The sequence below is a fragment of the Hyperolius riggenbachi genome, chromosome 3 (genome assembly GCF_040937935.1).
Source record: "Hyperolius riggenbachi isolate aHypRig1 chromosome 3, aHypRig1.pri, whole genome shotgun sequence".
Classification (NCBI taxonomy): Eukaryota; Metazoa; Chordata; class Amphibia; order Anura; family Hyperoliidae; genus Hyperolius; species Hyperolius riggenbachi.
The window spans coordinates 464,655,586-464,799,764 of NC_090648.1; the positions used below are offsets into that span (position 1 = coordinate 464,655,586).

The following is a 144,179-nucleotide window of genomic DNA, read 5'->3' on the forward strand; positions in this document are numbered from 1 at the left end:
TCCAGCTCACAGCAGCCAATAACTGGCTCTCCCCATGCCAGTGGTGTAGCTATGGAGCTATGGGCCCCAGTGCAGGTTTTACATGCCCTCCCCTCCCCCCCAAGCACTCTTTATGTAGCACTTGATACGGCACACCAAAACCTGCCAAGGCCATCCACAGTATTAGAGGTGCAAGAAGGGGATGGGGAGCAGTTTGTTAATGATTACTACTATTCAAAGCATTTATAGAAGTTACAATTACCAGCACAGGACCAATAAGCAGTTAATACTTTGGTTGAGGAAGTGCCCCATGGGGCCCCTCTGGCTCAAGGGCCCCGATGCGGTCGCTACCTCTGCAACCCCTATTGCTACGCCACTGCGTAGATTTGACAGACAGCCTTTGGGGAGAGCCAGGCAGCCAATAGGGAGAGCCACACAGCCTGCTTCTCATGCTGATTTGAAGTGAAGAGTAATCGGGTAGGACTTTCAGTGTAGCAAAACAGAGGGTTACTTTCAGAAGGCATCCCTGCATCCCTTTACATGTGCTTATTTGTATTGTAGCATACAGAAGAGCTCCCCCTGGTGGCTGCAGCACATGTAAAGGGATAACAGGCTTGCACCGTAGGGAAAACCTCCAAGTTCTACGCACAGCTCCCCTGCCTGCCCACTGACCTGCTACATGCTGGTAAGTCACATTACCGAGCAGGGATTAGTGAATTGAGGCATGTTGGTTCGGTAAATTACTGAACTTCTGCCTCATGAGGGAAAACTTTAGTGAATTTGGAAAAAAAAGTGTAAAATACCAGATGAGGTATTTTACTGAAGACAATTATTTTACCGACTTGCCCTTTGTGAATAGAGCCCATTACCTTGCTCATCAGTTGTCCTTCCAGTTATAACTGACAGCAACTGTTCTTAAACTGACAGCAGCTGATATTCTTCAGTTCTGGCAAAATCTTGTCTGAAATGTAAGGAATCACTGTAAAAAGAAAATGGTGAGCTTCTGAGAGAAACTGACGGCGAGATAAGTATGTAATATTCATTTGCAGATGCATCACGTGTTTATTTTAAATAATTTTACTTGGTTCAGGTTCCCTTGAAGTCAATGTACATTGCTACGTCTGGAAGTAGCTGGCTTAGGGCCCTTTTCCACTAGCAATCACAATCACTAAACACATTTTTTGCATATGCAGTGCACTTGCATTGAAAAATCGCTTTAAAAATCGTGCTTTGGGCAAAATCGAATCGCATTAGTGGGAAATACCTACAGTAATTCCTATGTTAATAGCAAACCTAGCGATTTAAAAATTGCTAGCAATTCAGCAGCGCATTGGAAAAGTTTCCTAAGGGCCCTTTTCCACTAGAGCGTTTGCGATTGCTGAATCGCAAAATCACAAACCGCTAGTGATTTTCAAATCGCTACGGTTTGCTTTTTAACATAGGAATCGCGGTAGGTCATTTCCACTACCGGGATTGGTTTTTTACTTAATCGTGAACACGCGGCGGATCGATTATTGCAGCGATTTTGCAATGCAGTGCATAGCATAGCAAAATCGCGATCGCAAACGTCGGGAAATCGACGGGTAATTTTTAACTTTTGCTGAATTGCAATCGTTAGTGTTCAGCGCGAACGCTAGCGATTGCTAGTGGAAAAGGGGCCTAAGTCAGCATTAGTTAGCCAGCAATGCAGGATACACAAGCAAGGTATACATTGCGTGTGTAACGTGAGTTGCACTATGTGCATACCACACATTACAAAGTTTGTGCAGCCCCCAATGAACTTTACAAGTGTGTCCGTAGTGTGATGACTTCACTTGCATGCATGTACATGAGAAGGTAGGACTTGTTTTCACTGGAAGCAGATAGTAAGCAAAGCAGGTCATTTCCAGGGATTGTTCCAGACTTCTTGCTGCCTGAGGCAAACGTGTGAGGATGCCTCCACCCTCCATTTGGAATGGCCACACAGCACCTGACAATTTACTCTGCTTCATTAATGTCCTCACATGACATGCTGCAGCTTAACACAATAACACACTGACTGGCTGTGAGTCTGTGAAAAAACAAACTGCTCAGCCACTCTATTCTTCCTCAGTTAGGACAACAGTGCCATCTCCTCCCTTCTGCTGTGCAAGTCAAATGAAATACTGCTGCTCTCTTGCCTCCCCCTCCTCACTCACTGTCCTCACACAGCACAACAAGCTGCTTTTCCCCAATGATGACTTCTTCATTTCGCTCTCCTCTCGATTCTCCTTCTACTCTGACTGCATGCTGTAAGTGTAAACACAGTACAAACATGCTGCCCCTGTAATCTATGCACCTGATGCAAATGTTTCACCATGCTTCATGAGAGTACCAGCCCTGTTCATTTCGGGTACATGGCGCTCAGCACCAGCCAGAGCTGGGTGCCGCTACAGCACTATTGTTATAGTGTGTGGGGTGTGCAAGGCTAATTCGGGGTTCCAACAATTGTTGAAGCTTGAATTACGTCTCCCTACAAGTCGCTACAACTCGGAGGGGGAATAGTATTTAACGCCACCGGGGATATGAGCGGCAGCAGGATGAGCCGTCATTTGGCTCACCCTGCGCCCAGCTCACCGGCGACATTATAATACGTAAACAAATTTTTTTGGTATAGCTAAGATCAAATGAAAAGTGGCTACACAAGTTATGAGATGAGCCATTTATATTCCAGCAATATACAGTAAGTAAAAAGGGATTGTATGGAAACGAGGGGAAATAATCTAAATGTTTGCGCACAAGAAAACATTTTCTCTTTTTTAGGGAATAATGGGTAGGAATGAACACACCATGGCATGTGGTTAATTACCAAATAATAACTAGTCAGGGTGGGAGGAGGTTCCCAGTATGAGCGAACAATAAACAGTAATGATGGTATTAATAAGGAACAGTCTTACCATGATGCAGAGGTTAAAGACTGAATTTATCAAACGACAAAATAAATGGCGCGCTTCTCGGGATACACATGCTACTTCAGCTTAAAGAGGAACTTCAGCCTAAACAAACATACTGTCATTAAGTTACATTAGTTATGTTAATTAAAATAGATAGGTAATATAATCTCTTACTCACCCTCTTTTAAAAGAACAGGCAAAGGTTTGTGATTTCATGGGGGCAGCCATCTTTTTGGTTGAAAGGAGGTGACAGGGAGCATGAGACAGATTTATCGACGCATTATCGACAGTTTTTTCTTCTTAATCTGTTCTAACCAGCAGGGAGAACAGTTTTGCATGATAATAAGAACCTTCTTAAATGCTAGGTAATAGTGGCAATTTAGCATGAATTTCTAGAGCTGCACTACAGTTAAGAAAAGTGCAAATCTATCCCTAAACTGGCGCAGATTAAGAAGTGCTTGATAGCAGTTCTACAGGTGTAGAACTTGCAGAGTGCAGGCTAGACATGATTTGTGAAGGGCTCCTCCCACATGCTGAATTCCTTCTCAGAGCCTGCTGCTATCAATACAGCAGATGTGTTGGTTACCTCAGCAACAGCAATTTCCCTTCAAACACTGTACTGTCTGAGAGACCTTCCTAGCTCCTCCTATTCTATAACAGTTTTAGAAGGAATCTGCACTATCTAATGATTTCTTAGGATGCCTGAGACAGTTTTGCATGGATTTTTAAAAACCTACCAATATTTTGTCTCAGACACTCTTGATAAATCTGGCCCACAGTTCCAACTGTGCTGTGTCCTGATCACTCCTTCCAGTTGCTAGGCAACAAGAACAACAACATCAGAAATCCCATCATGCTTTGCACAGTATCAGGGAAAAATACCTGGGCAGTTTTCTTTGATGAGGAGGAGCTTAGCTTCTGTGCAGCCAAAAATAAGGCTTAGATAAGAAAAACTAAGTTCTGATGCTGTGAAACTGTTAAATAAACACCAAGCCTTTTCAGTGCTGCTGAGCATATTTTTAGTCTGAAGGTTCACTTTAATAAAATAGTGTCTCTTTCCACAACAGGGCTTTATAGGCGCTCCCAATCTGGGCTGTTGTGGAAAGAGACACTATTTTAATAACCTGATGAAGTGTATGTATCCCAAGAAACAAGGTGTTTATTTTGGTGTCCAACTTTTACCTCCATACTGAGGTAAGACTGTTCCTTACTAATACAATCATTACTGTTTATTGTTCACCCATACTGCGGCACCTCCTCTCACCCTGTATAGTCTAGCGCCCCCTTCAGGGACAATCCCTGTAACCGATTTCCAGTGGTTCCAGAAGACCTTTTCAATCAGCGTGCCATCTAAGTCCAAAAGAGGACTTTCCATCCGAGTGGATTTTTCTTCACATGCTCATTATAGTGGTTGCCTAAGAGCAACCCATGTCTGTATTTAGTGTTTGTTGTTGTGTCTAATTTCCCTATAATTGAAAATACTACACCATATTGGCACTTCTGTTTCTTTTCTCTGTCTCCTTTTTCTTCCCGGTCACTGGAGTTGAATCTCCACATGCCAGCCACCCCGCAAATTGAATCACTATTAACTGTAAGACCTCTTTCACACAGACTGCAAAATGGCACATTTAACACACTGTTTAGCCAACCAATTGGCAGGAGTAAGCAGTTTCCAGTTGCAAAATAATGCAAAAGAATAAAAACATTTTGTGGAGGCACTCTTGATGAATGGAACAATAACAGTGTTTAGGTAAAAGATTTAAAGACTTACCTTCTCAGAAGGACAAACCGAGTTTAACCCCCAAGTGGTTTTTACCCAAACGGACCAGAGCAATTTTCACCTGTCAGTGCTTCTCCCTTTTTTTCTCTAATAACTTTATTACTACCTCGTTTTTTTTCACCACAATTAGGCTTTCTGTGGGATTTTGCTAAGAATTTATTTTTTATTCTAAATGCGTTTTAACGGGAAAAATAAGAAAATAATGGAAACAATTCATTATTCCTCAGTTTTCGGCCATTATAGGTTTAAAATTAAACGCTCTCCTGTGGTTAAAACGGACACATTTTGCTTGCCCAGTTGTCCCGATTATTAAACTGTTTAAATTATGCCCCTATCACAATGTATGGCGACAATATGTGGAAATATAGGCATATCTGTTTTGTTTTGTTTTTTTGCCCGGTCCATAATTACAAGCCCCTATGTAGTAAAGTAATAGTAATATTCCCTCATAAAATATAAAAGCTGAGTCCCTAAAGCAACTATTTATGTATTTTTTTTTAAACAGATTTTTTTTACAAGTGTTTTTTTTTTTGGGGGGGGGGGGGGCCTTGGAAGTGTAAGTTATTAATTTTATTAATATTGTGTATAAGTGTATGTGTATGTATGTGCCTGTATGTGTAATTTTACTTTTTGGCCACAAGATGGCGCTATTGAACACTCTCCTGTTTAGGAAGTGTTCACTTTTTTTTACATTTTACTGAACTGACGGCTTCCTGTTTTATGAATGGACGTGGTCACAGTGATCGCGGTCACGTCCGTTCATTCCAGGCATTGGGATTGGGTAGAGTCCTCTTCCCCAATCATGGAACACGGAGACCTGACGGGTAACGGTGGCGGGAGCGGCGCGTACATGTGCGGAGCGGCAGCGGGAGCGAGTGATTTATTAAAACATCCTGTTGCCATTAATAGGCTCAAACAGGACATTTTAATAAGTCAGTTTACCATTAACTGGTTAATGGAAAATTATGTATTCCTGCACATAAGATGACGTGTTTCATGGGTCCTGGCCCGCTTCCTCAGGTCAATACAATGTGCCTTAGATGCTAATGGTCACGAGCGTATGTGGGGGGTTCAGATTGTTGTTTGCACCTTTGCATTGATGCTGGGGTAAGGGTTGAATTTTTGATATGAATACCTTCATGATAAACTTCACGTAGGAACTGACCAATTGGGCCCCATCCAATTAACTTTTTCAGTTTTCTCCTACAATATCATTTTTCATCTTCTGTTTAAAATATCTTTTCAGTATTCTGCAATTGAAAAACCACCAAAAAGTACCGTAGGTAAAAAGTACTGTCAAAATTATTTTAAGTATTTTCTTGCTTTCTAGTGGCTTAAAAGACATTTATTGATAAACCATGGAAGAAGGATCCGCAAACCAAACTTGGCTCAGTGAAAAAATGTCTATTCTTTATTTGGAAAAGTTCCACATTACAAAATGGTGCAATAAAATCTCAGGATCGACTAACGCGTGTCGGGCCTACAATCTGCCCTTAGTCATGACTATGACTAAGGGCAGATTGTAGGCCCGACACGCGTTAGTCGATCCTGAGATTTTATTGCACCATTTTGTAATGTGGAACTTTTCCAAATAAAGAATAGACATTTTTTCACTGAGCCAAGTTTGGTTTGCGGATCCTTCTTCCATGGTTTGTACTAAAGGATTGGCTCTCTAGATCCTGCACCGACTGGTATGTGTTAACTTGGGGGTAGAGCGTTTATGAACTTCTTCTCCACATTTATTGATAAGATGTGATAATATTACCTAGGAGAAAATTTAGGAGAAATAGTGAATTGGGCCAATTATCTCCCACATTTCCTTTTCCCTTGCCGTAGTGGGGGTATTTGCCATCCAATTATCAAATGCACTCTCTCACACTGTCAGCACACAGCTCTTTAGCCACATATGGAATAAATAAACACCCCAAAAATTCAGAGTAACAATTCAAAACACAAAACAGACTTTGTCCTTTAATACAGCATCTAATTGAGCACATTTCTTTCCAGGTTGGATTTTGAAAAAAAACAACAAAAAACAGCAACTTAGAGAAGCAAATATGAGGTTTGCTAATAAATTCCCAGTAAATTACTCATTTTATTAAACTGGAATTGTAACTATCGAAATTAAAATGGTGAAGAATGTAACTGCACTCACTTTGGACTGACAGACAAATGTGAACCAGGTGACTATGGCGGGTCCACATAATCAGTAACACATGATGATGATTCCACTTGTAATGAGTGGAACATAGAAAACTTTTCTAAAGGGACCCTGAGGAGATAAGAATATAGAGATGCCCCATTAAATCACTTTTAAAAGATTCCAGTTGCCTGTCTGGTATTCTAATTATTTGGTTCCAGTAAATTTTGACTTGAATTCAGCCAGAGGACTTAACCCCCTTGGCGGTATGAAAAATACCGCCAGGGGGCAGCGCAGCAGTTTTTTGTTTTTTTTTAAATCATGTAGCGAGCCCAGGGCTCGCTACATGATAGCCGCTGCTCAGCGGCATCCCCCCAGCCCCGCCGATAGGCGATCAGGAAATCCCGTTCAAAGAACGGGATTTCCTGGAGGGCTTCCCCCGTCGACATGGCGACGGGGCGGAATGACGTCACCGACGTCAGCGACGTCGGGACGTCATTGGGAGACCCGATCCACCCCTTGGCGCTGCCTGGCACTGATTGGCCAGGCAGCGCAGGGGTCGGGGGGGGGGGGGGGGGGCGCCGCACCGGATAGCGGCGATCGGGAGCGCGGCGGCGGCGATCGGGGTGCTGGCGCAGCTAGCAAAGTGCTAGCTGCGTCCAGCAAAAAAAAAATTATGTAAATCGGCCCAGCAGGGCCTGAGCGGCACCCTCCGGCGGCTTACCCCGTGTCACACACGGGGTTTCCGCCAAGGAGGTTAACAGTCCTCTCGTTTTGGATAAATTACATATTATTATTATTATTATTATTATTTATTTATTTATAAAGCGCCAACATATTCCGTGGCGCTGTACAATGTAAGAAAACAAACAAGGGATACATAATGATACAGACAATGATATACATGGAAATATAAACACTGATACAAGATACAGCACTGCTGATTACAATTTGATTTAACAGGATGACTAAAATGTATAAATTTCTAACAGTGTGCAAGCAATTGAATTAATAACATTCCATGACACAAAAGGGTGAGAGCCCTGCCCTTGCGAGCTTACAATCTGAAGGAATGGGGTGGAAACAAGAGGTGGGGGAAGTATACAGTATATGTACAGGCAGTGCGTAATTAGGTTATTTAGTGGGTGCATGGCCTAAGCTAGAGAATATGCTTGTCGGAAAAGGTGGGTTTTGAGGGAGCGTTTAAAGATTTCAAAGGTGGGAGAGTGGCGGATGTGTTGTGGAAGGGCATTCCAGAGGAGGGGTGAGGCACGTGAGAAGTCTTGTACACGTGAATGTGAGGAGGTAATTGTAGAAGAGGATAGAAGAAGCTCGTGTGCAGATCTGAGATTGCGGTTGGGTTGGTATCTGGAGACTAGTGAGGAGATGTACAGGGGAGAGAGATTGTGGAGAGCTTTGTAGGTTATGGTTAAGAGTTTGAACTGAATCCTCTCATTAATTGGTAGCCAGTGAAGAGCTTGACAGAGAGGGTCAGCAGAGGAAGAGCGAGAGGAGAGATGAATGAGTCGAGCAGCAGAGTTCAGTACAGAATTGAGCGGTGATAGTCGGTTAGTTGGAAGTCCACCGAGCAATATATTGCAATAGTCCAATCGAGATATAATAAGAGCATGTACTAACATTTTGGTTGTGTCATGGGAGAGAAAAGGTCGGATACGTGCTATGTTTTTCAGTTGGAAATGGCAGGAGCTGGTTAGGGAGTTAATGTGAGGAGTAAATGAGAGAGAAGAATCAAATATTACCCCCAGGCACCGTGCTTTGGGAACTGATGTTATAGACGTGTTGTTAACATTTATTGTAATATCAGGCAAAGGGGTGGACAGGGATGGTGGAAAGACTATTAGTTCAGTTTTATTCATATTGAGTTTTAAGAAGCGAGAGGACATGAAAGAGGAGATAGCGGACAGGCAGTCGGGAACCCGTGTGAGGAGGGAGTTAAGGTCTGGGGCCGAGAGGTACAGTTGTGTATCGTCTGCATATAGGTGGTATTGGAAACCGAATGAGCTGATTAGTTAATCTGGTTGAAAAAAGACAATCGTCCATCAAGTTCAACCAGAAAAAAAAAATAAGTAAGCATTAGGTACCTTTCTCTCCTGCACCCTCACATATCCCAGGGGAAGGCAAATAAAACCCTTACAAGGCTTGAGCCAGAAAAAAATCTTCCCAACTCCAGGTGGCAGTCAGATAAAATCCCTGTACCAACTTTGGTGGGAATTACCTAATAATTATCGCCATGGATGTCCTTCAATGCAAGGAAAGCATCCAAACCTAATACAGGTATAGAAATTGGCATAACTACCGTATTTTTCGGCATATAAGACACACTTTTTCTTCCCCCAAACAGGGGGGGGGGGGGGAAGTGGGTGTGTCTTATATGCCAAAGATTAAAAAAAAATGGGTGCAGAGTGCGCAGGGAAGCTCTTACCCGTCCTGCCGCGGCGCTCCTTTCCCCCTTCTCTCCAGCTGCGATCGTCTTCTCCCTCTGGAAATCAAGTTCGGTGAAGCTGCTGCCGCCGCTGGGTCCTCTGTTCCTCCTGTGATGAAAATAAAGATAGGTACATCAGCCGCACGTTACCGATAGTCTATGCTTATCCGAAATTGCCCTTCCATGCACCTTACGGAAAGCCCCCCCCTGCCGCTACACGCTGGGTCCTTCTTGCTGGCCGCCTCCTTCCCCGCCTTCACTGCATGTGCGCCGCGCCATGCGTGACGTCACGCATGACGCGGCGCACGTGCAGTGAAGAACTTGACCTCCCGAACTTGACTTCCAGAGGGAGAAGACGATCGCAGCTGGAGAGAAGGGGGAAAGGAGCGCCGCGGCAGGATCAGGTGTAGTATTGATGGCGTTGTAGTGTTAGTATAGTGTAGTGAAGTGAATTGAAGTGGTGTGTTGTGTTAGTGCAGTAATAGTGTAGTGAAGTGTATTGAAGTGGTGTGGTGTGTTAGTGCAGGATAGTGTAGTGAAGTGTATTGAAGTGATGTGTTAGTGCAGTGTTGTGTCGTGAATTGCTATGTAGCTTAGTTGGTAGGGCAGCAGGGGATAGTGTAGTGTAGATAGAGTAGGTTAGAGACAGTTTTAGGAGGTGAAAGGTCCATAGGATGCCCCTGCATTGCAGACACACCTAGGTTTAGTTATTTTTTATTCTTCCTAATTTTTGCCCTCTAAACTTAGGTGCGTCTTATATGCTGGAGCGTCTCATATGCCGAAAAATACGGTACTTTCTGTGGTAAAATATTTCACATTTTAACAACCCTTACTGTAAAGAACGCCTTCCTAATTACGTGGTAAAACCTTTTTTCCTCCATTCACAGATCATGTTCCCTTAGGCTTTGTAAAGGCTTAGGGACATAATTCTCATCTGCCAACTGCCAAGCTTTTATAATGCCCTATGATGTACTTATACATGTTAATCAGGTGGTTACCTCCAGCTGTCTTTTTTCCATTGCTAAATAAACCCAGGGTAAATGAGGCATGTAGCATCATTATTTTTTCAAGGGGAACACTAATTCATGATATGGGGACTTTAAATCCCCCCCCCCCAAAACAAAAAATGTCTGTCAAATTAACATCAGGAGGACTAGGTTCCAGGAAGCGGTCGTACTGCCGCAGTTGGGGCCTCCCCACAACTGGGACAGCACAGACACCTCCAAAAATGTTACACAGCAATTGTGTTTAGATAGTTTACCATGGCACTTGGTGGTAGATTGTCACATACAGCAGAGACTGTCACAGCTCACAGACACACACACTAATTACAATCACAATACAACACACTACTAGCTAAACAACAATAAAACATATTTATATAGTACAGGTGGTAAGGTGTAAAAACGCTGGGTTTAACACAGTATAATGCACATGCTTTAGCCAAACACACTGGTGTTGTCTCTCAGTGGCAGTCACAAAGCAAGGACGAGATTCTCATCATGGCCGTCTTTTTATATACAGGAGGGACTGGTCAAGGTTCCCCTCTGTGATTGGTTGCTTGGGCTTAGGCTGGGAGCCCTCTGATTGGCTCAATGACGTCATGGACTTCATCTCCATGGTAACAGTACCTGGATCCGGATATCTGCATGATATCCGCGGATATCTGGGTATGCGGCCAAATATCCGCATAGAGCTATCCGGATTTGGGCCCAGGTATCCGGGATCCGGATCCGGCCGGATAGCCTAAAAAAGTTCGGATATCCGGGTTACCCGGATATCCGGAATCTGGATGAGCATCCCTGATACTAGCATCTCATGATTTTATTTCCCATTTTATGCATCCCAGAAATTATTTGTTTTAGCTGCTGCTGCTTGGCATAGAATACAGGTGTTTAACTTGTTATCAACCAGTATTCCCAAGTACTTCTCCAAGTCTGATGTTCCCAACTGTAAGCCATTTATCTTATATGTTGCTCTGCCATTGGAACATCCAAGGTGCATTACCTTACATGTATCTACAGTACATTTTATCTGCCATCTGTCTGCCCATTTCGCCATGCTGTGAGATCCTGTTGTAAAATGTCACTATCCTGCTTAGTGTTTATAATTATTCATAATCTTATATTATCTGCAAAGATGGCAACATTACTCAGTATTCCATCTGCTAGATCATTAATAAATAGGTTAAAAGGATTGGACCTAGTACTGAGCCTTTTGGGACCCCACTGCTAGCAGTTTCCCATTTTGAATATGACTCATTTACCACCACTCTTTGCTATCTGTCTCTTAACCAGTTCTCTATCCGCAAACATACATTTTCTCCTAGTTCCTGTTTCATCAGCTTCTGCAGGAGGCTATAGTGGGGAACAGTGTCAAAAGCTTTTGCAGAATCCAAGTACACTTCAGCTATGGCTTTTCCAAGATCTAAATATGTCTTCACGACTTCATAAAAGTTGAGCATGTTGGTGAGGCAAGACCTGTTTTTAGTAAAGCCACGGTGATGAGCTGAAATTAGATTATTCTATGCTACCAAATCTTGTGCAGCATCTCTTAAAATACCTTTAAACAGTTTATACACAACTGATGTTAATCTTACAGGTTTGTAGTTTCCCACTTCTGATATTTTCTCTTCCTAAATAAGGGAAAAACATGAACTTTACACCAGTCATAGGAAACTGACCCGCTCTGTAGAGAACCGTAGAATATAAGGTAGAGTGTCCTATTGATAGGGGCCTATCCCAGTTGATGTTTGGATAATTGAGATCACTCATAACTATGACCCCATGCTTGCTTACAGCTTGTTCAATCTGCTGTAGTATTTGTATTTCTTCCATGTCATTTACATGCAGAGGTTTCTAAGAAACATCAATAAGCAATTGACAATCTTTGCTCCTGGCTTGAACACTTACCCATACAGATTCCACACTGTCACAGTCTTCAGCCGTGTCTAACTTCATAACTGGACACAAGGAGGATTTAACAAATGAACAAATCACTCCTCCTTTTTATTTGGTCTATTTTTCCTAAAGACACTGTAATCCTTCAAATGTACCATCCCATTATGGCTAGTATACATCAACGTCTCTTTTATTCCTACAATGTCATAGTCTTTATCTCTCACCAGCAACTCAAGTTCATCCATTTTATTTTAAATGCTTATAGCATTGGTTAGCATACATTTGATGTTATTACCACCACATTTCACTTTTTTGTAGCTCTTTCTGGACCAGTAGAAGGTTCAATTACCTGCTTATGTTTAGTCACCTCCTTACTCTTTGAGCTCCCCATACCCCCTTTTATTATCCCAGGTTTCCATTGTCTATCTACTCTGGCTAGTTCCCGTGTACTTTCTAAACTCTCCCTCCTCCACTCAGGACCTAGTTTGAAATCTCCTCCAACCTTCTAACCATCTTCTCTTTCAGCAGATCTGCACCCTCTCCATTTAGGTGCAGACCGTTCCAACTGTAGAGTCTGTAGCCGACTGAGAAGTCTGTCCAGTTCTCCGAGAACCCGAACCCTTCCTTTCTGCACCAACACTTTGGAGACTAATGCATGCATCAGAGTCCCAACAGAACCATAAGGCTTTCATTGGACTGCCAAAGAACAGTGGGAATCCGATCGAGCATCAGGAAGGATTTTCATTGGTTCACTAAGTGGTGGACCAGTGAGAATCCTTCTTGTTGCTAGTTAGGATTCTACTTGATCTAGCCAATGATAGCCCTATGTTTCTGCCAGAGCTCTGAGCTTACTGGCTCTAGCTTGAATACACAAGCCCAGCAGCGGTGTCATCGGTTGGGGGACTCAAATTGTGGCGGTGATGATGGTGGCAGTGGAGGGCCGTATGCACAAGGGTGAGTAGTAAGAATACACTCACCGAACAATGTGGCGGCACAAAGCACTCGAGATACGCTGTTACACTCTATTGTGCTTCCAGTGTGAATCTAGCCTTACACACTGCAAATATATCTGCAAACATCAGGGAAACATCTTGAGTATATTACAGATATTTAGAACATTTAATTTTGTTCTTTAGTTAATGTAGTCTCTGATGAGATAGAGAGAAAGGAAGTTGCAAAACTCTGAAACAATAAAGTCATTTTGGCGTCTAAATATTGGAATTCCTGGCAAACTTATGGAGTTGTTTGCTCCTAAACGACAAACAACAAAACCCAATTGTATGAATCATGTAGCATTTTGTACCATTCTTTACAAAGTTGTTTTCTTATCCGATGATGTTATGACAGAAGACAGGAAATAATGACAGTGTCTAGCAGAATATTGATTAGTAAGTAGATAGAAATACCTTTCTTCCAGCCATCTGTTCTTACTTATTTTTGAGTCCTTATATCAAATGATGGCAGATGACTCATGTGGCAACTCTCTCGTTCGAAAACTGCTATCAACTTTTTGGACCCAACAGGCATATGTATGATTTGCACATGAGTAAGGCCCCTTTTCTATGGACAGCTGAACTGCATGACTGTGGCTGCAGTTCAGCTTCCTGGCTGCTGACAAGACAAGACCTAACATTGATTTATATCATGTTTTTCTCCTGGCGGACTTCAAATACCAAAGCTGCAGCCACTAGGGTGCGCTCTATAGGCAGTAGCAGTGTTGGGAAGTCTTGCCCAAGATCTTCTCACTGCTGGCTTACTGAACAGGAGATTCAAACCCTTGACTTCTGTGATAGAGTCAGAGCCTTTAACCAGTACACTATCCAGCCACTGACCTTGAGTGCTTTTTGGCTGCTATTTCATGCAACCAATTGGCAGCTTTTGGTAACACCATGTGTACCACTGTTTGACAAGTGGAGGTGTTGCAAACAAAATGTCAGTTGTCACGTCTGATCATGGCCGAGCTCAGATGTGACTTCATAGGGGGGTTCCCCTTTTAACATCCATGCAAAATGCAAGTGCCCGGTCAGTGCATGGAAGCAACAGCATCCCATGAAAGAGGGGCAGAAGAGCAATACAGATGTATTGCTTAGGGTACCAAATTTGCAGCAGAAACAATGGATGCTTGGAAATCTCAATAGATGTGTTATTTCTCAATCAATTTTCTTTTAAATAACAAAAGGTAACTTTTCTCACCAACTTGCTGTGTGGCAATTTGTCATCTCTAGTAACTATAGTGATGCTTAAGTTTGTAAACCCTTAAAGAGACACTGAAGCGAAAAAAAATATATGATATAGTGAATTGGTTGTGTACTAGGAATAATTACTAGAAGATTAGCAGCAAAGAAAATATTCTCATACTTTTATTTTCAGGTATTTAGTGTTTTTTCTAACATTGCATCATTCTATAATATGTGCAGATTACACAATACTCAGCATTCAAAATAAGTCTTTCAGAGCAGTCTGTGAAGTAATGACCTCTCCTCTAGCAGAGGAAAAGTAAATAGTCCAGGAACAGTTGAGATAATAAAAGTCAGATAACAGCCCTCTCCACGACTAACTTAGTCGGAGAGCTTAATGGCTTGTTTGCATAGAGATAACAACTGGAGTTTCTCAACTCTTCCTGTACTGGAAACAATTAGACGGATGTATCTGATCTTAAGGTTTTATTTCTTAGCTGTACTACACATACAAATCATAATATCATAATTTTTTTTCGCTTCAGTGTCTCTTTAAATGGTTCTGTTTTTATATGACCTAAAACACCATCTGATTTTTTATCAAGCCCTAAAGGTAGATAAAGAAAACCCAGTTAAAAAATATTATTTCATTTGGGCATGTATTTATTGAAACAAAGATCCAATAACATATACGGTATGTGTGTTGCAAAAGGTAGTTAATTGTGCTGTCAGTATTTTATGTGACCCACCCAGTTAAAGGTTTTTTGGGGGAGGAGGTAATTGATAGCTCATCAACTGACTGTTGACTCCTGCCCTATCAGCAGCCTGAAGGATGGCCTGTGTTGTTCAGCTGCAAACAGGATACACTGACTGTCCTATATATTGGGGCTTAAGTGCTAAATTTATAGCACAAAATGACATACCACAGTAGAAATTGATGGTTATTTTTTTTATTTTTTAATCTGAAAATGGCCCATTTTCCACTACTGAGCTCCTCCTTGATGAGCTTCACATTTATTCTTCCCTGCTAGTGCAGTCCCCTTTTAGTCCCCCCTTACACACACACACACACACACACACACACACACACACACACACACACACACACACACACACACACACACGCTACTGTCCTTCCCCATTACTGCCCCACCTCCCTTTTAGTGCACCACCCTCTGCTAATGCACTCACCCTATTAGTATGCTCCTCTTTTACTGCCCTCCCCTGTTAGTGCTCCTCCATGGTTGCTTCCTTAATAGTGTGCCCCCACTTTACTGCTCTCCTACTATTGCACCCCCTCGTTAGTGTGTAAAAAGGGCATTGGAGATGGCCATTAGTAGAATATTAGTAAGATTACCAACATCCTACTACTTAATTACCATAGTAAAATATTGGTATTCATTTCCAATATTTTACTCTGACCTAACTTAACCCTCCCACTACTGATGCCTAACCCTAAGACCTTCCCAATGGTGTCTAACCTTAACCCCCCCCCCCCAGGTGTCTACGCTTAACTCCCCCCCCCCCCCCGGTGCCTAACCTTAACGCCTAAGGACCCACACACACTTCTAACGTCTAACCCCCGATATTTTCACTACCATAGGTATCAATGTTAAAATCTGCAATAAGCGGCTATAAATGGTAAGTAGTGTAGTAGTAAGTAGTGTCTATAAACCTCAGGCGTTTAAAGAGAACCTGTAACAAAAAAAAAGTTCCCCTGGGAGGTACTCTCCTCAGGAGGGGGAAGCCTCAGGGACCCAATGAGGCTTCCCTCACCCCTGTTGCTGGAGGCAATCCAGCGCTGGCTCCCCTGAGCTGTCTGGCAATCCTCCCTCGACAAGCCTGACAAACGCTGATTTATTTAACTTTCCTGGCTCCAGCGGGGGCGCTGTTGTGGCTCTCAGTATGGGATAGGTGAAAATAGCCGATCTCTGTCAGGTCCTCGCTACTGTGCAGGCGCAGGATACTTGTGCTGGCGCAGTAGAGCGGACCGACAGTGATCGGCTATTTCCGCCTATCTCCGAGCGGAGAGCCCATGCTGCACCTGTGCTGGAGCCAGGAACGTAAATATTTACATCTCCGATGTTCGGGGAGCTTTATCGCTGCCGTGGGACCGAGGAGGACGGGGGAAGCCTCAATAGGATCCGGAGGCTTCCCCCACCCGAGATGAATACCCCCAGGGGAGGTTTTTTTTGTTACTGGTTCTCTTTAACATTGCTGCCTCTGGCAGCTTCATTTTTAACAGGGTGCCTCCAGCGCATTTGTACCTGCTTTGAGGTAAGTATGATATAGTTGCTCTACTGCGAGCTCATCAACACCGCCCCCAGCCCTCCTACCACCCAACCGGAGTTTGCAGAAAAGCACTCAGTGCACTGTAAGTGGTGAAAAACAGTGCTGTACTCCATAGTTTTGCAAATGGAAAATGGAATGGGCATGATTTGTTACCTAGAGATGTAAAGACTGTAGCTGAAGAACAAAATTGAAAAAACTGAGACATTGTTTTATTCCAGTTTATTTTAAAAATGAATAAGAAACCAGTCCAACATGCAACTTTCTACAAACAGAATGTATTTAAATAACATGATAATTTATCCATCCAATACATTACATATATAGATAATATACACATATTTATATATGACACTTTCCCATCATTGTATATTTACAAAATATAAATCATTCATCTATCCAGCTACATTCTTTAAAGTGGATTTTTCCTCCCCCCCAAAAAAACATGTTTTAGCTTTGGTAGTAGGTTTTATTGTTTGCCATTTTAATTCTATGAAGTCTCAATTCATTTAGAGTTAAGTTCAATACTCACCTGAAGATGGATTGGGGAACTTCACAGCGACGCCTCCCGATGAACAAGGTTCCGCGATCCATCTTTCTACCCGCGGAACACGCAACATCACACGACTGCACACGACGGGCGCCAGTGGGAAGTCAAGCATGCGTGGTACTTTGCGGGAGATGTCAAGGTTCTTAAAGGATACCCGAGGTGACATGAGTCATGATGAGATAGACAGGGGTAGGGACAGTGCCAAGCATACAAATAACTATGCTGTGTTGCTTTTTTTCTTTCTCTGCCTGAAAGAGTTAAACATCAGGTATGTATGTGGCAGTTCCTGTCTGAGTCAGGACTGGGTCAGACTACAGTGTGGCCCTCACTGATAAGAAATTCTAACTATAAACACTTTCCTATCAGAAAATGGCTTCTGAAAGCAGGAAAGTGGTAAAAAGGGTCACTAGTTCATAGATTTTAGCTCTGGCATACTTCAACGAATGTGTCATTGAGCAAAAACAATAAAACAGTAAAAACTTGAAAAGTAGATTTAAATATAAAATAGAACTGGAATATCTTAAAAAGTCATTTTTAGGAGAAGTAGGATGGATGTAATTGTTTATTTCATTTGTTTATTTTCACCTCGGGTGTCTTTTAAAGATCTGATATGTCATGACTATCGTTATCATTGCGCATCTTTCTGGTTACTGTAACAATCGATGAAAAAATCACATAGTGGGAACGGGCCTTGAGAGATTGAAAGGCCCACATGGCAATTTTACCATTTCTTACGCCGACTACATAACGCGTTGCACAATTAGCACAACCTGCAGTGTTAGAGTGATGAACATTACATTACATGCACAGTGTGCATTACTGTAACAACACTCATGTTAGTTGGGTATCATGGGCTGCACTCATTGCGTAATGCGCACTACATGGTTGGTGTTAAGTAACGGGGAGTGCACAACAACATAACCAATCTTTAGTGAATATTTACCTTCCCCCAGTTATCACAACTGGTACAGGATGGATGATATCCTTCTGCTAGGATCATAGGGCCATATCCTAATAACTTTTCTCCTGAGTTCTCTCCAAGGAGATTTTTTTCGAATCTTATCAATAAAATACTTTTAAAGCACCCACCAAGCAAGACGTTACTCAAAGTACATTTTGATATTACCTTTTTGCCTACTTTTTAGTACCTTTGTAATTGCTAAGTGCTGAAAAGTTATGTCTTAGTGGCAATGAGCAGAACTGTAGCGCTTTCATAATTACGATACAAAATTTGCAATGACAACGCGAACTTGTAATTAATAATTATCAGAAAATTCATAATTCATAAATTTACAATTGTGTGTGGTAATTGTACGTTTAATTGAAATGTTGTGTTTATTTTCGTGTTACTAAGAATTTCATATGTCCTTGTAAGATAGGAAGATCACACAAAATTACAGGCAACACAAAATTGTAATTTTGTGTTTCACATGAAAATTCGACCTGAAAAATTCTCATAATTATGAAAATTCTAGTAATTACGTAAAATATCACCAAATGATCATACTTACAAAAACAATCGTAATTACAAAAAATGTGTGCATGGTCGTAATTATGCAAAATTTCACATAACTTTTCATGGTTACAATATTTCCATTAAAATTGTAATTATGAAAATGATGCAAAATTTCAACAAAATCATAAGCCGCACATTACGATTATCACTATTTCTTTAATAAAAAATGTTTTCATCTCCTTGGAGTGAACTCATAAGAAACGTTAGGATATGGTCAATAAACAGCAGTGAAGTCAAAGCTTGGGATAAAATCCTGCTTTACTCTATCCAAAACTAATAATAAAAAGGAAAGAAAAAACAGTGTTATAAGTTTCACTTTAAGAAAGGAACATACATACTATGTAATATTGAATGAAATATCGTCTGTGAAGACGTTCATTTTGCATATTGAATAACAATTTTTACAGAAACAGCTTAAACACTTATGGGTGAATGAAACTACAAAAGGAGAATGGCAATTAACTGCAGTGACTTTCAACACATTCACAATAGGCAAATTCTATTTTTTATTATTTTTTTTAGAAAACCCCTTGCACATGAATAGATACTTGAAGAGAACGAGGTGAAATCCTGCTGCATTTCAGTATCACCTCCAGCAAAAAACCTCCATAAGAGGCTCCAGACAACAAGTGACAGAGAAACGCTTTAACAGTTAACTAGGGAGTCTGGGGACTTGGGCATATTATACATAACAAAAAAAAATGGATTTCCCCTGTAACAAAATAACCTTTAAAGAGACACTGAAGTGGAAAAAAAAATATGATATAATGATTTGTATGCGTGGTACAGCTAAGAAATAAAACATTAGGAGCAGAGACATAAGTCTAATATTGTTTCCAGTACAGGAAGTACTCCAGTTGTTATCCATGCAAAAGAGCCATTGAGCTCCACGACTTTCAAAGTTGCAGAGAGCTCTGTTTTCTGAAGTTTGTTATCTCAACTGTCTGGCACTGAATAGTTTTTTCTTCAGCAGAGGACAAGTCAATAGTTTACAAGACTGCTCTGTAAAATCATTTAGAATGCTGAATAGTGTGTAAACTGCAAATATTAGAGAATGATGAAATGTAATAAAAAACACTATATAACTGAAAATAAAAATATGAGAATATTTTCTTTGCTACTAATCTTTTAGTAATTATCCGTACTACACAACCAATTCATAATATTATATATTTTTTTTCCGCTTCAGTGTCTCTTTAAGTGTTTAGCATGTAATTATTAGTTACAACAGTTATTATTCAGGGGGAGTAGGTTAGCCAGGTTAGGTTAGCCAGTAGGTTAGAGTTTTAATGTTGAAATCCAATCATTAATAAAGTTGTTGTGACAAGGGTTATGAGCTTAAACAGAACAAGAAACATATTTTGACTTTTTAGGGAACATGGAAGCCATTTAAATAGAGAAGCAGTTGATTTATTATTATCAATCATGATTAGGAGGGTTACTTATTATTATATTGTTTAAAAGGAAAGAAATATGTCAGCCTCCATATGTCTCTTGCCTCTGTTTGCTATAAAACATCAGGACCTAAGTGTACAGCTTATACCAAAACCTTATATTCTTGAAAATAAAAAAAAACAAAGTTGTAACTAGAGAAGCTCTTCAAGTAATATTCTGGATTCAGCTTATGGGTATTACTTAACTGGAATGTAAACGCACAAATTCAAATGAATTGTTATACAAAAATAGCTTTTATTTGAATAATATAAGTGGCAAAGTGCTTTTTCTTTAAAGGACCACTATCGTAAAAATCATAAGATGTGAATTACATGTTAACATAAATGACCTTTTCTCCTATGTTGCTGTCACTTACAGTAAGTAATAGAAATCTGACAGATCCGATAGGTTTTGGACTAGTCCAATCCCATGGGGGTGTTCTCGGGGTTTTCGTTATTTTTAAAAGCACTTAGTGAATGGCATTTGCTCCGTCCAACTGCCAAAACAGTGTGCAGCAAGCAGGGAGGCTGGCCAGCATCTTTGTGCAAATCCTTTTCAGGAGTGTCTTTATAAAGAATAAAGGCTGTGCTGAGAATCCCCATGAAGAAATGGACTAGCCCAAAACCTGTCGGTTCTGTCACATTTCTACTACCTACTGTAAGTGACTGTGACTGTAACATAGCATAAAAGTAATGCATGGCTTATTTTACTCTGAAAGAAAAGTACTTCTTATTTTTTTTTTTGTTTACATGTATTTTAAATTTTACATTTTTTTATGATAGTGGGTCTTTCAGTGGGTTAAAAAGTAATTTTATGCCATTATAGGCACGTAATTTCTTTTTTTTTTGTGGGATGGGTAATATAGTTATTATGCACTCTGTCTTGTGCACAAGGGGTATTGTTGGCAGTATGAAGCTGCCTATTCACTAAATTTGATTGTGACTAATGACTATCACTGTTTGAAATGAAAGCATATCACTTTTTGTGAAGTCTACAAAAATAATTTTACATTTTGTCTTGCTACAAAGGACAGATACAAGAAAGGTCTATATACAATAATGTTATGCCAACATTTAAAAGCAAACTCCCTTTATCTAACCCTTTTACCTGATGAACTTATAAAGCTCATTAAGTACTATTAAATGTTTTTAAACTCAAACACAAATAACACCTCATATAAAATAATGACACAAAATCTTTCCATGTTCAGCATTAAGTAGACAGTTACAAATTTGGGATATTATGGAAAGTAATGGGTTTCAAGAAACTCTTCATTTATGTGGCTACAAAATGTAAAAATGTACACCTCTTAACACTCTTAACAAGCAGGAAGGAAGTTGTTGTTTTTTTGTCTTCATGTTGATTGCCATTGTCATTGTGTCTCATTTGTTTTCACTGTTGTTTTAGTCTTCATAAACTCTGCAGAAAGACAAAAAGGAAACATTTTAATAAATAAAATAAAAAAATCAAGTAAAATTAAAATTTTGATTGAGATGGAGTTTTACATGTTCCATGTATGCAGAGGTTAATTTACCAAGATGGGGGGAGAACATCATAGAACATATATGGTCCTCTATAGACTAGTAATATAGGAATCCCTCCTAGAGCATTCTGGGAGATCAAGTACTATTTATACTAGCTTTGGAATTCTTAGTAAACATAAATTCTGCAGATATTACCTGACAGGACTACAAAGTGTTGCCAATTTCAGACTGTAAATTGGTGTAAGGGAAGGCTTTACATTGGCAAACCACTGACTAAATAATTAATACATGAATATTGTAAAAAATTAAACAATTGTATTAATTATTTTCACAACTGTTCTTCTTAAAGTGGCTTTGAACCCATTATTTATTATTGTAATAAAGGCATTCTTTAGTTACTACTGTGTCAGCATATAATACCACAAGGTGGAGCTAGCTGCTCACAAGTTGATGTTTGTTTATTTTCCTCATGTCAAGTAATTTCAATAGAATCTAACATATTTCAAGGGGGTGGGGACAAAACGTTTGGCATTTTTTTAAAGGTAAAAATACATTTTTTACATGTAAACTTTACTGATGTTTATGTAGCACATTAACTGTGCTCTCATAGGAAAAATAAGTAAACAAAATGACTCCATATCCACTTTAATTAGTGGATTATGTTTAATTATGTGTACAACCCAACATTGAGAAGTACAGACTAACCAGCAAGCTCATGGTGACCCAGAACTCATTGAAAACATATATATAAAGCAGTTCTGAATTTAAGTGTTGTTGTAGGTGTGTGCACAAAATCTAATTCATTACTGCTCCAATACATTCTGAAATGACCCAAGTGAGGCTTGCAAACATTTTCCACCCAGCATACACTGGAAAAACAAAAACAAAACAAAAAACGTAATATTGTTCCAGTTTTCTACTGCATTGGTAAAACATCTACATAATGTAGATTATATTTGACGGAACATGGGCCAAGGCAGATGCAACATAGCTGAACGCCTTATTTTGATGCGTCATGCATATCTTAGCCAGTACCTTCAAAATGAATTAGAAATTTGAGACCCATGATCCGTAACTGCTGATGCCTAAACAGAGAATTCAGGTCTGTGAGCAAGGAAACACGCTGGGCATAGCTCATTTAGCACACTGTGTGGGTGGGACAGAGAGTCCTGCTGCTGAAATGGCTCATGCTCACTTGGACATGGAATTCCCTTATAAGAATTACAATTAATGGGTACAGAACCCAGTGCATGCCTCAATTTATTATGTGAAAATTGTAACAGTTAATTAAAAAGAAAAATAGAAATTTGCCTTCCTAAAACAGAAGGCAATTGCAAATAATCAGGTTGGAGTGAGCACTGAGGTGGCAATAGCATGTTAATATTACAGAGCCAAACTAATCCAGATAGTGCCGTAGCTGGGAGGTGAACCTGCGACCCAGGGCTGCAAGTGGTGTTAACCACTACGCCACCACGCAGCCTGTTTGAGATTTTACCCACTTCACATCAAGGCACAAAAACAAACAAAAAAACACTTTCTTCCCCATAGCGGTGAGACTCTTGAACTCTCTCTATGCGCCCACGGCCCCCATAGTTGCACCTTTAACCACTTCCCGACCGCCCACTACACAGGGGCGGCGGGGAAGTGGAGCCCTGCAGGACGGCCTCACCCACAGAGGCGGCGGTCCATTTAAGGGCATGGGCGGAGCGATCGCGTCATCCGTGACGCGATCCTCCGCCGGCGCCTGTCACCGCTCGCTCGCCGCAACATCCCGCCGGCTATACGGAAGCGCCGGCGGGATGTTAACCCCGCGATCGCCGCATACAAAGTGTATAATACACTTTGTAATGTTTACAAAGTGTATTATACAGGCTGCCTCCTGCCCTGGTGGTCCCAGTGTCCGAGGGACCACCAGGGCAGGCTGCAGCCACCCTAGTCTGCACCCAAGCACACTGATTTCTCCCCCCCCTGCCCCAGATCGCCCACAGCACCCATCAGACCCCCCCCTGCCCACCCCCCAGACCCCTGTTTGCACCCAATCACCCCCCTAATCACCCATCAATCACTCCCTGTCACTATCTGTCAACGCTATTTTTTTTTTTATCCCCCCCCCCTGCTCCCTGCCCCCTCCTGATCACCCCCCACCCCTCAGATTCTCCCCAGACCCCCCCCCAGACCACCCCCCCCCCTGTTTACTGTATGCATCTATCCCCCTGATCACCTGTCAATCACCTGTCAATCACCCGTCAATCACCCATCAATCACCCGTCAATCACCCCCTGACACTGCCACCCATCAATCAGCCCCTAACCTGCCCCTTGCGGGCAATCTGATCACCCACCCACACCAATAGATCGCCCACAGATCCGACATCAGATCACCTCCCAAATCCATTGTTTACATCTATTCTCTCCTCTAAACACCCACTAATTACCCATCAATCACCCATCAATCACCCCCTATCACCACTTGTCACTTTTACCTATCAGATCAGACCCTAATCTGCCCCTTGCGGGCACCCAATCACCCGCCCACACGCTCAGATTGCCCTCTGACCCCCCCTTATCAATTCACCAGTGCATTAATTACATCTGTTCTTCCCTGTAATAACCCACTGATCACCTGTCAATCACCTGCCAATCACCTATCACCCATCAATCACCCCCTGTCACCCCCTGTCACTGCCACCCATCAATCAGCCCCTAACCTGCCCCTTGCGGGCAATCTGATCACCCACCCACACCATTAGATCGCCCGCAAACCCGCCGTCAGATTACCTCCCAAATGTATCGTTTACATCTGTTATCTTCTCTAAACACCCACTAATTACCCATCAATCACCCCCTATCACCACCTGTCACTGTTACCTATCAGATCAGACCCTAATCTGCCCCTTGCGGGCACCCAATCACCCGCCCACACGCTCAGATTGCCCTCAGACCCCCCCCCCCCCCCCCCCCTTATCAATTCGCCAGTGCATTAATTACATCTGTCCTTCCCTGTAATAACCCACTGATCACCTGTCAATCACCTGCCAATCACCTATCACCCATCAATCACCCCCTGTCACTGCCACCCAACAATCAGCCCCTAACCTGCCCCTTGCGGGCAATCTGATCACCCACCCACACCAATAGATCGCCCGCAGATCCGACATCAGATCACCACCCAAGCGCAGTGTTTCCATCTATTCTCTCCTCTAAACACCCACTAATTACCCATCAATCACCCATCAATCACTCCCTATCACCACCTGTCACTGTTACCTATCAGATCAGACCCTAATCTGCCCCTTGCGGGCACCCAATCGACCGCCTACACGCTCAGATTGCCCTCAGACCCCCCTTATCAATTCGCCAGTGCAATATTTACATCTGTTCTCCCCTGTAATAACCCACTGATTACCTGTCAATCACCTATCAATCACCCATCAATCACCCCCTGTCACTGCCACCCATCAATCACCCCCTGTCACTGCCACCCATCAATCACCCGCTGTCACTGCCACCCATCAATCAGCCCCTAACCTGCCCCTTGCGGGCAAACTGATCACCCACCCACACCAATAGATCGCCCGCAGATCCGACATCAGATCACCACCCAAGCGCAGTGTTTCCATCTATTCTCTACCCTAAACACCCACTAATTACCCATCAATCACCCCCTGTCACTGCTACCTATCAGATTAGACCCCTATCTGCCCCTAGGGCACTCAATCACCCGCCCACACCCTCAGAATGCCCTCAGACCCCAGCCCTGATCACCTCGCCAGTGCATTGCTTGCATCCATTCCCCCCTCTAATCACACCTTGAGACACCCATCAATCACCTCCTGTCACCCCCTAGCACACCTACCCATCAGATCAGGCCCCAATTTGCCCCGTGTGGGCTCCTGATCACTCGGCCAAACCCTCAGACCCCCTTCCGATCACCTCCCCAGTGCATGGATTGCATCTATTTTCCCCTCTAACCACCCCCTGAGACACCCATCAATCACCTCCTGTCACCCCCCTAGCACTCCTATCCATCAGATCAGGCCCAATACAACCTGTCATCTAAAAGGCCACCCTGCTTATGACCGGTTCCACAAAATTCGCCCCCTCATAGACCACCTGTCATCAAAATTTGCAGATGCTTATACCCCTGAACAGTCATTTTGAGACATTTGGTTTCCAGACTACTCACGGTTTTGGGCCTGTAAAATGCCAGGGCGGTATAGGAACCCCACAAGTGACCCCATTTTAGAAAAAAAAGACACCCCAAGGTATTATGTTAGGTGTATGACGAGTTCATAGAAGATTTAATTTTTTGTCAAAAGTTAGCGGAAATTAATTTTTATTGGTTTTTTTTCACAAAGTGTCATTTTTCACTAACTTGTGACAAAAAATAAAATCTTCTATGAACTCGCCATACACCTAACGGAATACCTTGGGGTGTCTTCTTTCTAAAATGGGGTCACTTGTGGGGTTCCTATACTGCCCTGGCATTTTAGGGGCCCTAAACCGCGAGGAGTAGTCTAGAAAACAAATGCTTCAAAATGACCTGTGAATAGGACGTTGGGCCCCTTAGCGCACCTAGGCTGCAAAAAAGTGTCACACATGTGGTACCGCCGTACTCAGGAAAAGTAGTATAATGTGTTTTGGGGTGTATTTTTACACATACCCATGCTGGGTGGGAGAAATTTCTATGTAAATGGACAATTGTGTGTAAAAAAATCAAACAATTGTCATTTACAGAGATATTTCTCCCACTTAGCATGGGTATGTGTAAAAATACACCCCAAAACGCATTATACTACTTCTCCTGAGTACAGCGGTACCACATGTGTGGCACTTTTTTACACCCTAAGTACGCTAAGGGGCCCAAAGTCCAATTTAGGATTTCACAGGTCATTTTGCGACATTTGGTTTCAAGACTACTCCTCACGGTTTAGGGCCCCTAAAATGCCAGGGCAGTATAGGAACCCCACAAATGACCCCATTCTAGAAAGAAGACACCCAAAGGTATTCCGTACGGAGTATGGTGAGTTCATAGAAGATTTTATTTTTTGTCACAAGTTAGCGGAAAATGACACTTTGTGAAAAAAAACTATTAAAATCAATTTCCGCTAACTTGTGACAAAAAAATAAAATCTTCTATGAACTCACCATACTCCTAACGGAATACCTTGGGGTGTCTTCTTTCTAAAATGGGGTCATTAGTGGGGTTCCTATACTGCCCTGGCATTTTAGGGGCCCTAAACCGTGAGGAGTAGTCTTGAAACAAAAATGACCTGTGAAATCCTAAAGGTACTCATTGGACTTTGGGCCCCTTAGTGCAGTTAGGGTGCAAAAAAGTGCCACACATGTGGTATCGCCGTACTCGGGAGAAGTAGTACAATGTGTTTTGGGGTGTATTTTTACACATACCCATGCTGGGTGGGAGAAATACCTCTGTAAATGACAATCTTTTGATTTTTTTACACACAATTGTCCATTTACAGAGGTATTTCTCCCACCCAGCATGGGTATGTGTAAAAATACACCCCAAAACACATTGTACTACTTCTCCCGAGTATGGCGATACCACATGTGTGGCACTTTTTTGCACCCTAACTGCGCTAAAGGGCCCAAAGTCCAATGAGTACCTTTAGGATTTCACAGGTCATTTTGAGAAATTTCGTTTCAAGACTACTCCTCACGGTTTAGGGCCCCTAAAATGCCAGGGCAGTATAGGAACCCCACAAATGACCCCATTTTAGAAAGAAGAAACCCCAAGGTATTCCGTTAGGAGTATGGTGAGTTCATAGAAGATTTTATTTTTTGTCAAAAGTTAGCGGAAATTGATTTTAATTGTGTTTTTTCACAAAGTGTCATTTTCCGCTAACTTGTGACAAAAAATAAAATCTTCTATGAACTCGCCATACTACTAACGGAATACCTTGGGGTGTCTTCTTTCTAAAATGGGGTCATTTGTGGGGTTCCTATACTGCCCTGGCATTTTAGGGGCCCTAAACCGTGAGGAGTAGTCTTGAAACGAAATTTCTCAAAATGACCTGTGAAATCCTAAAGGTACTCATTGGACTTTGGGCCCTTTAGCGCAGTTAGGGTGCAAAAAAGTGCCACACATGTGGTATCGCCGTACTCAGGAGAAGTAGTATAATGTGTTTTGTGGTGTATTTTTACACATACCCATGCTGAGTGGGAGAAATATCTCTGTAAATGGACAATTGTGTGTAAAAAAAATTAACAAATTGTCATTTACAGAGATATTTCTCCCACCCAGCATGGGTATGTGTAAAAATACACCCCAAAACACATTATACTACTTCTCCTGAGTACGGCAATACCACATGTGTGGCACTTTTTTGCAGCCTAACTGCGCTAAGGGGTCCAAAGTCCAATGAGCACCTTTAGGCTTTACAGGGGTGCTTACAATTTAGCACCCCCCAAAATGTCAGGACAGTAAACACACCCCACAAATGATCCCATTTTGGAAAGTAGACCCTTCAAGGTATTCAGAGAGGGGCATGGTGAGTCCGTGGCAGATTTCATTTTTTTTTGTCGCAAGTTAGAAGAAATGGAAACTTTTTTTTTTTTTTTTTTTTCTCACAAAGTGTCATTTTCCGCTTACTTGTGACAAAAAATAATATCTTCTATGAACTCACTATGCCTCTCAGTGAATACTTTGGGATGTCTTCTTTCCAAAATGGGGTCATTTGGGGGGTATTTATACTATCCTGGAATTCTAGCCCCTCATGAAACATGACAGGGGGTCAGAAAAGTCAGAGATGCTTGAAAATGGGAAAATTCACTTTTGGCACCATAGTTTGTAAACGCTATAACTTTTACCCAAACCAATAAATATACACTGAATGGGTTTTTTTTTTTATCAAAAACATGTTTGTCCACATTTTTCGCGCTGCATGTATACAGAAATTTTACTTTATTTGAAAAATGTCAGCACAGAAAGTTAAAAAAATCATTTTTTTGCCAAAATTCATGTCTTTTTTGATGAATATAATAAAAAGTAAAAATCGCAGGAGCAATCAAATAGCATCAAAAGAAAGCTTTATTAGTGACAAGAAAAGTAGCCAAAATTCATTTAGGTGGTAGGTTGTATGAGCGAGCAATAAACCGTGAAAGCTGCAGTGGTCTGAATGGAAAAAAAGTGGCCGGTCCTTAAGGGGTAGAAAGCCCTAGGTCCTCAAGTGGTTAAGTTTTGTTGCTCCCCATACTACTGGAAGTTATTGTAAATTAATATTGTATCTTTGCACCGACTATACCTACTTGTGCTTGTGCTGTTTTGTCTATCATTATGTTTGCACTGTCATTGTTTTTCCTTATGGTCACATATGGCTGCTGTTGTAACTTATTTATTTTCTTCTGTTTGTCAGTGTGTCATTGACAATTCATGTTTTCTTGTTATTGCCTATGGCTCCCTGTTGTTGCTAAAACCAATTCCGGTCATGGCCTAGTCATGCTTGGCAAAATAAAGTCTGATTATCATGACTTATTTGTTGTATCTCATGTTTCCATTCAAACATTTGCCACATCTGCTATGCTATATGGCACTGTCGAAAGCTATACTAGGGGGACGCATAAAGCATAATATTTTGGTTGGCTGAAATGACTGATATTGACTGTTTTGGCCAACCATCTGCTACACAAAAGACCTTTCACCGCTGGAATGAAAGAAGTTGATCCTCTGTGACAGTTTATTTCATCCAAACCTTGGTAGTGCTGCATAACCACGGCAACCCACCCAGTGGTGAAAGAACCACCTCCATGTACGGCTGCCTCACCATATCAGTAGCCAAAGTCTATTGTCTAGAACAGGACCAATGGACTAATTTCATCAGCCATTGCTCTGCAGTGTCTAGGTTGAGTCTGCAGATGGTAGGCTGGCTGCCATCTGCAGACTAAAGTTTCATGTCCATAGCCAGCTTTAGAACTCCATCTATGAAATTGATATACATGCTGCTGTGCACTGTTGAACATCAGAGCTGTACACAATATGAACAAAAGGCAAGAGTTTGCCTTGTGGAGTACAGCAGTCACTTCTGACCAACGATTGGATGAGTTGGATCACATGATTTTGAAAACTGATCTGCAGCACTGATACGATGTGCCCATCACATCTGTATAAATAACCTAGTTCCTAATTTCGGTATTTAAGTTGCAAAGATATTTTTTTAACCTTTAACAATGTTTTTTTAAGTGGGGCGCTGAGTGTGCTTTAAAGCTGGCCTGTGGATAGTTGTAAAAATAATTGCTGTTCTCCGGTAATTGTCCAAGTTCTTTACGTCCTGGACGGTGTGGCCGGTGCCCTCCGACCCAGACATACTACATTGCACATGTGCAGTAAGTCCACTTGGGCACCTTGCAACTGCGCTCCCGGCATAGTATGTTTGGGTCAGAGGACACCAACCGTGTTGACCAGGAGGTAAAGAACTTGGGCAATTACCGGAGAACGGAGGGAGATGCCAGGGCAAAGGAGGTGCGGTAAGCATCTGCAAATCTCTTCACGCACACAGTAGGCATCCTGTCTGAAAAATGTTCAGCGCTAAGGTTTCCTTTAAGCAAACGGTTTCTGATAAGATTTCCAAATTTAGGCTTTATGCAAAAGATCCTATTTTCTCATGATTGGATGTGTAACTAATACAGATTCTCAGGGGAAATTTCCACGCTCACAGCTGGCACTTTTAAATGATGGACTGACATATTCTTCCGAATAAAATAATTAGAGTGAATTTTCTAGTCTAATCAGAACTTGCTGCCCTGAAGCAGAACGTACAAATCTGCTGCAAGGTTCTATTAATAGCAGTTGAATGCATCTCATTATCACATTCCAGACAAGGGTAGAATGGGAAGCGCTGGAGTGAAAGGTATTTGGTAGCAAAGCCTTTCCCCCTCCGGTCAAGTAAGCCGTGTTACACAAACAATGCAAATAAGGCATTAGGTAACTTTATCCCTGTGTGTCTAATTCACGTTTACCAGCTATTAGCTAAGCTAAATATATATGTCAGGAATCTGTGTGCCCTATCACTGTTAAAAAAAAGGCTGACTATAGAACGAGAGTAAACCTCTATACACATGTTAGATGAAAATTTGCCTTGGTGGCCAATAATGAGTGCCTCTGTGTAAAAACCTTGGTAGCCGTACAACCAAGTTAAAAGCTGGTCTCTTGGTACGATAGAATACATTCTCTTGCGTAGTCACCTATACTGCAGAGGGCAATCCCAGTATTAGTAGGTGTCCTAACTTTGGCCCTGTAACATGCATGGTGCAGACATGCAAGCATTCATTGCATCAAACTCATCAAAGGATTAGGAGCACACATCCTGACGTCCTCTCCTGGGACAGATAATGCATCAAACTAATCCCACACACGGGAGCTAACAAAATATATCCATGTCCACCATGCACACACCAGCATAAGCTGTGTGCATGCTGACAATGGTCATAGACAGGGGAAGGAGGGAGTGCACTGGATTAAACCCCGGCCACAAGGGTCAGTTACAAGAAAAAAAAGCATAAATCCAGGCACATTGCCTCAAGTTAGGACAAATAAAGATGTTATTAGGGAGGTGCTAAAGGGGATGTGGCTAGCAAAGTTGCAAATACAGTTAACTCTTTGCACACTCACATGCAAAGGTTCATACAAATGCATTCATAGAAATCAGTCATCCAGGAACTACTGGTCTCCCTACAACCCTGCATTATCTCCTAATCGTTTGATAGGTTTGATGCAAGGAATGTTTGCATGTCTACACCATAAATGTTACAGAGCCAGAGTTAGGATGCCTATGAATATGGGGGTACCTCTGCACGGTGTAGGCGTCTACGCAAGAGAATGTATTCTTTTGTACCAAGACCCCGGCTTTTAAGTTAACTTGGCTGTAGGGCTAGCAGTGGTTCCTGGATGATTGATTTCTGTCAATTGCCCATGGGCTCTGACACCCCCCAAGCCTGTCGCATCTTCTGCCAGTTAAACATGTAATTTGTCTGGCCAAGCTGCCTGGTACTGGGGCTGGGGGAAGCAGAGGCAGGCAGGGGAAGGAGAAAGAGCCTCCCCAAGTGTCTTGCCCACCTCGCCTGTCTGTATGCAGAACAATGCGAGTGGAAGCAGCAATAAACTCACCAGTCAGCACCATCGGTAACTTCTGCAAGTCTTCTTCTCATTGTTCAGTTTCGTGTGTCCTCTCTCATGCCCCCTAGTGGCACCTTTCATTACTGCGTCACTGGAGGAGTCACAGAGGAGATACGGAACAATGCAACAAAGAGAAGACTTGCAGAAGATCCTGATGGTGCTGACAGGTGAGTTTTACTGTTGCTTCTGCTCGCATCACTCAGCATATAAGGGAAGAAGGAGGACGGAGGGGGAGGGGGCTACCTAAAATGGGACATCTGGCTAGCTGTACTAAGGGGAGACTACCTAATCCTTGGAGCACATCTGTATATCTATGGGAGGGGGGGGGGCTACAAAATCCTTGGGGGTCCATCTAGCTATCTATCTATGATGGGAGGCTATCTAATTCTGGGGGACTCATCTGATCTGGTTATCTATACTGTGGGGGGGGAGGGGGCTACCTGATCCTTGGGGGCACATCTGGATATCTATACTGGGGGAACTACCTACAGCAGTGCAGTGATGGAAGTGGTGTGGGAGGGTGTGAGGAGGGTCCCCCAAGTTACTTTTGCCCCAGGGCCCCATTGGAGCTAGAACCAGCCCTGATTTCCATAATGCGTTTGCATTGACATTTGCATGTGAGTGTGCAAAAGATTAACTGTCTTTGCCATTTTTCTGGCCACACCACCTTTAGCACATCCCTAATAACTTAATTAATTGTCTTAACTTGAGGCAATGTTCCTGCTTTTTCTTTTTCCTGTGTAGAAGCAGCTCCTGGCCCCCTTTCTCCACCTCTCGCCCAGCGATCTGCCTGGCGGTCGGCGGATTGCTTCGGCGCTGTGACTGCCAAGTCCATCGTTCTCCCCACTTGCTTTTTTTACATGTGCTAGTGTCCAGAAAAAAACTGATGACATGCAGCAATTTTCCTCACAACTCAAGCGTTCATCCATTAACGAATATAGCGCCACCCTGGACAACATGTGTATTGCATTCAAATTTGACTCCCCCACAGTTTAAGTCCCATATGCTTTCCTAGTGGTTCTGAGGCACCATCAGCTGCTTGGGTAGTCTGTTGCAATCAAATGTGACCATTGTTTGGAAAATGTGATCGGATCCAGTACATCTAATTGAGACCAGGGCCAAGGCATGAGTGGCTCCAGCCTCAGGGCGCAGTGTAGGAGGGGGTGCACAACTCACTCAGCTATCATTCCCCTATTGTGTTTGAAGCAGAGAAAAATACGAAAAGGGTATACATGGCATTGACAGATACTGCAAGCCAGATAACTAGAGATTAAGGTGTTGGGGGCCCTGGGGCACCTCTTACTCTAATAGCAATCAGTGTGTGACGGCTGGGGTGGGAGGGATGGAGGGGCGCACTTTGGGTGCTAGAGGACCTTCTCCTGGCACTGATTGGGACTACAGCACCAACTGCAGGCAGGGAGTCAAACGGCTGAGGGAGCTAATGTCACACAATGTTCAATACTGATTGGTAGTGAAAGAGATCAGCTAGGCACTGCTTACCATATAAGACCCCTTTATTTCCAGCTGGGTAGACTGCCTCTGACAAATTGACTTTAGTCACTAAACAGCTGTCAGGCACTTCTTGTCACCCCCGCTGCTAAGTCCACTGTATTTACCCAGCTAGAAATAAAGCTTTTATGGTAAGCAATGCCTCATGATCTCTATCACTAAACATCTATCTGGAACATCAAACGAGCCCCGGATGAAAGCCACTTAGAACACCTGATGAAGGGTACCTGTTTTCAAAATAGGTAGTCTACATACACAGATGCCCACACTCCCCACGTTTATTGCCTGATGAAGCGGGCTTGGCCTGCGAAACGTGTTGCACTGCACTTTTTGGGGTACTATATAATTCATGTGATTGCTACTATTCAGACAGTCTTTCGTGTCTGCTTTATGGAGGTAAGTCCACCACTTCCTCCAAGCAAATTTTAAAGGTTTTATCCATTTTTATCCTGCTGGCGCCTCCGTTCTCCTACTGCTACACTACAAGCCTAACTCATGACCATAAGTTAAAGCAAATCTGAAGCACAAAGAAACCCCTTATGATATGATGAATGGTATGTGTAGTACGGATAATGAATAGAACATTAGTAGCTCAGAAAAGAGTCTCATCATTTGATTTTCAGTTATGTAGCTTTTTTTCATAACATTGCATCATTCTGTCATATTTGCAGTTTACAAACCACACTCTGTATTTTAAACTATAAAACGAAGTAAAAATAATGACCCTTTGAACTTTCCTACAGTAAAACCTTATCTAAAACGGTCTCACACTGTCTCTTGGCTATTTAAGTGCTTCAGAAAACAGGACTGTATTCGACCCAAGTTGAGCCGAATTGCTCAGAGAAGCTCTTTTGCATAGATAGCAAATGAAGTATTTTAACTCTTCCTGTACTGGAAACATCATGAGGCTATTTTCTTTGCTACTAAGGTTCTATTTCTTAGCTGTACTACACATGCAATTAATTATCTCACAAGTTCAGGTTTGCTTTAAAACTGTTAAAGCGGATCCGAGATGAAAAACTAACTATAACAAGTAACTTGTCTATATATCTTACCTACAGTTTAGATAGTTTACACAACAAATCTAGCTGCAAACAGCTTTAATAGAATATGATTATTTCTTCCTGTGATACAATGATAGCAGCCATGTTGTTTGTAAACATTACACAGAGGCAGGCTTATCTGCATCTTGAGAAAAAAAACCTAATCCCCCCTCCTCCTCCCTCCTCCCCTCTGCCTCTGAAATCTCTGGCTAGTAATACCTCCCCCTCCTCCTGCCCAGACTGAGCATCCATGAGCCCTTGTTACTGTCTGAAAGTGCCTTGGCTCTCTGAAAACCTGTGGGTGTGGCTTGTTTAGTTTATAGGGAGTTACAGTATTAAAATAAAACAACAAGTATTTGGCTTGAGGAATGCCCTATAAACAATAGGAAAGGAACCCAACTATGCAATGTGTAAAAGTTCATCTCGGATCCACTTTAAAGCTGTTTTCCCTGTTTTTCAGGCTCATCTTTCCATCAGATAGGCTGTTATGACCACAATCTTTTCTTTGTTCTTGAACAGATAAAACTAGAGAAAAAAATGTAAAACATGTTTTCTTTTTTTGGATTAATGCTTCCTCATTGTTCACTTTAACGACCATATGTTCTGCGCCTCACATCGTGTTCCTCTTTGTAAAATTTGTTCTGTTATTAATTCTTTTCCCCATTTTCATATTCCAGAAGGCATTGTTAAATTTTAATTCCTCAATATTACATTTCTAAATATATTAAGTTGAACCGCGATGCTCTGTGATCCATACAATCTGAAGGGCGTGTTTGCTACAGGGCATATTTCATCTTGGACTGCTAGGAGGCGGAGTGGGCGTGTGGCGTTATACTAAAGTACTGTCCTCGTGCTCTCACTTTATTGTCAGGCTTGATTATAATCCTTTGTAGTCATGTAACTGATCTGAGCAGGCACAGGCTAATGTGAGCAGTTTGAGAAGGATTATCCCTGTGTGTAATAAGTAATAACTATCCCTAGCTTGTGAGGAACAGAACTGAGATTCGTTGCCTACAAGCCATTAAATATTTCTGAGTGGTTGCATTTTTAAAGTGACCTGCTCAGTGCTCACTGCTCACACATATTGAAGTACATTTAGGTTCATGAAACAAGATACTTTTCCTCAGTTAGAATGCTGCTCACAGTGCAAAACATTGCCTGGCTAAAGGGAATCTGAAGTGAGAGAAATATGGAAGCTGCCATCTTCAATTGCTAATACCCACTTTCCCCGAAAATAAAATAGTGCCTTATATGAATTTTTGCACCAAAATATGTGCTAGGGCTTATTTACAGAGCATGTCTTATATTTCTATGAACACACATGTTCCTGTGCGTCCTCCTGACCTCTGTGACACCTATTTCTCTGCGGGATCCACCTCTTGTGTGCCACTTTTTTGCCCCTTGTACCTTTAGTGTCCCCTCTGTACCTGTGTCCTCCTCTATCCCTGTGTCCCATGTCTACTTGCCCGCAAGTAATAACACAAGTTTCCATATTTTTCCCCCTTACTGCCGCTAGGGCTTGCTTTCAGAGTAGGGCTTATAGTTAGAGTATGCTCAAAATTCCTACTAGGGCTTACTTTCAGGGGATGTCTTAATTTCGGGGAAAGAGGGTAAATAACTCCAGTTGCCTGACTCCTGTGCAGATGCTCTCTATCTAATACTTTTAAGTGGGTCTGTAATAAAAAATAACTGCCCCTGGGGGGTACTTACTTCGGGAGTGGGAAGCCTCTCGTTCCTAATGAGGCTGCCCCTGTCCTCTTCACCCTCTGGGATCCAGCACTGGCAGCCCCTGAACCAGGGATGAGCAGAAACTACGCCAGTGCGAATTTACGCATCGTAGTTCGCATCTACGCATCGTAGTTTGTAGGTGAAGTACCGCTACACGTAGCTTATGCCCACTATGCGTAGTTAACATATGTATTGCGTAGTGAACTACGAATGCGTTACTCACGTCTAATTTTCCAGCGTGCGGTTGTACGTTTAAAATGTACGCATTGGAAAGGGGAATGTACGCATAGAAGAATTCCCGGTATAAGTATTTAAAGAGGAATTAATGCGTAAAAGTTTCTGCATACGGGCATAAGCATCCGCATATACTACGCTTCACACTACGCGTAATTGTGTATTTTAACACCTATTCTACGAAATGCATACGAAGCGAATATTTGATTTGGAAGCCATAGTTTGGTGAAGCGTAATTGCGTAAAACTACGCGTAGTTCCAGCGTAGCAAAGTTGGCTGACTACGACCATCCCTGCCCTGAACACCATGATCGGCAATATTTACAATCTGCGCTCCTGCATGGCTGCAGTGCCAGCTTTCTGATCAGGCTCAGGCAGAAATACCCTGAATCTGATCAGGAATCTGATACTGCAGCTCTGCAGGAGTGCACATTGTAAATATTGTAAATGCCTGCACACAGATTGTCGGCACATCTCTAGGGATTTTCGGGGAGCCAGCACTGCATCCCTAAGGTTCAAGAGGACGGGGAAGCCTCAATAGGATCCTGAGGTTTCCTCCAAGGTAAGTACCTCATAGGGGCACTTTTTTTCTTACAGAACCACTTTAAGACACTGGCCCAAAATGAACGTGCAGATTAGGAGAGTTCACTCTGGTCTGACTCCACTGGCTGCATGACTGTTGCAGGTGTGTGACTCGGAAAAAACTTCAACATGTTAGGCAGGCAACTGGCATTGTTGATAAGGGAATGAAGATGGGTGTATTCACTAGATGTCGTATAAAAATTACCATCGCAAGGAGCAGATGGCAATGTTACCAGAACTCATGACAGTTAGGTAGCACAGGTTGTGCTATTTGCGTGACCTGAATAACCTAGGTAATATGCATATTGCCAGGGTAGCAGGCCCAAAGCTACTTAAAACAATTCTAACAACATTTAGGGAATACACAAAAATGACTCCTGCACTGTCATACTTATTAGGTGACTCTCACAATTGGTCCAGGAAATAAAAATATGTTGAATCAGGAAGATAAGCCATAATGGAGCAGGAAAATAAGCCTCTGATGAGCTGAAGTGCTGGCCACAAAGAGTTATTCTATCAATGGCAGAGGAAAGTTATCTTGCTGATGTTCATTGAAAAAATCTGAACTTGATTATGTGCATACAAGGTGATATTCAGTCTAAGTTTGTTATAAAACACACCCACAAAATTATAATTTTATATAAAGTGTTATTGAATATATTGAACTTAGAGCTAAAAATACATTTGTTTATTGTTTTATACATACCTGCTCTTTTCTTTCCATATTGCATACCATTTAAGGAACTTCTTAGTGCTGTGAAGTTTAGGGTGCAGGCAATACTGTTGTCCTCGAAGTCGGGATACATGCATGGTCACACTAAAAGACAGCAAGCAGAGCAACACTAAATACAACAGAAAAAGAACACTGGCATGTATGAATATACTTGGTGTTGTGTATCAGAGGTATAACATCAGTGCTCCTCAGGGTAATATAGTGCCTATGGCAAACATTGAAATTGCTCTCCCCCAGAATATGTTGCTAGAGTTCACCCCCCAGTATAGGGACCCAGAGGTAGTATTCTAGAATAGGCAGCTAGAGGCAGTCCACCCAGTATAGGTAGCCCCCCAGTTTTGGTTGCCCTCCCAGTATAGGTATTATTAACACAGGAGTCACCCCAGTATAAATAGCCCTCTTTAGAATAGGGAGTGAGAGGTGTCTCTCCCCCAGTATCAGTATCCCACCAGTATAGGTAATGAGTGGAGTCCCTCAATATAAGTACCCCCCCCCCCCCCAGAATAGGTGGTAGGAGGTGACCCCTCAGTAAGATGTGATCCCCAGAATAAGTAGCCTTCCCAGCACAAGTAGTGACAGGTGTCCATCCAGTATAATTACTCCCCCCCCCCTCAGCATAGGTAGTGAGATATGTCTCCTAGTATAAGTAGCCCCCTACCCCCAAAATAGGTAGTGAGAGATGTCCTCCTGTATACGTAGCCCCCCCCCCTACTATAGGTAGTGAGAGATGCCCCCAGTATAGTTGGTAAGAGGTGCCCCCACAGTAAAGTTAATGAGTGGTGTACCTTAGTATAAATAGCCCCGAGTATAGGTAGTGAGATGCATACCCCAGTATTACAGAGCAGCACGAGGGAGGAGGGGGTAGGCATGGCATTGTGGTGCCCATGGTACGTGCCATGCTTGTACCCCTCTAGATATGCCAATGGTGCTCCAGGCCCCCAAGCAAGATTATTTAGTGGCCTCCTTCATACAACCCGCCCAGTGGTAGCCAGTTGATTCCTACCATGCCTAATGCAGAGTAGCACAGGGAGTGCTTTTATATCTACCCAGTTCTCACTGTCTCTGGTCTACTCTTCTTTCTGCCCTTTATGCTGACATCCAGCAGCTTATGATCACATCATGCGTCCGGAGCTGCAGGATGTCAGCATACAGCACAGGGTTCCTGGCAAGAAGAGTCGACCAGAGACAGCGTGGACTGCACTAGAGGTGGAAGGAGAAGGAACTGGTCCCTATAGCCCCCCCCCACACACACACACACACACACACACTACTGCTACACCACTGTTGTGTATGCATGCTGATGGGAAAAACTCAACGGTGTTAAATGGATTGCTTTGCCTGAACTTGAAATCACATCACATATGGACAAATTGCACCCGAGGATTCAAACTGTTCATTATTTAGAGTTAAGTGAAATAAAAATGCAAGGTCACCATTGAATACATCTCAGCGCTATACACATCGTTAGGGATGGTCAATGAGCTACTTATAATTCTGCGCATTAAATCTGCAACCTCATGGAATTTTTAACATCTCACTGACCACACCTACACATCAGAAGAAGCCAATAATTGCTTTGAGTTTGGACATTTCTGGGTGAAATGCAATCTCCACAGTTCAGTACTGACATCATTTTCATAACATACAGTAATGTGAGCATGACATTAGTACTCTTGTATGTAACATGATGCTTAGCGCCCTATGAGATGGTAATAATAACATTAAAAATTATATATGGTCAGCGCAGAGTCCAAAAACAGAAGACGAGTCTTCAACAAAGGAAAGGATAAAAGCAGGCAAATCTCCACCACAATAAATATTGGGTTCACGGCACAGCTCTGCAATCATGGATACCCAAAAAAGGAAAGAGGCTTACCAGCTGGTGACAACCCACGTTATAAGGTTGTATCAACGCTTTGGTAGGACATCAGGAAGCAACAGTCTGTCCAGGATCCACCAATTCAGCAATGATTCCTCTCACGAATGGATATCAGTAAACATCATAAAAAACAAACAAACGGCAACTCTAAGTGTAAACCGTTTAATATAGAGTTTTCATAGTAAAAACAGCTTAAAAATAGCATAAAAATAGCATAAAAACAAAACTTACATACGGGGCCCATGCAATGGGAACCCCGAGAAAGTTGCACGCGTGTATGGGTCAGCAGTAAAGGACAGGCGGCACCTTCATACTGTCCTTTACTGCTGACCCATACACGCGTGCAACTTTCTCGGGGTTCCCATTGCATTTTAATGCTATTTTTAAGCTGTTTTACTATGAAAACTCTATATTAAACGGTTTACACTTAGAGTTGCCGTTTGTTTGTTTTTTATGATGTTTACTGATATCCATTCGTGAGATGAATCATTGCTGAATTGGTGGATCCTGGACAGACTGTTGCTTCCTGATGTCCTACCAAAGCGTTGATACAACCTTATAATGTGGGTTGTCACCAGCTGGTAAGCCTCTTTCCTTTTTTGGGTATCCATGATTGCAGAGCTGTGCCGTGAACCCAATATTTATTGTGGTGGAGATTTACCTGCTTCTATCCTTTGTTGAAGACTCGTCTTTTGTTTTTGGACTCTGCGCTGAGCATATATAATTTATCTGTTTGTGAACTCTGGACATCGTTCTTCTCTCAGCAGCAGCCACTTTGTTTCCTTGGCGCCGATACACATATGCAAAAAAAAAAAAAAAAAAATAACATTACTCAGGGCTGGGCTGAGGCGGAGGCGAGAGAGGCTCTAGCCTCAGGGCGCATTGTAGGAGGGGGCGCACAACTTACTCAGCTATCATTCCCCTATTGTGCTTGAAGCAGAGAGAAATAAGAAAAGGGGACACATGGCAGTGACTGAAAGCCAGAAAGCTAGAGATTGGGGGCTGGGGGCGCTTCTTAGTCTAGCAATTAGTGTGTGAGGGGGGTGGGAGGGATAGAGGGGTACTGTTTGAGGTCTCAGACTTGGGTGCTGGAGGACCTTATCCCAGATCTGACATCACTAATTACAAGGTCGGAAATTCTTCTTTTTCACAAAGTTATTGAGATGTGCAGAGTTACCGGAACGGATTGCGGAGGCTACAGGCAGTGAAGGAGGCCAAGGGGAGGCATGGAAAGGGTTGTGAACATGGGGTAGCCTTGAACTGTACTTACGCCACTGGAAATTGGGCTAGAAAATGCGCCTGGGATCATTACACAAAGCACTTGCGCAATTGCAAGTGGATAAGCGATCCCCAGGAGGCTCCAGGCCAAACAGTCTTTTCAGGTGACAGTTATTTAGCAGGAGCTAAAGGCTTTAAAAGCAGAGATCATTTGAGGACTGGAATAAATATTAATCTGGCTCCACAAAAATGTTCTGGTCAAAAATTCTGGTGTATATTAAACAGATGATGTTATTATGAAATGTTGCGAGAAGCGTGTATATGCGATTGGCTCTGAGACAGATCAGTATCCTTTTAAATTTAGCCAATATCTGTGCATTGTCAAGTACGCAATTTTGCAAATAACTTTCCTTATAAAACAATAACAAGCCCATATTTTACTGAAGTCATCACTGTGATACAGTCACCTTTCCAAATGAAAGCTAAAACATGATATTCTTAAAAAAAAAATGTGAAGAAAACCAAACACAGTTTTCTAAAAGTAAAGGTCAGATGTCCCTTTGGGCATCTTATTCTCCAGTACAAAAGCAGAAGGAGGTAAGATGTAAATTGGTGTAAACAGAGACATAGCTGTGAAGCTACGCAACACGTGAATGTAGCTCAGTTGGTTTCAACATTTAGATATATCTCTTTAACAAGCTATAGGCAAATATCTTTAGAAAAACTTGCATGAGCTTTTATTTGATATTTTAAAGGCCCCTTGTGAGATAAATTACATAGACTTTGGTACTTACGTATTATCCCATCTGGAAAGTTTGGCAGCTTTTTGCTAAAGTTCTGGTTGCTCCCCCATTTTTGGAAAGCTGAAAGTCCCGGCTTTCTGTTGCACCGGGTCCCGGGTCGGTATGATGCTCAGGGCCAGATTTATCAAGAGTGTCTGAGACAAAATATTAGTAGGTTTTTAGAAATCCATGCAGAACTGTCTCAGACATCCTAAGAAATCACTAGATAGTGCAGTTTCCTTCTTAAACTGTAAGGACTAGAAGGAGCTAGGAAGGTCTCTCAGACAGTGCAGTGTGTGAGGGGAATTGCTGTTGCTGAGGTAACCAACACACCTGCTGTCAGCAAGCTCTGAGTGAGGGGGAGGAGCCCTCCACAAATCACATCTAGCCTGCACTATCTGGAGAACTGCTAATGAGCACTTCTTATCTGCAGCAGTTTAGGAATGGATTTGCACTTTTCTTAACTGTAGTGTAGCTCTAGAAATTCATGCTAAATTGCCGCTATTACATAGGCTTTGGGAAGCTTCTTACTATCATGCAGACCTGTTCTTCTGCTGGTTAGAACAGTTTTAGAAGAAAAAACTGTCGGTAATGCGTTGATAAATCTGGCCCTCAGTTCCCAAGTTATGGGGTTTTGAAGGAGGGCTGTCCCCTGAACTTGGCTGCAGAAAGTGCAATTACAGAAGTACGGGACGAACCAGACATGATGATGAGCAGCACAACCGGTAGGTCTTCTTCTCCTTCATCACAGAATAAATTTGTGTCTTTAAAACTTATGTCACGTGCCCTGGGTCTCTCATTAAAGATGAAGAATCAGCACAGCTCTGCACCCTCGTCTCCTCTCTGTCTTACTGGCATGGGCAGGAGACTCAATTCCACTGTGTTCTCTGCAGCAAAGCGTAGGGGACACTCGTCCCTCAACCCCCGCCCCCCTCACCCCCAGCGTTGCTCTCTACGGCCTCGTGATCACGGGTAACCTGTGATCACAAGCTGTTTTTCCTGATCCCGAGGTCGAATTCCGAATGTGTGATCGCCTTTCGATCACGGATTTAGTTCCGAATGCACTTGTGATCGTGGTCCAAATCCGGCTCGTGATCACGGCCTTGATTATAATCTGAAAACCCAACGGCTTTAGCGGTTAATAGCAAAGCTCCCTTACATGAAATAAACACCAAATGTGTAGGATATGTTAAGTAGAAAAGTGGGAATAAGGGGATTTTTTTTCAAAAAGACCTTATAGTTTTTCAGAAAATTGATTTTAAAATTTCAAAGGCAAATAGTATACATTTAAATGCAGTAAATTACAGTGAATGTATTTACCTCATTTACATGTATACTTTTTCTTTTGAAACTTCCTTTGAAACTTTACAATCGATTTCCTCAAAAACTATAAGGTCTTTTTGAATTTTTTTTAACTAGTAGCCACTGATCACCTGTATAATCCATGCAATTTTGGTGATTGTAGCATGTATGGGGGCTCTGCTATTAACGTTAAAGTCAATCTACATGTAATCGCGGCTAAAATCCGAGTAAAATTCGGAGCTCAGATTCAAATCTGGATCACGATCACGATTCTGCTGTGGCCGGATTTACTCAAATTTGTGATTGAAGGTATCTGACCATCACTATCCCCCCCCCCCCCCCCCCCCTGTAACTTGGGACTGGGGCATTGCATTGATTCGGGACCCAGCGCAACGGAAAGCCGGAACTTTCAGCTTTCCAAAAATGGTTAGTTCAATCTGGCTAGGGGATCAAACAGAACTTTAATAAGAAGTTGCCAAACTATCCAGGTGGGATAATATGTAATGTGGCTTGCAAAAGTATTCGGCCCCTTTGAAGTTTTCCACATTTTGTCACATTACTGCCACAAACATGAATCAATTTTATTGGAATTCCACATGAAAGACCAACACAAAGTGGTGTACACATGAGAAGTGGAACGAAAATCATACATGATTCCAAACATTTTTTACAAGTAAATAACTGCAAAGTGGGGTGTGCATAATTATTCAGCCCCCTTTGATCTGAGTGCAGTCAGTGGCCTATAGACATTGCCTGATGAGTGCTAATGACTAAATAGAGGGCACCTGTGTGTAATCTAATGTCAGTACAAATACAGCTGCTCTGTGATGGCCCCAGAGGTTGTCTAAGAGAATATTGGGAGCAACAACACCATGAAGTCCAAAGAACACACCAGACAGGTCAGGGATAAAGTTATTGAGAAATTTAAAGCAGGCTTAGGCTACAAGAAGATTTCCAAAGCCTTGAACATCCTACGGAGCACTATTCAAGCGATCATTCAGAAATGGAAGGAGTATGGCACAACTGTAAACCTACCAAGACAAGGCCATCCACCTAAAGTCACAGGCCGAACAAGGAGAGCGCTGATCAGAAATGCAGTCAAGAGGACCATGGTGACTCTGGACGAGCTGCAGAGATCTACAGCTCAGGTGGGAGACTCTGTCCATAGGACAACTATTAGTCATGCACTGTACAAAGTTGGCCTTTACGGAAGAGTGGCAAGAAGAAAGGCATTGTTAACAGAAAGCATAAGAAGTCCCGTTTGCAGTTTGCCTCAAGCCATGTGGGGGACACAGCAACCAGGTAGAAGAAGGTGCTCTGGTCAGATGAGACCAAAATGAAACATTTTGGCAAAAATGCAAAACACATTTGTGGCAGAAAACTAACACTGTACATCACTCTGAACACCATCCCCACTGTCAAATATGGTGGTGGCAGCATCATGCTCGGGGGGTGCATCTCTTCAGCAGGGACAGGGAAGCTGGTCAGAGTTGATGGGAAGATGGATGGAGCCAAATACAGGGCAAACTTGGAAGAAAACCTCTTGGAGACTGCAAAAGACTTGAGACTGGGGCGGAGGTTCACCTTCCAGCAGGACAATGACCCTAAACATAAAGCCAGGGCAACAATGGAATGGTTTAAAACAAAACTTATCTATGTGTTAGAATGGCTCAGTCAAAGTCCAGATCTATATCCAATCGAGAATCTGTGGCAAGAGCTGAAAATTGCTGTTCCCAAACACTGTCCATCTAATCTGACTGAGCTGGAGCTGTTTTGCAAAGAAGAATGGGCAAGGATTTCAGTCTCTAGATGTGCAAAGCTGGTAGAGAAATACCCTAAAAGACTGGCAGCTGTAATTGCAGCAAAAGGTGGTTCTACAAAGCATTGACTGAGGGGGCTGAATAATTACGCACACCCCACTTTGCAGTTATTTATTTGTAAAAAAAATTTTGGGAATGATGTATGATTTTCATTCCACTTCTCCCATGTACACCACTTTGTATTGGTCTTTCACGTGGAATTCCAATAAATTGATGCATGTTTGTGGCAGTAATGTGACAAAATGTGTAAAACTTCAAGGGGGCCGAATACTTTTGCAACCCACTGTAAGTACTTAGACTTCTTTATGTAACAAGCAGGGGCATAACTACAGGACAGCAGCCGCTACTACCTCAGGGGTCCCAGAGCTGCAAGGGGGGCAACTACTACTTCACACCCTCTGATAAAGGGGCAGGGGTGTAACTAGAGGGGAGCAATCCCTGTGACTGCAGGGGGGCATGAGCTGTAAGGGGGGGCCCTACTACTACTTTACTCCCGCTGATAAATGGGTCCATCCTTCAGGTCTGGTGTTTTTGTGACTACACTTGTCGTGGATGTGAAGATCATGATGGCCACATTTGTTGTATGACCCTTGTGAGATGGGCCACCAGGCTGTGGAGGGTCAAAAGGGATTGGCAAGTGAAAGGGTGTAAACATTGGGGGCTTCATCAAAGTTTTGCTGCAGCGACCCATGATTTATAGTGACACGCCTGGTATCAAGGTTTTAATGAGCAAATAGATAGAAATTCCATACTGTTTCTACCTAAAAGGTCTTAGAGGATTTCTAGGCATAGATAAAAACAGCTGGTCTGTTTAAAAAAAGGGGGTTTGTTTAAAAAAAAAGTTTTTAAGAAGATTCATAATGTAAAATAAGGTGGTATACTTGAAAATGTTTTCAGCCACAAAGGACACTTAATCTTGAGGCTGATTCAACAATGCAGGTACAAATACAATTGTAGCAAAAATTAAGTTCAAAGTATCCAATTAGAATCCTTGCTTAAAGTGGATCCGAGGTAAACTTTTACTCATTGCATAATTGTGTTCCTTTCATATAGTTTATAGGGCATTCCTCAAGCTAAATACTTTTTTTGTTTTGTTTTAATACACTAATTCCCTATAAACTAAACAAGCCTCGCCCACAGCTCCTTTTGTGCCTTGGCACTGTAGCAAGGGCTTATGGGAGCTCAGTCTGGGCAGGAGGAGGAGGAGGTTTCTTGCCATTGATTTCAGAGGCAAAGGGGAGGTGGGAGGAGGAGAGGGGGCTGAATTTACACACAGGCAAGCTGATAGCATCTCCATCCCTCAGCCTGTGACAATGTGACAAAAAGAACATGGTCGCTCTCATTGCATCACAGGAATAAATAATCATAAACTTTTGAAGATGTTTGCAGCTAGATATGCTGTGTAAAGTATGTAAACTTTAGATAAGATATATAGACAAGTTACTTGTTATACTTAGTTTTTTATCTCGAATCCGCTTTGAGAGATCTTATTGGCCTCTTTGCCAGTCTTACTTCAGTTGTCTTAGCATTATTCATGATAAATTAGTCCCATCTTAAAATCCCCTAGAAGAAACTACTTCTTGCCATTATTTTTCCAACATATGATTAAAACTGTTGCCAACATAGGTCAACATACATACTGGAATGATGGTACCAGTTTTAACCCTTCCCCCACCATCTCCAGTGTCTTTATAAATTGTTATCTAAATGTTTTACACATCATCATGTAAGCACAGGTTTGGTCATGGCTCTCTCTCTCCTAATGTTTCTGATATTGTAGAATGCTGTGAAACTGTTAATTGCATGTGTAACTGTATGCATTTTTTGCGTGTTTTTTTCTATTTGTATAGCATTATGGAAGATGGTAGTGAAGTTGATGATGATTGTGGCCCCTGCGGGTTGGCACAGGGGCTAAGGGGGCCTACTCCTATGTTTGCAGTATATGATGCAGAGCAGCAGCAGCGGAGCATCATACTTTACCTCCTTCAAGTAGTTGGACATGGCCTCAATCCTCAACCTTGCGGCACCCGATGCCTGTCACATGACATACAGAGAGGGGAGCTGCAACATGATAGGCAGCACAGTGCAGAACTGCACTGAAAAGGAGTGAGGAGGACCTGGGCAAGAAGCAAGTAAAGTATAATGTACCAATCCGGCAAATTGTAGTTACAGCCCTGGTGGCTATTTTTAGTAATTAAGAATTATGAGAAATGTCATAAAAAGTTAAGTTTTTACCTTAGGTTGTGAGCTATGCAATTGCAAAACACACCAACGTTAAGCACTGTTGACAATAGGAGATTCATGTAATTCCATCCTGGCTTTTGCACTAGATCAAAAAAGGCCACACACAAACCCCAAAAATTTAGCACTACTAGAGTTCAGTTCATACATTCCAGACGTTCCTTGGATAGTGAACATTTATTTTCCTTAAAACTAATTTCTGAGTGTTTAACTTAGGTTAAACAGACAACAGAGTTACTCTTTCAAGACTAGCAGCTTTAATTTATCCTTGGCTACTAGGTAAAATAATAAATAGTTCCTCCATGAGCATCAGTGGGAGTGGGGGCAAAATCACGGAAACCTCTGCCTCCATGTCATGATGAAAGGCCAGTTATGGCTCAGCAAGGAAGTCTTTTTGTAAGCAGCCAATAAAAAAAATGTAAAGAGGAACTTAACCAAAGATTGAACATCATTATAATAATTAGCTGAAACCCCCTTTCCCATAAGAAAGCTTTACCTTTTCTCAAAAAGATCATTGGGGGGTCAGTGTGGCTGAAATCGTGGTGAAACCCCTCCCACAGCATGATGTCATATCTGTGGTCATGACAGTTTTCTTTCTGTGAACCTTGTTGCATTGTGGGAAATAATGGCTGTCTCCAACTGCCAAGCAACCAATCCTGCTCGGATACCACTTTACACTATCTGGATCTAATTCGGATCCGGATACCCAGATATCCGATCCGGGTTTGGATATCCGAGTTTAAAATGTTCTGATTCAGATCCGAATCAGATATCTGACCTCAGTATCCGTCCGGATTCGAATATCCGGATAGAAAACCGGAAGTGACCTGAAAATGGCAAAAAAACCCTTTTGGAGGTCTCTCTCTCTCTCTGTCTCTTTCCCTCTCTCTTCCCTCTCTCTATCTCTCTCTAGGCCTGGATGCCTTCGAAAGGGATTTTGCCATTGAAGGTGATTTTGGCTTATGCTCGGATATCTAAACTAACTATCCGCCCAGATTTTGGATTTCAGATGGGAAATCCGAGTTTGCACGGATAGTCTATTCGGATTTGAAAAAATATCCAAATTGCTATTTAAAGTTCAGATAGTGAAAAAAGTTAGGATTATCTGGGTACTTCGGATATCCGAAATCTTGCTGAGCAGCACTGCAAGCAACCAGTATCTCCTTTTGTGCATATGTATACCTTAAAAACAGTGGCTGGATAGTGTAATGGTTAAGGGCTCTGCTTCTGACTCAGGAGACCTGGGTTCAAATCTCGGCTCTGCCTGTTCAGTAAACTGCACCTATTTCAGTAAGGAGTTTCTTGGGCAAGTCTCCTTAACACTGCTACTGCCTACTGAGTGCGCTCTAGTGGCTGCCTCGCAAGCGCTTTGAGTCCGACAGGAGAAAGGCGCTGTACAAATACTGCAATTAATTAATTATTAAAACACAAACTTTTAGCCTATTGCATTGTTGATATGCAGGCTCATTGAGGACCACACAACATAAATGAATTACATGTTGAATATCGGTCATTTTTTGATTTTTCTTCTACTTTTTAACTTTGCATTGTATTGATTTATCCCCCCACCCCCACCCCTATTTTTTGGTAAAGTTCCTCTTTATAGGGGAATTGTAAGGTAACAACATATACTGTAGTAGAATGCAGTTTATTATTCAGGATACCCACTTTTACCTTAAATATCCTAGTTTCAGCAGAAGAAACACTTCCTGTAGGAATACTAGTCTCAATTATCCTATCCTCGTGACTACTGCACACAACATATTTATTGTTGTATTGGTAAGTAGCCCCGCCCTAAGGCTTATCCTAGGCTGTTTATTATGCAGAGCCCCTGAGAATTCTGGGAGACCAGCTATGTTTTTTATACTGGCTTTAGAAGTCTCAAAACCAAACAATTTGCAGAGATCACCTGAAAGGACTAAAGATGTCACCACCACTGATACATTTCAGAGTGTAGATCAGGTAGAGGAAAGATTTTACAATGGGCAAACACTGATTAAATAATTTCTAAATTAATATTGTAAAACAATAACTTTTAATCATTATGTTATTTTGGTTACAGCTCCTTTATAACGCTTAAAGTAATGCAAAACGAATGTTTCCTCTGTTTTCGTCACAAGTCTTCAGGTTCAAATTAACAGATATGGGATGGTGGCTATGGCTCCATTAACCACTTCGGTACCAGCAGCCTCTGCCCCCTTAAGGATCAATGGGATTGGCTTATAGTAATGACAGGGCCAGGAGCCAATGAAACCGGCTCCTGCCCGGCTCACAGTGCTCTGCCGTCATAGAGGCGGCAGGGCAAGCAAATTGCAGTGGGGAGAAAGCGGCGTGACCGGTGAGAATGGAGGGGACGCGCGGTGAATGGGACATAGAGCTTACGTCCGGTCAGAACCGCAGCGCCACCTGCCCGACGTACATTTGTACTGCGTCGGTCCTCAAAAAGTTAAAGACCAGAGTCTCCTTTTCTATTTTTACACATTGAGCTCTGTGATTGGCTACCAGTGATCACAGAGTCGTTGGCTCCTGACTAACACACAGAGCTCAACTGTCATTGGACAGCTGAGTATAGTGGCTGCAGAAGTGTGATCACAGCAGGAGCACACGAGTCGGGATGTTCAAATCTACACCCTGGCAGAGATAAGAGTCTCCAAACAGGGAACAAATTTCAACTGTGTGCATCCAAAAACAGTTAACAAATGATAGCCACAAATGAATGTTTACAAGCTATAGACACATTTCAGAGGCTTAAAGCGGATCGAGATGAATAACTAACTATAACAAGTAACTTGTCTATATATCTTATCTAAAGTTTAGATAGTTTACACAGCAAATCTAGCTGCAAACAGCTTCAACAGTTAATGATTATTTATTCCTGTGATACGATGAGAGTGGCCATGTTCTGTTTGTCACATTACACACAGGCAAGCTGATCTGTATCTCCAGCCCTCAGCCTATGAAAACTTCACTCCCTTCTCCTCCTCCCCTCTGCCTCTGAAATCTCTGGCTAGTAACCTCCACCTGCCCAGACTGAGCTCCCATAAGCCCTTGCTACTAAGCCTCAGAGTGCCAAGGCTCTTTGGAGAAGCTGTGGGTAAGGCTTAGTTTATAGGGAATTAGAGTATTAAAACAAAAACAAAAAAGTATTTGGCTTGAGGAATGCCCTATAAACTATATGAAAGGAACACAATTATGCAATGAGTAAAAGTTTATCTTGGATCCACTTTAAGTACAAAAAAATGCCCCCTATCAAACATTGATGGGCCTCACAAATATTGATACCCCCTTTTTTCATTTAGACTTGGTGACCTTCACATTCTTGGGAGTTGGGAACCATCAGCCAGGGATCACATGACAAGTGTGGCTTCCATGATCCTCCCAACAATAACAAAAACATCAAAAACAACACCTGCTGTGAAGAAGGAACCTCCGTATCAGAAGAAAGGAGGGACAAATATTGGAGCCCATCACAGCTCTGGCCCCCATGCACTTGCAGGGGCTGCACCCCTATTGTTCTACTTATGCATTTCATTGGAGTATTAAAAATGCAACTTGGATATCAGAAATGATTATTTATGGAATACATTCTATGAAATATTTCTATCAGATGAGAGATTTTCCAGTAAATACAAAAAAATTAAGATTTGGAAACATGCCCTACAAGTAGCAGTAAAGTTGTTTTCTTCTGAAATCTGTGTAACTGTAGCCACCGCTACGAGTTACGCGGGAATAATTCTTAGTGGAAACATCATCCATAGTTATTATTTCTGGAATACATTTTGTGAAATTCTAGGATGAAAACACAGTTTGAATAAACCGTTGTTGCTTCCAAATGGGCACTGGTATTACATGTTCAGCAATCCTCAATCACATCTGTTATGCTAAGCATCTTTGGACGGGGTCTGGATAAGTCCCAAAATGAGGTTGTGTTACTGGGGATTTCTGGAATTTCTGTCTGTAAAGTATAACATGTTATTGGATGATGGCATGTCCTTACTAGTCCTTATATCGTTTATAGCTACCCACGATATAGTCTAAAAAAACACTTGAAGTCCTTAAACGTGACCACGCACAATGCAATCAAACGATCAAATTTTACGTCAATTCAATAAAAATGATGAGTTGTACAGAAAAAGTGAAAGTTTTTTTTTCTTCTAAATCGTTTAAAGAATCTGATCAAATTGCCTTTTTTTTTCTTAATAAAAGAATATTGGGAGTGGTGGATTTTTCTGATCAATTTTTATGAATATTTAATAGTGTAGAGTAGGTTGGGAATTTCTTGATGTATAGATCCAAGTCATTTTTTTAGAATTTTCAATCATTGTTTTCATAACGGGGGAAAAAAATTGAACACCGGTGCGTGTGATGAAATGTTACAGTCAATCAGAAAAAATGATTGTGATTCTTCAATTGGAAAGAAATTTTAAAAAATGTCCGGTGTATGTGTAGCAGTCTAGTGCCCAGTGCTGTATGATATGTTGGCGCTATATAAATCCAATAAATAATAATACTGATAATCAGGCCCGGATTTATATCACAGGAAACTATAGGTACAGATGACCTGGCACCCTAGACTTCACCCTCCATGAACTTACAACCCCCCGCCGAGCCACACCGCAAGTGTGCTAACTTGCCCAGCTGTCACTTCTCACTTAGTTCCCTTGCCCATCATAGGTAGCTACAGGTGCCATTTAGTATTAGGCAGCCAGAGGTACGCTCAGTATTAAGTAGGTAGAGGCACCTCAAAGTATTAGGTAGCTAACATTCCCCCAATTGAAGGGAGTTCTGGTCAGTGCAATGCCGAAACCTTGGTGAGAAACCTCTCCTTTTTCCACTCCGCTCTTGACTCTGCATAGATGTGGCAGGTGGGAGGCACTTGAAGAGAGGAGTGAGCCGCCTTTCCACCATCAGCCACCCGTAGGCACGTGCCTACAGTGTCTTATGATAAATCCAGCCCTGCTGATAATAATGGTCTGCATCTGGGAAGGAGGAGTCTAACCTGGGGGATGAAGCTCAAGAATCTACACTCATTGATTGAATGTAGTCTGAGCACCATCAGTATAAAAAGGTGAGTATGACTGCAGGAAGCCCTCACTGACAAAACTCCTAGAATGGGTTGGTAGGGGAAACATAAGGATTTGGTGCGGTAGCACCGGATCTGAAGAAGCATAGCATTAGCAAAACTATTACTGATACACTGCTATTTTGGCTTGGCAACAGTGTTTTCATTGATGTTTTATTATGTCCTCTCGTCTATCACTTAATCTCAACTGATTTCCCTATTGCTAACTTTCCTCTTATCACCTAGTGCAGGGGTGTCAAACTCAATCACATAAGGGGCCAAAATCTAAAACCCAGTCTAAGTCGTGGGGCAAATTGCTTTTTAATATTTCACATGTCTCAAACTAAATTTAAACTATATTTAATGTCTCAAACTAAATGGTACAGCAAACGGGGAACAGAGGCACCAGCAGGGTAAAAGTGGATAAAACCTTTAAAATTTGCTTGGAGGAAACGATGGACTTACCTCCATAAAGCAGACACGAAAGACTGTCTGTATAATAGTAATCACATTAATTATATAGTACCCCAAAAGTGCAACGCGTTTCGCAGGCCACGCCCGCTTCATCAGGCAATAAACGTGGGGACAAACAGGCGCTACTAAATGGTGTAACTATATTGACCCTGGGGGACCCGCTACTCCACCGTCTGCAGTGTATCAGGTTAATATTTACCTGCTGCAGTCCTGCTTCGGGTCTCCTGTGATGTTCTTCACAGCCACACACTCTATGCTGCTGCATACCTGAGGTTTCCGATACATGACAAGTTATTGGGAGGAGGTATGGAACCACCGAGTGTGCGACTGGCAGGAAGAACAGGTAACCGACACATCACTGGAGCAGGTAAGTATTTGCGCTTCTCTGTTATGTGAAGAGATGGTTGGTGTGTGTTTTACATGAAGGGGTTTTGATCCCAGTAGGGGGATCCATTTTGCTGGGGAGTCCTGTGGGTTTGTGCTGCACCCCCAGCTCATACTAACAGTGTTTCAACCACAAACACTTTCACCGGTGTGCTTTTTGGGACGGGAAGGCAGTGTGCTGCCGTTCCTTTTACTGCTTACAATGATGGGCATTGGAAGCTCTTGATGGCCACATACTGTACCCTTCCTAATTGAACTAGTAGTCCTCTATAAGAATTCCATCAAGCACAGTGTTCTAAGAATAGCTCTGTGGAGCCCCCTGCTTCAGCTGTCCCTCTAGGCAACTGCCTGGTTTGTCTATGCCTAAAAATGGCCCTGAATATTCACCTTTTACTGTCTTCAAACCTGGTGCTGATTTCAACCTTTGTGGGGTAAACATCTTCACTTTTAGGACTTTTAGACTAGGTCTGATATTTCCCTTGGACCATGCCCGGATTTACATCACAGGAGCCTATAGGTACAGATGTCCTGGCACCTTAGACTTCGCCATCCATGGACCTACAAACCTCCCCTACTTCCCCTGCCTGGTGTTGGTAGCTAGAAGTTCCCCTTACTTTTTGGTAGCCAGAGTTACCCTCAGTATAAAGTAGCTAGAGCTTCCCCTGACTGAAAAGAGATCTCATCAGTGGAATACGGAGGTGAGTAACCTCTCATTTAGGACTCTATGTAGGGAAGGAGGGTGGGAGGTGCTTCGGGAGGGGAATGAGCCGCCTTTTCATCATCAGGCACCTGTAGGCACGTGCCTTCAGTGCCTTATGGTAAATCCGGCCCTGCCTTGGACATTGTAGCACTGAGCACAGGCACCCACACCTAATTCATAGCTTCTAAATAGTGTGGGCACGAACTCCAGCCATGTGTGCCAGTGCCAGGGGCATAGCTAGAGATCATGGAGCTCCACAGCAAAGTTTTGGTTGCCCCCCCCAAAACAAAGTTATAATGCACCTTAGTGTCCCCCCATGCACACATTTATATTAGGTAGCCTTAAGGCCCCCACCCCACCACCAGTTTAGGTAGCTATATGTAATCACCCCCATGGAATAGAGGTAGCCAGAAGTAGCATCCTCAGTAGAGGTAGTTAGAGGGCACCAAGTTCGCGTACGTTAAAAAGGGGCGCTGGGAAAAAAGGGCGCCGGGTTTTTAACGATAAGCATGGATAACGTTTAAAAATGTATTGTACTGTATTTCGTTTAAAATTAATGTTTTTTAAAGTTATAAATCATTAAATAATGTGCATTAAATCGGCAGTTGTAAAAACGTTAATCTTTCGTTTAAATACTGAAACGTATAATAACGTTTAAAAAAAAAAATTACTAAGTAACCCTCCCTGTACCTACCCCTAACCCCTAGACCCCCCTGTTGATGCCTAAACCTAAGACCCCCCCTGTTGGTGCCTAAGTAACCCTCCCTGTACCTACCCCTAACCCCTAGACCCCCCTGTTAGTGCCTAAACCTAAGACCCCCCTGTTGGTGCCTAAACCTAAGACCCCCCTGTTGGTGCCTAAACCTAAGAGCCCCCTGTTGGTGCCTAAACCTAAGACCCCCCTGTTGGTGCCTAAACCTAAGACCCCCTGTTGGTGCCTAAACCTAAGACCCCCCTGTTGGTGCCTAAACCTAAGACCCCCCTTTTGGTGCCTAAACCTAAGACCCCCTGTTGGTGCCTAAACCTAAGACCCCCCTGTTGGTGCCTAAACCTAAGACCCCCCTGTTGGTTTTTTCGTTTAAAAATAATGTTAAAAAAAAATGTACTGTTTTTCGTTTAAAAATAATGTTTGAAAAAAAAATATTGTACTGTTATTCGTTTAAAAATAATATTTAAAAATGTATAAATCATTAAATAATGTGTAATCATGAGAAGCAGTAATAAAACATTAAGTCTCCGGGCGCCGCTTTTAAAACGTTATTTTTCTCCGGCGCCCTTTTTTCCTATCGGGCGCCCATTAAACGATATTTATTATAGGAGTGAATGGCGGCGCCTGATTTGTCCACTAGCCTCAGGCGCCCGAATTTACTGTTACCACCAAGTTCAGGTAGTCAATGGGATCCCTGCAGTATAGGAAGCCCCCTCAGTATATGTAGCCAGAGGGCACCCAGTGTAGGTAAGCAGAGAGACCCTCAATGTATAGACAGCCCTTTCGGTATTGGTAGCGAGAGGGACCCCCATATAGTTAGCCCCTAGGCGGGCCTCAGTCAGTGTAGGTAGGTGCGAGGGATATAGAGGACACTGGGAGAAGACAATAGAGGTCACTGTATTCATAGAGACGGGGATGCCTGGAGAAGAAAATTTGAGCCTGGAGACGTGAGTAAGCAGCTTGTCTGTAATGTCAGACCCCAATATCACCATGCATAGCAGACTCCCATGGCTACGGGCCCCATAGCAAGTGCTATGGCTGCTAGGGTGAACCCAACGCCACTGGCCAGAGCCCAATCCTACACCATCATACTAAATTGATTGAGAAGTCAAGAGAGCCCAAGATTCTGCACTCACTGCAACAGAGTCCGACCACTGCAAGTACACCAGTAAGGAATACAAAGGACCTTTCACAACAGTCCATTCCATTCTAGGCAAATTCCAACATCCACCCATTGAAACAATTCTGAATAGATTAACTAAAATCCACTCCTCGCTCTAAGAGAGTCAGAACGTGTCGCACTGACTTTCACACCGCTTCTCAATTAAGAAAAAGAAAAACAGTGACCTATGCCGCCTGCGTGTGACCTTGCCTTAAACCAGAACAGCCGTCTTTGTATAATTTGGCTCATGGCCACCCGCATGTGTGGTCGGGACACGGACCTGCTGCTTAGCGCGTACGCCTGCCAAAACAGCAGATTCTGTCATGTGTCTGCAGCTTCATATTTTTTTGCTCAGTTATCGGTGTATTTTTCTCTCTCTATCTCTCTCGTTTTTTTTCAACAAATTTGTTATCAATTTAAGCGTTGTTTGGAGAAGTGATTTAGCATCATTGCTTTTTATGTTTTTCCCCAATGCCTTGCTTGGAAGCACATTTTGGCTCCGCTAAAATACAGCAATCACGCATACCAGCTGTGCCTCGCAAAATGTAGGTCATCTTCAGTTACATATTCTGGAGTTCTGGCACAATAGCAAAAGAAAAAAAAATCAAAAAAAAAATTTACTAAGTAAACAGCTCTGAGATTAATTTTTCCTCCGCAAGATGTGACAATGAATCCGCACTTCACATACTAATTTGTGGATCGCGCAGCTAGGTATTTAATCCTTCTGTGATCACCCACAGCATTATGCTCTCGCTAATTATCAGGCTGTGCCAGCTTGCGCTCTCTATTCATTTCACTTTTTTCACCTAAGCTGGTGTTTCATGCTTTTTGCTTAAACAATCAATTAAGGCTGCCTACTTATATAACGTTTCCAGTATACGCCCTGCGTCTAAGTCTCAGCTAATGTTCGATGCAGCGCTATGAAAACAACCCCAAAAATGATCCTAGGGATCATATAGCTGCTGTGTCTATGGCTAGTGGGTAATATTCCATAAAATAAACATGTGATTTTTGTTAAGACCCTTTGATTTCATTTTGAGCTTATGTGAGTAAAATATGGGAAGTGCAGGAAGATCAAAGTCAGAGTTGTTTCCATTTTAGACACAGTGAAATGTATATGGGGCAAAGAAGTAAAGAAGTTTGTGCTGTAAATAAAGGAAATAGTAGGATTCTGCTCAGAACTTCCTTAACACAAGACAAATACACATTTATATCACGCTCATGCGCCAGAGCAGCAGCCACCAGGGCACGCTCTATAGGCAGAAGCAGTGTTAGGAAGTCTCGCCCAAGGACTCCTTGCTGAATAGGTGCTGGCTTACTAAACAGGAAGAGCCAAGATTTGAAATTAGGTCTCCTCTGTCAGCAGGGGTGCAGCTAGGCTCATGCAAACCAAGCAGCAGCTTGGGACCTCACCCACAGCATGGGCCTCCCATACTGCCAGAGCTGCCCTGCCTGTGACTTGTATGGCCACCGCTGCCTGTCTGTCACTCATACACAGAGCTCAGATCAGTGGCAATATAAATAGAGGTGAGTCCACTAAAAGGGGAGGACACCTTTGGCTACCTATACTGGGGGCGGTATACTAGGAGGACACCTTAGCTACCTATACTGGGGGCGGTATACTAGGAGGACACCTTGGCTACTTATACTGGGGGCAGTATACTGGGGGGACACCTTGGCTACCTATACTGGGGGCGGTATACTGGGGGGACACCTTGGCTACCTATACTGGGGGCGGTATACTGGGGGGACACCTTGGCTACCTATACTGGGGGCGTTATACTGGGGGGACACCTTGGCTACCTATACTGGGGGCAGTATACTGGGGGACACCTTGGCTACCTATACTGGGGTGGTATACTGGGGGGACACCTTGGCTACCTATACTGGGGGCGGTATACTGGGGGAACACCTTGGCTACCTATACTGAGAACACTTTCACTACCTATACTGGGGGATATAGTATAGGTCATGATGCTGCAAGGAGAGACTGTGTAGCTCTCACAGCTTGCACGGAGGCGGGGAAGCGGCAGGAGTCATGGCCAGGAAAAGAAAACCCTTTAGGAACGCCCCTGGTGGGCGTTTTGAATGGGGAATCCCTCCCTCTCCCCGAGATGGTGACAAATAATGTCGCCAATCTTAGGGGGCTATATAGCGAGGCGGTGGGGCAGAGAGTAGTGGTGTGGGGACACAGAGGCATGTCATGAGGCAGAGAACATGCCTCCATGTCCCATCTGCCCCCCAAGAACCACCTCAGGTTCTCTTTAAGCATGTACTGTACATTTAAAAGCGGCGCAAGCTAATTTGGGTGCGGAGTTTACCCGACAAAAAAATTGTTATAAAGGGTGCAAGAAATAGGTGGTAGTGAAGTATCAGTAAATGTATTGATTTTCTGTTACTTAATTCATACACTGAAATATCGGTAACATCTCCTGATATTTAAATTTGACCTAACCTCTCCCTACTTTCGCATAAAAGAACCCCCCTGGTGGTGGTGCCTAACCTTAACTCCCCCCCTTTCCCACTGGTGCCTAACCTTTACCCCCGATGGACACCTGACCTAACACTAACTAACCTTAACCCCTGAGCTAACTTTTGCACGCGCTGTTTAGCAGGCGCCCAAATTTGTTTGTGCCACTTTATCTGTTCCGCCCTTAGGCAGAATTCACACTTTTAATGTTTTTGGAAGCATTTTCCTGCATGCAAAATTGCATTATAATTTACAATCAATGAAAGTCAATGGGATTTTTCACAATTATATGCAGGGGGGAAAAAACGTACATTCTGCAAAATAATTTCACACACCAAGCTCATTTTTTCTTTAGCAACCATCAAGCGCTGTGGCAAAACGTGCTCATTGTAACACAGACGAATAAATGTAGGGTAGGAAATATGCATGTGAAAAACTTTTAACAATTTGCGTGGAGGAAAATGTGAACCCGGCCTTACAACTATTTACATTTCTTTGGTTCTTATCAATAATGCAGTGTATTTACATGATTGATTATGATCCCATTCAGTAAAACGTAGTAGCTTCAGCAATGTAGGAGTACTACAGACTACCTGCCTGTCCAAACTATTTTACTACATCTAGAATGACAGAGGATCTTCTGAGTGGCGGGAATTTGGCAGTCAGATATAGCAGACGCAGAGGGGAAATGTTTGTGGCCAACTAACGCTAAAAAAGTGTACAGTAGTCTGTATCATAGTAGGAGGAATATGAGCAAGCATAACTTTATTTTATTTTTAGTAAACTGTCAAAGAGTACTCTATTTGCAAAGATGAGGAATCTGGCACCCCTATACACTACCAAAGGCTAAGTGCCTATACATACAGTTATTTTTTCTACAGCAACCAATAACAAAATAAAGAAAACAGATGGTTGTATCGGCGATCCCAACCAGGGTTAGAAGTAGACATTGATGGGCCCACCAGCAAAACTGAGCTAGCCACGCCCCCTCCAAAACAACTAACCCCTCCCCACTCACGCAAAAATTTGACGGTAGCCACAAGAAGTTACACTACACGACCCCGCTAAAGAGAGGAGTGAAGAGGACATGGTAATGTATGCTGCTTCCACTGCCATGCTCTGCACCTCTCGACAGAAGCGGGCCCCCTTGACCTCCAGGGCCCCCCCTACGACAGCAGGGATTGCAGGGCAATTGCTACAACCCTGATCTCCAACCTTGAAACAACCTCTTCCTAAGAAATCACACAAATGACAATTGTGGGCGGGGGTTTTTAGTTAAAAGTTGATACAGGGGTCGATACAGGGGTGGGAGCACAGATACAACTATCTGTTTTGGACTTTGTTAGAGAGTTCTGTGTATCCTCTTTGGGGATTAGTATATTAAATGAATGACTCTGTGTAATTGTATTTGCCGTAAGCTCCCTGTACTATGGCAAAGTTATTACATAAACCGAGTTCTGATATAGCCTGACTTCATTTTCCAGTTAGGACAACCAGCTCAAGTAGACTGATAACACTATACGGCTATCTATTTCAAACAATGCACGACACGAATGGAGAGTATGTAGGATATATTTATAACTTAAAGGGGCTTTCAGCTGGTCTGCATAGCAGTCATTCCTCTACATGAAATGACCTTCATTTCAGTATAGGCCAAAATATTAAATGTGAGAACATATATAAGTGATACTAGAAGGCTAATTTTTATTTTATTTTTTTTATAATAATTGTGAAGACCTTATGTAGGTAGTACTAAATACTACGTTTTTTTTTAATAATAATTGTGTATATTAAATATCTATAAGAAAGAGGAGCTGTGAACAGGCCTCATAGATGGTAGACCTAAACTAGACACCTTTCCCCTTTCTCATCCAGTTAGAAGATGGAATTCTCATATTTGTTACTTCAGGCACAATGGACGCCTTCAAGAATGCAGGCAGTAATGAGTGTTCTTTTTTTTTTTAAAAAAGCATCAATACTAGAGCTGAGTAGACCTCTTACTGATCCATTATTGTACCTCTGAGTGGAGGCAGCACTCTTCTGGAGTCACCATAACTGAAGCCACACCTCTTCTGGAGTCACCATAACTGAAGCCGCACCGCTTCTGGAGTCACCATCAGAGCCGGGACAAGGTCCTCCAGCACCCAAGGCTGAGACACCAGAGTGCGCTTCTCTATCCCTTCCACCCCAGCCATCACACACTGATTGCTATTAGATTAAGATGCACCCCAGGGCCCCCAACCCAGCCAACACCCCTTATCTCTTGTTATCTGGCTTGCAGTCACAGCCATGTATGCCCTTTTTCTTATTTCTCTCTGCATCAAACACAATAGGTAAATGATAGCTGGGTGAGTTGTGCGCCCCCCCCCCCTACACTGCGCCCTTAGGCTGGAGCCTCTCTCACCTCTGCCTCGGCCCGGCCCTGGTCACCATAACTAAAGCCGCAGCTCTTCTGGAGTCACCATAACTTAAGCCACAACTCTTCTGGAATCACAATTAGAGATGGCCCAAACCTCCGATTTTTGGCTCGTGAACCATGTTCGCGAACTTCCGCAAACATCCGCAAACATGCATACTTTTGCGAACCGCAATAGACTTCAATGGGGAGGCGAACTTTGAAAACTAAAAACATTTATGCTGGCCACAAAACTGATGGAAAAGATGTTTCAAGGAGTCTAACACCTGGAGGGGGGCATAGCGGAGTGGGATACATGCCCAAAGTCCCCGGGAAAAATCAGTTCCGCCAAGCCAGCTGTCAGACGCCGGGCAAGGGGGTGACTGGCAGACATTGGCTTGTTCCACTCAAAGATTTCCCTCACGGACACCTGGCTGCTGCTGTGGGCAGAGGAGCAGGAGCCGCTCAAGGTGAGAGGCGGAGTGGATGAGGTTGGCTGTGATTGTGAAGGTACAAGGGAGAAAGCGGCTGAAGAAGATGATGCACCTGAAGGAGGAAGAGGAGAAGGAGGGTGGATTTGTTTTTGTGTGCTGCTTTTGCTCAGGTGGTCTTCCCATTGCAGTTTGTGCCTTTTCTGCATGTGCCTTCAAAAGGCACTTGTCCCTACATGGGTGTTGGCCTTTTCACGGCTCAATTTTTGGTGGCAGAGAGTACAGATGGCATTGCTCTGATCTTTGTCATACACACTAAAAAATTTCCACACCGCTGAGCCACCCTGGGGTGATGGCACTATGGTAGCATCAGCAGCTGACGTTGAAGGGCATGTTGGCTGGCTGTCCATAGGTGGCGATACATGGTGCCGGACACTGCCACCAGCTGTTTCTGACAACGAGCTCCCCCTGCTTCTTTCAGCAACTCGTCTCCTCCTACTCCTCTCTGACTCGCCCCTGAACTGTCACCCTGTTCATCTCCTCTATTCGGAACCCACGTGGCATCTGTATCATCATCCTCATCATAATCATCCTCCCCAGCTTTGCTTGTATCAAACACCTCCAAAACTGCACCAACAGCAGGTACTTCATCATCCTCCTCCTCACACCTTACGTCCATAGTGTCGCCTAACTCAGACATATGAGGTGGTGTAACTTGCTTAGCGCCTTCATCTTGTTGTAACAATAATGGCTGTGAATCAGTGATTTCCCCACCAAATAACTCCTGCAAAGTGTCAAATGTAGCGGATGTGGTACTTGTAATAGTGCTGGTGGCTGCGGAAGATGAGGGGTTCTTTGTTAAATAGTCAACCACGTCCTGACAATCTTGGGAGTTGAAGGGACAAGCCTTCTTCTGAGCACTGTACTTTGGGCCAGGGCCAAACAAAATCACGTCAGCATGACCTCGAACAGACCAGCCGGGTGGTCTTCCTCTGGGTCTGCCTCTGGCTCTGGCTCTGCCTGTTGTTTTGTCCATATCGGGGGGGATGAAGTGAAAGGTATGCACTGACTTGACTAATACAATGTGCAGTCACACAGGTGCAGTGAACGGCATGCCGTGACAGGTATTACAATACAATGTGCAGCTGTCACACAGGTGCAGTTAACAGGTATGCATGGACTGGTATACTAAACAGCGTGCGGTCACACAGGTGCAGTGAACAGGTATTCAGGGATTGGTATTACAAATGTGCAGCTGTCACACACAGGTACCGTGAACAGGTGCAGTGACTGGTGGTATATTACACTGCTTGCGCTCATGTAGGTGCACTGAACAGTTTACAGGTATGCACTGCAGTGATTGGTATTACAAATGTGCAGCTGCCTGTCACACACACACAGGTACCGTGAACAGGTGCAATGGCTGGTGGTATTAACAATGCGTGCGCTCACGTAGGTAGGTGCACTGAACAGTGAACAGGTGCAGTGATTAGTATTACAAATGTGCAGCTGCCTGTCACACACACACACAGGTACCGTAAACAGGCGCAATGACTGGTGGTATTAACAATGCGTGTGCTCACGTAGGTAGGTAGGTAGGTGCACTGAACAGTGAATAGGTACAGTGATTGGGATTACAAATGTGCAGCTGCCTGTCACACACACACACAAATACCGTGAACAGATGTAATGACTGGTGGTATTAACAATGCGTGCGCTCACGTAGGTAGGTAGGTAGGTGCACTGAACAGTGAACAGGTGCAGTGATTGGTATTACAAATGTGCAGCTGCCTGTCACACACACACACACACACAAATACCGTGAACAGGTGTAATGACTGGTGGTATTAACAATGCGTGTGCTCACGCAGGTAGGTAGGTAGGTGCACTGAACAGTGAACAGATGCAGTGATTGGGATTACAAATGTGCAGCTGCCTGTCACACACACAGGTAGTCACTCACTGAATGTGCTGGGCCTGGCAGTGGCACAGTAGGAATTACCACCAAGGGGCCAAAGGCCAGCTGCGACTGACTGACAGGGCAGTATATAATGCAAGTGGGCCACACAAAAAAAAAAATCACAAGAACAAGATTAGCTCTCAAAAGAGCTGTTGAGGGGTGCTTTGTTAGCAATAAGAATCAGCAAGGAGCAAGCTAACAAGCCTACAAGAGCCAAACTAATTACTACAGCCACACAAGTGAGTAAAAAGGATGACTCTGCCTGCCTTTTATAAGGGGGGGGGGCTCCAGTAGGGAGCGTAGCTTGATTAGCTACAATGTGCCTGCTGACTGTGATGTAGAGGGTCAAAGTTGACCCGAATGATGCACTATGGGGGCGAATCGAACTTCCGGAAAAGTTTGCGGTTCTCAGTGATCGCGAACCACGGAAGTTCGCCGGATCCCGTTTGCCGGTGAACCGTTCGGGCCATCTCTAATCACCATAACTGAAGCCACATCTCTTTTGGAGTCACCATAACTGAAGCACCTTACAATCACCACCAGATCAGCTGATCAGATGGTCAATTAGAGTGGCTCTGTTCATGCCCTTGTAAGTATTTTCAAAGTTGAATGGCCATCTGCTCAAGCTATACACCTAATTGGGCATTGCTACAGCACCTTAGTTTCTCCTGCTTCTAGCATGCTCTATCCATTCTGAATAGATGGTGAAAAGGTTCAAAAATATATTCCTTACGGAAGCTAAATGAGAAGAACCTCCAAAAGCTAGAATGTTGTCTGACTACCAGGTCTCTCAACACCAAAGAAAAAAATTAATAAGAACACTGTATTAATAAAGAAAATAATATGGACCTTAAACGCAGATTGCAGCTCCTGTTTGGGCTGTACTGAATATAGGCAGAAGCAGGTGGTTAAGCAACCAATTAACCATAGCCTTGAAGAAAAGCTTAAAGGGAACCTTAACTGAGAGGGATGTGGATGTTTCCTTTTAACCAATACCAGTTGCTCGGCAGTCCTGCTGATCTCTTTGGTTGTACTAGTGGCTGAATCACAGACCTGAAACAAGCATGCTGCTAATCCAGTCTGACTCCAGTCAGAGCACCTGATCTTCTTTCAAAAATGCTATTTGCTTGACTGCTTTACTGATCCTCTGAATCTAAACTACCTTATTTTCCCAATCGTTGTTCCATCTTCAGACTTCCTGTATAGTTGATCTAGTTCTTCAAAACGTGTCATCATTGCCGTCAGAAGAGAATTTCCAAGTTCTTTTTGGTGTTTGCGTGGGTTCCCTCTTGATAATTCAGTTACTTCTTACACCCGAAAACCAGAGGTTTGGATTTGAAGTCAGAGTCAAGCAGTTGGAGTTGGAGCAATTTTGGGTACCAGGAGTCAGAGTCAGTAGTTTCATAAACGCGGAGTTGGAGTCTTATGATTTTTGTACTGACACAGCCCTGCCGAAAACCATACTGATCAGCTAACTGGCTTCCCTTCAAAACTGAGCCTAGTTTATATTAGGAATAATATTATTATGCATTCATTTAGTGCTGACTTTTCCCCAATGCTTTGAGAAATCTCTGAGAAATTTGCATCCCTAACTGCCATCAGAGGGGCTCACAATCTACTGTGCTTACCATAGTCACATTCAAAATCTAAGCATAGGCTAAGCAATAAGCTGCAGATCTGTTAAACAATGAATATCTTCCTGATATTGATTACAGTTTCTTTGGATCTCTGACCTGAACTCTTACACAGCACACAATAAAAAAAACATTTATTCCACATCTAGTTGTTGAAAAAAACATTGCTTTGTGTTCTGTGTTTGTTTAGCCAGATCAAAGTTCTTATAAGAATCTGGGAATAGACTGCAGGAGCTCTGCCAGGAGCTATGCCACAGCTCATAAGTAAACTCTGAGGCTTAACCCTTTCTTTGCTCTCTGGAAAGTGAATCGGTGTTAAAACTTTAGGGTCTTTTTTTCTAGAATTTTCATAAATTGCAATAAAGATTTTTTTTCCCATAAAGGTTATCGTATTGTGGCCAGGGCAGACAACAGAATTTTCTGGGCCGCACACTTGGCAAACCTACAGGGCCCCCCTCACGCCAACTAACAGTCGGATAGGTAAATTGTGTGGGGGCAGAGCAACTTTATGTGAAGTAGAGTCAAAGCAACTTGCCTGTCGCCCATAACACCCTCCCCCCTGCATAGATGCGTGTTCAGAAATCACGCAACAGGGAAGAGGGAGATGACCACACAACTCCTTGAGTGGGACTGCCACTGTTTGGGTCCCAGACCCTTCCTGAGCCCCATACTACTGTCCCTCTTGTACCCCCCTGATGGCTGCCCTTAATGTGGCTAATCTTTCAGAGCAGAGAGGAAGTTTTGAGTTTAGTTCCACTTTAAGCAGATTTAGTGACCATAAACAGCTCGTACTTTTTAGAAAGGCTAGCAATCACAATCTTCTACAATCAGTGGCGTAGCTAAGGAGCCATGGGCCCTGGTGCAAGTTTTACATTGGGCCCCCAAAGCACTCTATGCCTAACAAATGATACGGAGCACCAACACCTGCTAAGGACAGGTGCAGTGTCAGAGGTGCAAAAAGGGGATGGGGAACAGTTTGATATTAATTACCACTATTCAAAGCAAATATAGAAGTTATTATTGCAAGCAAAGGACTAATTAAGAGCAAAAACTGTGGTTGAGAGAGGGCCCTATGGGGCCACTCTGGCCCAAGGGCCCTGATGCGGTTGCAACCTCTGAAACCCCTATTGCTACACCACTGTCTACAATCTTGATTGGACATTTCCATCAATTTTTACCAAAACAGTATATGCAGAAGAGAAGTAAGCTTACTGAATATACTTTGAACAGATACATTAGTTAGTTCCTCGTACTACATAGATAAAACTAGTAAGATTATACAGTCAAGATTGCATGGCATATGGCCTGCTTTCGGACATGCTTTTATAGATATCAGCTAAATGATTATAACATGTTAAAGGGGAACTAAAGTGAAACAAAAATGTCCAGTTTAACTTACATCGGGCTTCTTTCAGCCCCTGTAGTCATCCTGGTCCCACAACATTGTTCCACTCTATTCTATTCAACCACTGTGCCCCTCCAAAAGCTGCCTTTCCGACTAGGCCAATCCCGGGATACTGCGTATGCAGGGTCCTGGTCGCGCTCCTCCTCGATCACCCTCCTATAGCCGGGAGTGTTTGATGCATACACAGTACCATTTTTTGCAAACTGTGCAAGTGCAGAATGCTCCCGTTCCATAGAGCGTGATCCAGAGACACATGACCCAGGCCATGCATGCAGCTTTCAGAAAAGCACAGCTTCTGAATGGCAAAGTGCAGAAAGATGGCGAGGGACCAGGAGGACTTCAGGTGGCTAGAAGAGGCCCCAGGTAAGTTAAACTGGCCATCTTAATTTTGCTTTAAGTTTACTTTAAGAGCCGTTTAGTGGACAAAAAATGAAACAAACAAAATTAGCATGGCTTTCCTAATAGTGTCAGCAATGCCATCAACATAATACAGTTTAACTAAACAGGTTTTCACAATGAGAAACTATAGCACACATGTGCAATCATGACTATATGTTAAATGGCCAGCTTTTAAACAAGTGTTTGTAGATTTTAGCTCTGGGAGGCTTGCCAGCTCCATAAACAATTAAAACACGTTAAGACCCGTTTTCATTTCTGGCAATCCAAAAAAATGTCAAACAGAAGTTCAACCGAATCAGCTAAATTCTCATCTATGGCAATGCAATACAAAACATTTGTACAATCCAGATTGCATGGTGTATGACCTGCTTTACAGATTTTCAGCTGCTGCAGACTTGCCAGCACCCTAAACAATTAACACTAAGCAAAACAAAAAAAAACCCTATTTTTAATACTGTAAAAAGCCAGCAATGCCATCAAAATCACAGAGGTTCAACTGCACAAACTCAGCTAAACCCTCACCTGTGGAAATGTAACATTGCACACTTCAAAGTTGGGAAAAGGGGTGTAACCTGAAGTAGGCGGGCCTTCCTGCAAACCCCTCCTCCATAACAGTGGTGTGTTAGTGTGCCTTCCTCTAACACCCTCAACTATACAGCAAAGCGGAGCAATACTTTATCTTTTTTCAGCAAGCGGAGTGACAGGTCCTCACCCCAATCTTCACTGTAGCTGCCGTACAGACAATCTTCCTGCAGCTTCCATCTCTGCATGCCATGTGACATTCACAGACAGGGACTGCAAGGAAATAGGCTATACAGCGGCTATAGTAAAGAGAGGCATGAGGACCTGTCCTTACGCTCACTGGAAGAACAAAAAATATCACTCCATTCTGCACCTCAACACAGGACAAGGCTCCCTTAGTCTCCTGGCTCCCCAGCGATGGCAGTGGTCACAGTGGCTATTGCTACACCCCTGGTGGGGTATATTCAAAATATATTAAAAAAAGAATGGTCAACGACTGTTGTTAATGTGGTATAAAACCGTGACATAATATTCAAAAAAACATGTTTTCCTACTTTTTATATGTCTTACATTTATCATATTTGCTTTTGTGCGTAAGTATTATTATTCATTTAGAAATTACAAGTTTCCAACGTTTTTTGCTTTGAGAGCTAACTTTGCATTTTATTCATAACAGTTTTTTTTTCATGTTGAAACATAAGCAGAAATACTTTCTGACTGTCTGTCTTTGTGCAGGAGACTCTGTAGTGTCAGAGAAGTGTTTGTTTACATTTCTCACTTGATACAATTAAACACAAGATAACATTATCTCTAGTTTCGTTGATGATTCGTCCAGCTTTCCCTACATTGAGCTTTCTGTCCTGTGTTTAACCCTTTGAATGCTGTTCTAGTAAAGAAATAATTGCCGTTAGTATATAATATGCTGTAAATGATGTTTTAGAGCAAAAAAGAATTGCTGGGTTTCATTTCGCTTTAAGCTTACCAAGATTCACCCAATTTATATAGGCAGTTAGACAAATTGAGTAACTTGTTATATATACATGCATTGCATATGTATTGCCTGTTACACAAGCAACATAAGTGCTGCTTGTACATTATAATGCAAGTTACACAGTTTGCTACGTAAATTGTGTGACACAATAATCATACAGTGCTGTGTAGGTAAACTCTGAACTCGTTCATAAAGCAAGTAAATTTAAAGCACAGGCAATACACCTGCCCCAAAGTACCATCGTGTTTCAGATCGAGAGATACTAAGTCATGGTCCATTCATACCAGAGGCGGGGCAAGTTCCTCCAGCACCCAAGGCTGAGACACCAAAGTGCGCCCCTCCATCCCTCCCACCCCAGCTGTCACACACTGATTGCTATTAGATTAAAAGGTGCCACAGGGCCCACAACCTCCCCAACACCTTAATATCTAGTTATCTGGCATGCAATCACTGCTATGTATCCCCTTTTCTTATTTCTTTCTGCTTCATACACAATTAGGAATGACAGCTGAATGAATTCTGCGCCCCCTCCTACACTGTGCCCTGAGGCTGGAGCCTCTCCAGCCTATGCCTCGGCCCGGCCCTGATTCATACTGTGTTCACCAACATACAGCAGCTGCCAAAATGGAACAGTTTCATGAGGGAATGTAGGAAAATCTATTAGGAAATGCAAAGTGCACATTTGGGTGGCACCTTTGCCCCCTGAGAAGCTGCATACAACAGTATCCTATCCCCTGTTTGCCACAGCATCAATAAAACAATGATATAGACTTCTGATGTGTGTCATCACCAATGATCTAATACATTCCATAGCATACCAATTTTCTAGCAAACTACATTTTTGAAATGAAGGAACTGCTAGGAAAATAAACATCCACGTGAACCACCCCTTACACTCTGGGGCAGTTCTTGTTCCTCAGTATGGCATTGTGCTGTAGGCTCTGTAGCCATCTCCCTCCTATATCTTCATAGGCAAGGCTACCATGCAGGGTGCCGTAAAAACTTTGCAGGTCCCAACAATAAACACAACAGGGCACCTCTAGGGCCCTCAGACGTGGTAAGTTGCTGAAGTAATACTTGTATCCTCCTTGTGGTGGCCCCACTTCCTTGAATGGTTATTGATTCCAATTGATCAATATAGCTAAAAAATGGAGGCGTTACCCACAGTAGCCATTCAGAATACATCCTTCCTTTAAAGAGTAACTGTCAGGCTGCAGAAGCTAATTTAAACCTCAATACTCCTGTGTTAAACAGTTTAGAAGGAAGCCATAAAGGCATTATTGAAGATAAAAATCTCTTTTACCTTTGATGTGTTCTTATCAGAAAAGCTGTTAGACCTAAGAGGACGCAAGCCGCATACTATACTGCAAAGCATTCTGGGGCCCTCCCCTCGGCTGCTAATGAGACGTTTCAGCAGCTTGTAACTCAGTCCAGCGCGTAGCACTGATAAATCTCCGGGCAGAGTACACTGCAGGAGTCAGCTATTGTTCCTAGCCACATGGCTCATTAATATTCACTGCACACTGTGTTGTTCAAGTACGAGCTTATCTATGATCAGGAAGCAGGCAGGACATGACGACACATTTGACAGAAAAACATGGAGCCTGCCATGAGCTGTCAGGAGCATCTATCTCTGCATATACTATATACAAATTCTGTGAAGTACAAACGTGGACAGTGAAATGCATATGTAATGTAAGTACAGCCAATCTTTAGCTACTGATATATGTGTTTATTTTCTCTGAGACCTTATACCTAACAGCTCCTCTTTAAAAGGTGAGTCCTGATTGGGAGCTGTTAGCAACTATTCCACCTTTGCTCCAGTTTCGTTTGCCCACAGTGCACTTCAGCTGTGTTCGTGGGAAGGTACCAAAGCTGCGTTACACTTAGGGAATTAGCACACTGCCCCCTGGTGCCTTATTTGTTACTGTTTAGTTTAGTTTTTTTTGTAAATCAAGCAGAATAAAACAATGACCAAACATGTTCTACTATCTGTAGAATTCACTTGTTTCCATTATGTACATGATAGGAAGCAATGCGGCCATAAAGCAAGGTCCTACTCTGGATGGAACACCATGAAAGCAGATGATTTTAATACACATTATTTAATAGTCCCTCCGGTACTATTGGACAAATACAATTTTGAAGCCACTTAAAAGAAGGTCAGGATTACTACAACATATACTGTAATTTAAATACCTTTTAATTATCAGAAAGAGAACATTAAAGCAGGAGTGTCAGCCATAAAATTCTATTTACCCACTACTCAGTGTTTATTATGTAGTCTACATGAAGTCTGCAAGCATTCCAATATAATCATTAGTGTGTCTGCTGAGATATTCTGGTACATTGCCGAGGAGAGGGAAGCTTGTTATCTCCCCTCCCACATTCCTGCTCCTCACTGATTGGCTGAGGGCAGTTCCAAGTGACAGGGGGCTGGGAAGGGAAATCACCTCACCTCTCTGCAGAAGCAGCTGAAATATGTTCTATGCTGTGCTCACGTGTGTTTACAAAGCAAGCTAGATATGGCAGTGCAGTTTTTAATACAGAGCTCAGTGGGGAGGAGATCTGGCAATGCATACACCATTTCAGGCAGAATAACAAGTAAGGGAGGAAATTACATCAGGATTGGCTTCAGTCAAAGGCAGTAAAGGTGTAAAATGCCTGGAACAGTTTTCTTTATAAGTACTATATAAAAGTCACTGATATCAAATTGAGGACAGTACAATATGTCTGCTATGTAAGTAGAACAAGTATTTATCTACATATATATGTGTTTTTTTTCCTGGGACAGGATGGCTGTCACTGTTGCTTTAAAGGAGTAATGGTGTATATAAATGTCAATATCTTCAGCAATGTTTCTTGTTGATCCCCAAAGGAGAATCACAGTAACTATAGTAATCTTATAGGTTAACCAGGAATATGTTTTATTAGTAACCAATCAGAATATATCTAGCTTTTGTTTGGCTTCAATAAAATGAGTTCTAATTGGGTAACTGTGCTCTGCACGCTTCCCTTCAATGCTAACTGAGCAAGCCTGAGGGTATTGACATGGGAACTAGTCCAATTACTGGGACAAGCCGGTTTAGTCAGTAAAGAAGCTCACAGAGCAAGGTGAATGCACAAGGAATGTATGTTTGACGTGATTTGTCAAAATGAGACAACAACTAATAATAATATTAATAATTGGTTGCCATGCATTGCTTTGCAAAATCTCATTGTTTTTTTTTTTGCTCTGACTTATTTAACAACCCTGCTGAATTTAACTGTCTTATAATGTTTAATAATTCAACAAATGTCTTCTTAAAGTGAATGGGTACCAATATTTAAATAAAAAAGTCAGATACTCACCTAAGGAGAGGGAGGCTCTGGGTTCCATAGACCACTCCCTCTCCTCTCCCGGTCCCTGCTGTTGCGCTGGCTCTCTTGTAGCGGTATTCGACCGTTTCGGTCAAATACCGCTGTTTCCTGGCTGAAGGGAGGCTTCAGAAATGCTTCGGGAGCCTGAGTGCTCCCGAAGACGGGCCGCTCTACACTGCGCACACGCGAGCGCACTCTATGACGCACTCGCGAGTGAGCCGCCTGTCTTCGGTAGGACTCGGCTCCCGAAGGCTTTTGAAGTCCCCTCGGCGGGGGATGTGAACGGGTGAGACAGCACAGCACCAAAAGGCACCGGGAGAGGAGAGGGAAGGCTCATTAGGACCCAAGCCTTCCTCTCCTTAGGTGAGTATCTGACTTTTTTTTATTTAAATATGGGATCCCATTAGCTTTAATGGGTGTTGTTATTTTATATAATGCTGATCTGAAATTCTCATTTAAAGCAAACCCTAAGGAAAACCTGTAAACAAAAAAAAACCTCCCCTGGGGGGGACTCACCTGGGGTGGGGGAAGCCTCCTTTATCCTATTGAGGCTTCCTCCGTCCTCCTCGGTCCCACGGCAGCGGTGATAAAGCTCCCCGAACAGCGGAGATGTAAATATTTACCTTCTCGGCTCCAGCGCAGGTGCAGTATCGGCTCTCCGCTTGGAGATAGGCGGAAATAGCCGATCGCTGTTGGGCCACTCTACTGCGCAGGTGCAAGTCTCCTGCGCCTGTGCAGTAAAGCGGACCCGGCAGAGATCGGCTATTTTTGCCTATCTCCGTGCGGAGAGCTGCAACAGCGCCCCCGCTGGAGCCAGGAGAGGTAAAAAAATAAGTGCTTATCAACGCTTGTCAGGTTTGTCGAGGGAGGATTCTGGGACACTTCCGGGGGGCCAGCGCTGGACTGCCTGCAGCTACAGGGGAGGGGGAAGCCTCATTGGTATCCTGAGGCTTCCCCCTCCCGAGGTGAGTACCCCCCAGGGGAACTTTTTTTTTTTACAGGTACTCTTTAAGTGTAAATAAACCTGTATCTATACATCTAACGCTCAATAGGACCCAATTGTCTTATTTTCTATTTAAAGGACATCCGAGGTGAAAATAAAATGTTGAGATAAACAATTGTGTCTATCCTCCTTCTCCTAAAAATGACTTTTCTATATATCCCACAGTTTTATTTTATATTTAATTCTAATTTTTAAGTTTTTTTAAGTCTCATTGTCTCTGCTCAATGACACCCTTATTGAAGTATGCTAGAGATCAAATCTATGAATTATTGATCCTTTATCTCTTTCCTGCTCCAGGAAGCAATTTACTGACAGGAAAGTGTTTTATAGCTGTAATTACTTATCAGTGAGGGTTATGCTACAGTCTGACCCAGTCCGACCTGGTCCCGACCCAGACAGAAGCCATCACTTACATACCTGATGTTTAACTCTTTTAGGTAGAGAAAGAAAAAAAGGAGCACAGCTGAGTTATTTGTGGGCTTGGCATTGTACCTACACATGTCTATCTCATCATATCACATGTCACCTCGGGTATCCTTTAAAAGTTAAAAATGAAGTTTTCAAGATTTTACTTCCTCAGGGGAATAACAGTGGAACAGGGGAATGAAAATTTTTCAGCACCCATACAGACACATCTTTTTTTTTCTCTCTGTCCTCAGCTCCCAAATGTGTTTTCTATAAGATGATGTGTTCATCTCATTGTGCTACGTGTCACTTCAGGTACCCATTAAAAAATAGACACAAGAAGAATGGAATATTCCAAATAAGTGTTGCCAAGGTCATTGTGGCATTGAGATCTAATGGGAACTCACTTGCAGTAGGAGCTGATGCAGTATATGATAGTTTATATTGTTTCTACATATCTGTTTGCCTGTCTATTGTACAAACACAAAACACACAAAACAAACCCCACAACTACGTCCTTATTAGATATAACAATCCATTGTGGCAAACAGTAAAAATACACGATTAGCTACAGACATTGGGGAGACTGTCACCGTATATCTCACATATTTACAACTGATTTTCCATGCAAAGGTTCCAAAATGAGTGACTAAAATGCTGTTTAAAACAACACCGCCTTAGGCAACCTTCAAGTTGCCCTGCAGGATAGATACAGGTCTGAAAACGTCCACATTAAACAGTGGATCCAGCCCTCTCTCTGCTCTCGCAGTGGGACAAGATGTCTCAGGTCTGCAATGAATGCAAAACAGCAATGAGGTCTAATCACCAGCTTAGAGAGATGCATTGCTAAACTCAAATGCTATATGTGAAGTTACGAGGCAAAGTCAATCTAGGGTACCTACATGATCATCTTCTCCTCGCAGTACGGGTGCCTTGGCTTAATTTCCAACTTCTGAACATCTGTGAATCGAATTTTGGGACCTTTTCTGGAGCATTTGCATTTTGAACCTGCAGGAAAAAAATAATAAAAAAAGTAAATAGTCACCTAACAAACATGATGACATCATGTAAGTGTATGAGTTAGTGTGTGTGTGTGTGTGTGTGTGTGTGTGTGTGTGTGTGTGTGTGTGTGTGTGTGTGTGTGTGTGTGTGTGTGTGTGTGTGTGTGTGTGTGTGTGTGTGTGTGTGTGTGCGTGTGTGTGCGTGTGTGTACACAAGTTTGTGTCCACATCATACAGTCAACTCACAAAAATGATATCATGATATCATACAATTATGTGTGTGTGTGTGTGTGTGTGTGTCTGTGTGTGTGAAGACTAATTTTAGGGAAAGTTGAAATACATGTGCACACTGTACTCAAGTTTGTGTTAGTATCATACAGTCAACTCACAAAAATGATATACAAGTGTGTGTGTGTGTGTGTGTGTGAGTGTGAGTGAGTGAGTGAGTGAGTGAGTGAGTGTGTGTGTGTGTGTGTGTGTGTGTGTGTGTGTGTGTGTGTGTGTGTGTGTGTGTGTGTGTGTGTGTGTGTGTTTGTGTGTGTGTAGACTAATTTAGGGAAAGTTGAAATACATGTGCACACTGTACTCAAGTTTGTGTTAGTATCCTACAGTCAACTCAGAAACATGATATCATACAAGTGTGGTGTGTGTGTTTGTGTGTGTTTGTGTGTGTGTGTTTGAGTGTGTGCGTTTCTGTAGACTATTTTAAAGGAATATGGAATTGCCTGTACACACTGTACACACTATTCACACACACACACACACACACACCTGTCACTAGTGTTTATAAGAAAAGGACATGTTTTTAGAACTAGGATAACTATAGGAATGAAAAATAAAATGTAACAATAAAAGAGTGACAAATAACTCACCTTCTGCATGTAGTACACAGACTGCTAGAAGAAGCAGGAAGATAGCTGCACACAGGGGTTTCATGTCCCAGTTCCTCTCCTGTTATTTATTAACCAGTGCTGTGTGTCAGCCTGTGTAATTTGGAGTGAGTGGCTTTCCCTGTGCGCTGAGTTGACAGGAGTGACAATGACGCTGCCTGTCCTCGCTGCTCGAGTTCCACCTCCACTCTGAGCTGTGCCTCGCTCGCTTTTCCACTTTTAAAACAGAATCCTACAGCCCAGGGTGCAAAAGTCATTAACATGCATAGCAACCAAACTACTCACTGCAATGTGTTCAGTGAGGAGGGTGGAGATTTCCAGCTTACCCTATCCTGTTCTGCCTGTGTGCAATGACAGCACTGAAGTCTCATGCATTTTGGAACTCACAACACTTTTTTCCTCCTAAGAATTTTCAAGGAATCTCTTGCTCATTGAATTTAGCTAGTTTTATGATTACTACTATTGGCTTTTTTTTAACAGAAAAGATCATTTTTATACATAAGGCTTTTACTTTATGTAAACTACATATGAAGAGTTTTTTTTTTCTTTAACCACTTCAGTCCTCAGTCATTTTCACTTTATGCATCCGAGCAATGTTCACCTCCCATTAATTAGCCTATAACTTTATCACTACTTATCACAATGAACTGATCTACATCTTGTTTTTTCCGCCACCAATTAGGCTTTCTTTGGGTGGTACAGTTTGCTAAGAGCTACCTTACTGTAAATGCATTTTAACAGTAGGAATAATAAAAAATGGAAAAAAATCATTATTTCTCATTTTTTGGCCATTATAGTTTTAAAATAATACATGCCTCTATAATTAAAACCCATGTATTGTATTTGCCCATTTGTCCCGGTTATTACACCATTTAAACTATATCCCTATCACAATGTATGGTGACAATATTTTATTTGGAAATAAAAGTGCATTTTTTCTGTTTTGCATCCATTACTGTTTACAAGCTTATAATAATAAAAAAATAGAAATATTTCATCTTTACATAGATATTTAAAAAGTTTAGACCCTTAGGTAAATATTTATGTGTTTTTTTTTTAATTGTAATGTTTTTTTTATTATTAAACATTTTATTTGGGTATTTTTGGGAGGGTGGGATGTAAATAGTATTTTTTTTATGTAAATATATGTTTATTTTTATTTTTTTTTATGTAGATGTAGTTTTACTTTTTGGCCACAAGATGGCAACCTTAGGTTTGTTTACATGACGTCACTCTAAGCATAACATGCACGCTTAGAGGGACGTAGGGGGACGTAGGAGGCACAAAAAGCAAGGCTTCCGAGAGAAGCTGTTGCTTTTTCTCCAGGGGGAGAGGAATCAGTGATCGGCACCACGGCCCGATTCATTGATTCCTGGGCTAATGATCTGCGGGCAGGAGTGCGGGAGCGTTTACTATACCCGAAGGTGTATTATATCCGAGTTTACTATATCAGGTGTTGCTCCCTTAGACTTATAATGGAGATTGGCTGGGACCTGGAGAGGTAGTTTACTATGTCCAAATGTTTACCACATCAGAGTGTATTATAATGAGATTCTACTGTATTTAATCCCCCACCCGCAGCAGAGTACTCATCAGTACTTACCGATCAGTGTGCCAGCCCAGAAGTGAGTGATGATCTGGCATCAATGAAATACCATCATTATTCACAGCTCTTCACTATTTTCTGTGTTCAGTACACCGGATAGTTTGGGGGCATCTAATGGCCAAAAACAAACATACACCTAAAAATGTGAATAGATAAAAGAATACCCAATTTTAACCCCTTATTTCCCCCTCCTTTCCATATAACTATGGTTATTGCTGTTGTTAAAAAAAAGTAACAGCATAAAACAAAATCATAAATAGTTACCTTAGGTAACTCAGTTTTTTAACATATATGCCATTAGGGAATATCACTACTACTATTCCAAGCTAGGGCTTGTAATTATTAATCTAGTATAAAGAAACGAAAATGAAAAGAATGCACCTTTATTTCTGAATCAAATATTGTCGTGATACATTGTACTAGGGACACAATTTAAACATTGTAATAAGTGGGACAAATGGGCAAATAAAAAGTGTTAGATTAATCTATCGCAGCACATTTTATTTTAAAACTTAAATGGCTGAAAACTGAGAAATAATGTTTTCATTTTTTTCTTATTATTCCCTTTAAAATGCAGCTAAAATAAAATAATTCTTATCAAAAAGTACCACTCGAAGAAAGCCTAATTTGTGGCGGATATAGATCATTTCGATGTCATAAGTGGTGATAAAGTTATTGACGAGTGAATGGGAGGAGCTTAATGTTTCAAGGGGAAATAACCTGTGGTGCGGAAGTGGTTAAATGTTAAAATATAGTTATTGAAAGTATATTGACCTTGGGGGAGCTGTGGAACCCACAGCCAAAGAAGTTGGCCTTCACTACTGTGAGTACTGCCGACAATTTGTGCTAGTTGGTTGAGACTGCTGATTAGTTGAGTTCTAGATTACCTGGACTCTATTGTAAATAGTGTCCATAATAGTACATTAGCTTTTGAAATATGCATTTATTCATTTATTTGCATTTATTCATTTATTTATTCTAAATATTGAATATTACCCAGGAAACCTTAAAAAACAATCTTTTATATACAATTTGTATTGTATTATGTAACATTCTGTCCAGTACACACAGTCCTATTCCGTGGATGCAGAGCCATGCTACAGTCAGCAGAATATTGTTTGCATTGATTCAGTTGCTGTTACACAGTGGCAAATCATGTGAGATTATTTGCTTTGACTACTGATGACTTTATTGCCACTACAATGTCACCTGTGCGAACAATCCTTGAAGCTCTTAAGGTCACGCAGCACTTACAGGTGTTATCTGCTGCTCTTTGCGTAGGTAAAAGAAATAAAAAGGATCTAAATTAGCCGTAACGAATTCCTTCCCATCAGATTGCTGCGCTTTAACTGACTCACTTGAATGGACAGTTATTGAGTGTCATTTCGAAATCCCCTGCTTTAAAGGCCACCAGGCAGTAATTATAGAAAAATATCCAAAATAAACCTCCCCTGAGGTACACTCCTAATTAGATTGAGCTGTGTGTGTTTGGGGGGGGGGGGGGAGACAGGCTTTGCTTAGTTTTGAGGGGCTGCTCCATCGCCCTCCAGAGACCCACAATTGCCACAGTTTTAAGGGAAATGTCCGATGGTTACAGAAAAAAAGGATCTGCTCACCCGGGCTTTGTCCATCCCCTGGCAGTAGTCCCGTGCCCTCGCCCCAGCTCCGGTGTCCCAGGATCGTGTGGTAAGGAACATTCTGCGCAGGCACAGAAGAACTGCACCTGTGCAGAACGCTCCAGACCAAGTGAACGCGGTCACCAGTGGGGCTCGCTCAGGTGCAGCAGATGCCAATCTGGCAAGGTCGGCATCTCCAACGGAGGGGATGCTGGGACACCAGTGCTACGGCGAGGGACACATAGGCTGCCAGGAGCTCGAGGAAGCCCCGGGTAAGTAGATCTTTTTTTTTTTTTGTAACCCTCGGAGGAATTTTTTTGTGTAAAATGTAGTGCAAATTTGCATTTATTTTTTTTTACCACTAGATGTCCTCATAATCACTGTCTCTATGCCTCCTTGGCGGTATGGACGAGCTCAGCTCGTCCATGACCCCCGGAGGGCGCCGCTCAGGCCCCGCTGGGCTGATTTTCATATTTTTTTTTTAAACACGCAGCAAGCACTTTGCTTACTGCGTGTTGGGGCCGATCGCCACCTCTCGCCGCCGATGCGCCGCTACCCGCCGCGTAACACGCTGCCCCACCAAGACCACTGCGTAGCCTGGCCAAACAGTGCTAGGCGGCGCTGAGGGGTGGATCGGAACTCCGTCTGACGTCACGACGTCGATGACGTCGATGACATCATCGCGATCGTCGTCATGGCGACGGGAAAGCCCTAAAGGAAATCCTGTTCAGACCGGGATTTCCTTATGGGTAATAGCACCGGCGGCGATCGGAGGGGTGGGAGGGATGTGGAAGGGAGGGGGGCATCATGTAGCTAGCGCTAGGCTAGCTACATGATTTAAAAAAAAAATTCAAAAAATAGTGCTGCGCATCCACCATGGCGCAAACAATAGAACACCAAGGTGGTTAGGATAAACACACAGTCAGTGTTTGTAACAGCAAAGCACATTGGCTTCTTGTTGAAGCCAGGACCTTTGCTTACAACCACTTTGATTGGTTCAGGGAAGACTTCTTCCACTTTACCAATCACAGCTCTGCGGTTTCCAACCAGTACTCACAACGGGGGGCAAGCGCTCAGGCATGGTAGCGGCGGCAGGGAGGGCGTCCTGTGGTCCATTAAGAGAGACCAATAGGATGTTTTAAAATGGCAGGTGGGTAGTGGTTAGATTTTACAATTTTTCACAATGGTGGTCCTTTAACCATTTCAGCCCACAGGTATTTTTTTTCCTTATGCATCAGAACATTTTTCATCTTCCATTAATTCGCCAATAACTTTATCACTAATTATCACAATAAATTGATCTATACCTTTGGGTGGTACATTTTGCTAAGAATTATTTTTTTCTAAATGCATTTTCACAGGAATATAAAAAAATGGAAAAAAAACATAATTTCTCAGTTTTGGGGCATCATAGCTTTAAAATAATACATGCTACCATAATTAAAACCTACATATTGTATTTGCCCATTTGTCCCGGTTATTACACCATTTAAATTATGTCCCTATCACAATGTATGGCGCCAATATTTTATTTGTAAATAAAGGTGCATTTTTCAGCTTTGCGTCCATCACTATTTACAAACTTATAATTTAAAAAAATGTTCGTAATATACCCTCTTCACATCCATATAAAAAAGATCAGACCCTTAGGTAACTATTTATGTTTTTTTTTTATTTTGTTTTTTTTTATTGTATTTTTTTTCATAAAACATTTTATTTGGGTAAGTTTTGTTGTGGGAGGTAAACAGTTAATTTTAAATGTAATAATGTGTGTTTATTTCATTAGAAAATGTATGTAGATGTAGTTTTACTATTTGGACTATTTGGCCACAAGATGGCCACAGTAAAAAAAAATGTTTAGCCCTGGAAGCGAACGTTCTCGCTTCCAGGAAGCATACGGTGGACGGGAAACTTTTTTTTATCAGAAAGACGGCGGTTTCTGATAAGAAGCCATTAGTCTTTCTACCAGAGACTTAGATCGCGCGCGCAATCACGCACAGGAGTGCACAGCAGCGTGCAGCTGCCACCTGGATGTGACAATCACGTCCAGGCAACATATATGGTTAAAGGACAACTGAAGTGACAGGCATATGGAGGCTGCCATTGTTATTTCTCTTTAAACAATATCAGTTGCCTGGCAGTCCTGATGGTCTATCTGGCTGCAGTAGTGTCTGAATCACACCAGAAACAAGCATTGAGCTAATCTGGTCACATCTGACAATAATGTCTGTTGTTTTGCTGCATGATTTTTCAGGGTTTTTGACTAAAAGTATTAGAGGCAAAGGATCAGCTGGATAGCCAGGCAACGGGTATTGCTTACAAGGAGATAAATATGGCAGTCTTCATATCCATCTTACTTCAGTTGTCCTTTAAGTTTTGTGTAGCTAAGATCAAAAGGGACAGGTATGTGCAGCAGACAGTTGCAGATGATCACCCTCTACTAAAGGAAATTACATCACGTATCCTTTACTTCCTCTTTGTGCAGTAGACTCCAGGAAATGACATCATGTGAACTAATTTAGTGATTTTTAGAAAAGACAGCATTTGAGACAGAGTTGTACAAGACCTGTGACTGGAATCTTCTCGGTGGATAAGCCTTCAGAGACTGGAAATAATATGAATAGCTTTTCATTTGAAGGCCGCACAATTCATTTAGTAGTTTTACAGAAGGGAATACCTATCACCACTATGCACTTTATTCTTGTTTGCTGACTTTCTCTTAATTCATTTATCCAACTGAAAGTGAGGAAAGTGAATGGCTGATATGGTACATGGTGTGCAGAAAAACTCTGCTTTGTTAGTTGTAATACTGCTTAGACACGCTCAGCCCTCAGAGGATCCTAATTCTTACCATAGAGGCACGTTCAGTTATTCAAAACAGGAAAATTGGGAATTATCTGAAAACTTCAAACTAGGCATTATTTTATACAGTCCTCACCGAGCTCCTCTGGTGCAATTATTGCAAGATTACACAATTTACAACTGCTGGTTTCCTGTGACATATAATTATTGAGTCAGGGCCCGTTTCCACTACACACTTTGAAGCTGCATCCAATGTTAGTCATTGATGCGAACTTCAGGTCATGATAGGATGCAGTGCGGCTAAATTTATGGATTGCATGCTGCAGTTTCCTACAGTCCGCATGCGGGTCCCATTGGGATTGTATTGAGCTGCACCGCCGTGATCACACCACACGGTGGCAATGTGGCCAGTGCAAACAGGCCCATAATGAAGGATATGCTTATAAATGAGCATTAAAGAGGAGCTGTCAGCCTTACTATCTCAGGAAATACAACACATATATAAGTAGATACATACTTGCTCTACTTTGATTTTAGTGATTTTTCTACAGTAAAAAAAAAAGATAAAAACCTTCTTAGCATTTCTTATTTTAAGTGTGTCTATCTTGAAGCCAATCCTGATGTAATTTCCTCCCTTACTCTCCTCTGCCTGATTGTGTATGCATTGCCCGCCCTTCACTAAAGAAAGTGCATTGTTTCAGCATGAGAAATATTGGCCAAACAGAGAGGAACAGAGGTGTGGGAGGGGAAAACAGGAGGGAAAAAGACTTCAGCCAATCAGGCTGCATTAGTTAAGTCTGATGGGGAAGTAGAGAAGCAAAAAAGGACAACCCAGCATGCCCTGCAACTTCCTTTTGCGTACCAAATTGTATGTGTACCAAATAAGAGTCAGGTAAACTGGGGAATGATCATTTATCAACAAGAAAGGTAATAGTGATTTTAACTTTTGGATTGCCTGGATAGCATCCTTATTACTTTTTTACCATATAAAAATAAAGAATTGATGTTTGATTTTATGCCCGACAGTTACACTTTAACCACTTGAGGACCGCGGTGTTAAACCCCCCTAGTGACCAGGCCATTTGTACAGAAATAGGCCACTGTAGCTTTAAGGCCTCGCTGCAGGGCCGTACAACTCAGCACACAAGTGATGTCCCCCTCCTTTTCTCCCCACCAATAGAGCTTTCTGTTGGTGGGGTCAGATCGCCCCCAGGTGTGTTTATTTTTTATAAATATTTATTTATTATTATTAAATTTTCCTATTTTTTAAATTATTTTAATACCCCTCCCTCCCCTCGTCTGCCTATCACATCGATAGACTGTGATAGACTTCAGCCTATCACCGCGGATCGCTTCTGTGTCCCCCAGGGGGACAGCTGTGTCACACGGCTGTCCCCAGTACAGTGCTGCCTTAGATCACAGTGCTGTACAGACTGATTCGCCATCTAACAGTCTCCGAGTGGCGATCGCCGCTGGGAGGCTGAAGGCAGAGCGCCATCATCAGAGCAAGGATGCACGTGTATCGGCGGGCGCTCCCCTGCAATCCCCATTCCAGTCCATTAATGCCAAACGGCATGGAGTGGTCCTGAAGCTGCCACTGCGTTCACGCAAATTGGCGTGGAGCGGTCGGCAAGTAGTTAAAGAGAACCTGAAGTGAGAGGAATACGAAGGCTGCCATCCTCATTCTATCAAAGCCACTTAAAGTTACCCAGAGATGAAAAGATTTGATACTTACTCAAGGCTTCCTCCAGCCGCATAAGCTAGTCCCACGCCGTCCCTCCCGCGATCAGCCCTGGTACCAGCTAAGTCACATCCAGTTTGGGTCTTCTTCTCATGCGTGGACCTCCCGCTCATTAAACCAGTCCAACAGTGACGTAGAGTGACGTAACAAAGCAGAGTTGTTTATACGCTCAGCTTCAGACAACTAAGTTATGACGGATGTTTATGTCAAAATGAGTAAGACGAAAGATGTAAGTGACTCTAAATGAGGAAAGATTATTGGTGCAAAAAGAGCTGGTGCTAGCATCTCTGAAAGAACGACTCTTTTAGAATTGTATCACCGAACAGTATCTCAGGTGTTTAGAGAGTGGCAGTTCAGAAAAAAAACTTCAAGAGATAGGTAGAAAAAGGCTGGTGAATGAGAGAGAGGTAAAAGGGGAGTAGCATGCATAGTTAGGTCAACATGGACCAACATACCTCAGCAAAGGTATCAGCATCTTGTTCAGTCCATGTCAAGGAGAATATCGTCTGTGATCAGAGGTAAAGGTGGAACAACTTGTTATTAGAGGGTGTCTCTAATTTTTTTACCAGACTAGTTTTGCCAAATTGCAGTGTTAAAGAGTACTTAAACTCTTCTACAGGAGAGAAGGATGAAATTGAGAAAACCACCCTGTTTGTATTTAGAGAAAACAGCCTGTCTAATGCCCAGTTTGAGGAACAGAGGCGCCAATGAAGTATATTAAAATTGTGGGGAGGAGGGGTTAATGGTGGACTTACCTACCCACATATAGACACTCTTAGAATTGCTCCTTCTTGTATTTTTGCCTAAGGAAGACCCGCGAAACGCGTTGTAGATCTTTTGGAGTAAGAAATAATTGTAATTTGTATATTACACAATATTGTGTCTTATTTTTTGGGGAGGTAAGTCCACTATTAACCCTCCCATTTTAAACGCTGCATTCAGTGGTTGCCTAGCTCGGCAACCTGTGTTTGAGAGTATACCATTCTATCAATTAATAACCTGTATATCATTGATTTTACACTATTGTGGGGTGTGGGGGCCTGCTGAGCTGGAGGGGATAGCGGGCAGGAAGGGGGTATTGGGAACAGCGGCGGGGTCGGACCCCCCTCACCTGGGTCCTCAGATCTGCGCTCTCCCTCTAGTAGTAATACCAGGCAGCAGACTGCGTAGTAATACCAGGCAGCGGACGGGGATGACTCACCTCTTCCGCGTTCCAGCGTGCGTTCCACTCTCATCACTTCCTGCAACAATGCCGCCCACTGTATTGTAAGTGGACGGCATTGCAGGAAGTGACGAGAGTGGAACGCACGCAGGAACACGGAAGAGGAGAAGGCGGCATTTTCTCACAAGTTTGCCTCAGGCAAAGTCTAGAACCGGCCCTGCATATACTGAAACTAAACAGGCACATACTGCTTCTCTAATCATGAAACTAATTTCATAACTACAATAATGACAAGACAAATAACATTTATATTGCTCTTTACTCCTGACAGACTCAAAGCGCTTGAGTTGCAGTCAATAGGGCGCGCACAGTAGGCAGTAGCAGCGTTAGGGATTCTAGCCCAAGGACCAGGGCCGGCGCTTTCATAGAGGCAAAAGGGACAATTGCCCCAGGGCCCCTGAGCCAGTGCCCCCCCCCCAGGTGCCCCTCCTCCCCTCCAGCTATGGTGACCCGTGATAGAGGAGATGCTGTGTGTTTACTCTGTATAGGAAAAGAAGGAGGTGAATAATTGAAACCCCTAAAAATGCTTTTTAGGGGACACCTAATGATATTGTGTGATGGGGAAGGGGGGAAGGATTGGATCGGGTCTTGCAGCCGGCTCAGGGGCCCTGGGGGTGATTTGGTTGGAAGAGGGGTATCAGGGGGGCCCCCTAAAGTTACTTTTGCCCCAGGACCCCATTGTAGCTATAACCGGTCCTGCCAAGGACTCCTTACTGAATCAGTGCGGGCTTACTGAACGGGGAGAGCCAAGTTTAGAACCCAAGTTGCCTGTGTCAGAGGCGGAGCCATTACCATGGCAATGCATACATCTTTTTTTAAAACATGAAAGATGGCACTACCGTCACCTAGATTCTTGTAGTTATGTTTTCTTTTATATTTATATCTTTCAGTAATATGCTGAATAGGTCAGTTCTTGATAGTTTAAACTTTACAGTGGCAATAAAGAAAGATCAATGATAGGCGCTATCTCAGTGGTAAGCTGTACTTCACTGCGTAACTATACAGTGTATCTTAACAGTTTAAAGATAGAAATCATCTGTATTGTATACAAGTGTGCAGATAATGGTAGACAGATGTGTCAGCTATGCAATTCATAGCAGAAAGCATGTTTGTTGCATTGAGAATAGTTTACCCCAGTGGATCCCTTATGGCTCATCCACCAGGAAAAATGTTAGAAATGATTTGGACGGTTTGCTTTTTTTTTATTGGGGCGTGCATCCCTATCTGGGAGAATTTCCTGTTCTCCCTGTACTGACAAGTACAGCACAAAAAGTAAAGTAAAGTAAATAAACAAATTAATATTTTAGGCAACATGGAAAACATTACAATCACCAAAAGAGTTGCGTACTGCTTTCCTCTTAAAGTGAACCAGAGACGGAGCACCCTCATGTATTTTACCATATATATCTGTGGGGACATTAGAGAAAACGCCTACCCTGCTCTCCGTTTCATTCTTCACTGTTCAGCTTGCTTCTTATCAGCTCTGACAAAATCCCAGACTGAGCATTCAGTCTGGCTTTGCTCAGGAATCATTATAGTTGAGTCATTATAGCAAACACTCTGATGAAGTCCGCGGTGGGCGGGCGCAACGCGTCAGTGGGCGGGGTTACAACCTGCAATGTGTTCTGAGCGTCTCCGTGGTTCATGAACTCTCAGCCGGAAGGGATTGCCTAAGTGGACTAGCACACCGCTACTCCCCGCTGCGGAAGCGCGGCTGGGTTGAGAGGCTGGTGGGCGAAGACAGCTCCTTAAACGGACATCCGGGAACTCTGACTGGTGGCAGCGCGGTGAGACTGGTGAGGTACCGATAGCTGTTATACAGCTAAGTGATGTGGCTGTACAAAAAACTGGAACCCTTAATGAGCTGAGGATCAAGTTCATGCAGCTACCTCTGTCTCCCCACTCTGAGGATATCGCAGTTGGTACCGGTACCAGTATGGATGAGGGGTGTGTGTGTTATGCTGGGTTGTGCTTGAACGGAGCGCTCCACATGTATTTTAATTGTTTTTAGGACGGAGGTGTTCTGTTTATGTATATGTGAGTACAATAAAGCATTTTGATATTTTGGTATCCCCAGGGTGGTCACAATTATTCAGTTGAGGTAGATATTGCAGACCCTTGTGACCTCCCCCTACTACGGTTTGGTGTGGGACCATCAAGCTAAGGGTGAGATAGACAGTATTCGAGTTTGTTTCATAGTTGAGTCATAGCAGAGCCAGAAGGGGGCAGGCTTGGGCTTGAAAAGACATCAGAGAAGACAGACTCAGCTATAAAGATTCCTGAGCAAAGCCAGACTGAATGTTCAGTCTGGGATTTAATCAGGGCTGTTAACAAGCAGGCTGAGCAATGAAGAATGAAACAAAGAGCAGGGTAGGTGTTTTCTCTAATGTTCCCACTTATATATATGGTAAAATACATGTGGGTGCTTCGTCTCTGGTTCACTTTAAAGAGAAACCGTGACCAAAGATTGAACTCCATCCCAATCAGTAGCTGATATCACCTTTCCCATAAGAAATCTTTTCCTTTTCTCAAACGGATCATCAGGGGGCTCTGTATGGTTATTATTGTGGTGAAACCCCTCCCACAGTGTGATGTCAGGAACATGGTTCTGATGTCACACTGTGGGAGCCTTGTTGCATTGTGGGAAATAACAGCTGTTTACAGCTGTTTCCAACAGCCAAAAAAGCAAGCAGCATCTCTTTCCACTGACATCATTTGCCAGCAGTAAAAATGTCACCATGTGATAAATGTCAGAATGGAAATCAGGGAGAGGAAAGATTTTACAATGGGCAAACACTGACTAAATCATTTATACATAAGTATTGTAAAAATGAAGTACTTTTTTTATTACATTATTTTCACTGGAGTTCCTCTTTAAAGGATAACCGAGGCGATGGATACAAACTAGCTTTACTTAGCTGGGGCTTCTTCCATCCCCCAGAAGTCACGTCTGTCCCTCGCCGCAGCTCCCATTGGGGGTCGGCGGTCCTTCAGAGGCTGCCAGCAGGACCCAGGGGAAGACCAAAGCTGCAGCGAAGGACACACGTAACGTCTAGGGGCTGGAAGAAACACCAGGTAAGTGAACCTAGTTTTTATCTATCGCCTCGGTTATCCTTTAAGGACTTGGGGAGCTACCTGCACTTCCTTGGGGTGTAGCTTACAGATGGGGGTCACCTCTGTTTGAAAGCTTGGAGCAACTTACAGCAACTTACAGGTGATGTAGCTTCCAAGTCACATAGCAGTGGTTTAGGAGGAGTTATAGAGACTGGCTACATGCGCCACCTATGCTGCCGCATAATTGTATTAATATTGAAGTCTCTTAACCCTCCTGGCGGTTTATAAAAAATCCGCCAGGGGGCAGCAAAGTCTTTTTTTTTATTTTTTTAAAAAAATGTTATACTTTGTCTCGCTACATGATAGCCGCTGCTCAGCGGCATCCCCCCAGCCCCTCCGATCGCCTCCGGCGATCGGAGATCAGGAGATCCCGTTCAAAGAACGGGATCTCCTGGAGGGCTTCCCCTGTCGCCATGGCAACGGGCGGCATGACGTCACCGACGTCATCGACGTCGTGACATCATTGGGAGACCCGATCTACCCCTCAGCTCTGCCTGGCACTGATTGGCCAGGCAGCGCACGGGGTGGGGGGGGGGCCTCACGGCGCAGCGAGCGCCGCGTAATAAGTGCAGAGCGGCGGCGATCAGAGGGCAGACGCAGCTAGCAAAGTGCTAGCTGCGTGCTGCAAAAAAAAAAATTATCAAAATCGGCCCAGCAGGGCCTGAGAAATCCCCCTGCGCGGCATAGCCCGTGCTCAGCACGGGCTTACCGCCAGGGAGGTTAAGACAGAGAAGATACTTAAATTGGTTCAGCCCTTGCCAGATCTGGTAATGCAAGTATAGGTACACTTGTTGTGCTATTAAATTACTAACAGGCTTATCCTGCAGCATTTAAATAGCCAGCTCCTACCTGGATGTGAGTACATGTATTTTTTGTGTTATGTATTTTGGAAGGTAGGTGTGGGTGTTCTCTCCGGTGGCAGGGGGACTTGGAGGGGCGGGGGGGGGGGGGGGGGGTCCAGCACCCCCTTGGGTGTAACTTGGAAGTGGGGATCCTTGGTGGTTTGAGGGCTTAGGACCCCACCCGTCCTGGTCACCTCTGTTGAAAAGGAAAACATTTTTAAAATATATATATACAGGTACTTCCTTAAGTAGTGGGGCGTCTATGGATGGTTCAGAAGCTTACCAGATCTCCCTCGAGGCCACTACTGCTTCCCAAGACCCTATTCTACCTCGTAGTCATGCTCCCACCAAAGTAGAAGCTTCTGCATAATAGGCATGCATGAGTAAGGTCTAAGCATGCCCAGTACAACAAAACACTTGTGCATAGAAGAAAAAAGCAGTGCACAATCAGCTTAATTTTACTGGGTTTGCATGAACCTTACTTGTGCATGCTCAGTATGGAGAATCTCATACTCAGACAGTGGTGCAGCCATGAGTAACATATTCTACAAGGTCTTGTTGAATATGTTCAAAGGGATCCAGTACTGGAACGGTGGGGTGTAAGAACACCAGAGAAGCCTCTGGACCATTTAGAGGCTTCCAAGTACAGAGGTAAGTATCTATTTTTTTTTTTTATTTGATTTCAGGTACACTTTAAAGAATAAGTGCAGCTACAATATAGACAAAAAAAAGTCGGTTTAGCTATTATAAAGAAAATAAATGGTTAAACAAAAAAAGTCTCATGTTTTCTCTGACTTGCATAACAACTGATTTGTTCTATTGTATGTTTGTTTCTAATATGGCGCTTGCAATACTCCCGTTACTGCGTTTACTGTGAAGTCTATGATTTCTGCAAATATAGGTAATATATACTGTATACTGTATTTGTTCAAGCCTTGGACTTCACACTGTGCTAAGTCTTGTAATCCCATACATTCATATAATACCAGTTCAGTGGAGTTCTGTAAGCCCAACAGTAGCTGTATGATGTATTAAGTTTTTGTCCACGATATGCTTGCTAAGTTAAACTAAGCTGAGATTAAAGACATTTCTAAAGAACATCTGCAAGCTATAATTTACTAAAAGTGCTTCCATCTTTTCAACACCCTATTAAGCACACTGTGCATTCTCAGTTCATCAAGCAAGTAAATATTTGCATGAGGCGACAGAAAGCTATATTTAGCCCATTCTCAATGCTTATGTTATACCATGAACTCTATATAACAGTGTAGTGCTTAGTTAACCACAAGGCGCTATCACCATGAATCAACATTTTTTTTTCAATAATGCATCACAAAAAAATACCGTTCTTTATAAACAGTCTTTAGTGTTCTTGAGAATGAACATAATTCATCTTTGCAAATCTGCTCTGTGGGGTTAAATAAATTATGAATTGTTTATAATTGGAGAGAAAATAGGTGCGTGCTAATCACTGGTGTAGCTGCAGAAACCATGGGCTTCAGTACAAATGTTCCTCTGGATCTCCAACTACAAGTCCTGTATGCACGATAGTCAGGGCCAATTTAGGCCAAGGCCACCTAGGCCATGGCCTAGGGCACCACAGGAGCAAGGGCACCAAAGCAGCAGGTTAAACTGGTGCAGCATTTGTAAGCTTGCAAATGCTGCAATGCAGGGAGATCAGATGAGCGCCTGACCGCGGTACTCTGCTGCTAGCGGCCTATGCAGCAACCACCTTGCTCTCTGTGCACGTTTGCATTGTGGCCAGCGGGTATGGACTTGGGGAAGAGGAAGCTTCAGCACTGGAGACAAGTGGAGAAATAAGTGACACTGATGGCTGCTGCTGTGTGAAGGTGAGCTGGCTACCTATACTGAAGGGGGGAGGGGGGGAAGGAGGTATTAAGGAAGTCATCAGGCTACCTATACTAGAGGCAAGGGGGGAAAGGTCATCTCGCTACCTATACCGAAGGGGGCGGCTGGTGACAGTGGCCTTGGGGGGTAAATAGTACAAATCCGGCCCTGACGATAGTCACATGATTACAGACCACAGAACTAGCTCTCCAATGGCGGCTGCTGTGTGACAAATGTAAGTAGAGGAAAACGAATGGTTTGTTCAGGAGCATAACTAGAAATCACTGGGTCCCACTGCAAAACTTTGGATGGGCCCCCCTCACTTTCTGCACAGGTAAACTGAGAACCAGTATTATTCAATTGGCTAGTGCACACTTGAATGTGTTTTCCCCATGCAAACGGACAGCAGTGAAACACTGCACACATTTTCACATCAATTACATTTGCTTGGTGTGCCGAAAATGCACATAGAAAACAACAGATGAGTGTGCTCCCATCCTCCGCATATTACACTCACTCTGTCCATCTCTGATGGAGCAGAACTGGCTCTGCAACCTTCTCCAGCATCACTACAGTACAGAGCACTTGGGGAGGGGTAGAGAGGCGGGGGGTAGAGAGGTGGGGTCAAGACCCTGTTGAACACTGAATAGGGACTATCTACAAATCTTTGTCTACAAAACTTTGTATGATTCCTTATAAGTGGCTGAGCAGATGCCATCATTAAAACAATTGTGCAGAGAGCAGCAAGTTTTTTCTCTCCTTGCCCTTAGTTGTCAGTCTCTTAGGATGGTGCCCCTTGTGGCTTCTGGCCCCCCATGCGGATGCATCCTTTGCAGGGTCTATTGTTGCACCCCTGGATTTGTTAATGATTACCACAATTCAAAGAACATACTGAGGTGATCATTACCCAGGGCTGGTTCTAGACTTGATGCTGCCTGAAGCAAGCTTTGGAGGATGCGCCTATCAGATGTCACTGCTACTGATCAAGTGCAGGGATTGGCCCAATGACGATGGCATTGTCCCGCCTGCGAGACCATCTGCACCAGTTAGCAAAAGGAGCGTCGGGCTGCTGTGATTGGCCAGCACCCCCACCTGATTGATCACAGCAGGTGCCACCAATCGAATGAGGATGGGGATGCGTGGATGAGGAGGGTAGTGTGTGTGCCATGATGGCGGCAAGAGAGGGGAGAGGAGGCAAGCGCCAGGTGGCCCAAACTGTTTGTCCAAATGTCGCCCCCTAGATTTTGCCGTCTCAATCCCGTGTTTCAGGTGGCTTCATGCTGGTCCACCGCTGTCATTACAATTACAGCACCAACAAAGAGCTAATGCTCACAAAAAAAATCTACATTTCCTATGAAAAAGTTTACAATTGTCAATAAAGCTGACAATGTTTTGATTTTATTTTTTTAACCTCTTGAGGACCGCAGTGTTAAACCCCCCTAAAGACCAGGCAATTTTTCATTAAATTGGCCACTGCAGCTTTAAGGCCAAGCTGCAGGGCCGCACAACACAGTACACAAGTGATCCCCCCCTTTTCTCCCCACCAACAGGGCTCTCTGTTGGTGGGGTCAGATCGCCCCCCAGATGTTTTTTTGTTTGTTTATTTGTTGGTATGTGCTTGTTTTTGTAATAAAAATGTGTGTTTTTTTTTTCCCCAGCAGTAAACCCCCCTCCCTCCCTCCCCCCGCCAGCCAATCCCCGTGATCAGCTGTCATAGGCTTCAGCCTATGACAGCCGATCACCTCTGTGTCTCAGGATGATCGCAGCGCTGTACCTGTAAATAGACGGCGATTACGCCGTCTAAACAGTGTCCCGAGCGGCAAAAGCCGTTCAGAGACTGAAGGCGAAGCGGAGCTCCGCCCACCAAGCAGGAGATGTGCGCGCACCCTGCACGTGATCTCCTGCAAAACACAGCCTCAGGACTTTACGCCAATTGGCGTTAGGTGGTCCTGGGGCTGCCGCCGCGGCCACGCCCATTGGTGTGACGCGGGCGGCAACAGGTTAACCACTTTCCGACCGTGTCACGCCGATGGGCGTGGCCGCGGCAGCAGCCCCAGGACCGCCTAACACCGATCGGCGTAAAGTCCTGGGGCTGGGATTTGCAGGAGATCGCGCGCAGGGTGTACGCGCATCTCCTGCTTGAGGGGCGGAGCTCCGCCTCGACTTCAGTCTCAATAGCAATAGCCGCTCGGGAGACTGTTAGACGGCGGAATCGCCGTCTATTTACATAGTGCAGCGCTGCGATCAGGAGCAGCACTGCACTGGGGACAGGCAGAAGCCTATGACAGCCGATCGCCGTAATTGGCCGGCTGTAGGGTGGGAGGGAGGGGGGGTGGGAGGGAGGGAGGGAAGGGGTTTAAAGCAACAGTTTTTTTTTGTTTTTTTTTAAAAGCTGCAACACAAATATTGATAAAAAAAAAATAAACATGGGGGAGCGATCAGACCCCACCAACAGAGAGCTCTGTTGGTGGGGAGAAAGAGTGGGGGGGGGATCACTTGTGTGCTGTGTTGTGCGGCCCTGCAGCTTGGCCTTAAAGCTGCAGTGGCCAATTTCACTAACAATGGCCTGGTCACTAGGGGGGTTTAGCCCTGCAGTCCTCAAGAGGTTAAAGCAGGCATAAATCTAAGGGGCAAAAATATTGCAAATTGATTCAATAGAGCAAGCAAAGCAGCGGCCTCAAAATGCTTTTATATGGTCAGACAAGGAAAAAAACTATTCTTGATTGGTTATTTCGGGCTACTGCACTTTGCAGATTGTTGTTTTTCTTACTGCATAGAATTAAATTGATGGTAGTTACATGGTTCACTTAAAAGCATAAGACTTAACTGCGCCAGACAGTTCACAATTTCTGGAAGATATTAAGTGTTAAACAATACTGGGAAATGCCAACCGGAGGACTGTCCCAGGAATGTTCACATCCACAATAATGATCGTAATGAAAAACAGGCCTAGAAGAAATCCAGAAGAATGGAGCTAAACATTTCCAGTATTCTTTGACTGAAAAACTGATGGTTAATGTTCGTGGATTACTGTGACAGAACCCCCAGCTTCACATCCTGCAGTATAGCTAAGCAACCATATGCTAGGTACACACCATACAATTTCCTGTTAGATTTACCTGCCAGATAGATAATTTCCAACATATTAGAAATTATCCATCAAACCATCTATCTGCCTAGTAATTAGGCAATGTTCTACTCAGGAGATAACCATAAGACAATGCACCAGAGATAATGACCAGTCTCTACCAGTACTTTACAGAAAATAATCTAACAGCAAATCTAACAGAAAAAATCTAACAGAAAAATCTAACAGAACATTGTATGATGTATACTAGGCAATAGACGTCAGTGCACATTCTACAGTGCCCCCTCCATGATCCAATTTAGAGCCAGTGGCATAAGTGACTGCTATGAGGACCACAACTATGGGGGCTGGCAGTGACACAGTGGTCTTTGTGGGCTCCCTGAGGTACAGAGTAGCGATGCATAAGAGAAGTGGCTTAGCTCTCATTCTCCTCTGGCGATCTATAGTCTCAAGACATCCCCTTCTCCATGACTACAGGGCCCTTTCTCATCATGTAAAAAAGAACTAAAACGGAAAACCGAGAGCCCAATATAGTGTAGTATGTTAGGGAAGCAAGATAAATTGATAAAGTGAGAATGATTATACTCACAAACACGGGTTACCGTCCAGGTAACCACTATAAAGGCAGGTGAGGAGATAAAGCCTGTCCTCACTCAGGGCTAAGAAGTCGCTCTCTGTAGAGGTGAGAAAAAGGAGATAGCACTCCCATCCACCAGGAGTGGACGCAATGTATTTTTGTGTTTTGTACAGAGGCGCCAGCAGGATAAAAATTCATAAAACTTTAAAAGTGCTAGGAGGAAGTGGTGGGCTTGCCTCCAAAAAGCAGACCAAACGTCCTGTTTTTATATAAATAAGCACATTTATTATACGATACCCCAAAGGAAATGCAACGCGTTTCGCAGGTCAAGCCCGCTTCATCAGGCAAACAAGGGGTTAACAGGGAATCTGTAGTACTAGGAATAGCGCCTCATCATGCCTTTCCTATACTGGGGTTCTACTTCTGGCTACCTATACTGGGGGTGTACCTATACTGGGGAAACTACTAATTTCTCTTTCTCTCATTTTGGTTGAAAAAAGACATACGTCCATCGAGTTCAACCAGTATAAAGTACAACTCCAGCCTATTCCCTCCCAAATCCTTGTTGATCCAGAGGAAGGCGAAAAAACCCTTACAAGGCATGGTCCAATTAGCCCCAAAAGGGAAAAATTCCTTCCCGCCTCCAGATGGCAATCAGATAAAATCCCTGGATCAACATCATTAGGCATTACCTAGTAATTGTAGCCATGGATGTCTTTCAACGCAAGGAAAGCATCTAAGCCCCTTTAAATGCAGGTATAGAGTTTGCCATAAACATAGGGGCCTATACAAGGCCCCTGTGACTACCAATACTGAATTGGCTACCTATGCAGAGGGGGGTTACTTTTGGCCACCTATACTGGGGGTCCTCTCTGGCTACATATACTGGGGGGGGGGGGTCCACTTCAGGCTATATATACTGGGGGGAGCTCTGTAGTCCTAAATTGTGGGCTACCTTGGACTATCTAATATTAGGGGCTTCCTTTGACTACCATTACTGGACGGCTTCTTAATACTGTGGTTACATCTGGCTATCTATTATCAGTGTATATGTTGGGGGAGTGCAGAAATATGCCTTATATTTTTTTTTCTGGGGGGGGGGCACATTTTTGCTATGGGGTCCCATAATTTCTAGCTACACCCCTGTTTAGGCTCACTGATGATCAAAAAAACATCAAAGCAGTGATGGATTATGTGAGTAAATGCTATCAGACCCATTGAGAACAGTGTTGTAACCAGAATCTCCACTGTCCTCGGCTCCTGCAGTAAATTTGTAGCGTAAGGCAGTCATTCACTGGCAATGGCATAGTTCAACACTGCCCTGTCATTTCACATACTGCCAGCTTTTTCACCAATAACTAACTAGTACCTCGGAAGTGATGAAGGAGACCCGGCTATCCATGGACATAGCAAGAGGTTTTGGGGACCCCCTCCGCCTTCCTCTCCCCAACCGCAAGAGCAGACAATTAGCAAGAAGACTTCCCCGTTTGCTCACAAAAACCGTCCCCGCCTCCTCCTCCCGCCATGCAGAGAGAGTAGCGGGAGTGTCTATAATTATTTCCTGCTTCTAGGCTTCACAGCAGAACACTCTCTGCTGCCATTCGCCAGCTTCCATATGACTCTCAATGGGGTCCAGGGACCAAGGGGCCCCAAGCTATCATTTTTGCAGGAGGGCCCTATTAAGTCTAGTTATGCCCCTGCGGCTATTCACCCTTCAGTTACGGGACTCCTACAACCAGAAGAGATTGGCAGTTTCAGCTCCAGACCTTTTCCTTGCTCAGATAATATGCTTGAACAAGGTTAGGTGCCTAAGTAGTTGCTCCAGCTTCCACTCACTGTCCATTACTAGTATAAAAGTGTTTTAGCAGAGATTTATTTCCTCCAGATGTGCCCTTCCTTCTTTTATTCAATGATGCCCTCTGCATTAAAGATTTTGTAAGTACAGCTGGTAGTTTATATCATGTTCCCCATGGCACCTCGTTTAAAGGAACATGTTTTTTAAACTGGGATAGATTGTCGCGGATCCAAGATGAAAAACTAACTATAACAAGTAATTGTCTATATATCTTATCTAAAGTTTAGATAGTTTACACAGCAAATCTAGCTGTAAACAGCTTTAATAGAATATGATTATTTCTTCATGTGATACAGTGACAGCAGCCATGTTGTTTGTAAACATTACACAGAGGCAGGCTTATCTGCATCTTGAGCAAAAAAAACAACCCCCCCCCCCCTCCTCCTCCCTCCTCCCCTCTGCCTCTGAAATCTTTGGCTAGTAATACCTCCCCCTCCTCCTGCCCAGACTGAGCTCCCATGAGCCCTTGCTACTGTCTGAAAGTGCCTTGGCTCTCTGAAAACCTGTGGGCGTGGCTTGTTTAGTTTATAGAGAATTAGAGTATTAAAACAAAAACAAAAAGTATTTGGCTTGAGGAATGCCCAATAGGAATGGAACACAATTATGCAATGAGTAAAAGTTCATCTCGGATCCACTTTAAGTGTTCCTAACTTCTGTTGTATATCTCCCCCATTTATCTCTTCTTTTAATGTTATCAAAGTCCTATCACAATTCACTGAGGTAGGGTGATGGACCAGGGTGACAGCCCAGGAAACATGAGGGGAGGGGTAATCCCTCTCCCTACATTTGTTAATGTGTACTTTGTATCTTTTGCACATGACAGGTCTCACTAGCTTAAACTGCAGCTGCTTGTCTCTCTGCATGAGCTGTCTGAGGAGAATAATGCACTCACTGAAAGGTATCTGTTATGTGCCGCATAAAGTTAACATTTGTAATTGTGTGTGAAACCTGATACCAAGGCAAGACTTTCATACTAAAGGTTTCTTTGCTTTCAAAGAAAAATACTCTTGATGCTGGGAATACACTATACCATTTTCTGTTAGATTATTCTGTTAGATTTTCCTGTTAGATTTTCTGTTAGAATGCATAATTAGATTATTTTCTATAGAGACTGGTCATTATCTCTGGTGTGCTGTCTTCTGGTTATCTCCTGCTGAGTAGAACAATGCCTAATTTCTAGGCAGATAGATGGTTAGATAGATAATCTCCAACATGTCTGAATTTATCTATTTGGCAGGTAAATCTAACAGAAAATCTAACAGAAAATTGTAATGTGTATTCCCAGCATTAGTTTTCTGAGATACGCAGAGACCAGCACTGGCTGTGTCACATTTCTCACAAAGCATAGACTCCCCTTTGCTAATGAATTGTTCCAGTGCAGCTAACTGCTACACACAAAGAATTACAGCTTTTACCTTTGATATTTAACATGAAAAGTAGTAAAATGTTTACACAGCTACTTAGACATTGTTTGCACTTTGTAATTTCGGAACACTGGCCGCAATAGCAGCATAGGGGGCGATATACAGGCTGGGAACGCGAAGAATCACTCGCGTTCCCATGCCTATCAGCCAGTGACGGCCAAACCGGAAGTGTTCGCCGGCGGGTCCTGGGCCATCGGAGCGAGGCTGCGAGGTCACCGATCGGCTGCTGGGCGCTGAGGGAAGCCCCAGGTGAGTAAATCTCATTTTTTATAGTTGACTTAAGGATCACTTTAAGATGCACTTCATAAGTATGCTTATCAGTTAAAAGATGTACAGTATAATGTTTCTTTACTGTGGAAGCTGGTCTAATCTATAACGATGAAAATGGCTAGTGGCCTCTACTGAAATATATATTTACTTTCACAGTAAATATGAATCCAAATTTGTACTTAGAAAAGGAGAACATTACAAAGAAATAAGCCAAAGTTGCTATTTTTCTCAAATGGGACATAATAGGAAGTACTAGTAGCTAATACTTCAGTAAAAGATCAAAAAAGTGCAGTTTCAATTTCTAAAATGGGTCAGTCTCAAATTAGTGCTGTCATAGTTAATTCCTGACTGCAAAAAGTAGACTTACAAATAATTGGAAATATGCAAATCATTAAGTAGGTCAACTTGCACACACAGAATTACATTTCTTTTTTTTTCCTAAGTTTTTCTAAGTGTCAGTATAAGTTTTCTTCAACATGAAAGTCTAAACGGGAATTGCAAAAGTCAATAATGGAAAAATATTACAAAACAGATTTGGCCGGGCCAATGTTAAAGGGAACCTTAGGTGACATGTGACATGATGAGATATATTGTGTCTGTACAGTACATAGAACACACATAAATATGCTGTGCTGCTTTTCTTCTTTTTCTGCCTGAAAGAGTTAATATTCTACTATGCAACTGCCTTTTTTTTTCCAGTCAGAACCCAGTCGGACTACTGATAAGGAATTACAGCCATAAAACACTTTGCTCTGAGCACTCTGAGACTCAGAGACAGACTGTTACATTCAGCTGAAACAAAACAATACATGTTTTTTAAACATGACATAAAATTTTAGGATTAGGAGGATAGATACAATTGTTTATCTCTTAACTTTGTTTTCACTTAATGGGAACCAAAACTGAGAGGGAGATGAATGTTTCCTTTTAAACAATACCAGTTGCTGGTCTGTCCTGCTGATTTCTCTGGCTGCAATAGTGGCTGAACCACACACCTGAAACAAGCATGCAGCTAATCCAGTCTGACTTCAGTCAGCGCACCTGATCTGCATGCTTGTTCAGGGGCTGTGACTGAAAGTATTAGATACACATGATCAGCAGGAGAGTCAGGTAACTGGTATTATTAGGAAAAATCCATATCCTTCTCAGTTTAGGTTCCCTTTAAAGAGACTCTGTAACAAAATTTTGAGCCTTATTTCTTCTATCCTATAAGTTCCTATACCTGTTCTAATGTGCTCTGGCATACTGCAGCCTTTACTAGTTGCACTGTCTCTGTAATAAATCTTATCTTCTTTCCTCTGTCGGCTCTGTCGGGCTCAGGCTGGAATGTGTGGAATGTGCAGCACTGCTTGTGATAGGCAGAAGCTTTACACACCCTCTCCAAGCTCTCCTCTCATCCTATCACACTCTGGTTAGCAGCCATGTCTTTTGTTTGTAAACACTGCCTAAAACTGGCAATTACAAGCCAGGAATGCAGCAGGGAGTGGCAGAAACAGCATAGAAAGGCCCAGGAGAACATAATGAATAGAATTGTATGCTTTTTATTGTAAGAATTTTAGAGTACAGATTCTCTTTAAGTATCACTTTAAAAGATAATAAAGGCTTTAGAAACCATCTGTTTGCATTAAATAGGTACTTTAACCCACGATTGAACTTCATCTCAATTAGTAGCTAATACTCCCTTTCCCATGAAAAATCTTTACCTTTTCTCGAATAGATCATCAAGCATGTCTGTATGGCTGATATTGTGGTGAAATCCTCTTATATTGTGATGTCAGGGCCAGTTTGCTGTCTGGGAGCCTCGTTGCATTGGGGGAAATAACGGCTGTTTAAAACTGCCTAGAAAGTTTTAACTGCCTACTTTTAAAAGCACACTATAGTCCTTTAAACTATAAAACAAAGCAGAACTAGTGACCTTTTGAACTTTCCTGCAGTAAAACCTCATCTTTCACTGTTTCTTTGCGGTTCAAGTGCTTCAGAAAACAGCACTGTACGGTATTCAAACCCGTGGGTAGAAGAGCTCAGAGAAGCCCTTTTGCTTAGATAACAACTGCAGCTTTTTAACTCTTCCTGTACTGGAAAACAATATGAGACACTTTTCTTTGTTACTAATGTTCTATTTCTTAGCTGTACTACACATACAACTCATTGTATCATACGTTTATTTTCACTTCAGGTTTGCTTTAAAGCCACGGGCGAGCAAGAAAATACATTATTTTGACAGTTCTTTTTCATCTACTTTTTGGCACTTTATTAATTTCAGAGTGCTGAAAAGTTATTTTAAACAGACGAAAAATGATCTCTTAGAAGAAAACTTAGAAGTAAAAGTGAATTGAATAAGGGCAGTCTTGTGACGTTGGTGAAAGCCGATGAGATAGCCTCTATCATGTCTCAGTCTAAGAAACTTGCTGTGGTACATGTACATAGCAACACTTGGGAAAACCCCACAACCATAGTTGACCAAAATGGGGCATAGTCACCAAAGTCCATTAAAATTGCTTAGGAAATACAGGTTGTGCTAAAAGCGCAACATACACTACAGTATCTGTGTGGTTAAAGATAAAATTGCCACTCCCTGTGCATAGCAACTTTAGTGGACTTTTGTGAATATGTCCTATATAGGTGTCAGGGACTTACCTGTACACTCCCGCAATGTGGGCTCCCGCGGTGAGATGCAAGCCACTCTGTCCTCTTCCGCGTCTGCATGCGCAGCCCCTAGCAATGCTGGCGTCCTTCCCGACGAGGCTTGCTCGCCGCTTCTGATACTTTGCGTTCCAGCGCTGAAAGGGGGTGGACGTTCTGGAACAGACATAGTCCTATTCACTTAGAAAACGGAAGACTTAGGCTTCAATTCATCAAGCATTACCGCATTCGGTAATGCTGAAAACAGCTGAGTTAACGGAGCACTTAAGAAAATGTTAATTCATCAAAGCTGTTACCGAATGAGAAGCTGAAATCACAGAGCAATGAGATAAATTACCGACTTGTGCTCAACACATGTCAGCAAATGTCAGTAAATGTTAATTCATCAAGGTTACCACATTCGCTAGCACATTCGGTGTTTATCTCCAGCTCTCCCCTGTCGTTACAGGCTTCGAAAGCCTTCTGTGTGAATGTTTTCCTGATTAACAGGAGCAGGCAGCCAATAGAAACAGCCCCTGTTCTCCTGTAAGTGCTGCTGATAGGTCACACAGGCTTCTCCACACAAGCTTCCAGACCTCCCAGGCAGTGAGCAGAGATAACGGGACAAAAGATATCCCCAGATACCCTTCTGTGGTGTAACCCTTTGAGTCCCTGTTTGAATATACAAAGATGCATGTGGTGAAATCACCAAGCATGGCATTTGTAAAGTCTCCAGGAAGTTTATCTACGTTGTGGCAAATAAGTAAAATGTTAAGAAACACTGATGGACAGATTCAGAGCAGCAGAGGCAGTATAAGTAACAGTAAATATAACACACGTTTACATGTAAAGGGATGTCTGGATGCCTTCTATTGTTATCAGCTTGTAACAACACAGAGACATTCCAAGCTGCTCTGCACCACTCTGCCGTTATCTAACAGCCTTTGATGAACTGAAGCCCAGCCTTTGATGAACTGAAGCCGTAGTACTTCGGTAACTTAACGAACCTCTACCACACATGGGAAAATATTGATGAATTAGCACAGTGAAGTGTAAAATACCGAATGCGGTATTTTAAGGACTGGGATTTTGTTATCGAACACCCTTTGATGAATTGAAGCCTTAGTGTCAGCTGACAGTTTTAGGCAGGCTTTGTAATCTTGTGTCAGCTGATCTGTTAGTCAGCTGATACTCAGGCAGGGCTGCTATGTGTGTGATTGGTTGCTGTGTTGTGTGGCTGGCCACTGATTGGATGCTGCCTGTATTTAAAGCCTGCTGTGACACTTTGATGTTGCCCGTGATAGCTTTGGCTGTGTGCTTATTGTTGAGTGCTCTATTGTCATATTGGATTACATGTGTACCGACCTTGCCTTAAACCTGACCATTCTCTCTGATTGCCGCCTGTATTGACCCTTGCTTGGAAACCGACTACTCTCTGACTGCCGCCTGTACCGACCCTTTGCCTTGAACTTGACTATTCTCCTGAACTCTGCCTGGACAGACCTTGGCTTGCCTGACCCTTATATTGCTTGCTCCCTGTGTACCTTGATATCTCTGATCTTACGTGTATGAACTCAGATTGTTACAGGACTTGCTTTTGTCTATAGTTTGGCTCTGGGGAGTTAATAGTTCACTCTACGTTCAACTCTTATACCTTGCACCTACAAGGCCTGGGTGTAACCGAAGTCAGGTAGGTGTTGTTTCCCTACCTTCATACCTACGTTCAAGCGAGGACGTGCCACACAAGGTGAAGAAGGTGGTGTTAGATTGGGGCATAGGAGCTGAGCTGTGAGCTGATATCTTGTCAGGCCTGACAATAAGAGAGTCTGAATGAAAGGTCACATTTATTGACTGTATTGAGTGATGTAAACTATTCCAAGGTTGCAGCCTTCCCATTCTTGTACATATATGGCAGTGATTATTGAATGCCGAATACAGCCGGAAGAAGGGGCCCTAAATGTGGCCACACACCATACAATTAAAAGATCCAAATTTACATCAATTGGATAATTAGGATCGGTTGCCCCAAAAAGTTGTTTTTTTTTCATCAGTTCGAGAAATCTGATCGAATTTCCCATTTTTATTCGATAAAAGAAGTTCGGGAGTGTTGGATATTTCGAATACATTTTTATGAAAATTGTATGGTGTGTGGTAGAATGGCAAATACTTGATATACAGTCCCAAGCTATTTTTTTAAAGTTTTCAATCATTTTTTTCATAATTGGGGAAAAAAATTGAACATATGTGTGTGGTATATTGGTCAGATTTTTAAAATGTTGCAATCAGCCATAAAAATTAATTGCAATTCTTGAATTGAAAAGATATTTAAAAAAAATGGTATTATATATACCTTAAGGCTGGTTTCACACCAGAACGTTGCGTTTTAGGGGACGTTAAGATCACGTGGTCCCGCCGGCCAATCGCCGCACAGAGCGGCCGCTCCAGGAAGTAAACACTGCACGTCACTGAGTGCAGTGAATATTAATTAGCCATGTGCCTGGCCGCTCTCCGCTCCTCCCCAACGTTACTGAGCATGTGCAAACAGTCTAACGCGGCTCTGCCGCTTACAAAGTACTGCATGCAGTACGTTATATTATGGTGCAGCGTTACACTGTAACGCAACGTGGGCACTGTGAACAGCCCATTGATTTTTCATTGCTGTGCGGTGGGGTGCGTTACAGGCTGCTCTAACGTGTGCCTGTAACGTCCCACTGTGAAACCAGCCTAAAAGGTAGAGATTACCCTAATCTGCTAATTAAGATTGTTATTTCTACCAATTATGACCATACATAATTATGATTTCAACATTCAATTGATTTTGCATAACCCATGTGTAATTATGCGAAAGTTTGCGTAATTTTGTGCCGATTTTAGAAGTTAATTGCAAAGACCTCATACATACTGTTGTCAACAAATTTGCTACATATGTTAAGGGGAAGATTGTGAACAAGGAACAAGTAAAAAAAAAAAAAAAAAAACTTTGTACTTTGTGAGATAATCAGTTTTAAAAACAAAATGGAAAGAATCATTTTTAACTCAGAAAAATTTCAGTTTTAAAAAAGAATTTACTTTTCAGTTTCAAAATCAATTATCTAATAAACTACTTTTACTGACATTATGCAAAATTGCGAAATTAGGGATCTTTATTATGTTTACATACAAAATTATTTATAATTTTTCCCGTAATGTCAATTATGATTTTGCATACCGTAGTTGTTGCAAATTACGATGCAAAATTATGATAGTGTGAAATCCATGCTCATCGCTACCAATAGGTTGATATGATACAGCATAATACTAATGTACATGTATAATGTACACAAATATTGTTTTTGGTCAAGCAAGAATTATTTAAGGCGGAAGCACTATCAATGGTACATTTTAATGATGTTGTAATAATCTGCAATACTGAACGTATCATACTGCTGGTTGTCTATAAAACCTCCCTAGTAACTCAGAGAGTTGTCTGCTACTCCTGTTTTCCTTCTGTCCTGTAACAGTTTTGGGAGTGGTGACAATGGCCTGTTTATTTCTCCTACATTACTCTTTGTGTTTGAATGTTTATAGCAACTGAATTGTAGAAGTTTTCATTTTGTATGCAATTATCTACCCAGTGCTATTACTGTCTGGAAAAATAACTAAGTTTGCCAAATAAAAGTATCCCTTTCGAATCGTTACACCAGTTTTTGTTCAAAATCTTTTACTACTGTTTCACATTGCTTATGATATGCTTTGGAACATTGTTGAAAGCAAAAACAATTCTGCTACTGAAAACGCTGTGTATCATGGAGTGAGTTTAGGTGACATTTCAGGCTTATGGGACCCGTACAGGATACAATTCTTTAATCTTTTTAGATTAGATTATTTTGTTTAATTATTCCGTTCAATTGAATATAAAGATTTTTTTTCCAACATGTCCAATCAGATTTTATTGAAAAAATTGCATAGTTGATTCTTTTTTCTTGATCGAAAAAAGATTCTTTTAAACTGTCATTCGATTCAATTGTTTTGGTCGTATAAATGCGAACATTGAACGTTTTTACTGTACCGTTTATGGGCACCATAAGGTTTATTTACACCCACTGTTGTGCTAGCATTGATAAGCAGGTAGAGGGAAACTTCTTAAAGAGTAGCTGTCAGCCATACTAAGGATCCAGTCAACCCCCCGGGAAGACCCATCATAAATGGGGTGGGATCTTTGACACACTGGGTGGGTGAATATCTGGATCACTTTCTACAACCATTGGTGAAAAAATGTCCTTATGTATTGTATGACACCAAGCATACATTACAGATCCTGCAAGGCAATTTAACAATTTAACAATATTTTCACATGTTGCTTTTTTTAGGGAAATTTTATGGATCCATGTGTCTATATGTAATTAATCAAGTGTTACATGTGTACGCTAAGTATAGAGTAATGGAAGAGTCTATTGCCCTATATAATGTAATGAGTCCCACGAGTTTCTCCCATATAAGTTGTATGCAGCAAATTCATAGTTGTTTGCAATCATATAGTTGTTTGCAATCAGTTCCCTCTGCTGGTTGCTATAGGCAAGGGCTATGGAACGCACATAGAGGCCCTGCGTGACACGGAGGGACATGACGAATAAATACTAAAGTGTTTCAGCGAACGTCCAGCCTCTGATGAGCCACGCCCCATGACGAAACGTGTTGGGCGGAGCTAGGATGCACGCAACTTGCTGTGGAGAAGACCATTCTGCCACCAGGGGATGTGCATGGACAGCTAGTAAGAGATATGTTTGACATGCGATGTGGACAAGTTGATATTATGTACGTAGTTTTGTAGCAGGGTCTTAAACTTTTAATAAATTGTTTTATGCTATGAAAAGTCCTTGTTGATCTTAAGTCATTTACTGTTGGAGGCAAATTGCTTCCTATGAATGCTGATGGTCAAGCATCCTGCAGGTAAGCAGGCACTCTGAGGGGGGTATTTGGCTCTCATCCTATTACTCAGGTGATGAGCCGGCACTTCTACTTGCAGTGTGTGTGGACACTCCGGGTGCACGTCGTGCGTAAGTTACACCCCATGTTTTGTTTGTTTTGTGCTTCTCTTGCATGTGCTTCACTGGATGCCCACGAGGCGTCGGCAGGTCGAAAGTGGTTTCCCATGGAAACGGCCGCTCGTTCGAGGGGCCTTTCCATGTCAGTTCACGGAGGGTGTTTCCGTGAAAAGCCTGCGAACCTCCGATCGTGGCTTTCAGGCTAAATGTAAACACGCGGGGAAGAAATCCCCGCTGCTTACATCATAGGAGATCGGTGATCCCCGGCCACTGATTGGCCGGGGATCGCCGGCATCTGATAGGCTGAAGCCTATCAGAGGCGGCGGATCGCCGTCCTGTGCCGCCCATAGGAAGGAGGGGAGGGAGGTAAGTACAGGGAGGCTGGGAATCGCTGCAGAGGGGGTCTTTGAGGAGCAGCCTACACGCAGCAAGCCGGCGGCGATCAGACCCCCCAGCAAGACATCCCCCTAAAAAAGGGGAGAAGTCTGGTCGCCCTGGCTATTACACGATCTGTGCTGTGGGCTGTAGAGCCCACGCAGCACAGATCAGTGCAGCATAGCCTGGTCCTTAAGTGGTAGAGGCTTTTTTCTGCATTTGAGCTCATGGAGCGCAGCAGGATACAACAGGACACCTGAAGCGAAAATAAACTCATGAAATAAACAATTGTATCTATCTTTCTTTTCCTTAAAGTTAATTTTTAAGATATTCCACAGTTTTATTTTATGTTTAAATCTACTAAGTTTTAACTGTTTTATTGTTTTTGCTCAATGACACATCCATTGGAGTATGCCAGAGCTAAAATCGATGAACTGTTGACCCTTTTTATCTCTTTCCTAATCTCAGAAGCCATTTTCTGCTAGGAAAGTGTTTTATAGTTGGAATTTCTTATCAGAGAGGGCCACACTGTAGTCTCTTCCTGTCTGAGTCAGGACTGAGTCAGCCACTTACATACCTGATATTTAACTCTTTCAGGCAGAAAAAGAAAAAAAGGAACACAGCATAGTTATTTGTGTGCTAGGCACTGTACATACTCATGTATATCTCATCATGTCACATGTCACCTCGGGTATCCTTTAAAATTGCCTACACAAGAGGAAACTGCTTGCAGCTATTGAAGACTAACAAGTACTTTTGATCATTGAGCACAGCTATATATAGCGTGACAATCCCAGAAACAACAACAACATTTGTAAAGCGCTTTTCTCCCGTAGGGCTCAAAGCGCATAAGCATGGCTCAGACCAATCCATGGTTGATTGGTAAATTTTGGCACAGAGGAATAATTCTACAAGTCTGCAAATGCCAGGCTAAACAGGTGGCTTTTCAATCTGGATTTGAATAACTCCAGAGATGGGGCTGTCTTTACTGCGTGTGGTAGGGTATTCCAAAGGGAAGGGGCAACATAGCAGAAAGCTCTGGCTCCAAAGGTTTTGAGGTGTATTATGGGAGTGACCAAATTTATTGATCCTGCTGATTCGAGGCTATGAGAGGTGTGGTACAGTTTCAGCAAATCTTTCATGTATCCAGGGCCCAAATTGTGTAGAGATTGCCCATCAGTCTTGCCCAACTAGGCAGCTAAACGGCATATGTTGTTTGAAAGAAGACGCCCTGGCATGCTTTGTTCTATTTCGAGATAATGCATGCAGGGCCACTAAAAGGTTAATGGGTGAATTGATTAACCTCCCTGGCGTTCAATTGTTGCAGACTTTCATCTGCGGGAGGGCTATTAAAAAAAAAATTGTTTTAAATCATGTAGCTAGCACTAGGCTACATGATGCCTGGTGGTGATGGAAGAGGCTGCACCAGCGCGGGCTCAGGGGGGGGGGGGGGGTACGTATAACGCTGCCGATCGCTGCGGCAATCAGACAACACATGTAGCTAGCCAAGTGCTAGCTACATGATGTACAAAAAGTTTTTTTTTTAAATCTCCCTGGGCCAAGCTATCCCCCACGGCGGTAATGGACAAGCTGAGCTCGTCCATACCACTCAGGAGATTAATGGAATCAATCTGTTTTTCATATTGATTCAATTGATTTGGTCAAATCGGTTGGTGGGATTGTACCATCAACTGGGCACCATAAGCTACATCATACAAACTTGTATGTGGCTTCCTTTTCACTGCAAATTACGATTTCAAACCTATGGCGATGCAATTTTCACTGGATGCTAGGAACACAAGAAGAAAAATGCAGAAAAAATGCAGCATGTTGGACTTTTTAGCCACTTCAGTACCAGCAGCCTCTGCCCCATTAGGGACCAGAGGCTGCTGGTACTCTAAAACGCTGCATACCGCCGCAATAATCCGTCGCTCCCGCTGGTCACGCTGCTCTTTCCCCGCCGCAGGCTGCTCTCTCTGCCGTCTCTATGATGGCAGAGCGCTGTGCGCCTGTCAGGTGCCGCTTTCATTGGCTCCTGACTCTGTCACTCAATGTAAGCCAATGGGATTGGCTTATAGTAATGACAGGGCCAGGAGCCAATGAAAACGGCTCCTGCTCAGCTCACAGTGCTCTGGCGTCATAGAGGCGGCAGGGCAGCACATTGCGGCGGGTAGAAAGCAGCGGGAACGGGCGGGGACGCGCGGTGAATGGGACGTAGAGCTTACGTCCGTTTAGAACTGCAGCACCACCCGCCCGACGTAGATTTGTACTGCGTCGGTCTGGAATTGGTTAAAATCGCCATTAAAAAGCTATTAATTACATTAAAGAACAACTATGAAAGAAACCCCACATTCCTATGGAGCTTTTAGCCAGCAACACTAAAATGCTTTTCAGAAGTATATCAGCACAACCTGTGTGCAAAAAGTCTTGTTTACCAGCTGTTTTGTTAGGGGGAAGGGGGAGGCAGAGCTGAACTGTAACCTGGCTGTAAACTGTTTACACTGCGTGGCAGAGAGGGACACATAGACAGGAACACAGAGCTTCATCCGATGATTATTTACACACATTTGAAGCTATATTTCTGCTTCCTATCAAAAACAGATTCCAGTCACAGTATTAGAGCCAGTGAAGATTGTTTCTGCATGCTGGATGTGCTGGACACAGTCCTCCATAGTAATGTCCACAGTGAGAACTGTCATTTTCTTCATACAAGACAAAAAAAGATTTAAAAAAAAGCCTTTGTATTACTATTTGCTAATACTTACTGGAAATATGATACATTTAGAATTTTAGTTAACTTTGATAATTGTCCTTTAATTCATTGAGATACTTGTTTTTTTACGGTTCATAAGTTCATCATCAGCGAGCGCTGTAAGAATGGTTAAATTGCTGCTATAGAAACATTTAACAAATAAGAGGTTTCACATGACCTGTTTATTTAAGGAACAGAGAGCTGCCCTTTGTTTTCCTATGACCTGGATCTTACATAAGAGCAGCATCTATCCGCTTTCTGTAAAGTGATACCAATAGTAAACAATGCTAGCTGCCTCGCTGTTTGTTTTCCTGATGCCAGCTTTGCAAAGCAAGTGAGGACAATAATCTTTTTTTGGGGGGAGGGGAGAGGGGGGGGGGGGGGGGGGGGGACATGGGATGCATAATTTATGGTCATGTGATACGTCAGTGCGGAGGTGGCAGGGAGAAGATAAAGACTCTCTAAAATGTTTTGTAGGAAAACCAGAAAAATGACAGAATAAAATGAAAAAAAAAGTTGTAAATTAAAGAGGAACTCCAGCCTAAACAAACATACTGTTAATAAGTTACATTAGTTATGTTAATTAAAACAGATAGGTAATATAATCTCTTACCCACCCAGTTTTAAAAGAACAGGCAAATGTTTGATTTCATGATGGCAGCCATGTTTTTGGTTGAAAGGAGGTGACAGGGAGCATGAGACACAGTTCCAACTGTCCTGTGTCCTGAGCGCCTCTCCCAGTTGCTAGGGAATGTGAATAACAACATAGGAAATTTTTCTTTGATGGGTGGAGCTTAGATAAAGATGCAGCTAAAAATGGTGCTTTGGTAAGAAAAACAAAGTTCTGATGCTGTGAAATTGTTAAAGAAACACCAAGCCTTTTCAGTTCTGCTGAGTAGATTTTTAGTCCGGAGCTTCACTTTAAAGTTATGCACAGAGTGGCGTAACTAAGGAGCTTAGGGCCCCATTGCGAGTTTTACATGGTTGGGGCCCCAAGAACTCTATTGATATGGAGCCTCAAAACTTACCCAGGATAACTGCAGTGTCAGAGAGGAGTAATCAGAGTAAGGCAATAGCTTGTTAAGGATTACCATTATTCAATGCCGATACAGAGGTGTTAGTGATCAGCATAGCACCAATAAAAAGCTAATAAGATGGATGAAGGAGGGCTACTAGTGAATCCCTCTATCCCAAGGGCCCCGGTGCGGTCACAACTTCTGCACCCCTATTGCTGAGCCACTAGTTGTGAAATAATTTTTCAGGACATAAATATTATGCCTCAATGTATTTGTATATGAATGTATATAGGCCTAGTGTTCATATTCTCCTGGCATAAAGCACTGAATGAACGATGAGGTTGCACTGAATAAATGAATTGGTCTATGTCACTATTTCACCATCAGATAGATTCAAGCCACTTGATCTTCTTGAAATCATGGGGTCCAACAGTAAAATCAAGATGGGTACCACACCTCGAAGCAAGAAAGGCGTTGTGGAAAAAATGGCGCCGTCATAGGTGGCTATGATAAAAGCCGCATTTAGAGGCATTATATGGAAATTTGGGTGCATGGCGACGGCCGCTAGCGGCGACTCAGGGCGCCCCATTTTACCAATATGCAGCTATGAAGGTAGGGTGCCCAATCAGTGGCGGGAGGGGCCTGTTGCGGACAGGATTGCAGAAAAAAATGGCTTGCGAAAAACTGCTTTGCAGAACAGGGGGTGGTTACCTTAAGAAGCGGATTTAGGGTTAGGTGCCACTAGAAGGGTTAGCTTTAGGCATCACCAGGGGGGTCTTATGGTTAGGCACCACCAGGGGGGGTCTTAGGGTTTGGTAACACTGGGGGAGGGGGGTCTTAGGGTTAGGCAGGCACCACCAGGGGGGTTACGTTAAGGAGGGGATTTAGGGTTAGGTGCCACTAGAAAGGTTAGCTTTAGTCATCACTAGGGGGGTCTTAGGGTTAGGCACCACCAGGGGCGGTCTTAGGGTTTGGTACCACTGGGGGAGGGGGGTCTTAGGGTTTGGCAGGCACCACCAGGGGGCGGAGGTTTAGGGTTAAGCACCACCAGGGGGTTCTAAGGCTTAGGCCCATCCGTGGGGGGTGGGGGTCTTAGGGTTTTAGGCACCACCATGGAAGGGTTCTGTGTAAGAGTAAGGTAAGGCTTAGCTATAGTAGAATATCAGTAAATATTACCAATTTTTTTATTATCAAAATTCTCTAGTACAATATCGCTAACCTAGCGACAATCCCCGCCCTTTTTTCCAGGCGCCTTTATTTGATGTATGCACCACACCTACACACTCAATTCAATCACAATGTTCTCCTCCCCAGGATTTCGAGGAGACATGTGCCCATGTGTAATTGATTTTTTTTCACCTGCTTTTTTCCGAGGTGATATTTTCAAAATTGTCAATAAAATAAATTTAAAATGACTAGAAAGCAAGAAAATACTCAAATAATTTTGATAACACATTTTCACCAACCTTTTGGTACTTTTTCTGTTGCAAAGTGCCGAAAATTATTTTAAATAGAAAATGAAAAATGATCTCCTAGGAGAAAACTCAGGTGAAAAGTGAATTGCATATGGCCCCATAGCCACAGACACACCTGTAGAATGCACAGTGCATACAAAACATGCACACTAAAGTTGTAAAGCCTAGGAACTGCCTGATTTGAAGGGATGAAGGAGAAATGCATTGAATTAAGCAGCAACCTTTCCTCTCAATGAGAAATATGTTTTCAATTGAAGATGAGGATTTGTTTTTGCTATGGCCTATAAACCTAGTCAGGGGCGTAGCAATAGGGGTTGCAGAGGTTGCGACCGCATTGGGGCCCTTGGGCCAGAGGTGCCCCAAAGGGCCCTCCCTCAACCACTATAGTATTAGCTCTCTATTGGTCCTGTGCTCTTAGTAATAACTTCTATAGATACTTTGAATAGTAGTAATCATTAACAAACTGCTCCCCATCCCCTTCTTGCACCTCTGACACTGTAGTTGCCATTGGCAAGTTTTGGTGCGCCGTATCAATTGTTATGTACACAGTGCTTGGGGGGGGGCCCAATGTAAAACTTGCATCGGGGCCAACAGCTCTTTAGCTACGCCACTGAACCTAGTGCAGAGTCAAAAATAAACCATATGAGTCAAATATTATAAACAAATGAATTCTGATTTTCGTTAAACATTTTGTGCATCTAATGTATCGCTACGCAGACTTGTTTTATTTCTCAAATTGTGCTTTTATACAAGTCTGTTTTTTTGCATCACTTTTTAGGCTTTTTGGCAGTAAATGTTTCTCAGCGGTCCTTATAATCTAAACCTCCTGCCACGGCATAAGGTTGGGTCTACGTTAATATGGGTTGTCATACAATGGGTTGATAGATGCGCTATCACTGTCAAAGACAGGTCAGCACCATCATATTCTTTTAATTTTGGCTCTATTATTAATGCATCATATTCAGATGCAACATGAACAGTTCGGGGCCATCTGCCCCTTTATCAAGTTGTACTGAATGGCAATCCTCCCAACCCTTGAGCCAGTGTACACTGCTGCCACCACCCACCACCCTCCCATCCCAATCGAGACCCATAGAATCCCCTGGTGGCCACCCAGAGCACCCCCCACTAGAACCCACAGCACGCATGACACCCCCAGTGCCACTTTCACACTTCTAACCCCCACTGCTCACCACCACTTACTGCCACTACACTGGAAGGAAAACCCAGGCAGTGTTGGACTGGGAGCTGGAAAAGCTAAGGAAATACACTTGCTGGCCAAGCAGCAGTAATCAGGTGTTGCTGCTCACAGTGAGGACTTGCTATAGGTTTCTATTGGGAGTGATAACACAGGGTTACTGGTGCTTGGCCAGCAGGTGCATTTCCTCAGTTTTTCCACCTCCCATTCTGACACTGAACCCAGGGTTTCCCATAATTTTTACGCTGACCAATGGAATACCTTAAAATGGAGGGATCCCATTGGTCAGTGTAATTACCTATGGGATACCCTAGCAACAAATTCAACAATGCTTTTACCGAGGTTCCCCTTCTAGTGCATTGGCGGTGAGCAGCCAGGATTAATGGTGCAGCATGTGTGAGGAGCATCTAATAAAGGACCAATGGTAAGCCCCGGCATCACTTTTGAAGATACTTTGCCATGGCTTGCTTACTTTAATACAGCAACAAGCAACGTGTGTGGCGAGTGCACAGATATCTTCAGTCAAGGTCCCATGTTTACTGATTACAACAAAGAAAAAAACGTGTGCATCAACCAAGTAAAACCTAATAAGTCTGGCTTTGCAAATTTGGCCTAATTCGCTAATAACGAGACATTTGCTTTCGCATGCCAAAATATGCAGGGTCTAAAACTAACTGCGGCGATTAGTTCATGCTACATTAGCACTATCCAGGAGTGCCACGGGGAGGCTCCCCAATGCCCCCATACAACCGGGTCACATGTTATGGGTCCCATGTTACGTTGTCAGTTGTCAAAAGGTCATTTGACAAATCCAGTCAAGAGTCTATCAGACCCTTCCTCAAGCACAATGAAAAGACATACAGTATGGTGGTATGCAAGTCACTCAGGAATTGAGTATTAGACCAAGACAGGTCTGAGGAAGGGTCAGACAGTCCCAAAATGGCCTTTCACCATTACACAAACCTATGATTGGATGTATTAGGTGGCCTTGTGACCAATGACTTTGTAACATGGAATGTGGCATAGAGGTTGCAATGTACCTAATGAATCAATAAAATATTCATAATTGTTGGAACTTTCCAATGTGTAGGCATTTATTCCACTGGCCCACTTGGGTTTCTTGGTTCTTTTTACATACCATAATGATAAACAGTTTTTCTTAATCTTTGCTTCAACCTCAATAGTTATAGTAATAATTCAATACAAATCTTTGCATATGAACAAATTAACTTTTATTAAAATAGCATAAAAACATACTTTCCCTGGTGCTGTGTACACAACATCTGTAAGGCGCTGCAACGTTGTCACACCCAGCTTACAAATCTCATGCACACAAAACCATGCATACAGAAAAAGGGGACAAGGTTGTGTCCAAAAATAAAAAAATAATAAAAAATGAGAATATAAAAATAAAAAGGTAAATGGCAAAATAAGACCCAAAAATAATTGAAGGTTTCAAAGTTTTCTTAGACTAGATGCTAGATGTTGTGTACACAGCACCAGGGAAAGTATTTTTTTATGCTATCTTAATAAATGTTCATTTGTTCATATGCAAAGACTTGTATTTAATTATTACTATAACTATTGAGGTTAAAGCGCAGATTAAGAAAAACTGTTTATTATTTACTTTCTTGACAAGGAAGGGGTCACCCTTGTCTCTTCAATCTGCAGCTAATATAAGTGTCAATTGGGCGCAGAGATCGTGAATCATTCACCTTTTACATACCAGCCCAGCCTTGACCGGGAGGTTGACCCATCAGCTATTTTTAATTGATTTTGACTTTTTTGTTTTTGTTTGTGTTTTTTTTTAAGCTACTTCAGCATAGTGTTTGTATTTTGACAAAGAAAAACACTGCTGTCTACAAACCTTGGAATTGACAAACTTAAAACAAGATTTAAAAAAAAAAAAAAGTTGAATATTTGCAGGAGAGTGCCAAGACTTAAAGCGGAACAAAAAACTGATTAAAAAAAAAAATGTTACACTTACCTGCAGCCGACCTGTTCCCACGCAGCCACTCATCAATGCTCTGGTCCCACACCGTGGCTCACTTTCACTTCGCACAGTTCTGCTCCTTGTTCATGTTCCCATAGCAGGACACGCACTGCGCAGGCGCCGTAGAGATGTCCTTGTACTGCGCCTGCGCAGGGTGCTCCTTGCTACAGGAATGCACACAAGGATACCCGTGGCCAGGGCGACCTTAATTGTGGGAAAAAAGTGAGCTGCGGTGGGGAACCTAGGATCGGTCCAGGACTGCGAGGACACAGGTCGGCTGCAAGGGGCGGGCAGAAGCCCCAGGTAAGTGAAACTCTTATTTTTTTTAGTTCAGTTCCACTTTAAGGAAAATATTCTACCTCCTAGAACTTATAAGCTGTAATTCACGCGAAAGACAAGACAGGCAAAACTACAAAGCAATAGAATGTGTGCTAAACACAGTAATTTTACTTAAAAAGGTATGCCAGGCAAGTATACTCCCCCACTAAGTATACCCCCCGCCAATAATCATTGTGTAAGTGCAGGAAAATTGTGATTCAAAGCAATCTTCATTTTACATGCTTGACTGACAGCGACAAATTCATACGAAATTTCTGTCATCTTGTTCTTGTAAAACAAATAGCCAGGCCAGCCGGTCTCTTTCTTCACAGGAGACAATTATGTTGCTTTGCTTTCGATCCTTTAAGTGGTCTCTGTTATTCCATTTTATTAAGTTTCTGCCACACTGTACTTAGGAAATGGTAAAGTCAAAATGACTTTGCAAAAAACATTTAATCAAAGACCTTTTATAATAGCTAGTACATCACAATACACAGCAAAAAGACGTACATTTAGATAAGATAAACACCAGGTAATGCTGATAGTGGGATAGCGGTAATGTGACAGATATTCTGGTAACCTAGATAAACTTTTACTCATTGCATAGTTGTGTTCCTTTCATATAGTTTATAGGGCATTCCTCAAGCCAAATACTTTTTTTTTAATACTCAAATTCCCTATAAACTAAACAAGCCTCGCCCACAGCTCCTCTTGAGCCTTGGCACTCTTAGAGCAATGTAGCAAGGGCTTATGGGAGGTCAGTCTGGGCAGGAGGAGGAGGTGTTACTAGCCATAGATTTCAGAGGCAGAGGGGAGGAGAGGGGATTGAGCTGAGGGCTGGAGATGCTATCAGCTTGCCTGTGTAATGTGACAAGCAGAACATGGCTGCTGTCATTGTATCACAGGAAGAAATAATCATATACAGTTGAAACTGTTTGCAGCTAGATAAGCTGTGCAAACTATCTACATTTTAGATAAGATACATAGACAAGTTACTTGTTATAGTTAGTTTCTCACTTCGGATCCACTTTAACTAACCTAAATCTCACATTAATCTACCCCCACCTACTCTAACACTTTCCTCCCCCCCACATGTGCCGAACACTAACCCACCCCCCTCACCTAGCGATCTCAGATACTTGACCCTGTCCCTGCCAATTTCCTACATTTCTGGCCTTCTGCTATACTATACCCAAGCACCCACCTCTATTTCTGGCGCCAAAATTAACCCACTGGTTGATACTATACTATTATATTATAGTGGAGCACTATTTTTTTTTGCGGGGGGGGGGGCTTTTTTTGTTTATGTGACAAATTCCCTTTAAAGCAGCCGGGAAATCAGAACTTCCACTGTACTCTAAAAGATAAACAACAGCATAATAACCTTAAAGAAAAACATGTATTTGTTATGCTAGGTACACACCATGCAATTTTCTGACAGATTTACTGTCAGATCAATTATTTCCAATATGTCTGATCTGATTTCCGATTGATTTTTCGATCGACTTTCGGTTCGCTTCTATGAAAAATCGTTTGAAAAATCAATCGGAAATCCGATCAGACATGCTGGAAATAATCGATCTGACAGTAAATCTGTCGTGTGAACCTAGCATTGCAGCTGATACAAATCGTGCAATAAATCTGTAGTGTGCGTCTACGGTGTGCTTCCATGGAAGCAGACACATGGTTAACATCCTGTGTTTACATGTTAGTTGCTCTGCCGTGGCAGAGGAGATTCCTGAGCTGACACAGCTGAGAGATCAAATTACAGTTGTGATTAGTCACATACGATTGGGAATTAGACAGGCTAAATCCTCTAAATACATACAGGGAGTATTCCTCTCTGTTTTCCTTCTGTCATGTACAAGAATCCAGGTCCACTTTAAAATATCATCTGTTCAATGTAATCAGTTCCTTTAACCTCCTTAGCGGTATGCCCAACACTGTGTCGGGCATATCGCTCTGTGGCCCCAGGAGTCCCCGTTAAATAAATAAATGTCCCAAATGTGCGTAAATCCTCTAGCTAGCACTAGGCTAGCTTGTAAGAGTGTCAGGCACCCCTGGATCCCCTGGATCCCCCGCAATCCCCATGTTTATACATTACCCCCCCTGGATCGAGCGATCACGCAGCCTCCCGGCACAGCTCCGGTCTCTCTATGGGGAGGATCGGGTTTGCGAATGACGTCATGACGTCGGCGACGTCATCTGCGATCCTCCCCATAGAGAAGACCGGACATGTGCCGGGAGGCTGCGTGATCGCTGGATCCAGGCTGGGTAACGTATAAACGGGGGAGCGGCGGCGATCAAAGGGTGTCGGAGACTTCTTCTAGCAGGGGCGTAACTAGAAATCACTGGGCCCCATGCGAGACTTTGGATGGGGCCCCCTCCTGCCAATACCCCCAGGGGATGGGGACAAAACAGCGCTGTACACGAGACCCTGCTTAACACTGAATAGGGACTGTCTACAAATCTTTGTCTGCAAAACTTTATATGAATCCTTATCAGTGGTTGAGCAGATGCAATCATTACAACAATTTTGCAGAGAGCAGAAAGTTTTTTTTCTCTCCTTCCACTTAGTTGTCAGTCTCTCTGTATGGGCCCCCCTGTCGCTTTTGGCCCCCCATGTGGCTGCATTCCTTGCAGGGTCTATTGTTACGCCTCTGTCTTCTAGCTAGCCTAGTGCTAGCTAGAGGATTTACACACATTTGGGGCGTTTATTAAAAAATCGGGCAAAAAGTAACAAAACGTTACGCCGCTCAGGAGGTTAACCACATGATTTGAAGCTCAGCTTCCACATATGCCAGACAGCAGACACAGCATGCCCACAAAAACCACACATACAGTATATGGAATCTTAGCGCACACTGCTATACGGCAATAAATCTACTTCTCTGTAAACCAGACATCTCGCAATAAAATACAGAAAATTACGTCTTTAAATATTTGATGCTCCACGACTGTGTTATGGGATGGAACCTGCATTGACGTCATAGGGCTCTGGCTGAATTCCACAAGCAGGCAGAAAACTACTGTGGGCAATTGTGCATCACAGAATAAAACACACAATGCGCATCTGGCATATGGCTATGGTTAAAAAAGAAAAATCTATTATGCTGTTATTTCACAATTGCTTTGCTGGTGTGATTAAATACGAAGCTACTTGTTTGTCCGTTTCAAGTCTGCATATAAGCAAATCATGAACTTTGCCATCTGCTCAGATGTGCAGACTGACGTCAGACCGCATTCAGAGTACTTACCTTACCACATAAAACTAGTAAACTGACAGACATAAAAACGCATCAGGAATAGAGAAGGGATTTTTTTTTCTTTTCTTGCTTTAGAAAGCAAATAACATTTTTAGTTCCACTACATTTTCATCAAAGACATGCATATCCATGTGTTTTGTCATTGGAAAAACAAATAATGGTACCAGAGAAGGATTAAGATAAAATGGGCCCTAGGAAAGATAGCAGTTTTTGCCAAACCCCCCCCCCCCCCCCCCCCCCGCTGATGATCACTAGAGATGTTGCAAACATCAAATTTTGGCTTCACAAACAGCAAACACAAACTTACGCAAATGTTTGCGAACATGCAAACACAGCGAACGGCCATAGACTTCAATGGGCAGGCACATTTTAAAACCTACAGGGACTGTTTGTGGTCAAAAAAGTGATGGAAGTTGTTTCAAGGGGTCTAACACATGGACTGTGGCATGCCAGAGGGGGATCCATTGCAAAAGTCCCACCAAAAATTACGGAGTTGACGCAGAGTCGGGTTTTAATTCCTAAAGGGCAGAAATTACAGTACATTCCTACAAATAATGCACTGGAGTGGTACTGGGCCTGCAACCTAATGTGGCCACAATAGCAGTAGTGTGCACAGCTCTGGGTGTCAGTGGGCTGTGGAGTGACACACACAGAGAAATGCAATAGTTCTATTGGAATATAGTGACAAAAAAGCACTGGAGTGGTACTGTGCCTGTAACTTAATGTGGCAACAAATAGCAGTAGTGTGCACAGCTATGGGTGTCAGTGGGCTGTGGAGTGTCACACACAAAATCAAAAACAGTATACCGATGTTCTAGCCCTCAAAAGGGCTATTTGAGGTGCTTTCAGCAAGTAGACAGTGAGGAACAAGAGCATAGGTATAGCTAATGCTTTCCCTACCTATCTGCAGCCAATCTGACCCTGCTCTCACTAACAGCAGCCAGCAGAGTATGAATCCAATATGGCCACCGCAACTGTTTTTTAATAGAGGGTTGGGGGTCCAGGAGGGGGTTCTAGCTGATTGGCTGCCATGTGTCTGCTGACTATTAGGTATGGAGTCAAAGTTTGGCTCCATGATGATGTATAGGGGCGGGTCGAACACTCCAAATGTTAGAAGTTCACCAAAAATGTGAACAGCGGAAATTTGCCGGAAATTGTCTGCTGGTGAACAGTTCGGGCTATCTCTAATGATCAGCTGTCTTTTTTATTTAGATTCAGTGGGAGCTAGCATCCGACTGCCAGGCTCCTAGACTCTCTCCAGGTCCTAGGCAACTGCCTAGAATTGCCTTGTGGATGATCTGGCTCTGAGCGGTACACTTCAAGGGTTCTCAAGGCCCCATTAGAGGTCTGTAATGTTCCCTGGTATCTGTTGTCTTGTCTTTCCATTTCAATTGCTGACTTTAGTAGTGCAGGTTATAGTGCTCTGATAGACTCCTTTGAAAGATTACAAAACTGGGCTATATTATAGTATTCTATATAATATATACTTAAAGGACCACTATCGCCAAAAAAAGTAAATTTTAAAATAAGTGTATGAATACTGTAAGTGACAGGAACATATGAGAAAAGTAATTTATAGTTAATTATACTCTGAGACAAATGTACAGTTTATACATATAAATCATATAAATATGATCTGACAGCTTTTGGATAAGTCCATCTCCTCCTGGGGGATTCTCAGGGTTTTCTTTGTTTTCAAAAACACTTATTGAATGGCAGTTGCTCAGTCTAACTCCCAAAATAGTGTGCAGGTGATTAGGGAAATCACCGGGCATCTTTTCATAGGTCCTTTCCAGGGAGTGCTTCTTGTAAAGAATAAAGGAAATGCCAAAAATCCCCCATGAGGAGATGGACTCATCTAAAATCTGTCAGACGTACTGCTTATTGCTTATTGTGTGACAGCAACATAGGTGAAAAGTCATTTTTACTCTAGGACAAATATAAGCATTGAAGATGGTTCCCGATCACCGATCTGTGTCCCCCGCAGAAAAACAGAAGCGCTCTCACAAGAGACTTCAATTTTTCTGCCCGGAAAAATTTCCGCATCCCCCTTGTACTTCCGCTTAGCGAGAAGCACAAGGAGGGAAAACAAAAATGAAGGTGGCCATCTTGTGGCCAAATAGTAAAACTACATCTACATATTTTTTACATTACAATTTACACAAATAACAACATTCAAAATGAACTGTTTATGTCCCACACCATAATATTACCCAAATAAAATTTTAATGGAAAAAAAGAAAATTACAATAAAAAAAAAAAAGACAAAAATAGTTACCTAAGGGTCTGAACTTTTTAAATATGCATTTGAAGGGGGTATACTACAAACGTTTTTTAAATTATAATCTTGTAAATAGTGATGGACGCAAAATGGAAACAATGCACCTTTATTTCCAAATAAAATATTGGCGCCATACATTGTGATAGGGACAAAATTTAAATGGTGTCATAACCGAGACAAACGGGCAAATAAAATACATAGGTTTTAATTATGGTAGCGTGGATTATTTTAAAGCTATAATGGCCGAAAACTCAGAAATAATGATTTTTTTTCCATTTTTTTTCTTATTAATCCTGTTAAAATACATTTATAAAAAAATAATTCTTAGCTAAATGTACCACCCAAAGAAAGCCTAATTAGTGGCGGAAAAAAACAAACAATATGTAGATCAATAAATTTTGATAAGTAGTGATAAAGTTATTAGCGAATGAATGGGAGGTGAAAATTGCTCTGATGCATAAGGTGAAAAATCCCAGCGGGCTGAAATGGTTAAAACCTCATACACTTTATAGACTGCTCCTAGCTGCAGCAGCTGGTCAGGGCCATCTCTACTCACACACACATTAGATAGTTCTTGGCTGGGTTGGTCCATCTCTGCCAGGAATCTTGTTCCTCAAGGTCTGCCGAGGTTGTTTAATGATCTGGCATGCTGAGTCCATTGTTCCCCTCCTTCCCCTCCCACAGGTAGCTGCTGAAACATTAAGCACAGCAAAAACAAAACAAAAAAAACAGAAACCATGAAACAATATTGGGCCATATTCAATTCACTTTTTCTCCTACGTTTTGTCCTAGGTGATATTTTCACACCTTATCAATAAAATGACTTTCAAGTTACCAGCAAGCATGAAAACACTCAGGCGAAAAGGGAATTGCATATGGCCCATTATGTCACTGAACGGCATGTTTACACTCAGAGCAGGGACAAGGTCCTCCAGCACCCAAGTCTGAGACACCAAAGTGCGCCCCTCCATCCCTGCCACCCCAGCCGTCACACACTGATTGCTATTAGACTAAGAGGGCCACAGGGCCCACAACCTCCCCAACACCTTAATATCTAGTTATCTGGCTTGCAGTCACTGCTATGTATCCCCTTTTCTTATTTCTTTCTGCTTCATACACAATTAGGAATGACAACTGAATGAATTGTGCGCCCCCTCCTACACTGCGCCCTCAGGCTGGAGCCTCTCCAGCCTATGCCTCGGCCCGACCCTGTTTACACTTCACTAAAGCTTACAGTTAACATTGCTTGTTTGCAGGACTTGTTGCTATTGAGGCGCTACACCTGCTATTGCCGAAATTCTGTTTTGTTGCCATGTTTATTGCCTGATGAAGCGGACTGGGCCTGCGAAACGCATGGCACTTTTTTGGGGTACTATTTAATAAATGTGATTGCTACTATTTAGACAGTCTTTCCAGTTTGCTTTATGGAGGTAAGTCCACCACTTCCTCCCAGCAAATTTTAACGTTTTTATCTGCTTTTATCCTGCTGGCACCTCTGTTCTCCTACTGCTATAAGATGCGTTAGATGTGCAAACCAAGCAGAGAAAGTCAAGTAGAAGTTTTATGCCTGATACATATGCAATTTCCCACCAAATAGATGGGTCAAATCGATTCTTTCCAACAGTTCCGATCTGCTGTCCGATTGTTTTTCTGATCAATTTTGTATAGACATGATCGTTAAATCAATCAGGAAAATGATCGGAAATTAAATCAGACCTGTCAGAAATAATCGATTGGACCCATTTATGTGAAGGAAAATTGCAGGGTGTATACCAGGCATTAGTATTATATCACTTCCAGCAACTTGATAACCATTTATATAGTAACAGGGCAGGATTTACCATAAGGCACAGTAGGCACGTGCCTACAGGCGCCTGATTATGGAAAGGCGGCTCACTCCCTCCCTGAGTGCCTCCCTCTCTCCTTCCCTATGCAGAGTTCCGAGCAGAGCGTAAATGAAAGGTTACTCATCCTACTCTCGGCATTCCACTGATAAGATCTCCCTTCAGTCAGGGGCTCCTCTAGCTACCTAATACTTGGGGGCACCTCTAGCTACTTAACCCATTCAGGTTCCGTCGTTTTCACGTGAGAAATGTTCACCTCCCACTCATTAGCCTAAAACTTTATCACTACTTATCACAATGAACTGATCTATATCTTGTTTTTTCCGCCACCAATTAGGCTTTCTTTGGGGGGTACATTTTGCTAAGAGCCACTTTACTGTAAATGCATTTTAACAGGAAGAATAAGAAAAAAATGGAAAAATTCATTATTTCTCAGTTTTCAGCCATTATAGTTTTAAAATAATACATGCCTCCATAATTAAAACTCACGTATTGTATTTGCCCATATGTCCCGGTTATTACACCGTTAAAATTATGTCCCTATCACAATGTATGGCGACAATATTTTATTTGGAAATAAAGGTGCATTTTTTCCGTTTTGCATCTATCACTATTTACAAGTTTAAAATAAAAAAAACATAGAAATATTTCATCTTTACATTGATATTTAAAAAGTTTAGACCCTTAGGTAAATATTTACATGTTTTTTTTTATTGTAATGTTTTTGTTTTTTTTATAGTAAACATTTTATTTGGGTAGTTTTGGGAGGGTGGGAGGTAAACAATAGGTTTGTAATGTAAATGTGTGTTGATTTTCATTTTTTTTTATTTTCAGTTGTAGTATTACTTTTTGGCCACAAGATGGCGGCCATGAGTTTGTTTACATGACGTCACTCTAAGCGTAACACACGCTTAGAGTGACGCATCGGGGAGGGAACAGCCAGAAAAGGCGCAGCTTCCGAGAGAAGCTGTCGCTTTTTAAACGGGGGAGAGGAATCAGTGATCGGGCACCGTAGCCCGATTCACTGATTGCCTGGCTACCGAATCCGCGGCCGGGAGCGCGCGTGCGATCGGCCGCGGGAGCGCGCATGGTTCCTGGACGTAGTTTCTACATCCAGGAACCAAAATAGGTTAATATTGAGGGTGCTTCTGGCTACCTAATACTAAGGGGCATCTGTGACTACCCAAGACAGGCAAGGGAAGTAAGGGAGAAGTGACAGCTGAGACAGCCAGCACACTTGCGGTGCGGTTCTGCTGGTGTTTGTAGGTTCATGGAGGGTGAAGTCTAAGGTGCCAGGACATCTGTGCCTATAGGCTCCTGTGTGGTAAATCCGGCCTGTGTATTCATTTTCTTTTACTGTCTTGCTGTGTTTAATACTTTAATCTATAAAAGAGTTATACCCCACTTTAAATAAACAAGAAAAAATATATTCTAAGGGCCCATTTCCACTACAGCGCATCTGCATGCGGTTTCTGCATGCAGATTCGCATAAGCAATAGAAGTGGATGGGCCTGTTTCCACTTGTGCGAGATTCTGTGCAGTTTGTCGTGCATCAGAATTCGCACGCCGCACGCGATTTGTTGGTAATGTAACTAAATAGGAAATCCGCAAGCATTTTAGTTTTGCGGTTTTCCATGCGTTTTCGCATGTGTTTTTGTTTAAAAACCCATGTCAATGCATGCCGGTATTGACATGGTTAAAATCGCATAGCGCAAACCGCGAGCGATTCCGCATCAAAATCCGCATACAAATGCTAACGAAACCGCAAACGCATGCAGATTCGTTTGCGCGATTTTTGCATCAAAATCGTGCCGCAGTAGTGGAAACGGGCCCTAAGAAACAACTTTTTTTTCCAAAATAACTGCAACATAAAAAGTATAAAGAAAACAGTTTTGGATTGTCAGATGAAAAGGTTTCAAATGAAACCATTTTTTGGTAAATAAATAAAAAAAAACAACCCTCCTCGCTTGAAACCATTAGATGTGTTTATATCCTTGAAATGAGATTTGTGTGCACGTTATGCACACATGTCCATGGCATTTGCAGTTGGTGAATCATCGCTCAAGGTTAGGAAGTAATTTACGCAAGAGTCCTTTAAAAACTATTTTCTACATACAGAGTGAGAACACAGTACTGCTTTCCCTGTATAATAAAGATATAACACAAAAAGAAAAGTGTTGATACAGCACATCGGTAGGCTTAATGTGCACAAGGTTAACTTAAAATAGATACATTCAAGTACACAATAGTTAAAGTATTTTTAAAGCTCATACATTAGGTACTGAAAAATAAAATGCCAGTATAAGCAAAACCATAATGCATTCATGTGGCAAACAGTAATATTTCCTGCTGTATAAAGTATTTTGTTCTATATTAGAATATTGACAAGTTTAACCATTTCTTACGCTAGGACGTGAGCATAACGTCCCCAGTGGTAGCTGCTACAGCCGCAGGGACGCGATAGTCACGTCCCTGCAGTTTGGGGGGCTGTGCGCGCGATCGTGCGGGTGGAAGCCTGCGATCCCGATGTTGCCGGCAGCAGGGAAGATTGGAGGCAGGGAACAGAAGTCCCCTGAGCCAATCTGTACATGTCTGTAGAGAATGATCACTGTTTTTGTTAAAAAACAGTGGTCATTCTCAATTGGTGCCGCCACGCTGCCTCCCGGTAGCTCGTTTCTGCCGCTTCCACTGCCGATTGTTAGATTAATGAATGGGAACTCTGTTCTTATTCATTCATCCCCCCTCTAGGCCCGTGATCACAGGCATGAACGGATGCCTGTGTCACTTCCCTAGTTACAATGCAACACATTGCTTCCTATGTAGTGTACATATTGTACGGTTATAGGAAGAATTGCGTGAAGACACCTTGTGGCCAAATAGTAAAATTACACCTATAGGCATTAGGGAATACAAATAAATGTAATATGTATGTTAAAGGGGAACTTCAGCCTAAACAAACATACTGCCATTAAGTTATATTAGTTATGTTAATTAAAATAGATAGGTAATATAATCTCTTACCCACCCTATTTTAAAAGAACAGGCAAATGTTTGTCATTTCATGGGGAAGCCATCTTTGTCATGGGGCAGCCATTTTGTTTGGTTGAAAGGAGGCGACAGGGAGCATGAGACACAGTTCCAACTGTCCTGTATCCTCCTGATCATCCCTCCCAGATGCACGCATTAGGCTTCAAATCTCAAATTCAAACTTAAAAAAAAAAGTGCCAAAACAGCAGAAGGAGAACAACAACATTAGAAATCCCATCATGCTTTGCACAGCATCAGGGGGAAAATGCCAGGGCAGTTTTCTTCTGTGCAGCTAAAAATGAGGCTTGGGTAAGAAAAACAAAGTTCTGATGTTGTGAAACTGTTAAAGAAACACCAATCCTTTTCAGTGCTGCTGAGTAGATTTTTAGTCTGGAGGCTCAGTTTAAGAGGGTATATTATTATTAAATTATGGGGTAGAAATTAGTGATGGATGTAAAACTGAAAAAATTGCACCTTTATTTCCAAATAAAATATTGTCACCATACATTGTACTAGGGACACAATCTTAGCGTTGCAATAACCGGGACAATTGGGCAAATAAAATGTGTGGATTTTAATTACGGTAGCACGTATTATTTTAAAACTATTATCCCCGAAAACTGAGAAATAATGAATTTTTTTCTTAATATTCCTGTTAAAATGCATTTGGAATAAAATAATTCTTAGCATAATGTACCACCCAAAGAAAGCCTAATTGGTGGCAAAAAAAACCAAGGTATAGATCATTTTGTTGTGATAAGTAGTGATAAAGTTATTTGGGAATGAAAGGGAGGAGCACTGAAATGTGAAAATTCCTCTCGTCCATAAGGTGAAAAATACCCGCGGGCTGAAATGGTTGAAGTAAACCTGTATGCAGCTATCTGTCCTGCACTAAGTATCTATCAGCTAAGATATCCCATCCATCATCCTTGTGTAACTTTTTCATGCGTCCAGCCTCTCAAGCAGTGGCATAACTACAATTCATGCGGTCTCACAGCAAAACTCCTATGGGGCCCCCAATTTTCACACCCCTTTCATTGCCTCCCCTTGGTGCCCTTCACAGCCTTTGAGACTATCACACAAAAGTCCCCATGCCATGAAATCTGCATTTACGACCATCCCTACTTATTAGTTTACACCTTTATAAATAGGTCCTCTTGAGACCTATCTTTAGTTTAAAGCGGACCTGAACTCCTCTCTGCTCTAAAATATATACAACAACATAACAATCTTTAAACAAAAAACATTTCTTTGTTACAGCTGATACAAATCCTAAAATAAATCTGCACTGTTTCTACTTAGTGATTCATGGAAGCAGGCATATTGTTAACAACCTGTGCTTTCAAATGAGCTTATCTGCCATCTCTGCCATGGCAGGCGACACAGGGGAGAGATCAAATTACAACTTGGGATAAAACACAAATGAGGGGGAATTAAACAAGCTAAACTCTCTAAACACATGCAGGATGCATTTCTCTGTGTTTTCCTTCTGTCCTGTGCAAGAGTTCAGGTCCACTGTAAAGAGACTCTGTAACATAATTTTCAGCGTTTTTTCTCCTATCCTACAAGTTCCTATACCTGTCCTAATGTGCTCTGGCTTACTGCAGCCTTTTCTAGTTGCACTGTCTCTCTAATATATCTAATCTTCCTTCCATTGTCAAGCTTTGTCGACCCAGAGAGGAAGGGGCTGCCTCTGCTGTAATAGGGACAAGTTATCCCCCCCCTTTTCTGCCCACCAACAGAGCTCTGCCTGTCTTGCCTAACCTTCATTTACAATCTTAAATTTATTTGATATGCCACCATCTTTGCTGCTGACTAGTGCTGGTGTTCAAATTCAAAACATAATTCTGAATTCACCCAAACACCACACTTCAGCACCATTCAGCGCTGCACCTGCAGACAGGGTCAGGAGGAGGTCACTCACTTGCGCTACATGACGCGTTTCACGGGGCACCATACTATCTCCTTCTAAAGCTGATAGGAGGAAGTATTGGAGTCACGTGAAATGCAATGTGAAGGGCAAGTAAGTGAACGCTCCCTGGCCCTGTCCGCAGGTTCAGTGCTGAATGGTGCTGAAGTGGGGTGTTCAGGTGGCACTAACACCTGGCAAGGTGAATCACTGTGTAATAATTTTTTTTGCCCTCCTGTGAAGTAAGCGTGAACATTACATGATCTCCCAGAATGCTCTGGGGGAGAAGGCTGCATGACATCATAGCCCAGGCTCTGGGAGGGCGGGGTGACATACTTATATACAGCAGTCTATAGAAATAAGAAGTATTTTTGATGCTGAGGAATAAAGAAGGGGGTGGAGACAATCAAGAGCCCACAACAGTGTAGTATGATAGGTATGTGTAAGTCCCAGACGCGTATTACTCCTTTTAACGGATTTAAAGTTGGTCCTTTTGTATTTCACCTGAGGAAGCGGGCTGCAGACCTGTGAAACGCTTTGCAGCAATTTTTGGAGTAAGAAATTAATGTTGTGTTCTTAAAGCGGAATAAAACCCTGCATTTCAACTTTGCTCTAAAACATTATTTACAGCATATTATATGCAACCAGCATTTTTTTTTACTAGACCAGCATTGGAAGGGTTACAGGCACAGCTTTAAAGTTCCTGGAGAAAACTGCTGCCGCATCCGAAGCTTAGATAGATACAATTAAGCAAAACAAAATGTAACAACTGTGGAATGTGACTCACTCTCTCTGACTGTGTAGGAGCTGGAGGACAGCCAAAGAGTGTGTAACATTCCTCACTTGCTACATTTTGTTTACTGAGATGTATCTATCTAAACTTCAGCAGTTCTCTCCACGAACTTTAAAGCTCTGTGTGTAACCCTTCCAATGCTGGTCTAGTAATAAAAAAATGCTGGTTGCATATAATATGCTGTAAATAATGTTTTAGAGAAAAGTTGAAATGCAGGGTTATATTCCGCTTTAAATTGAATAGAATCTGTCGAGTCTTTTGTGGGAACTCTGGGGAGGTAAGTCCACCACGTTTACCCCTTTTTAAACAGTTTTTAACATATTTTATACTTTACTGGTGCCTCTGTTTCTAAATATTGGAGAAAAAAGGTCTCTCAACACACCAATCATATAAAAAATTATTAATTCAACTTTATTAGTCAATCACATATTGAATATAGAAAAATACAAAGGACAAAAAGACCCACAATAGGGTTGACTACAAGGATAGGGGAAAGACAAAGCAATTAAAATCCACTAATGGGGACAGGTGGCTGTGCATAATATGCGGTTGGAGCATAATATAGTGGGGAAATACAATATTCAACCATATAAAATTGTGCAATTCAGTATGGTACCATAGCGCTTGAAGTGTAATAACAATACATGGAAAACAACCCTGAGCCAATACAATATATCAATAGTGCAAATAACAAACTTATGTCCAGATACAGACCACGTGCATAAGGTGCCTAATGCAATATGTTTGCAATAAGCAAACCAAACAATTTCAGTTAGTGTAAGAGTGAACAGAGGCGCCAGCAGGATAAAAGGTTCTAAAAGGCTTAAAATCCCTCAGGAGGTGGTGGTGGACTTGCCTTCCCGAAGCAGACAAGATACCGTCAGTTTTATGACAACAGGTTTATTAATATACTCCAAAACAAACAGTGCAACGCGTTTCACGGGTATGTTCCCGCTTCCTCAGGCAATAAACAGATAGGACTACACAGTGTAGTCTCAAGGTCACGAATAGCGCCTCTGAGAATTTCAGTTGGTGATGGCATCTGCCATGTATATCTCTTTATACCATGTGGAAGCATTCACCGCAATGAAATCAAAGTCTTGTGAGGCACTGAGCACTATCAAGGGTAGATAAATCTAATCGTCACATTACCTGAAGCTATTCCCTGCTCCAATAACCGCCGCAGTCACCGTGTACGCAGGGCCTTACACGTGTATCGCCGGAATGTCCCGCTTCCTCAGAGACCACCGATTTAGTCAGTGTACAGCCTAAATATTTCTAAATATTTCTAATGCTGAAACCAGGATAATAAAGATAACAATTTCTATCTTGAATCATTTACGTTTCACTATTTGTGATTATGGTTCCTCTTTAGGAAATATCTCAGTGTGTTTGTTATTTGTTTACTGTTCTCTTTATGCATTTTAATTGATTTTAATTTCTCTTGTTCATTACAAGTGGTTAACAGTCATGCCAAAAACTCCATTCATCTGTTTCTGGAAAGTGATGGCGTTCGGTAAGATTTTGCGCTGAGCCTCGTCCAACTGGCACATTCTCTGCATTTAGAGAGTAGCGCTACAAAATTAAATTCTCGTAATTCAACGGAGGGAGTTTTTTTTATCCCCCTCCAACAAAGAAGACTGACCTATATCGCTAACAATATAACTTCCACAATGACTGGAAAAGAGCCATGGATTCTGAAGACTTTATGGCGTAATATTAGCTAAAGACGAAATCGCATACCGTACACAACATCAAATGATATGCAGATGCTTTCAATAATGTCAGTAGTCTGGATTTAAAAGAATTCATGTGTGGGTGAGATCCCACAAGCAGTGGGCAAAGTCTACAGAGTTATTACTCAATGGGGAGACAAAACTGGCTTTCTGTTTTGTAACATGAGTGTGCAGGAAATTTATGACAGGGAGCGTTTTGTCCTGATTTCTGACCCAGTATACAGTTAGTAATCCAAACACAATGTGCAGATTGCATATCTAATTAGTCAAGTCACGCACGGCAGTTGCAAATGTATTGTTGAATCACATGGGATCCTTGTCTCCTGCAGGAAGAAAAATATTAAAAATACAAATATATGGTAGCGGTAAATTCCAGTAATCAGTAGGTCTTGCTTATCAGATAAGAATCTTTTCTTCCTGTTTCCCTTTGACTGACGTACAAAGATGTGGTCTCAGTTACCAACGTTTTTGTGGGCAAAGGATACTAACGTCATTCTGAAAAAAATTCTCCACATTTTTTCTGTATTTCCTCTTAAAGGGAACCTAAAATGAGGCTTCCATATTTATTTCCTTTTAAGCAATACCAGTTGCCTGGCTATGCTGCTGATCTCTTTGGCTCACACGCCAGAAACAAACATGCAGCTAATCCATTCAGACCTCAGTCAGCGCGCCAGACCTGCTTAAAAGCCCAGCAGGACAGCCAGGCAATAGGCATTGTTCAAAAGGAAATAAATATGGCAGCCTCTATATCCCTTTGACTTTAAGTTCCCTTTAAACATGTTAAGGTCATGCCATCATGAGAGTTGCTTGTGAATACTCACCAAAATCATTTTCACACTCTTCAATTCCGTAAAAATATTTGTGTAAATACATTGTATTTTCACTTGCATGCACCCACGCATGAGCAGAAGCACCACCCCCACCGATGGGTTTGCGATGCTTATGGGCGGCCAGCGGGAAACCGGGGAGGACCGGAGCTGTGGTGAGGGACCCAGATGACTTCTAGGGGCTGGAAGAAGCCCCAGGTAAGTACAGATAGATTTTCGCCTTGGAAGTCCTTTAACCACTTAATGACTAGCTGACTTATAAAAATGTCCTGCTAGAGCCTTTTAACGGCTCCAGGACGTTTTTACAAGTCGAACGCTGTGCGCGTGCCGTGCGGGAGTGAAAAAAAAAGCACCATAGAAAAAATATACCTTTATTTCCAAATAATATATTGTCACCATACTTTGTACTAGGGACATAATTAAAATCTTTTGATAAGTAGGACAAGCAGGCAGATAAAATGTGTGAGTTTTATGCACAGTAGCAGTGTTTATTTTAAAACTATAAGGGAGGGATGAAATTGGAAAAATAGTGTATTTTTTCATTTTTTCCTTGTTTTTCCCTTCAAAATGCATAGAAAATAAAGTAATTACTGAAACAAACATCAACCCCAAAAAGCCCAATTAGTGGTGAAAAAAAATAGATATAGATAATTTCATTGTGATTAGTAGTGATTAAAGTGGACCCAAATTAAAAATACAAGATTTCAGAAATAAAATCTATTTTCTAAATTATAATAATAAATAGCAGCCTTTTTTCAGCTGCATGATGACAAATATAAAATATTTTACATTTATTGGAGGAACCCCTCCCCTTCCTTTCAAATTGCCGGGATTTTCCGGCAAACTGGTGGAGTAGGTGGTGTCCAGCAATGGAGGAATTGCTAATGGCTGCCCCCAGTATAACCCTAGCTATGAAAAGGGAAGGGTGAAAAGCATGCACTGCAATGCTCATAGGCTTGAAGGAGTGTTTATTTATCTTTGTATGTGTCAGAGTGGTGCAACTAAATATTTTTAATTAAAAAAATGTTTCTTTTGGGTCCGCTTTAAGCTATTGGCAAATGAAAGGGAGGAGCATGGAAAGGTGAAAATCGCTCTTGTCTTTTATCCCAAGGGTAAAAACCACCTTGGGGTTAGTGGTTAAAGAAAACCAAAGCTGATAAAAGATAAAAGTTTTATACATACATGGTGCTTCCTCCAGCCCCATAAGCATGGATCGCTCCCATGCCGCTGCCCTCAGCCTTCTGCAGCTCTGGTACTGGGTCCAGTAAGTTCAGCCAGTTTGACCGGCAGCCGCCAGAGAGAGAAACGTAGAGGGCACAACTTCTCTTGAGTCAGACTGGCCACGACTGACTGAAGTCATGGGAGCCGGTACCGGATGGTGCAACCAGCGACTGGCTGATGTGTGAGACTGTCCAGCCTAAAGAAAGCCTGAGAGGTCTGGTGGGTGGGCTAATATCAATTACCTCACCCAGAGGCGTAGCAATGGGGATAGCAGCCATAGCCATTGCTATGGGGCCCCGCGGCAGCCCTACGTCACAGGGGGCCCGCAGCTGCCTGAGAGGACTTTTTTTAAAATGTATTTATACTGCTGGCCCGGGCCCCCCTGCCCCCTCCCTCACCTCGGCGGGTCCCCCTCCTTTTCCGAGCGGTATATTCAGCAGGCTCCGGCGGGGTAATCAGAAGTTAGAGATTCAGCTGCCTCCCGGGCCACACTGTCTCCTCTGTGTGCCGCGCACTGCTTCCTGGTTTATTGTGCGCGGCATACAGAGGAGACAGGAGTCGGGCTCCTACCCCACTAAACTACCCAGCTATCTAACTGCCCGCCCACCCACCCACCCACCTAACTGCCCGCCCACCCACCCACCTAACTGCTCGCCCGTCCACCCACCTAACTGCCCACCCGTCCACCCACCCACCTACCCACCCACCTAACTGCCCGTCCACCCACCCGGCTACCTAACTGTAGGCTACCTAACTTCCAACCCACCCGGCTACCTAACTGCCCGCCCATAGGCTACCTAACTGTAGGCTACCTAACTTCCAACCCACCCGGCTACCTAACTGCCCGCCCATAGGCTACCTAACTGAAGGCTACCTAACTGAACCCGGCTACCTAACTGCCCGCCCACCCACCCAGCTACCTAACTGACCGCCCACCCACCCGGCTACCTAACTGCCCGCGCGCCCACTCTGCTACCTAACTGCCCGCCCACCCACCCAGCTACCTAAATGCCAACCCGGCTACCTAACTTCCTACCCACACATCCACCCACCCACCCACCCATCCATCCATCCATCCACCCACTCATTCACCCATCCATCCATCCACCCACCCATCCACCCATCCATCCATCCATCCATCCATCCACCCATCTATCCACCTATCCATCCATCCACCCAGCCATCCAACCACCCACCCATCCACCCACCCACCTAACTGCCCACCCACCCACCCACCCGGGTGCTTAACTGCCCGCCCACCCACCCGGCTACCTAACTGCCCGTCCGCCCACCCACCCGGCTGCCTAACTGCCCACCCGGTCACCCACCCACCCGGCTGCCTAACTGCCCGCCCACCCACCCGGCTGCCTAACTGCCCGCCCGAGCACCCACCCACCGGGCTGCCTAACTGCCCGCCCACCCGGCTGCCTAACTGCCCGCCCGCCCACCCGGCTGCCTAACTGCCCGCCCACCCACCCGGCTGCCTAACTGCCCACCCAACCAGCTGCCTAACTGCCCACCCGGCTACCTAACTGCCCACCCACCCGGCTACCTAACTGCCCACCCGGCTGCCTAACTGCCTGCCCGCCCACCCAGCTGCCCAACTGCCCGCTCGCTCACCTGGCTGCCTGGCTGCCAGCCCGCCCACCCACCCGGGCTGCCTAACTAAGGCTGCCCACCCACCCGGCTGCCTAACTGAACGCCCACCCACCCGGCTGCCTAACTGCCCACCCACCCGGCTGCCTAACTGCCTGCCCGCCCTCCCACCCGGCTGCCTAACTGCCCGCCCACCCTCCCACCCAGCTACCTAACTGCCTACCCTGCCACCCAGCTACCTAACTGCCTACCCTTCCACCCAGCTAGCTATCTGCCTACCCTGCCATCCAGCTAGCTATCTGCCTACCCTACCACCCAGCTAGCTATCTGCCTACCCTACCACCCAGCTACCTAACTGCCTACCCTGCCACCCAGCTAGCTATCTGCCTACCCTGCCACCCAGCTACCTAACTGCCTACCCTGCCACCCAGCTAGCTATCTGCCTACCCTGCCATCCAGCTAGCTATCTGCCTACCCTACCACCCAGCTACCTAACTGCCTACCCCGCCACCCAGCTAGCTATCTGCCTACCCTGCCACCCAGCTACCTAACTGCCTACCCTGCCACCCAGCTACCTATCTGCCTACCCTGCCACCCAGCTACCTATCTAACTGCCCGCCCACCCACCCGGCTGCCTAACTGCCCACCCGGCTACCTAACTGCCCACCCACCCGGCTACCTAACTGCCCGCCCACCCAGCTGCCTAACTGCCCGCCCGCTCACCCGGCTGCCTAACTGCCAGCCCGCCTACCCACCCGGGCTGCCTAACTAAGGCTGCCCACCCACCCGGCTGCCTAACTGAACGCCCACCCACCCACCCAGCTGCCTAACTGCCCACCCGGCTGCCTAACTGCCCACCCACCTGGCTGCCTAACTGCCCGACCGCCCTCCCACCCCGCTGCCTAACTGCCCGCCCACTCTCCCACCCAGCTACCTAACTGCCTACCCTGCCACCCAGCTACCTAACTGCCTACACTGCCACCCAGCTAGCTAACTGCCTACACTGCCACCCAGCTAGCTATCTGCCTACCCTGCCACCCAGCTAGCTATCTGCCTACCCTGCCACCCAGCTAGCTATCTGCCTACCCTACCACCCAGCTACCTAACTGCAGTGCCTACCCTGCCACCCAGCTAGCTATTTGCCTACCCTGCCACCCAGCTACCTAACTGCCTACCCTGCCACCCAGCTACCTATCTGCCTACCCTGCCACCCAGCTACCTATCTGCCTACCCTGCTACCTAACTGCCTACCGTCTACCTATCTGCCTACCCTGCCACCTAGCTACCTATCTGCCTACCCTGCCACCTAGCTACCTATCTGCCTACCCAGCTACCTAACTGCCTACCCTCCAACCCAGCTACCTAACTGCCTACCCAGTGCAGTGCCTGCACCGCAAATAGCGAGTCAGCCTGCCCAACCACCCTCCCTCCAGGTAATTAATGTTAGCCCACTATAGACCTGGCTACATATACTGCATTTTGTGGGGTAATCTGGCGACAATCTGATTGCATTTTGTTGGGGAAATTTGGCGACAATCTGATTGCATTTTGTCAGGAAATCTGGCGATAATCTGATTGCATTTTATGGGGAAATCTGCAGACAATCTGGTTGCATTTTTTGGGGAAATCTGCCACCAATCTGGTTGCAATTTGTGGGGAAATCTGCCGACAATCTGGTTGCAATTTGTGGGAAAATCTGCCGACAATCTGGTTGCATTATTTTGGGAAATCTGCTGCCAATTTGGTTGCATTTTTTTGGGGAAATCTGCCGCCAATCTGGTTGCAATTTGAAAATTCACCAGTGAAGACAAGGCAGGAAAAACCAGAGCAAATGAATAAACAACCAGGATATAGATCACAGCGCAAAAGACCATAGCCAGAATAGATCAAGGAATAAGAAGTCTGTAAATGCATCCTGCGCAGAGCTTACCCTCGTGAAGGGAGGACGGGGCCATGGGGATCCGAATCCTGCCGGTTGCGCCGAAGCCTGGTTGTTTATTCTTTTGCTCTGGTTTTTCCTGCCTTGTCTTCACTGGTGAATTTTCTTTTCTCATTATACACTTGATGCGGTCCTAATATTGGACTGTGAATTTTTCCACTAGCACCTTACACTATATTATATATCTCTTGGGATATATGGCACCTTAACTTGTGCAATTTTTCCTCATAGATGTATATGCACATGCACCTTATATGTTTTTACAGTTCCATACCAGTGTTTTTGAATCAATCATGTCTTCAATTTATTACCCATGATTTTCTAGTCGAGCAGTAACATTGAGCCAGTGACTCACCCTTTTTATGTATATTATTCATTATTTTGGTGGGCTGCATTTGATTGGACCAATGTGCTTAGTCTTCAGAATTTTCACAACTGAGCAGATCTGAGATTAAAATGTTTAATACTATGGAGTTTATGGATGTAAAGAGGTCTGTGGATCCTTATTGTTTTTAATTGTTTTTAATGATCATGTTGTTTAAATAAAATTTGTTCTACGGTACTGCTGTGGTTCGGAACTATGATTTATCTTTACAGTAGATATAAGTGGGACTACTGTGTCTTTGTTTTTTTGAATACCTTTCATCACTCCTCCCTCATATCCATACATACTACACTATATTGGGCTCTTGGTGTCCCTGTCTTTTTTGGTTGCTGTGAATTGTTCAACTATCGTGCAACACTAGCTGTGGTCCTATGATAAGGAAAAGACCCACCATGTGACATCATATGGATCATTTTATATTAGTGAGTCATGTAAAGTATTCTCCCCTTTACATCATGTACCACTTCTTACTTGGCAGTGTTCCCAACATATACTTTGAACTGTGGATTGCTCTGCGCAGATAAATCCACTTACAGCTTGTGATCCTTTCTGCTCAGATACCTCACGCTCACATACAGCAGTGTTTGTGCCAAAACCTATAGAGCTTAAAGCGGATCCGAGATGAAAAACTAACTATAACAAGTAACTTGTCTGTATATCTTATCTAAAGTTTAGATAGTTTACACAGTAAATTTAGCTGCAAACAGCTTTAATAGAAAATGATTATTTCTTCCTGTGATACAATGACAGCAGCCATGTTGTTTGTAAACATTACACAGAGGTAGGCTTATCTGTATCTTGAACACTAAAGGTGGCCATACACTGGCCCGATTTGCGCCCGTTTCGACAGCAGATTCGATCACTGGGATCGAATCTGCTGCCAATCGTTCACGCTACACGCCAAATTTCGATCTATTCCGTCCGATCCCGTCGATCGCGCCGTGCGGAAAATAACCGTCGATCGCCCGCGGGTAAAGAGCGCATCGCTAGCAGCGTTCGAGTGCCCGACGACCGACGCAATAGAGCCGCATACATTACCTTCTCCGCCGGCACGACTCCCGGGTCTCCGCTCTTCTTCGTCTCCGCTCTGGCCTGCTCTGGTCTCCGGCATGCTTCCCTTCTTCCTGTCCCGGCAGGAAGTTTAAACAGTAGAGGGCGCTCTACTGTTTAAACTTCCCCCAGGCAGGAAGAAGGGAAGCATGCCGGAGACCAGAGCAGGCCAGAGCGGAGACGGAGAAGAAGAGCGGTGACCGGGGGCAGTCGCACCAGCGGAGCAGGTAATGTATGCGGGCGGGGGGAGCGGCGGCAGCACCACCACAACAGATTGTGATCGGCTTCAGGCTGAAATCGGTTCACAATCTGTTTGCAGTAAAGGTAGCCATACGATCCCTCTCTGATCAGATTCGATCAGATAGGGATCTGTCTGTTGGTCGAATCTGATGGCAAATCGACCAGTGTATGGCTACCTTTAGCCTGTGAAAAAAAAAACTAATCCACCCTCCTCCCTCCTCCCCTCTGCTTCTGAAATCAATGGCTAGTAACACCTCCTCCTCCTCCTGCCCAGACTGAGCTCCCATGAGCCCTTGCTACTGCCAAGGCTCTCTGAAAACCTGTGGGCATGGCGTGTTTAGTTTATAGAGAATTAGAGTATTAAAACAAAAACAAAAAAAGTATTTGGCTTGAGGAATGCCCTATAAACAATTGGTAAGGAACACAATTATGCAATGAGTAAAAGTTCACCTCCGATCCATTTTAACACTATGCCTTCAGCTATGCAATACAACAATCTGTGTTGCCCAATCCCCCTCCAAACCATTCATCCTTCCTATTCCATTATAGAAATGAGCATACACCTAAAGCATAATTCCCTTTCTTAATGAATTGTATTATTTACAGCAGGGGACTGAGATAAAACATGTTGTAGCTCTTGCTCATTGAAGAGCACTTTCACTAGAACAAAACATTATAAATATGGATGCAGACTGAACTCAGAGATGTCAAGCATACTGTTGATGAGATACATTGGTTTTGTCCACTTATCATAGGAGAACATGCTTACTGATCCTCTGTGACTGATAATAATGATTTCTTTAAGGTGGCCATACCCTACTTAACGTGGCTGCCGATCGACCTTCCATTTTGATAATTATTATTGAATCAGATGAAAGTAGAGTAAGTCTGTTGCAAGAGGCGCTTGGCTTGCTACAGACTTACTCCAGCTTCTCTGCTATTTTTGCCTGATGAAGCAGGATTGCAACTGTGAAACGCATTGCATCGAGGAGTATTCTAATAAAACGTGTTATTGATTATTACCCACTGAATCAAATCTACTATTCGGGAGGTAAGTCTACTTCCCTTTTTCAACAGTTTTAAGCATATTTTATCCTTTGTTGGCACCTCTGTTCCTACAATCAGTATATTACTTTCTAGTTGATCATCTTTAAAAAATAACTCAGCTTGATCACCTGGAAGATTTCCCGCAGATCCCCCTGTGTGTGCTAGATCTTAAATGACATAAGACTAGGAGATAGGGGTTCCAGTTCATCCACAAAGCCTTAAAGGACACCTAAAGTATATATAAGTATATGGAGTCTACCCTATTTATTTACCTTTAAACAATACCAGGAGGTCCTGCTGATCTCTTTGGCTGCAGTAGTAACTGAATAATACTAGAAACAAGCATTCAGCTAATCTTGTCAGATCTGACAATAATGGCAGAAACACCTGATATGCATATGCTTGTTTAGGGTCTATGGATTGAAGTATTAGAGGCAGATTATCAGCAGGACGGCCAGGCAACTGGTATTGCTTAAATTGGATCCGAGAGGAACTTTTACTCATTGCACAATTGTGTTCCTTTCCTATTCTTTATAGGGCATTCCTCAAGCCAAATACGTTTTTGTTTTAATACTCTAATTCCCTATAAACTACACAAGCCACACCCACAGGTTTTCAGAGAGCCAAGGCACTTTCAGACAGTAGCAAGGGCTCATGGGAGCTCAGTCTGGACAGGAGGAGGGGGAAGCATTACTACTAGCCAAAGATTTCAGAGGCAGAGGGGAGGAGGGAGGAGGAGGGGGGGATTAGGTTTTTTTTTTTTTGCTCAAGATACAGATAAGCCTGCCTCTGTGTAATGTTTACAAACAACATGGCTGCTTTCATTGCATCACAGGAAGAGCTAAACTTTAGGTAACATATATAGACAAGTTATTTGTTATAGTAAGTTTTTCATCTCGGATCCGCTTTAAAAAGAAATAAATATGGCAGCCTCCATATCCCTCTCACTTCAGGTGTCCTTTAATTGCCCCGAGATTCTACTCATACACAACATTATTGCGATAGCTGTATATAAAACCGGATCATAAGCTATGTTGATAAAGACATCAGTGAAATTCCTACACTAATAGTAGTAATTCCTTACAAGGATATTTGGCAGTAGTAAAGCATTTTTTTTTACCAGCTGTGTGCATTATCTTATCCAAGCCATTAGGAATCTCTCCTTCTACAGATTCCCTTTAAGACAGTCTTTTTGTTGCATTAAGTGCATCTAAAAACAACCCCAAATGCTTGTGACAGCTATTAAGAAATGTTAATTACAGAAGAAGAAGTGGAACCACAGCCTGTGCATTCCACAGTCATGTTGTATTTGTAAAGTGAAGAGTTTGCTGTCATTAATGTTTATTATTGAATTAGAGCAGATCCCCCCTCTTAGCTGGAGAGCCCTTCTGATGACGTGACGGTGTTTCACCGCAACGTTTGTCTTGCGTCTGTGTATAGCGTAACCCTCGGCAACCTACTTTAATTTTCCACCCTGTTGTGTAAACTCTCTGAAATAAACGAAATAATTTTCCTTTTAATTAACAGCTTGGGAACGGAGTCTTGAACGCAGGCTTGTAAGTAGGAAAATGTAGCAAATAAATGGAACTTCAAATAAAGCATTGCGCAGCTGGGAACTAATTAATGCTTCTTTATGGAGAGACAATGTGGCAGCGAGCACTGAGGGAGGATTTTACATTTATTATTAATTACAAACAGACGACAATATATCCTAAGCAAATTTCTAGTCTTTTTTGAGACTTTAAAGAGGGGTTCTTTACTTTGGTTTCAAAAAGGTTGGACCAGGTTTTACACCTGGCCATTGAGTTGTGGTGTGGTGCTCCACCCCCATCGTCAGACTGCCACCCCCTGCACGCCCCTCACCCAGTGACGTACCTCCTACTAGACAGAAAGTACGTCACTGGGTTTCACCGTCATATTCACGTTGTTCTGCGCATGCCCGCCACACTGCTGCGGCCAACAAATTAAAAAAGGAAGCATCACCCATTGACTTACATGCATTCTGCCACCACTGTGTTGCCACGGAAGTCTGACAGTAATGTGCTGTTGACTTTGTGGCAAGTCGGCGGCCAATTGGGAACTTCCAGCATGATGTAGTAAGTGTTCGAGGACCCATTGCCTTGCATCGTTGTTGCGTTACCCTGTGGCAAAACAGGATAGCGCAATGCACACTTGCAAAGCATGTGTAAAAGGGGCCTCAAGCAATAGTTTGCTTATATTTAATTGTGCTAAAAATATCTTACAGTAAGGCTCCAATCAGTCATTATTGACTGTAGCCTTGTTTTAAAGTGTGCCTGAAGGCAAAAATAAAGTAAAAGTTTGATGCCTACCTTAGTAAAGGGAAGCATCTGGAGACTTCTCCTGTCCTGCTTGACCTTGCCGTTCCAGCGTTAGGACCCTCTGAGCTTTTTCAACATTGGCTTGTTGAATAGCTTCGAGCTGGTGGACTCCCATCCATGCATGAGTGTGGCTGCACTATGCAGGCACAGTAGCACAGAGCTGCCAGTGCACTGCTTTTTTTCCCATGCACAAGCGGCTCCACGGTACTATGCAAGTGTGGTCCACCAGTGCACCTGGGAGTGCAGCCATGCTGGTTCATGAACAGGAGCACAGCCACAAAGAAGAAGAGGATCTGTAGTCTTCCTTCTACTGAGGTATCTACTAGTGATAGGGTAAGGTCGTTTGAGGAGGCGCCCAGTGTGTGTGGTGGGGGGAGATGGAACTTAGTATAGTAACAATATAAATAGAGGTACCTTACCTCTAATGAAGACTCACATGGATGTGAAAAATCAGTCCATATTATAAACAATGGTTAAACTGTACACAAGACAACACGTTTCACGGGTCTCAGCCCACTTCCTCAGGTCAATATCAACAGATAACCTTAGCTATGAGCCATGTGATGCGTGGGCTCCTTTGTTTCTAATAAAGACTCCTTTTTCACATCCATGTGAGTCTTCATTATAGGTAAGGGACCTCTTTTTATATTGTTACTATACTAACTCTCATCTCCCCTGACCACACACACTGGGTACACTGTTCACATAATAGCCGCGCCAGTTATCCGTCTTTTCTCTTACAATCCAAAGCCCTTAAAAATAAGAACACAACGGTCAAATCCTTCTCATAGTGAGTATTGCCTCATCAGTGACACCCTTGTGCATAAACACACACTGCGTGAGGGAGTAAATGGCTATCACTGGGATTGACTGGGGATCACACACCCCCCTTGCTTTCCCTGCTCACCAGAGAAATTCTTGGCAGTATTGCATATCATAAAACATCCGGATTGTAAAACCTTAAAAACATCAAGAAGTCTCTCATAGCATAAAACCGTTTTACTAGGCTCCCAATGGCCCCCAAGTTAAAACTGCGTACATAAAAAAAATCTTGCAATATAGCATATCACAATACCACATCGCCGCCAGCTCCGGTCACCTCTCACATGCCCAGGCTGCGTCTCCTCCGGTTAGTGGTAGTACAGCGTGCGTCCTCCAAGCTCCTGAAACCTTTTAACTCATTGCCCCCCATGCAGGCTGGGATAGCCAGAATTTGAAGCTCCGACTGATTGGGGCTTCACACCCTGACTATATCAGCTGCAAAAAAGGTCCCTTAATGCCGATTTTTGGGTATCTGTTGGTGGGGCCCCCAGGTTTATTTTGCCCTGGGGCCCCATTGTTGCTTAAATTGGCTCTGAGAGGGAGATGGATGTTTCCTTTCAAACAATACCAGTTGTCTGACTCTCGTGCTGACCAATTTGCTGAAGTAGTATCTGGATCTCACACCTGAAACAAGCATGGCTAATCCAGTCTGACTTCGGTCAGAGCACCTGTTCTGCATGCTTGTTCAGGCGCTGTGGCTAAAAGTATTAGAGACACAGGATCAGTAGGAGAGTCAGTCAACTGGTATTATTTTAAAAGGAAAAATCCATATCCTTCTTAGTTTTGGTTCACTTTAAGGAGAAGGATGGGAACGAGTCAAAAAAAAAAGATCTTGTATTTTTTGAGAAAATCAATTTTAAAAATGCAAAGGAAAAATGATTTTTATGAAAAAATATTTTGTTTGCCTTTTTCCCACCCTTCTCCTTAACATACTGTATGTAGCAATTTTGTTGATGATAGCATGTATGAGGGCTTTGTTATTAACCGCTAAAGTCGGCACAACATTACGTGAACATTACGCAAAATTGTGGTTCCTGATTATGTTTACAACTGAAATGAATTATGATTTTAACCAAAATTTTACATTGTAATTTTGCAAATTTACGATTATGCAAAATTTGTGCTCATTACTACTACCTACATGTTTTATTTTCAGTCATAGGTTTGCTTTAAGCTATAACCAAGTACCTATTATTTACAGTATAAAAGCTAATTATGACTAACCCATACTCAGTGTGTTGTAACTTGCTGATATGATAAGGTTTGTGCAAGTTCAAGGACATGGCCAGGATGTCAATGATCATTCTTAAGATAATAACACATGCAATGAATGAATGACAGACTTTTTCTTCAGGGTTGCTGACATTTAAATATTTATTTGGCAGTTATTTGCCCAATTTTTAAGACCTCTGTCTCATACAGAAGTTGCAAGTAATTTTTTTATTCGGCAGATGATTGCTATGTTATTCATGGATTAACCTAGGGAAGCTGTTATTTAAAGAGGCTCTGAAGCGAGAATAAAACTCGCTTTTTCCCTTATATTCAGCAGGGGTATGTTTGCCCCTGCTAAAACGCCGCTATCCCGGGGCAGAACGGGGGTCCTTTCTGCCCAAATCCCCCCCTGCAAAATCCACGACCATCTTGGTCATAGATTTTGCTGCTCATGGAGGCAGAGCTATGAGCTGTAGCTCTGCCCCATGCGCGTCTATCAGCGGCGGAACTCCGCCTCTCCCCCGCCCCTCTCAGCGAAGGAAGACTGAGAGGGGCGGGGGAGAGGCAGCGATCAGTGCTGATAGACGCGCTGAGAGGCAGGGCTGTGGCCGTTAGACCTGTCTCAAGCAGGAAGCGGAAGGGGATTTGGGGGGTAAAGGACCCCAGTTCTGCCAGGGGATAGCGGCGTTTTAGCAGGGGCACACATGCCCCTGCTGAATATAAGGGAAAAAGCGAGTTTTATTCTTGCTTCAGACTCTCTTTAAAATGTTTAGGTAGGTGGGGGGCGTGGCTTGCGCATGGAAGAGTGAGGAGGCAGCCGAGCGAGGCTCCCGTTTCCCCACCGAATTAAAGCTAGCTAAAGCGTGATTTCTAACCAGCATTACCTACATGGGCCCTTCCAAGAGGAAGAAGAACAAGAAACCCTCTCCTAAAAGAAGTTCCGCGCACATCCTGCGTTTCCTGAGACCATTAGAGAGGAGGCTGGCCGAAGCGGAGGAAAACAACATGGCGGCCCCGCGAGGACAACAGGCCTCTCCGCCTCAGAGGCAAACCAAATCTCCTGGCCACTCTCCTCAACACACCCAAGGGGAGGCTCAGCGGTTCCAATCCCAGCAGAAAGATCCGGCAGAGACTCGACCACAAGCATCAGAACGCAGAGGGTCAGAGACGGAAAAAGCGGCAGATGCGTCACCACGATACCTTCCAGCACAGGCCTCTCCAGGCCCAGCCCTTAGCCAAGCAGGCTCACCCGCTCACTCACCGAGATTCTCGGAAGTACGCCATCAGACCTCAGGCACGACCTCTCCAGTCGCTTCGGAGGGAGTGGAATCCTACTTGGAGGTAGATCTCCATGATTATGTGAGATCCCTCCCGACAAAGCACGATTTCGAGCGGCTCATCATACGAATGGAGGCCGCATACAAGAGAGAGATGACAGACTTCAGACAGGAGGTAAGCCACATAGTTTCAAGGGTTGAAACAGTTGAAAAACGCCAGGACACCCTTGAAGAGAGGCTTGATAAACAGCAGGAATCTATTGATGATAACTCTCATCACATCTCCTCCATTTATCTCAAAATGGACGATATGGAGAACAGACATAGGCGAAATAACATTAGAGTACGTGGTCTTCCCGAAGCCACAAGACCCCCAGACATCATGGCAACTTTAGAAGGCCTTTTCAGACAGGTCTTGGGGGCCCCTCCTGACCATAAAATCGAAATCGATAGGGCCCACAGAACCCTAGGCCCTCCTAAAGCAGACCCCTCTAAGCCTAGGGACATCATCTGCCGGGTGCACTATTACAAAGAAAAAGAAGCCATTATGAAAGCCGCTCGCACCCTAGGGGACATTGATTTTGATGGTGCCAAAATCCAATTTCTGGCAGACCTTTCTAATCTCACCCTTCAGCTGAGGAAAGCTATTCGGCCATTGCTCGACGAGCTACGTAACAAAGACATTCCCTACAGATGGGGTTACCCATTCTCTCTAAATATCCAGCATGAAGGGAAATCTTTCACTTTTCGCTCTCCAGAGGATCTCGCTAAAATCCGATCCTTATTTGACCTACCTTCTATCAAAATTGCTGATTGGCCTTTGTTTCAACCTCCTGCTTCCCGGCCTTCAAGAGTCCGTTGGGAACCGGTAGTCAGACGCAACGATAACAGAAGAGCCAGACAAGATGCAACCTAAACTATGCAAGATTACGTAGAACTCTGTTTTCATTCCATCTTTTGCTGATCTAATGAATCTTTCTCATCTCACACCGAGTGCTCCCAGCTTATTCAGCATGTATGGGATTTTCTTCCAGCGCAAGATTGCACATCACATAGATTCCTGAAGCGCAAGATTACACATCTGATCCCTAAATACTGTTTGTTTTTATTTTTTGCCAGCCGTTTACTACGGCACCTTCTACCTCTCTCACCTATTCATTACCCAGCTCCTCAGTTTAAGTTCCCACTCTTTGACGGACTTCATAGAGCGTGGAGCCACATATCAAAGCTTTTTGAAGGGCGAACTTGAGTGTGTGACCCACACAATCCCGGATTCATCGGGTTTGATTATATCCCAGACATAAACGGGGTCAGACACTTGTGTTCCTTAAGGAGACTCCCTAAGCTCATTACTTTCACGCAGTTTCGACGAAAGTAGTCAGAGGGGGGAAAATCAGAGCTTTCTGTTTTCTTTTTATGTTATTTGAATGGTCTGAAAAGTTGAATATATATATACACATTGCCATATTGATCTACTTGGGATCATTTACCCCATACACATTTATGTCCATGTTATAAACTTAGGATGTACTTATAAAAGGAAGACCTCAATCTGCACATTGTTATACAGTTAGACCTGAAGCTTTCAAGCCTCTTCTGCACTTTGGCGGATTACTTAAGGTAGATAAGCTATCACTCAGAAGCACTAGTGGGGATGGATCACATCCCATGCGTCTCCACCTCTCGACGACCAGAGCCACACAGCAGAGCGATATATATCTCGCTCTCTTTGTGACAGTGCAGATTGCTGGTCACCGACTTGGAGACAGGTGGATAGGTATGTTGATACCTAATTCCTTATTGTTTGTACGTTTTTTGACTCTCTTTTTTGTCCTGTCTGTACTGTTTTTAAACCCTTTGCTTTTATTTTATATGCATTTAAGTCTGCCTAATCTAAAGTTTACACTTGTTTCACTACTATTTCTGAGATGGCTGACCTCACTGTAGTATCTTTTAATGCTAATGGACTAAATGTCCCCCAGAAAAGGTCACAGGTCCTGTACCACTTCCACAAGCAGAGAGCTTCTGTTTTGGCCCTACAAGAGACTCATTTTAGATCTGACTCAATTCCACTTATGAAATCTAGATGGTTTAACAGATGGTTCCACTGTTCCAACCCAGACGGGAAATCTAAAGGTGTATCCATTGGCCTGCATAAAAGCCTTAACGCGCTATTTGTGGACGAGCTTAAAGACACACACGGCAGATTTTTATTTGTCAACCTACAAATAGGTTCTACCTACTACACGATTGGCAACATATATCTGCCCAACCTAAACCAGACCCAAACACTATCCGCCTACCTCACAAAGCTTCTTAACTTTGCTAAGGGTCATATTATCCTATGTGGCGACTTCAATTTTTGTATGGTACCGACCAAAGATTCATCCTCGGGCAAAACCTCAGTTTCGCTGGCCTCTCTCTCACA

General features: G+C 43.1%; 1 protein-coding gene across 1 annotated transcript; it reads right to left on the reverse strand.

Annotated features, from left to right (window-relative positions):
- Positions 1-20,953: 20,953 nt before the first annotated feature.
- On the reverse strand, positions 20,954-74,416 carry CXCL14 (C-X-C motif chemokine ligand 14). Its single transcript, XM_068277942.1, has 4 exons — positions 74,145-74,416; positions 73,174-73,279; positions 37,537-37,647; positions 20,954-21,539 (listed from the first exon to the last, which is right to left on the reverse strand). Exons 1-4 carry the CDS (start codon positions 74,206-74,208, stop codon positions 21,524-21,526), a joined length of 297 nt encoding a protein of 98 aa, XP_068134043.1. The 5' UTR covers positions 74,209-74,416; the 3' UTR covers positions 20,954-21,523.
- Positions 74,417-144,179: the final 69,763 nt, after the last annotated feature.

Coding starts and splice junctions, on each gene's coding strand:
- CXCL14 (XM_068277942.1), bottom strand. CDS start 74,208: ATGAAACCCCTGTGTGCAGCTATCTTCCTGCTTCTTCTAGCAGTCTGT. Junction 73,280..74,144: donor CTGTGTACTACATGCAGAAG/GTGAGTTATTTG, acceptor TTTTTCCTGCAG/GTTCAAAATGCAAATGCTCC. Junction 37,648..73,173: donor TGCGAGGAGAAGATGATCAT/GTAGGTACCCTA, acceptor GCTGTCTTTTAG/TGTGACCATGCATGTATCCC.